Source organism: Dermacentor albipictus, chromosome 2 (genome assembly GCF_038994185.2).
Source record: "Dermacentor albipictus isolate Rhodes 1998 colony chromosome 2, USDA_Dalb.pri_finalv2, whole genome shotgun sequence".
Lineage (NCBI taxonomy): Eukaryota > Metazoa > Arthropoda > Arachnida > Ixodida > Ixodidae > Dermacentor > Dermacentor albipictus.
The window spans coordinates 101,224,779-101,368,957 of NC_091822.1; the positions used below are offsets into that span (position 1 = coordinate 101,224,779).

Here is a 144,179-nt window from a genome sequence, read left to right on the forward strand (position 1 = left end):
GCTGAATATGTGATAAGTTCAGGTTTCTTATGTTTGTGCCATAGGTTTGTCATTATTATTTTATTGTGCAAGACCGTCTCCTGTCCACTGAACTTTTTTTACATTACCTGTATCTTTAAAAATACTGTTCTAAACATGTGCAAACTGTCTAGTCACCATTTGTACTCATTGTTGGAAGGAACTGCAGGACTGCAATATATAAAATGTGATATTTCTAATAAAATATTTTGTGAGTGCTTGCTTTGCATGTAATCTTTCATAGTGCACAAGAGGAACTCCAAGAAGTTTCTACCTTGGCGTCTGAACAGCCCGAAACAAAGCCCTCCAAAGCTTTTAACCACTTCTAAGTGCTCAAAAAGCAGTCTCGTGGGAATGCAAGCCAATGGCTTCCATTTTCGGGACTGCATTTTGAGCTTCCAGCAGTGAGTAAAAGCTTTGGAGGGGTTTATTTCGGATGTAAAAATTACTCCCATTTACTGCCCCAGAAACGGGGGGGGGAGTAGGGGGGAGTAAACTACAATGCCTTTATTTCCACCTATTTACTCTTAAATTAACACAAAAAAACACCTTTATTCCACCGCAAATCCTCCCAAATGGAAATAATAAAACTCCCATTGTACCTCTTCGAATTTCTTCAAGCGGGAGTAAAATGGTACTGCTGATTGCTCCTAATGTACCCTGCAAACACTCTCATCTAAATGGGAGTATTATTGCACTCCCTTCAATGAGAGTAGAAACATGTACAAAAGGGAATGCGCTAGAGGACAAGCCAAAAATGCCCATCTGGGTGTTTTTCTGTTTACAGTGCAATTAATGTAGAGTATGCTTTTGTGAAGGCAACTCCTAACCAAAGGCGACAGAGAAGCGTAGCTTCACATCGACGAAGCCCGAGTGGTGGTCAGATTTGCAGTGAGGGGTGTAATCGGTGCAGTCGTATAAGTCTTAAGTTTGACGAGTTCCACTCCGTCTGTGAGAGACTGTGTGCGAGGTGTCGAAGCTGCCTTGCGGCGTCTGTCCTCGAAAGCGGAATTGTGACGCTGTGCTGCCAGTTTTCTAGAACTTTCGTAAATCGTTTCAGCTCCAAAATCATAATCATGCGGCATAGGGTCATTAACTATATTTCTGCTCTCGCATTTCCAAAAAGAATATTCAGATTGGTTCAATATAGTTGCCTCATGAAAGCATTTCTTCGTGTTACATTTATTTGAGTTGAGAAACTGGAGTTGGGCCCTAGACAATGCTGAAGCTTCCTTTACAAAAATTATTTTATTATTCTCTGCTATGCACTGAGACCGAAATAATTGGAGTGTGTGGATCTTCCATATATGTTAGTGCATTTGGAGGACTCTTCACGAAATGTTTAAGTCCGCAAAGTGTATTCTTCCGTGTTCGTGTCGCGGTGCGGCCAGGAACTTGATGTTATTTGGTTCATTAGGTGCTCCTTGGCCACAGCCATAACATCATTATTATTTTTACCTTTATTTATTATGAATCAGATATCTTTCTTTTGCTTTGTCGCGTATTTTTCGTGGTTGGCGATGGCTGGTCGTCCGCGCTATTATGTCGGTGGTCAGTGCTTTATCTTCGGCGGTCAGACTTGGGATACAAAAGTGCGCTGAGGGTAAGGGCGCGTGTTCTCGCACAATCACGTTTCGGGGAGGCGAGGACGGGACTACCGCGTGCGAGCTCTCGAGCAACCGCGCTGTGAGCATGGTCTGCTGAAGTGCTGACCTCTGCCCAGTGAGCAGAACACCAGCGCGCTTAGGCTAGCTCACCTTTCAGCGGCTACGAGCCTTGTGACGCTAGTATAGTTATCCCATCTTCGCGGTACTTTTGCTGTCGTCGGCTCGCACGAAGCTGTGACGTTTGCGTGGGTATGCATTATGTACGACGAAAGAAATTAGCAAAAGTCTGTAAAGTTAGCGAAAGATGGCGCACTGCTGCCTCATTTGAGTAAATCAAAACAGGGTAAGAAATCTGGCATGAGCTTCATAGTGAGCGCCCAGCTAACCCACGTGCGTAAAACGTGCATCAAAGAAATTCTCTGAAACTAGAGTCCGCTATAGAGTTATTTGTAAGGCGGAAAATGCAGGTAAACGTATTTTAAGGGTATACGTGCGTGTTTTATCAGCAACGAGCAGGACTTGCCCATTTATTTTCATTCCGTGGCATTTCCTTAATTCGTTTAGAGAGAGTGTAAAATTTTCATTGCAAGTATGTCAGGCAAGGTTTGCGTGAAATATTTTCTACCCTATTTTCTCGGCAGACTGTTTGAGCAGCAGAAAAAAGAAAGCTTTATTACCGTAGATGAATTATCGCACACGATTTTATTTATTTATTTATTCGCTTCTTTCAAAGGTACGACTTCCGGCTATCAAGGTTGGCACTTGCATATTTACAAGTACAGAATGGAAGTATGCAGCTTTTACAGGCGCTTCATATATCTTTAGTGACAAATTTCAAATTAAAGGGTGAATGCGTGATGCATTGCTTTCAATACTTGGATCCATTGCACATTAGGTACAGGTACGGCACCTGCCGCGCCAGAAGCGCGCCGCGCGTAATCAGCGAAAGAAAGTCGAAGGAGGTGCATGTACGTTATGCAGTCGAATTTTTTTGCAGTAAATAAATGGTCCCCGGTGATATACATTAGCCATGTCACAAAGCCTGGCGCTGAGCGTCGGCTAGGCGATCCGTACAAGCAGATCCGCGACTGTGTGCAGCGAGCGTTTGGAAGATTGCGAACTGGATGGTGCCCAGGCTAGGGCACGCTGGGCCTTTGAAGTTTGAAGTTTATTACAGACTTTCTTGAAGAGAGAGAGAAACCTTATAGAAAAAAAAATTTGAGGTCCCGTGGTTGGCGCCCCTAGTCCAGGGCTTCACTGACGTGAGCGGCTCGCTGGGCTTGGTCCAGGAGAACCAGTTGGCTATCCTGATCCTCGTCCGCAAGCCATGCCTCCCACTGCCTGTTAAAATCTTGCGTTTTTAGTACTGTGCAGTTTTTATCTGTCGGTCTGTTTGGGCACATCCACGTGATGTGCGGTAACGTTGGGGTGTGACCGCACCATGGGCATTTGTCATTGTATCGTGTGTGGTGAATACGGCTCAGTGTATGCAGGTTTGTGTACGTGTGCGTTTCAAGTCGGCATCAAGTCTTCGCCTGTTGGCGGTTCACATTTCTTGAAGACTACAATGCACTTTGGGCGATGTCCAGTGCCCGACAGAATCGTTAAATGGTCCTGAGCAATTCTAATAGCATCAAAAAAAAATCGCCGTTGGCTTTCAAGTAAGACCCGGAAAAGAAAGAGGTTACTGGTGCGTGGTAAACTATAGAGTCATAGCTCAACGGGTTTATGGACCAGCGGACCCAGCGGGCGAGTGGAGTCACTTGTGCGCATGTGCGGTATGCGGGAGGGGGGGGGGTGGTCCAGTGTGTTTACGGAGCGGGCCGCTCGCTTGCTGGTAGCCGCTCCCCAGTGGGGCCCGCTCAGCGGACCGGATGATTTCCGAAACAAACATGGCGACCCCGCGCACGAACAGCGACATGTCGTCGGCGTCGTCTTCAAGCGCGGCGCTGGCTCGCCTGCAGGCGATAAAGCCTCGGGAGTGTTTCACCACAGAAGGGGACCTCAACTTGCGAGGTGTTTCAGCTACGAGGTGGTTTGGCGACGATTTCAGGCGGATGACAGCCATCCAGGACCTGAAGCGAGGATACTGATCTTTCCACGGTAATTCCCACCCTGTTCTACAGGTGGCGCACCAAAGCGCTCCGCTCGACCCAGCAAGGATTCGTTGAGGTGAAACTCTTCCTCTCGTGCGGCGCTCTGTTGCCGTCTCCACTCGCCCGATGTGCCCGCTCACCCGTAAACCCGCACAGCTATAACCCCTCTTATAGAGATCCCACACTCAATTCTTATCCGGCGACTGCGGTGACCCTTAACATTGAAAGGTGGGCTGTGGTGGTAGAGAAAATAATTCTCTTTATATGGGACTGAAATGGATGCTGAAGCCTTTGCGCTATTGCCAATCGAGAAAAAAAATTCTAAAGCTAGAAAAAAAGAAACATTCAGCTTATCTCAAGCAACCACTCAAAATAGAGTGCTTACAACCGATGGATAGACGGAAGAGCACATAAAAAAAGCCCTCAATGCTCGCGCTCAACACAGCGGGCGATTTATCACTTCCATGGCCAACAAAACAAAAAAGTAACCCTGAGCAAGAATAATTAATTGCCCGGCAACCCCACAGGCACATGTTCTAGAGCAATTTTTTTTTATTATTTCAATAAACACTTTCATGCGTTGGCTGAAATGCAGCTAAACATTCTCATCATCACGAACATTACAATATATAAAAGTACGCCTAACTTTAGGTAAGATACGCTATCGAGGCACTCGTACAGCAGTTGCAGCTGTGCTTCAGCCATTAATCCGTCGACGCTCGGGAGGGGTGGCTCGAGCAGCCTCCCTTTAAAGCGAGGTGTGCAACGAGAACCAACGCAGGCAGCTCCGTATAGGTACGGCCAATTGGACAGATCAGCATATAACACCAAGTCTTAGGTGTGCACGGGAAGGGGCGGAAAGCAACGGGAGGAGCAGGACTGCCGCGCGCGAGCTTTGTGGAGCGCTGGACAAGGAAAACGCTCGTTCGTTCGCTTGTGTTCATTTTCCTTCACAACCATCGCCGATGGTTTCTGCAGAATATTTTTTTGCTAGCAAACTTTCTATCTCAATTTACCCCATAGCCACGCATCACTGACAGAACAAGGTGATCAAATCTTAACAAGCTTTATTTACATAATGACAAAGGAGAAGACGTCGAACAAAGAATTCGAACATTTCATGCATGATTCTTCCTTGGGGACAAAAGGTAGTGGCTATAATGCATTGGAGGTAGCGCTCAAATTTATTCTCTCGCACGTCTCTCTCTCCCCTGCCAGATATAAGTGTCTCTGGTCATTTCACAGTACCCGTCAGTTCACGGGTAGCACATTTACCCTTCCTGACCGACAGGAGGTGCTTGCAGACATACACGCCGAGTCTACACGACGAAGAGCTGTCGGTGTGCCCCAGCCACCGGGGCACACTTTAATTCATCCACTTTTTCGACATTGGTAACTGAGGCCGGCACATTAGAGGTCAGGCAGATGAGCGGCTGTCATCAGCTTTTTCACCTAGGTCACCAGCGCTAAGTTAGCCACATTGACAGCTTGTGGGCAACGGAAAGGAGTAATCAAGACGACATAATCAGAAAACAAATAACCACTGATAACCCAAAGGTACCATTGCAATGAATCACTGATTTCCGACTAGTACGCAGGCTTTGACCAGTCTCGGGTTGTAATTTGTAATGGCAAGGTTGCAATATCTGGAATATGTTAACTTCAAGTAATGCGAAGGAGCAGGTAAGCACCGGCTTCAAGAGGGGTGTCGCGCGGCAGTTGTATGAGAAAGGCAGGGTCGGTATAGAGTGGGATGGGTGTGACGCCAATTATTTCCGAGTAGCCGAGCGTTTGTAGAAGCCCTCAAAACCGGTCCTGTCGATCTCGTCGAAGTTGCGCTTGTAGAAGCCTCCAAAGTCGCTCCTGTCGATCTCGTCGAAGTTGCGCTTGTAGAAGCCCGGCCATCCCGCGTTGTCAATCTCGTCGAACTCGCCGTGACCGTAACCGCGCTTGTGCACACCAGCCTGGTCACCGCCGAACGTCAGACCACTTAGCGAGTCGAACCTGCGAAAGATCAGTTCATCGAGACAATGGGCGTTGTGCATCAATCGGCATACAATCGCCCACGACATAGAGAGTTCTCGTTCAGCGTTTACGGTCCGCTTCGCTCAGACCAGCATAGGCTAGGAATTTGCACACAACCGCTTAGCCGGAACAATGGTGCGCTTGTGCACAGCGCTCATACCGGGGGTGGAACGAAGATTAGAGAGTGATTGCAAAGCGGGTTCATGGGCCAGCGGGCGAGCGGAGATGCCACTGCGCATGTGCGGTAAGCTGGGGCAAACAGCGTGTTTACGCAGCGGGCCGCTTGCTCGCTGGTATCCTTTCCCCAGTGGAGCGCGCGCAGCGGAGCAGCGGTTTTGCTGCGAAACAAACACGGCGACCATGTGCACGAACAGCGCCACGTCGTCGTCGTCGTCTTCAAACGCGGCGCTGGCTCTCCTGCATGCGAAAAAGCGTCGAAAGAGTTTCACCACTGCATAGGGCCTCTGTATACTGTGAAAGGTTTCTGCAACGTGACCGTTAGGCGACTATTTGAAGAGGATTACTGCGATCGAGAAGCTGATGCGAGCGCGCTGATATTTTCATTATAACTCCAACCTTGTTCGACATGTGATGAAGCAAAGCCGCTCGACCGAGCGACGGATGGCTGAGCTAAAGCTCTTCCTTTCGTGCGGCGCGCCGCTGACGTCTCCGCTCCCCCTCGGGGCCCGCTGGCCCGTAAACCCGCACAGCTAAAGCTCTCTAATCCGCGCGGGCACAGTGGCGCCTGCAGGGTGGCTTTGTGTATGAGTACGCCGAATGTTTGACCGCTCCAATGGAAACGTTTATTGGAGTTGATGACGCAATGTACTCGGCTTTTGGTCGTTAAACCACAGCCCTTTAACATGCGGTAGACATACTCAAGGTCGTCTTCCCACGACGGTGACATGATACTGAAAGAATTCGCTTCACGGCAGAAAGGCTTGTCGGGCTAAAGTAGCTGATGACACGAAGCCACGCGTTTAGGCGGCATTGCACATGAGCAGATTTGCTTCGATGTGCAGCCGTGGCCGCTGCACAATGTGGTAATGGCGATAAACAGCCGACTACACAAACGTACGAAAAAATTTACCTGGAATTGCCCATAGACATAGCAACCATGCACAATCTTAGTGGCAATGCTCTTGGCAAGTTTTACTTCGGAGGAATGAGAGCAATTATAGCCGCGATTATTTGTGCTTCGTCGCAAATGACGCATAAGCGCGTAAGTGTTGCGACGCTACATCAGTGCGCAATACATCAAATAAAATTTGATCACTGTGAAGAGTTGCACTGCTTTGACATTATTGCACTTTGTGACAAAGGTAGGGGGCCGATTCTATTGACGATTCGAATAAGGTCAGTGTACTTTTGGCACTTTGGTTTAGGTGGAAAACAACTTTGGACAATAATAAAGTGTATACGTGCTAAGTTCTTCGCCTGTGAATATGGCTTCAAGCAAGAGACAGGGGTTATCATAGCAACTTGCACGGTGACATCAATTCCATGTCAGTCGTGCACCCTTCATTTTGTGAACACCTTAGAACGAGCTTCGAAATAAATTGCAATCTATTCGCCCTACAAAAAGTATGCTTTATCAATACAGAAATTAAATTGACACACTCAATAACCGCATGGTTTCACAACCTGGGAAATGTAGGGAATCTTGTATCTGAGTTATAGAGAAGCTGGATTCGGAGGTTGAAAGCACTGGAGTGGGAAATCCTGGAAATATTATGGACCACGAATGATAGAAGCGAGCGCCTATTGACACTCAACGTTGGGAGGTACATGCGGCGATGTGTTCAGAAAGGAACCACCTAATTATATCGTTTAGTCACTGACAAAGCTTCACACAAAAACTTCAGATAGTTGCAGTCATAGCTTTTCGAGAAAATGTGCTTATCTCAAAAATCACATACATAAGATTTGACCTTATTCGCCCAACTTCTGGTACCTAAAAGAGCCTTCGGACGCTGACCCCTCGTGATGGAGATATACGCAGACAATCACTGCAGAGATACGCAACCACTTGCGACATTTAATTAAGAAACATTTCGTTAATGCTAGCCCTGATGCCAAACGTATGAATAAAAATATGCATATAAGCATTTCAGATAGCAGAACTAAAATAAACAATTCCTTTTATTTTGGCGAAAATAACTAACAGACAAGCCAACAGAAGAAGATGCGATCATTGCACAAACAATATGTGCGCTTTTTGCATACTCGTTTTGAAATAGGTGAAGTCATCACATTGGAGGTTTCACTTATTGCAGTTGGGTGGGAATGTCACCCACAAACACTGGTGTAGTTAGATCTAAATGCAGGCTTGGGAAACATTTAGCTTTATAAAATCTAAAGAAGCCATGGACAAAAAGAAATTTCTTTCCATCCCCGAGGTGTTCTTTGACAAAGGAAATTCAGGGGCCAGATTCACAAATGTTCAGGTCTTGAGTGTTGCTACAAACTATTCTAAATAAAAGCTTTCCTGTGAATAGAGGCCCACGTTCTTAGCCTCTTCGCTCAGAAGGGCTGGTCACCTCAACGTGCCGGAATTTTCCTTTATTCAATAGAATTTGTAATTGTAAACACAGTGTTCCACTGCAAGAATGAAAGGACTAGGTTTTTGCGGCAGCCAATTGCAACAGCCAGTTGAAATGTTATCATGGTGGTGAGGGTGCTAGTTTCTCTCTTTTCACCAAAGGCTCTGTAGCGTTCATTTCCATCCTTTTTGCCATGTCGGAACCGAGCACACACGCGACAATTGCGTCATGACTCCACCTTTCATTTGGTTACATTCCAACGGCGCGGCGACAATCAGAGGCCTTCCGCGAGGCGTTCGCGCGGCTGCTGACTGCTCGTGGGGTGCGGACGCAATCGGTACGACGTGGAAGCTCGACGCGTGTGACGCGTGTGATGGGAGCAGTCACATTCCTCGGACGCTAACGCGCGTGCGAACCCTTATGTGGCGCATTCAATCTATCTCCAAACATGTCGTCACGACAGCCAACAGAAGCGGAAGTAAATAACATCACAGCGCGCTGTGCGCTTCTCGTCAGACTCGAACTGTCTGCATTTCGTAAAAGTGTGCCAAGGAAGTCCACAAATAGCAAAGTGGAGTCAATAGAGCAGCGTATACGCACGGTGCTTGCCTTTTGGCCGGCCAGGAGCCGGGCAGAAAAGCCCCCGCCGTGCGGATGTGCTCGTCGCTGCCAGCCTTGTCCATGCTTCGACGGGACACATAGTCGGGGGACGAGGAGGAGAGTCCGCGCAGAACGTACGGTAGCACCAGCGATCGCAGCAGTTCCCCTCCGCTAAGCCTGTCCACGTGACGGTGGCCGCCCGGACCACGCGGGTACTCGACCCCGCTCATCTTGTCCAGTCTGCCGGTGCCCTTCGAAGCCACAGAAGGGGAAAGGCCACCGCCGGATTCGTCGCCCCGCGCCTCCTGCAATAAAGAAAAAGCAGAAACCGAGTAGGCAAAAGCACAATGTGAGGGCCCATATTGATTAAAAAAAGTTCTTATGCTAAATTGGCTTGTGAGAGCTGATACAACCCAGTTGTAATGTTGTACATAGCAATAGTTAAAATCTACCAGCCAATGCAACGTGCACTTACGAATGAATATCTGCGCTAAATCGGTGCCAGAGTATTTGGTCAGTGATGTCACGACGAAACGTTCACGGAACAGGGCACGTGATCGCGGAATAATTTTTCTGCTAGAACTGTTCGTTAGAGAAGATGTCAGCCAATAGTGAAACAGGGCCTATTATTACCGAAGGTGGCCAGCCAATGGCAAACGGCCCTTAAGAGCGAGAAATTTGCAGATCGAACACATATTTTGGAAGTTGTGTGAAGCGAAACTTCAGCCAAAGCTGACTGAATTAAGCGTTTTGCAAGTAACAGTGATGCGGACCATTTTATTCACTTTAAATGTATGCAATCAGTAACCTCATGAAACGATTTTTTTTGTTCACCTGTCACAAGGTAAGAACTCTCCTCATGCAATTTTTATGTCTAGCACTGCATCGCTCACAAGCTATGCCGAAATAAACAATTTCAACTGAGAAGAATGCAGAGTATGATACTATTCCGCAGCTATGGCGCCAGGGCGAGACCGATGTATGACGCTTGTTCAAGCAAGAATCTTGATGACCGAGGTACGCACAGAAACAAAAAAGCAGACACGGCAAAAAAAAACTACATTTACCGACTCTGTAGATGTTGTTACAGCGAGTCATATCAATCCGGACAAGTGGCCAAGAACAGACCCACCCTCAACGGCTCATGCCAAGTCTCTGAATCAAAGAAACTCACAATCCTTGAAACATACTTCACCATATAATAATATATCGGCGTGCCTCAGAGATGCCTCTGAGCCGACATTAGAGCAGGACGTTGTACACCTTTGCTATATATATATATATATATATATATATATATATATATATATATATATATATATATATATATATATATATATATATATATATATATATATATATATATATATATATATCGAGGTAGACTCACGCATCGCAAGAAAGTATGCGCATAACGCTTCGTTTCAAAATACCCTAAGATCCGTCTGAGTTCGCCGAGTTGCTGCAGATCTGTTAAGTCAAACAGCGAGAAGAGGAGGGGTAAGAGAAAAGTGCAACAGTTTCTTCTCGCGTTCCAGTGATATGCGGATAGCGAGTACATTTTATAGCTGCATGTCATCACTGTTTCATCCAGTAGCTAGGTGCTGCGACTTCCGCCTAGTCTGCCTTAGAATGGTGCGCAAACACTACAGCGGGTTCTGCAAGCAGCTCTGGAGAGAGCACGGAAAACTGCCGGCATGTTTCAGGTATTGCTCCAGCTCTTAACAGATTTACTAGGAAAGCAGCAGGCTCTCACTGCGGTCACCACCATCTTCTTAAAGACGGAAAAGTACCAAAGTTGGAGCGTACAAAACTTTGTAAACGCGGTAAACGTTGCGAATAAGTTTTCGGGCTGCTAGTTCTTGTTTACTTTTGCAAAACACCTTTGATCTCACATTGGAGCTCCGACACGAATGGCGGAGAAGCAAGAAAGTGCGCTAGCCGGCGCTTGCAACACATCGTCTGCTTTCTTTCAGTGCCTGCGTTGTTCCCAACGACAGGCGCACAAGGCTGGCGACTTTCCCACGGGCAGAAGACACTTTGATGGTCGTCCTCGCCAGTGATGTGCGCCTATGCTCAGCGGTGACCCGGAAAAGGAACCAATCCATGTTCGCGGGAGACCAGACGTGTGATAATAACAACAACAGAAGCAGCAAGAACACATGCTGATACGCCGACACAACCTAGTATGTAACCGCCACTGCGAAGCTTCCGGCCTCTGAAACAACGGCTTCATGATGACACAGGCGCAGGCGTGACGTCCAAACTCCCACGTTCAGGAGATGGCGCATCACTCGAGTGTTTTTCTTTTTTTACTGACAACGTTAGTTATAGTTAGGGTATCGGAAGGCGTGACTCAGACAGGAATACACCAGCGGTTCTCCACAGCGTCAATTTACTGCTTTTCTTCTGCTCGTAACGCTCCCTTAGTGTCTGAGCATCAGTGTGTTTCTTCACACGAACATGTGTGCGTGTCATAGAGTGTATGTATTAACGTGTGGCTAGTTTTACGATGAAAAGAAGAACGTATACTTTTCTTGCCACTCAAACCTGCCTTCGGAATTGTTGTTCTAACAAAGGCCTTGTTTGAGTAGCGCATTATGAAAAACAAATAACTTTGAGCCTTCTATCCGCTAATTCTTTGTTGTGATGGGGACACTTAACCAAGGACGACGCGAGCAATCTGTCAGCAGCACGAAAGAGCAGAGCAGCACTTATTTGTGTGGTTTCGATTGATTGCTTTCACGTTCTGGGCAGAATGAAACTAGGAGGCTGGTAATCATTGATGTGGACAGAGTTCCAGAGCGACTACTATATATTTCGAGAACCTGAGCCTACTTAAGTTACTTTGTTTGCGCCCAGATATTCATAGAGTATGAAAATTGATAAAGATGTGCGTGTATCACTGTTATAGAATTGAAGCATTCGTGTGAATCACAATTATGTTTTAGAGTCATACTTTACTCGAAGTGGTGTACGTCGCCATTCATTTTTTCCAACCGTCATTAAACTGTGGAAAGCGTTGCCAAGCTTTGTTGTTGATTCAAGCGATATTTGACTGTTTGGGCAATCCTTAGATATGTGTTCCAAGGATTGCACTATCTATTGATGTACTTGGTTAGTTGGTATACGTGTGTGTGTATTGTTTTTTTTTATTTCTGCCCTCCCTCTTGGAGCCCTCAACGTAGGGTTGACAATATAAATAAATTAATAAAAATCGGCTGAGGTTTCACTCTTGTAAACCTAGTTATCATGAGCGAAAGGTCTGTTTGACATGGTTGTGCGAAGACTATGCACACAGTGTTTCAATAAAGGTAGGTCACAGTCCTTGACACCCTTTACACATGCTGCCGAACGGCTTGTCCGTGAAGTCGCAATGAAACCTGGCCGTCGCAGTCGAGCTTGCTGCCAGCCGAAGGGTGTAGTTCGTCAGACGTACTACAATGTGGGTGCCACTGCTTGTATCCATGGCTTCGTCGCCTTCTCTTTGTTGTTCTTTGTGTTGCTGAACGGCGGCGGCAGTTGCAGTAGCTTCTATCTTGGCCCGCTTCCGCGCTTGGTAAGCTTCTCTACAACTAGCTAATCTGGCCTCCCTTTGCACCGGTGTTTCAGCAGGCAACTCTGTCTTTGCTTGTGATGTCGTTTATAGCCCGAACTTATCGGCGCGGGGGCGAGCGTCGACCGACGCCAGACGCGTCGGAGCGCGTTCACCGCATCCGGTTGCGTTGGCTGCGCAGTGCGTCGAACCATCGGTCGAACTGCAGAAGCTATTGGTCTCGCCGACGTGGCGTAACCTGTGCACGCGTTCACGCTACGTCTGACTAGATTTAGCCCTTAACGCTCACCTAGTCACGCGGTATCGCAGCGGCGAGGAACTGTAGCTGCGACACGTCTCCGCAGCGGATCATGGGATATAACGTCTCACCTGCCACACTTCCGCGCCGGCGGCTCAAGGTCATTGCGACGCGATAGATGACCTTGAGAGACATGGCGCAGTAGAGCTTTCCCTCTAAAAATCGCCGAGTATCTTGTTTCGTGGTCTTCTGGGCTCCTCAGAACTACTGTCACTATGAATGCTTGATTACAGGGACAGCAAATGTTTGATCGGGGATCCGGAGCTGGAAGTATGTGTTTACTCACTCACACGTAAGAAGGCTTCGCCACCTTCCCTTCAGTAGATGAAGAACGAAGCTCTGTGTGTGTGCGTGAATGTGTCCACGAAAAAAAATGTGTGTGTGGCCAAGAAAAATATCTGCTGTGATCCTTGTGTAGAACACTACGGAACAGATACGGCTGGCTTGTTCTACTGCCCCGACATATCCGTTGCGCAACAAATTTGTTAACAGATGCACTATGCCTGCGCTTCGTTTGAATGGTCACAAAAAGAGTGAAAGGGAACGCCAAACACCACGCTTTCTGCGCACTTCGCGAGCGAGCATTCTGCACATCAAGGAATATATTATATGGTGCGTGTTCTTTGTCATTGCGTACTATGAGATGGAGCAGCTGGGGCAACCCAGAGAAGACAACATATTGTGGCAATGTCTAAAATGAACTAAGTTCATCTCATAGTCAAGAGTTCGACGAAAGTTCGTCTGGTCAGGTAACATGATGATGAAGAAATTACGGCCACTGACCAAGTCAAGGTGAAAAAACACACAGACTTGGTCAGTGGCCGTAATTTCTTCATCATAAGTTCATATCAGCTACCTTCTTTAGTCTAATGACAACCTCACTTCCTGTTACTGAAGTTACGCGTAGGAGAATACTACTTCGCTCATTTAGATCTTCATGTTGACAGTGGCTTGCTTATTACGTCGCCGAGTCGTTTTATTCATTTTCGATTATATTTATAAAAGATCTCGGTGCTATTCACACAACAAAATCTAAGAGGCTTCGCCAGCTCAAATAACTGCCGCGAAAGAATGAACCAATGTAACGCCTTTATTTGTAATGCGCTCCATTAATGGAGATATGTAGCAGGACATTTACGCCATACTGTCACAGTTTCACCGACGCTTGCTACGTGCGCTGTGGTGCTCATATAATCGTATAGTGCGTCCACTAACGCGACGCATTGCGTATCACGTAATGACCGCTACCGAGCCTGCAAGCTTTCGTCGCTGACACGATGCTTAACTGACGCACGCGGACTCACTAATCCACTCACATCTTCCTGAAGACAGTCCTCCGTATACCACTTTAGGCTTGCCCGGATGCGGAGAAACTAAGTGCGCTCTCACGTGCACTCATAGAAAACACATCTGACTCCACCTCATTCGACATCGTGGGGCTTACCTTGTTCTCGAAAGTTGTACTCTCCCTTGCAAATATGATGGCACAAACAACGCCTCATATCTACCAAGTCCGTCTTCACCAAGTACCGATCACCAGGCCCCTGAATACGTTTCTGGTGCGTGCTTATGGTTCGCGTATGGCCACCCGTGCATTTGAAGTCGGCACGCGTGTGTCTACACGAACGCTATTACAGTGAAACATATTTTATGTATGGAACGAGCTGACCACGTAAACGTAAGCCTCAAGGGAGCGTGTGCCTTCCTTCACGTATACTGCTTTATAGCTGAAAACAAACTAGCATGACAGCTCCTGAGAACACGTGGGGATAACATGCACTGGTTCCCTCGAGCTAACTCCCTCTATATGAGCTTGTTTACTGCCTCAGCAGTGGGCTACGAAAGCTGTAAATGTTCCGGCGAGATGATCTGAGGAAGGGAGAGCGTTGACATGTACGTCACTAAAAATACCAACGGAGTCTTGTACAAGAGCACGGTAGCGAAGTAAGACAAGGAAACCTATTTTTCATCTATAAGGCCAATATCAATCGCCGAGGCTCTTCCGGGAAGGTGGATCCACCGTCGGTGCTACACACTCTGAGAGGATGAAACACGTTCAGCACTTCGCCTACTTAATCGAACCAGGCTCATCGATCAGCGAGTTTTTTTTCTGTTGTTGTTTTCAACTGTGCACCAGAGAGCATGTGGGTGCCTTAAACACTGAAGCACTGTAGTGCGGAACAGCGTCAAGTAAACTGCGACCATATCGAGCACCGGAAGAAGGTAAAACAAGCGAGGTGTAGTTATGCGTATAGGAGATTTGTGTAGCTATGTATAGTTTCGTGTGTCCAGCCTTCAGCAAACTTATGCCCGCCAAGATGCTCTCTCGTGGTGCTATCATTACTTTTCCAGTGCTTGTTTGAGGAACAGTCCACATCTGTGTAATCTCTCGTAGTCTCTTTTCTTCCCTCCTTCTACGGCATTGAAAATTGTCGTGCGTATTTGTGCTCTTAGGATATTTTTAGTGTTTCTGGGTGCTTTCCTCCGCTCTTTCATTTCTTTAGGGAGGGGGGGGGGGGGTGGCGGTGCTTGTTTACTTCGTGCTGACACATATGCCGACACATGAAGCTTCAACCTCTTCAACCTCTTCAACCGCCCTTGTAAATTGTTCAGAATGATACTTCTAGGTGACTTCGCTTAGAGCTTGGCCAGTTTTGACAAGTATTCAAAACTGAGCTGTTTATAATGGAAATCAAAAAATATTTATTTCAACCTCAAAGCAGAGCTGGCTGATAAACCAAACTTTCCATTAAACTTCGTGGCCAGAAAACTGACGCTCCGAAGTATAAATAGGTGGGCGTTCGCGTGACCAAAGACAGTATACGAGAACTTCCAAGATAAATTACAATGAGGCGAAACTGTTTCATTCGCACGGATGCACATCTTCATGAATACGCACACCGCACATACAAACATACCTAAAACATTGGCGCATAATTGCGATGCGCATATTATAACTTGTCTATATGTCGGCAAACCAAAAGGCAAGTGAAATTGTATCCATTAACAGTTACAAAAGGCGGTGAACTGCTTCATGCAATAGTTTTTTTGACATAGTAAGATTGAGAGAGAGTGACGTCATGTACGGTGGCTCGCCATAATGTATAGAATGAGCACACATTAGATGCGCTTTTCAACTAAGATAAGAACAGCGACATTTGCGCAAATAATGACAAGAGTCGCACGGGCTTAGGTGTTTTCTTTTATTTCTTAGGCGTCATGTTAAACTTACTATAACATGAAACCAGGCACCGCAGTTACCATTGGTCCCTGTAAGTTTCATTGCTTCGCGCCTGACATCAGCATACGGCTAATATTTTTTTTTAGATACGGTTGTAATTGGAAAATGTTCACTTTTATAGCAGTAACCGTTCCTACGGGAAAAAACAAAAAGAAAAATAGTTTTCTCCAGTAAATTACCATTATTTATTACCAATGAAAGCCACTCTGTCCGAAAAGAAGGGTGGCGACGCCGCTTTTAAAATTTGGCACCGGCTTACTGTGATGTCATGGATGTTGCCGGCATCTGCTCCGGCCTAATTAAACATTCAAGGCTACAGTTGGACGACATTGCATGCTAAACTTACTGAATTTAAACAGACTGAACTTACGAAGTGTCAACGACGTTTACAGAACCCACAGCGTCTCCAATGTAAAAGAAGTTCTTTCGAATCCAAGGCGTCCCACCAAACTGCCGACTCTAGGAATTAGGCGCAAAATTTTTAAAACTCAAACTTTGATCTCTTTTTTTTTGATAATCAACCTATTGAGACCAAATTACCGAGCATAGGAATCTGAAAACAGTTACTTTAGTGGCCTAAAGTGATTTACTGCTTCACTTTATTGCCCCCTTTAAGTGCACGTGTTGCCACAACCGTGTTTGAGGCGCTACCCTACGAGTCTCGAGCTACCTAATGCGGTAACCGGTTATTGGGAATGCACTCGAATACAATGACATTCGGCAAAGGAAATCATGGAAACATGGAAAACGGTGCACACTGATTTATCCCGAAGCTCACAGTATCTATAACGCCTGCAGTTTACAGCGTAAGCTCCCATGGGCGCATTCCAATGGCCTTTTTAGTTTTTTGACGGCATCCGCCACGGCCACCTCCACAGCCGGTGTCTGTAGCAGCTATCGCCAGGAAAGAGAAAGAAGAAAGCTCACTTCCCACCGGGACCGAACCCCGGCCCACTGCGTGGGAGCCGGTTACTCTACCACTGAGCCACGCCAGCACTTTATTGACTTTCATGGTATTTATTGCGAATATAATACGTACTTGCGTAAGGTATTTACATAGCTGCCCAAACAGTCATAGCCGTGTCTACAGGCACAATCCTAGCTCAGATGGTGCTAGGAGGCATCTCACGTAAGCAATAACGCTATCCTAGCCACGCTAACGCTGGGCTAAGATGGCACCTACGCCATGACCGCTAGCGTCTGTGCGTAATTCTGCAGGTGCCTCAGGATCGAAGTGGGTGAAAATGGGTGGTTAGGTGAGAAAACTGATGAGACGAGAGAAGGCGGCGGCTTCTGAAGTGCCCCACGAGAATTGCACGCCTTTCTTCAAGAGCTTAGTGAGTGGTCTAGCAACTGCCGCAAAATACTCACCAAAACGACGAAAGTAAGAGCATAGCCCTACAAAACTTCGAACGTCTGCGGCTGTCTTGGGAACCGGGAAGTCTCGGACAGCGCGAGTTTTGTCGGGATCAGCGTGTACTCCAGAAGCGTCAACGAGGTGGCCCAGAACAGTAATTTGGCGGCGGCCCAAAGAACATTTTGACGAGTTAAGTTGCAGCATCGCTTTTCGAAATACTTCAAGCATAGTTGTTAGACGCTCAAGGTGAGTGTTGAACGTTGGCGAGAAGACGATGACGTCGTCGAGGTAGCAGAGTCATGTCGAATATTTGAAACCTGGGAGCAAGGAGTCCATCATACGCTCAAAGGTGGCAGGGGCGTTGTATAATCCAAATGGCATTACTTTAAATTCGTAGAGACCATCAGGTGTGATGAACGTGGTTTTTTCTCTGTACATATCGTCAACAGCAATCTGCCAGTATCCAGAACGAAGATCATTAGAAGAGAAATACCTGGAACCGTACAGGCAGTCAAGGGCGTCGTCTATACGTGGGAGGGGGTAGACGTCCTTTTTAGTAATGTTGTTCAGATGACGGTAGTCTACACAGAAGCGCCACATTGCATCCTTACTCTTAGTCAACACCACAGGTGATGCCCATGCACTCGAAGAAGGCTCAATGATGTTTTTATCTAGCATTTTTTTCACTTCACTTTGTATTACTCGGCGTTCCGACACAGAAACACGATACGGTCGTCGGTGAATAGGCGTAGTATCGCCAGTAAGAATCCGATGCTTGACCGCGAGCGTCTGGGCTAAAGGGCGATCGTCGAAGTTGAAAATATCTCGGTACGTCGATAATACTTGGCAGAGGTCTTCAGCCTGCGCAGATGACAGGTCTGTCGCAACCATTTTCTTTGTTCGGATCGGCGGCCGAGACTGGCGCGAGGGGCCTGCTAAGTTTGAACCATCCGTTGATAAAGCTGCCACGTGATGGTCGCCGAGACAATGAACGTTGGCAGGACAAATACCTTGCGGTAGAATTCAAGTTAAAGGTAGGTAATGTTAAAGATAGGCATGCGAATGTTGTTCGCAGTAATAGTAAGTTTAATGTGAGGCACAGTAACGTCATGCTGTAGTGCAATGTCGGGCAGAGGAGTGACGAGGTACTCACCATCAGGAAGTGGTTCGGAAGACAACAGTTAAATATTATAGGCTATTGACTTTAGCGGCAGGCAAAGAAAGCCGGTGGGGCATAAGCGGCACTGGGGTGCGTGAGAAGCTTCTGCGAGGATCGCAACTCAAGGCGAAAGGTACTGACAGAGCAGTCAATAAGAGCGGAATGCGCGGAGAGAAAATTGAGGCCGAGAATTAGGTCGTTTGGGCAATGAGCAATCACGGTGAAGAGGACAGGGGTGTGCCAGCCGGCGATGCTGACACGTGCGGTACACATGCCGATGATAGGCAGAGTAGCGCCATCCGCAACAAGGACGACGCGCTCCGACGCTGGTGTGAGGAGCTTGTTCAGTCGTCGTGGGAAGGCAGCACTCAAAATAGAAAGATGTGCTCCTCTATCGATGAGTGCCATGACAGGATAGCCGTAAACGTCAACATCAAGAAGGTTTTGGTTCGTAGGTAACGTGAGCAGAGGATTTGAGGGCTGGGTCGACAATGAAGCTTCAACTCCATCCGCTGCAATGCCTAGTTTTCCGTCTAGACCCGGGAGACGATAGGTGGCGAAGAGAAGCGCCGGGTTTGGGGCGAACGAGACTGACTGCGTCGAGGTGAGGGCGAGTGGCTGTAGCGAAGGTTCGGAGCAGGAACATCAGCGGCAGTGGCTTCATGGCAGGTAGTATAGGGAACAGAAGGTCCAAAGGTGCGAGAATAAGCGGCGGCGTATGTCTGAGAAGGTCGTGACCATCGGTTGCGGCATTGACGAGCGACGTGGCCGATGCGACAGCAGTGGGAAGCAGATCGGCCTGTCATCAGGGGTACGCCATTCGGACGGGTTGCAGCGAGATGTGGCAGGAAAGGACTGCCGGGTACGAGGAGTGCCGCTAGAGAACTAGGGAACACTGGGCTGAGGCGTTGAACACACGGAGTCCAGGCCCATGTTCACAAATTCCTGTCTGATGACGGCCTGAATAATCGGAATCGTGGTTACTGGCGGATCGAGAGGCTTCGCGGAGAGAGCTGGTGAACAAGTGACCTCGAGCTCGTGGCGAACAATACGGGTTACGTAGTCACAGGTGGTGGTCTGACACGATCGACGCTCACATGTCGAAGTAGTAGCAGTGTTGGGTAGCCGCGTGATGGGGTGTGCGATACGACGGCTCTTCGCTTGTTCAAGGCGACGGCATTCTTTTATGATGGCGTCGATAGTCGAGACATTGCCGAAAACAAGCAAATTGAAAGGATCGGTGGCGATTCCTTTCAGCACATGTGCCACTTTATCTGCTTCAGACATAGTATCACCAGCTTCAAGGCATAGAGCCAAGACGTCGATGATGTATGAAACGTACGGCTCTGTAGATGTCTGAACACGAGACACAAGAGCCTTTCTCGCGGCAACCTTGCAGCCAATGGGGTCGCCGAACAGTTCCCGTTGCTTTTCTTTGAAACTGTCCGAACTGGTTGTCTCGTCGTCATGCGCTTGGTGCCACACGCATGGGCTACCGCCGAGATAAAAGATGACATTGGCGAGCATAATCGTTGGGTTGCACCTGTTATTAGCACTGGCGTGTTCATAGAGCTTGATCCATTCGTCAACGTCCTGTGCCTCCAGGCCGGAGAACACACCAGGGTCGCGATGTTGGGCAACCATGACGATTGTTGCAGTCGCACAAGCCGAAGCCGTTGCAGAGGCGGTCTCGTCACTGGGAGGAATGGTGACAAGCGCGATGTACCGACCACTTCGGAGCTCTATGGCGAGGACGGGGATCGTTAACCTCTACCAGAATGTTGCGTGTGGAACGACATAGACGAAAGAGGCTATTTACAGGCTATTTACACTGAAGCTAGACAGCCAGGCCGACCCTCGCTCGCGCTAAGGGCACAGACCCACATCATCGTCGTTGTCACGGCAGCTCGTCTCTTGAGCATCTCTCGATGATATTGTAATAATATTACCCTCGATCAGAAATCATGTGGTGCTGTATTCGACTCGGGCTCTCAATTTCTCGATTTTCTACTCGATGCACGCGGCTGCAACTGCCATCTGTCACACTTTCGTATATCGTCGAAAAGCTTCGTAGTTATGACATCCCAATCACTCACTCCAAACTGGGGTATACGTTCGAGAACTCTTCCTCCGTTAGCATCTCGGCGCTCTTGTCGTCGCCTTTCGGTTTCTACATGCGTGTGGTACTTGCGCTAATTGTACCAAGCGCAATGACGTAAAGAAGATTCAACATCGAAATTTCCTGTTGAGGGCACCATTAGTCTACGCACACTTGTCGTACTGGTCATTGTATGCAAGAACGCATATTCTTCAAGTAATATATAAAAACAAAACAAAATATACTGTGAGTAGATTACATCAGAGGCAATAGAAAGAAGTGGCAGGTCACAGGCAAAAACGCGCACTCATCAGAAGTTTCTGATTATATTTTTAAACACCTTTCGCTGAATGCCATCGTCGCCGATAGGAGAATCAAAGGAAAATAGAGTTTCGTTCTCGAGTGGGCCTAAATTTGAAGAGCTTTGAGTAGGGTCTTTCGAAATATGGGGCACAAAAGAAAACGCAACGATTTGGTTGCGTAATATCAACACGTAGTTCTTTTTTTCACACGTGAACAAATATTTAGTATGCAAATTGTACTGTTCTCGCGATCTAATTTCGCAAGATTGGAATGCAAAAAAAATGTGCATGCGTTCACACGTGTTAAGTTAATTTAGCCTGGATTCACTTGATTGCTTTCGTTGCACTAGAGACAGCTTGAAAAACGAGTTGGACGCAAGATTGCCGATGTTTGATTTACACTTAGCCCTTCATCTGCATTTGTGTTGCCAATGTCGAATTGCCAAACTTAATTTAACAGTGGAAGCGAAGTTGTTCGACAATTTATAGCAAAACGCAGAGTCAGCTTGAATGGACTGCGCTGTTTGGACGCTCATATACTTGTAGCTGAATTCATCAAAATCAAAGAATGGTCCCCTAGAAATTTGACAAGCCGGAGCTCGTTTCACCCCCACACCCACCCGCTTTGTTTAAGTGTGGCACAAACTTAAAAAAAAATCTACAGGACGTTTCATATATAGGTCATCGAAATATCTTTTATTAGTTCTGTTCAGCATTTGAACCCTTATATATACTTATACGAACACAAGCAAACACGTGCCATAGAAACTTTTCGACGTGCTTTTTAAAGGGCAGCTGCAGCGTTTATTTTTTAACCATGTTAGGATACCGTCATTTTCTAATGGCACTGACAACCTTGTCACCGATATAGGGTGGTTCAGTTCGCTTAGAAACTCATCAATAATTTTAAATAACCAATAAACGAGGTACCAAAATGGGTACCTGCTTCCAGTGACGTCACGTTGAGTCGATGACGTCAGGTCCTACACTGCCGTGATGCCAACCCGCAGAAAGCGGGCTGAACAGCCGTACATGCGGCGCTAACGCCAAAAAAAAAAGCGAAGCTGACGATGTCTTCTGACGAAACGGGTTGCTTGCACAGCTCGCTCGAACGAGACAGCGGTGACCTCAGCGACAGTATGGGCGGTGAAGGGTCGCCGTTTGCTTTTGACCCGCCGGTGCCGCGCGAGGCAACTGACGCGCCCAAGCACAACTCATTGCGCTGCGGAAAGAGGAAGAGATACACCGGTTATCGCATCTGTCTAAACGATGATTTCCGGCCGTTGTCTAGCGGAACAAGCAGCCAGCTTCGTCGTTTCTGGGCGAAGTGGCGATGTAGTCTCTGGCGTCACAAGCACACGGGGCACGAGTAAAATGTCACATTCATGGGGATGAGTCGAAAACACGCAACGAATGTTTAAAATTGACGTTCATGACAAGTAAATTGTTTGCAGTCATATCGTGTGGCGCAGATAATCAGCTTACAAAAGAGAAAATATACTCAAAATTTTATCGGGGTACGCATACAACGAAAAATCGTCGGCGTTGCCCTTTAAGCTCATGTAAAGCGACAAAGTTATGTATTTTTCATTTATTTCAGGGGACGCTTCTGAAAAAATGGTGCAAGCGTATAAGCTTTATTTGGTGCTAAAATAAACGTGTAAATTCCTAATATGAGCTATCGTGCGAGACTGCATCTGGCCGTCGTAATAGGTTGAGCGTCGCAGGTAAAATTAGTGGCAATGTTTGGAGGAAGGAGATGATAAAATACAAGCATAAAATATGGTTATACCGGTGTAACTTGGTCTAAAACCGTCTTCACAAGCTTGAAGTTTCTCTCATAACTCTGAGACCGGCTAAATAGAAGCGCGACAAAACCCAAGCATACTGGACAATGCAAGCGGTGTTCCATGAGGCTGTTACGCATGGCGACCTCTGACCTGCCAACTTGGGAGCTATAACACAGCCTCCCGTTATACTCGTTCAAAAGTGAGTTCAACGGCTATTTGTTTACTTGTAAAAACATTGTAGTTTCATCTTAACGAACTATGCAACATCCCGCAACAAACAGTTACGCAAGAAATTTTTAGTCGAGTTAAATGCCAATGGCAGTTTACACTCTAAGATGTGCACCTGAAGAAGACGCCACAGCAGTGAACTTCGGGTCGTCAATTTCGGTGGAATAAAACCATTTATAATCATGACCACGGGCGAGTCAAATATACATCCATGCAAACACTGCATTGAAGCTGACGCTTAGATCGTATGTATAGATGCAGAAACATCTTTAACCACGCATTTATTATGGCGAAAGGAGGCTTCCAAAGGAAATACAAGTAAAACCTTATCTATAGGTTTATTCTCCTCTGTTGGCATGCCAACGTCGATAGAAGAAGGCCGCGTCTATTCGCGCGACGCCCCTCAGGCAGGATAAATAACAATACACTGCAAAAGTAACGCGAGTTCCCCTCGATATCACTTTATGCATCGCTCCTTATTTGTTTACTTGTTTTCGAAAGCTCTTTCTAAACGACGCGCAGCAAGCACGTCCCTTGTTGTTCTATCCTATATAGTGAACGCTCGGCCCCGAACGTGCAATAGACAAGGAGGTTGAGGTCCGCAAGTATCTGCCGTCGCGCCACGGTGCCGGCGATCTAAGCAGCATCGGCCACGATTCTCGCACATCCCCAGCCACCAATTTCTTCAGTCGCGAACAACGCACCACTAACGTTCCCTCGATAAAGCAGCCACTTTGCGGTTCGCACCTCACTGATAAGGCTATTCTCGCTCTCGCTATAGTTGCTTGGGTCTCTTCAGGCAACAAGGTGTGGTTTTGCTCCTCGCAGGCTGCACCACCTCGCACAGGTGCCGTTATCCTGGAAGACGGGCGGCTGGTGAGACGACCCTTGTGGTTCGCGCTTGATCATAAATCTGGAGTGGTGCTATTTTTGCCTCACACAAGGCCCTGCCTTCAGGTGCTCACCTCCCTCGTCTCTGCTGAGGAATTCGCCAGTGCTGAACTTTCGTCTCAGCATCGCCTTGCGCGCCAGCGCGTGTGTTCGACCACTATACCCGCGATTCCAACGATGATGCTCGCGTGTTTATAAGTGGAAGGGTTTTGTCGCTACCAGAACGACCTGACTTCTTTATCTTTCACCCACCAAGCTTGAAGCGTCTTTGCGGAGATCCCAAGGCCGATTCAAATAGGTCACGAAGCTTCGGGTGCAAAGCGCTTCGAAACAAATCGCCACGGACCAAATGCGGACCAGAAATTGTCCCAACAACAGTGATGCACCGTCGCTGAGCCTGCCTCTCGTCCTGCCACGAATCCGTCTTCAACACAGACACCACGGCCATTTTTCACGAGAACTCAATTGCAGCACAGTAGTTCGGATAGACATTGAGCGATGGCATTTTCCGTTCTACAATAACTTTGACAGTGTTTGCATTTGCATTTTGCCCCCACCGCCACTCGAAGTGCCAGAAGATGCCACTCTCTTGTGTGGGTTTCTTAAACCAATGAAAGCAGCAAGCGAAAGCGTCGGAAACAACGGAGTAGCAATGACAAAGGCACAACTCAGTCAGCGAGCATCACGAGAACTCTCTGAGCTGGTGTTGGCGTTTTCGATATTCTCGGTAAGAGTAACGTAGTCTGTCTTCTTGCGCACTGCTGTTCTCAACTCTAGCGTTTGTTGGCTCCGCACCCGCAGGCTCGACAGAGTCCTTTTGCTGTAACTGAATTCACTTTTTTATGGCCTTACGATTCGCCAAGAGGCGCAACATGCAATTCCGCTCAGGAAACAAAAAAAACGCAACACGTCACCAACAAAACTCGTTTGATAGGTACCTAAAAACACGTTTACGTTCAAACGACGACCGAATCCACGCATTGCAGACGTGTGTGCAGCATCCCACCCAAATAAATCAACTAAGCGTTGAAACGCGCACGTTCGCAAGGAGGCGCCAATGAGCGTTAGTACAAAATCAATAAGCCAAAAGCCATATTTTGGGCCAATTGATTTCGTTTTCCATACCTGATTAATCGCTCATCGCAGCAGCGGCCGATGCTCGCAATAACAGCAAGGCAGCGGGGTCCAAGCCAATCAAGAAAGGGTACGAGAAATACATCTTTGCAATAGACGAGTTCTAAAAAATAACAATAGAAAAGTAATCTGGGATCGTGTATTTCAGGTATAATTTTCTCCGTATTCTGTTTTTTTTTTATCTTACCACCCACTGATCATAAACGGCCAATACGGCTGGTGGCGTTAGCAGAGCGCTGCTCCCGAATCAATGACGAAACTCGAAAAAAAAAAAAGGAATTGGAACGCAATCATTATCTTATCCCGTCGTGGCTTATCGGCTGCGTTCAGACCTAGCAAAACACGTGTGTCGCTTTATTTTTTATTTCTTAATTTATTTGCATACTCTATCTGATTGCTCTCTACATATAATTTTTTTTCCTTGCTAAGTGAGCTTAAGTGAGGCGTTGCATTTTCTTTTTCACCTGCGCCGGCACCTACACCGGAGCCAGCAGAGCTCCCGTCCAAGCTGCTGTTAAGTCCCAGCGTTCACAGGTAAGCGAAAGAGCGCCGACGTGTGCAAGATGGCTGTCCATCACCCTTCTGAACAACGCGTGAATCCGCATGGCCCATGCTAGGTGCTGTAAGAACAGAAACGTTTTTTTGCGAGTTAGCACACGAGTGCCTCGAGCGGCCATTCGCGCGGCAATCTTTTGTGCGTTCGCGGGCTTCTTTCACGCTCGCGAAAACAAAAGCACGTATTGAACAACGGAAAGCTGTATCGGGAGTTTTTCATGTTGCTCTGCAAGTTCCTCATCGACTCATTTCGTCCTAATAAATTTTTTATAAGTTGATAAATAATTAAGATTAATTATGTAATTAGATGGAACGCATCTCCATCTCCAAGAGGTAGTAAACAACATTTCCTTGGTTCTCACCAGCAACGTTTCATTTGCATATTTGTAACGTTTGGCTAAATTTACTTGGGACAGCCTGAATAATTAGCCTGGCAGGTCTCTACTGGTTTTCCTGTGTACTCCAGCAAAGGCGGGAGATGCTGTGAGGTTTCGTTAAAGGTACCATATGCCCAACTATGGAGTGTATTCAGCAGGTCACTACTGCAGAGCTCGTTATGTCTAGAAGCTTAGCATTCATAATTTCAATACATTTGCAGAAAGTTTTCTCGCATTGAAAAGCGGCAACACATTGCCACTAGTCATTTGTTTTATTTAAGGTGAAATATGTAATATACATGCATGAATGAGAAATAAAGCCTCCATTTTTTTTCTTTTTCAGGCCGACCGCAAGTGTCCTTTCAGAGTCTTTTCTAGCCTGTCCTTTCTAGCCATATATCTGTATATTTAAAGCTAATTTAAACTAGTTCTACATAAACAATGCACCAGAGCACTATGATGACCTCAGTAGATAACAGCAGGTACAGACGAATAAATTTGAGAGTGAGAGTGTACAAAAGTTCCGGTTAGCCTCCCGAAAACAGCGGGGAATTTTCCGTTTTGCCAAACGCTTAGACTACTCTTAAAAGGGGGCCAAACATTGCAAATTGCAAAAAAATGTGTGCTCATATCACAGCACACGGGCTCTGTACATTGCATTTACCTTATACGGAATTATTGTGCGGTTACTCGGCCGCTTTCAATCCTGACAGAGGGGATTGGCGCAGGACTGTACAAGTTGCAGACCATATTGACGACGCATATGGCTAGACTCATGCAACAGCGAGCGGGCGAGGAAGAAGAACATCAGTCGGGAGCCAGCGTTTCAATAAGGAGACTAGTCCTAAGGAAAGTAACTTCAGTGATATAATATCTATGGCCCTATCATGTAGGAATTATTTTCCATCGGTTTTATTCTTATCACTAAATGCAAGGAGTGGTCGATACCAGCACTAACGTAGGCGTGGCGTCCAAAGTGATATAGTTACCTTTTCGTGTCCTGTCAGCGAATGACGAAGGTCAGAAAAAAATGAAATATGCCAGAAACAGCTGCATAAAGACGGTGCTCGCTCAGAATATCAAGAGCAACAGTTGAGTGCTAATATTGAAGTGCCTTAAATGGGAAATATCAACAAAAATTTTAACGCACACTTAATAACAGTTCAGGGGTGTTATTACAAATTATAGCACCATACTCTTACATTCGCCTGCGAATTACTCAATGCTTCTTTAGCCTGCCCATATATTTTTTTCTTGGCTCTCGAATTTGAGACAACAAATCAGAAATAAACTGCAGCAAACATGCATTCCACATAAAATCATAGTTCCTGCTGCCCTATTACTAATTCATTTTTGCTTCACTAAAGGCGTTTGCCACATTTCCACAACCAAACCTAAATTGGCAGCGAATGAAGCGTAAGACGGGCACATGCCGTCAGCCTATGCGACATGTGACCTGGAAACGTAACAGCGCCATAACTAGAAGCAGAAGAGTGGGTTCGCATTCACTGGGTTTGCTTTGTTCCAAGCGACCTGGCTTTCTTTTCTTTCCGGTCTTCCGTTTCCGCCTCCGTGGTCGCGCATAACAGCTTCCCGCAAATAGGGCAACGACAACGCACAAAAGCAATGGGCAGGGAAAAAAAAGATTATACGGCTTCTCCAACGGCCTAGTTCGGCGTGGCTGTATCACACCGCGCTGTCACAAGTGCTCTGCCGCCAGCCCCTGCATTGCCTGGCGAACCGAAGGGAGCGGCGAGACCTGTGCGCGAGGACCGGCGCCTTACGACGACAGCTCCTATTACTCCCGGCTCGCCACGGCACGGTGCGCATATCCGTAGCGACTCCCTTTCGTGACACATACCGGCTCCACGTGCTCCTATGCTAACTTGTACACGACTTAGTCTTTTATCCTCAGGTTATGGCAGCAGCGCTAGAGTGACGGTGTAAGGCTTACTTGATTCGTTACGGCCGTGGCTCTTCGTACAGATGAATTTATGTCTGTTAACAAAAAGTCATCGGCGATTTTGGCGCTGCGAATACGAGATATAGAATATAGATATATATATAGATATAGATATAGTATACATACGTATATATATATTTATCTATATATGCGTGTGTGTGCGTGTGCGCGCGCGCGCGCGTGTGTGTGTGTGTGTGTGTTTGTGTGTGTGTGTTTACCTCTACCACTCGACCGGTTTTCCGCACTTCGCATAATCCTTGTTCCACTTTGACACTCCTAATGCTCTCACGCATTCAAAACGATGAAGAATCAACCATGCTTTCGATGCAAGAATACGCTTGGCATGCTTTCAGACGTGCATGGTTATTTGTGGCAATATCTTATGGGTGGCGCTCCTACTACGACCTTGGCTTACCCCTATACGCGGGAGCCAACCGACACTTCCAGTCGCTTCCTCAAGGAACCCTCGCAGCGTCTGCTACCAGCTGTTCAAGCTGTTCATGCTGTTCACAGACGCTAAGCGTCTCATACGGCAGCGTTTGCATTTTCGACCACGGGCGGAATGTGTCAACGACCACATCTAACAACTCTAGCTGCATCCAGCCTCTTTGGTTGCAATGAACGCAGAATGCGAGAGCACTCCCTCTACCACAGACATCACTGGTACCCTGGCCTACAGCCGCGCTCAAATGCCTGCAACATGCAGCATACAGCTTTCCGACTCCGCTGGTTGCTCTCTTTCACCCCATCCGGCGCGGAATGTTGAATGACGTGTTGCACAGCGTTCGATAAGAGGCTGAGCGAGCACATGACTCAAATGCCAAAAGAGAGGTGGCGGCGACCGCAGATGAGGCATACGGGCCTACACGTGAGCTTGCGCACAACCATGCCGTCTTCGTTATTTCCTTGTCTTCATTCTATCACCACCATTCCTTCATTGCCCTGCCGTCTCCCTACTTCCACCGTCTTCTCTCTTTCTAGGCCAATGCGCTGTCACGTCGTGTTCGCATGCCCTTGCGAACATTCCGTCGTCATTCAGTAGCCATCAGTCTGTCGTCCTCACGCCATCATAATCACGCACTCGTCATTATATTGCACGGTAATATTACCGTCTTCATTATACCGTCATCACGCCGTGGTAATGCTATCGTCATCATGTCATTGTCGTCAATACGTGTCCGCCATGCCATAGTGGTCATGCAGTCATCGTCAAGCATTCGCGGTAGTCGTACAGCCGTTATGTTTATGACATCGTACTTAGTCCTGTTTCGTCAAGCCATTGCCGTCGCACCATCGTCGTTGTTCCGTCACCTTCGCATCGCTGTCGCAGGGGAATCATCCAATGTAATCTTGCCCTCGTCGTCCCAGCGTCATCACACCCCATTCTCCCGCTGATGTTTTAGAGGAGCGGCTCTTCCACAAGGACGTTTACGGAGGTTTCGGTTCTTCGGAACCATGAGCGTCGGATATATCCTACCCAGACTGTGCGAACACAGCGGGAATAGGTCACCTCTTCTGCTTAAAATTCTTCTCGTAGTCTTCATCCTGAAAGTGGCGGCGGCAAGAAGACTAAACCGAAGAAAGCTAAGCGCTTCAAAACGAAATGATGAAATCACAAATACGCCGTAGAATGCAACAGTGCAGCAGCACGACTTGCTCTTGGATTGAAGCAAGTTAAAAAAATCCACAATGATTTAGGAAAGCTTTGTCAAAACACTAGAATAATCCGGCCATGTTGCGCAATTAACGCTCGTTCACAGTACAAAGGCGTGAACACTCACACAGCCTACTAGGAGATGCTTAGCTTATAGGCCACCCTACGTAGAGCTCTTCAGAACGCTAGCTACTGCGTATAACCTACATAGTTGCCTCATACACCTTCGTACAAATTCCCTATATGTTCCTTTACAAATAAAAGAGTTCTCGCAGCGTGGATAATTTAGGCAGATGCACGTTTTATTTAATCATTTTAATCATGTTGTTTAAACAATAATTGCCGTAACCGAAATGTTAGCCGATGTATGAAAGAAGATCATCCACGTAGAACGTTGAGCAATGTTTTGCTATCAGCGCACAGCCTCACAGCTGTGGACGCCTGCGTACTTATCGATGACCGCGCTTTTTTTTTTTGCATACGATGCAGTACAATGCTACATTACGTCAGGCGATGCCGCAATCATTTCTTGTGATGCCGTAATATTCGCGAAAATTATGCGCTATAATGTCTGCCTGGGCACCGAATTAATATGTTATGACGTAATGCGAGGAAATATTCTAGGTTTTTATTATGTTCGATGTTAAGAAAAGGAACACACAAACAATATCAAAAGGAGCATATTTATCTTACGAATAATAAAGGAGGTCTAGTGGAATCCTATAGGGAGTATTCTTGAACATACTGTTATGAGGTAATTCCTTCTACGTCACTATTTCCTTCCAGACTGTGCGTATTGTGGTGTTTACTACATCAGAAATTTCGCTCTCCAGCCCTTGAGACACTGTACTTTAGAAACGCAGAGATTCTCTTATGAGAGGATCGCATAAATACTCACAACAGCGCCAAACCTCTCTCCCCCTCCACCCTCCCAGTTTCCCTTCCTATTTTAAGGAATATAAAGTTTTCTTCAAATTAAAGTAAGGTGAAACCTCTTCAACAGCGGCTGGCCTTATTTGAAGTTTTTTTTTTCATTTCCGTCACCAAAGAGCCTTAATTTAGCGGATATTAAAAACGAGCTGCTATGAGATCAGATAAATAATTCAAATAATTTCTAAAGCAAAAATTACCTGTCCACTTACCCTTGTAAAATCGAGCACCCACGCCATCAAAAGATGTATGCTTATTTCGAGGGAAATTCGCGATTTCTTTTCTTTCTTTCTTCTTTTTTTTGCCTATACGCGTACCTACGCGCGCTCACATTCATTTGTAGAGACATCGGTAGGTCCGTCCACGCGTATGTATCCAAACAATGCTGCGAAACAAACAAAAACAATCAATTTTCCTCTGGTCTAAACATGGTGGCTAATCTATTTAGCATAGGTCGCATAAGCTTGGCTTACGTTACATTGTTGAAATTAAATGGCGGGAAACGAACGATGGGTTAGGGACTCCGGCAACACAGATTGGGACTCGATTTAAACATTGTTAGCCCCCTGAGGCATTTACCCTCGCATTAAAAAAAAAGAACATTGTTGACCCAATCGCTTGCCGTTTCACTTGCGTAAATACAGCTTCAAGCCGCCGTGAAATGAAGTTAAAGAGAGCGGACGGACAATAACTGCTCTTTTCGATGTTTATGAAGAAATACTAAGGAATGGGGAAACTAGGTAAACTAAAACTCAACTTCCCACTGGTATGGGAGCCCAACAGATGCCTGGCACTTTGCGCGTCTGTTGCACCGTCATCGAGCCCATCAGCCCCAGGTTGCCGTTCTTGCTGATGAACTTACCTAGGAACGTCTCTTAATTACTTAGTGTAAGGAGAAACATCATCCATGCTAGTGAATCTGGTTGATGACGAGGCAGTCGCTTTGTCAATTGACAATCACGGACTCCACTTACCAAAGAGAGAAACACTCATGCGCGCGATTTTAACACGACAGCGTTAAGGAACCCGTGTGGCTGAAAAGCCGGTGTCCGGCGTCGGACATCGCCACGGCGAAAGGAAATTCGAACCAAATTCTAAACCACGCATACCCAAGCATTTCTCTATCACCAAAGTTGCTCATACTTTGTCTTTCATTCTTTACATAGTTATTCCTAGAAATATTGAGAACGGCAGCTCATAAAAAAATGTTGTGGAAGAAAAAACACCGACAGCGCATGTCCTTTATGTTAGCTCTTCTCAGAGACAGACAGAAAGACAAAGAAGTTTAATTACAAGGTCCTGAGAAGCTTTGCCCTAGGGCAGAGCTGCGGGCCGCTCCCACATGGGCACGGGTAGGCTCTTCTCAGAGGGAAATATTAAAATTGTGAAACTATAACAGGAGATCGACCCACGCAAGAGGCCGCGTTTCTACCAGAAAGTTCGCCTTCGTGCATGGCGGTCGCAGCCAGCGTTTCCTGGTAAATGTTACGGTTACATGCGCTGCAGTTGCCTGGAAGCATGAAAATCAAGTCATTAAACGCTATCGCGTTACGCTCTTAAGGGCGAAGCTTAGGCGTCCTTCAAATTTTTTCTAAATGATAGTGATGTCGGTAGGCCCTGGCTACAGTACGAGCGGGGGCACCTCTTTTTCAACGCAACGGGAGATTGGAAGAGGACGCGCTGCAGTATTGTACAGTTTCTGGTACCGAATAAAGTATACGAGTGAATTAAAATTAAAATTAATTTTGGATCCACAGTTTCAGGTGCCAGAACGACAACAAAAGGAAGCATAAGCTTGCAAGCCAGTCTATAGCCCACACCCTTACAACCTATGGATGGGAGGGCCTGAGTTACAGACAAATTTACACTCTTGCGCCCTGTTTAAACTGTAACTTAGTTTACAGTGTAACAAGCACACAAGAGCCTTTCTATTTGTCCCTCATTCGATATGAGAACGGCGCGGCCACAATCCAAGCCCTGCCTTCGGGATCGGCTACGCAACTGGACCAACACGTTTTGAAATCGACGCGACTGTTTTGACAGTTTCGTGTTCCTATGCCCACACTTTCGTAGAACCACACATTCGCGATGACCTCAGAATAGGTCCAAGTGCAATTTTTGCTCAGAAGTGCACTCTCCTGGAGATATTTAGCAAAAACGAATACTTCTTTTTTACACTCAAAAGTAAAATGGTTGGACAGACGCAATAGCAGTAGTAACAGATTATCTGGCGAGCGCTTATCGCGGTTGAAATAATTGAGATTACCATTTTCAAATAACTTTCCCTTTCCTACTTTTCTTGCTCCTCGTCTCTCTTTTGCATGCGGATGGTTTATATGAACAAGCTGCATTTTTGCTTAATGTGCCAGTTAGTGTTAAACTGTAAAGGGAAAAATTCAATATAGCCCATTATCACTGTATTGCTTCGACGTGTATAACGAATGTATAACGAACCGTGACGAAAAAAAAATGTCTTCTCAGTTTCAGTCGAACGGTGAAGGTCTGGAAAAAAGTCAAATCGGCTTAAGAAGGGGCCCAACCCTGTTGAAAAGACCACGGCAATTACTTTGGGACAGCAGCAGCAACTCACGAGCTGTAGCATGCTTTGGGATTGTCCGGCGCTTATATTGATGATATTCTGTCCTTTTTAAATAGTTTAGTAGCTTAACACCCAAATGAATTAAAATTCCTTGTTCCACGTGACACCATCCACATATTGTCAAAGGATTTTATTTGAACTTGCGTGGTCTTTGAATTACTCAAAGAGCGGACGCTTGCGCAATACGGCAACATCCGAGTGCGAGAATTCCTAGCTTTATGCGTTCAATATAAAAATAAGCAGTGTCAGCCAGTGTCTGCTTTTAGCTTACCGCTCTCTTATATATGGTCATTATGTATGTGCAAGCGAATAGATAGAGAACATGTTCAATCAAACAAAAAGTGAGGAGTGCGACAATTTTCTAGGGATTATAACTTAAATCTTCTTATGAAATTTCGCGCCGTGTCTCATCTTCTGCAGCAGGGGGGATAACTGGCATTCAGAAACGCCCAAAGCTACCACGAGCATATTGAATACAAAGCCGCTCACCTCGCGCCAACTTCAAAAGCTTCAACTGACTCGCAGCTTTGAAATCCTAGTTACGAAACGGCCACGAAAAGAAATGTTTGAAGAAAAAAAAGAAACATCGGTAACCCAGGCTACGTAGTACAATATGAAGCAGGTAAAAGCGCACATGGTTTTGGGCTAAAAAAGCGCTTTCCATCGCCACCGTAGCAATGCGGCTAGACTGATAGAGCGATGAGTTAAAATATTGTGGCATATAGTTAACGCGAGCTTTGTTTCGTGATTAAGCTGCTTTACAATGACGTCAATATAAATGTTCCCCTCCCAGTGCCTCAGCCTGAAGCGGCAATAGTGGTACGCACTGAAGCGAAGGCGCCATCCCTGAAGCCCCCTCCACTAGATCTCAACCAATACAACTGCGCGGACATGTGTTGTCGCATGCACAGAACTGTGACGCCTTTAACGCAGAGTTATTCTATTCTGACTTCAGTTCATCGTCATGACTTCAAATTTAGGTAACCTCTGAAGAAAGCACGGTCTTTTCATGTCACTAGCATTCTTTACAATTATTTTTGGTATTATTTTCATCGAAATTATCGTGCCTCTTGTTTCTCCAGATACAATCTCTCAACATCCGTGTCACTCATCTTCCTTTCTGTAAGTTGTTTCACAAAAATGTTTACCTTGGTGGAGTTCAATTTATTCAAATGTCACTTATCCCATGGCACTTCTTGGGTGACGTGCACTTTTGCTATTACATTGAAGTGCTGGCATTTGCCTTTCGCTCCTTTGCTCGAGTAACCCACGCATGTGTTGCAGCTGCGAAGGTGACTGTAACGCACTTGTTGAAAACTCTTGAGAATTGCGGCAGGACCTCCTACTTCTTTTGGAGCTACAATAAAACGCTTCTTTTTTGCACTTAGCGCAAGGACAAGATTCATCCACGAGAGACCATCTCCTGCGGTTCTTCTCTTGCAAGTGAGAATAGCAATTCTTGTTTTAGGTGATTTTTTCGTTGTCTACCATTTCACATCGTAATAGTTTCGGCCAGAGGACATCGCCATTTAGAATGTTGGCCTCTGAATGCGGACATTCTTTCGTTGATGAGCTCATTATCGCCAAAACATACTCGTTTACTGCCGAACGCACTCAGAACGCGCAAATTTTTGTCTCTCGGTCGTCGTGTTCACGCCAACTTCGCATCAACTGGCACTAACATTGAACTTCAATGTGTCTTCCCCGATACGATGCATCAGGGTCTCAACACATGTGTGGGTTATCTATAAAGACTCGAACTGCGGACAGAGGGAAGTCTATAAACGGTAGCTGCAAATCTTCTCCTACTAAACATAGGAGAGAGGACGTTCTTGTGCCCGCGGCTATCTACACGAAGTACATAGCCACGTGCTCTATTCAAAGATGCTCGTAGTACTTTGTTCCGGCTGATGACCCACTCATAAGGGCCTCATCCATAACTGCACCAAGAGTTTTCTACATCGGACATGCCTCACACTTTGACCGCAAACACAAGCGCTCGCGAACCCTGAAGAGCACTTGACATTTACAATGGAATTATATATGCATAATAAATGATTTCATATAGCCGCAAGAGTAAATGCGGGGCATGGTTGTCGCGTGGGCGCACAGAAATAACAACGCGCCTCGTCGGCGCGAAAAATAAGCAAATCACCAAAATGAAGGAAGCGCGGGTAGTGAAAACACTGTTACGATATTCATCCTCGCCGCTGTTGCTGTTTTCTCCCCGGTTAGCGGCGTTCCTTGGGTGTAGGAGAGCATGCAGGCGGCGGGGTGCGGTATTGAGCAACGGTCTGCTTCTAGAAAGCGATCGAGGTGCGGCCACGTCTGGCGGCTGCGGCGCTGCACGGTTTGTTGACTCGGGATCCGGGGCAGAATCGTGACCGCAATGTCAATCTCGCTTTAGCGTCGTGTCACCCGTGGTCGTGTCGCGCAACCTGCTCGACTTGGCCAGGACCTGCAGCGTGCGGTGGACATTTCTCGAGCCTATCGCTAAACCAGAGAGGACGTGCATTGAGAATTTGACGACATGGGCGAACCGTCTCGTGAATTGTGATGTAATTAGAAAGAGACAACGAGGGGAACGAGAAACACAAATCCTGGGCCTATATTTACAGAACGCCAGAACGCTATTACGCAAAACGCTGTTACATACGCTGTTACGATGTAGTTCGCTAGATCGCATGCCCGGCAATCCTGATGTTGGACGCATTATTAGCGAAGGCGAACGGAAAACAGCGCCTACTAATGAAATGATTTGCGAAGTTTGTCCCCCCCTTTCCAAACAAGAATCTCTACTAGAAATCATTTAAAAGCAAATTGCATTCTATGGTACTTACAAGAATAGGAAGAAAGCAAGGAAAGACAAAAGCAGAAGGCTGGGAGATTAACCAGAATAAGGTCCGGTTGGCTACTCTATCCCGGGGGAATGGGAAAGGGGAAAACAAAGATGACAGGGAGAGAGAGGAGGGAAGGAAAGAAAGAAATTAGCGGTGAGTTAGCTGACGTGTGTGGTCTAATAGTAATTGCCCTAATAGTCACCGACGTTCACACAAGCCCGTCATCCTCAAGAAGCACAAAAGTGCCTTCAGTGCTTTGTGGGCCGACCAGCGATGGGGGTGGTGTTCCAGTAGCTGCATGGAAAGTGGCCGATTGTCCAGTTTTTGGAGAGCGTTAGCAAGTTCTCGTCTTTCTGTGGCATATCGTGGACAGTGACACAGCAGGTGGTTTATATTAGTTAAATATCAATCTGGACAAATTACTATAACTATATTGAAAATAAAGATAATGGCATGACATGCATTTCAAATCTAATGGCTTCAATTGAAAGCAATACATGTGACAGTGTTTACAAAGGGGGAAAAAAAGCTTTGAAAGTACAACTCTTCGTAAGAGCAGACCACAGGAAATCGTGTTAAAAATTCCCCTTATTGGTGTAAGTGGCTGGCGAGTGACAGACAGTTTTTACGAAATTTAACCTTTCTAAATGTGGCCCTCATACGCCTGTCTAGTCAGGACACTTTCACCACGCGCAAGTTTTAACATGCGACTAAGTTTGGTTTTATTTTCCCACGGTCAATCTATATGTGACTGGATAAAATTTACATGCACGAAAACTATGGTCCGTCAGAAGCTATGGGCCGTTCGTGGTCACGTGGCAGGGTTCAAGTGCACGAATTTAACAGCTAATGGCGCGATACTAACTCTGCGAAAGCTCTTTCAGGTGAGAAATGTGTGTCGGTGCATGCGCGTTCTGTGTGTACACGTGTATGTGTGTGCGTGCGTATGTGTATTCATCAGTGATTACAGAAGTGTGACAAGAGGTAATACAAATCTATAGCAGTAATCTAGGGAAGCAATACAGGCAAGCATGCACGGACATGAAGATTAATAAAGAAAAAAATTATTCGTCAAAGCGGCATGTCCAGTAGTTTCTCCTATTGTACACAGTTTTCTGAAAATACCACTGAATAAAGCTAGATAACTCCACGAAAGTAATGAAACAAAAAAAAAGAAAGCAACTGCCAATTCAAGTAAAGCTATTGCTTTCCTCAACTTCTTCTGTTGAGCAGAAGGCGCCAATAGTAAACAATGGCACCAGAAAAAGTTGAGCCGCACGCAAAATCAAACATATGTCTTCTGGACAATAACTCCAACGCACAGCATTCAAGCCACAAAAGAAAGGAACGAACAACAAATGTCAATACATTGACACAAATATAACTTGCAATCGAAGCGGAACAAAATGGCTTTGCAAAGTTCCTAGCGCCGACTCTTTTTTTTTTTTTTTGCTGGAGTGTCAATGACTGATTTGTCTGGCGAACACGAAGACAAGAAAAGAAATACAATGGAAGACGTTCACGAACTGGCAATGTTAATTTCATTGAGCACGAAGAATAAGTGCCTAACACTAATACGTGACCATGCACTCAAACTCAAAGCATTTGTAAGCAGACCAAGCTAGTTCATAAAATTTAAAGATACTAAAATACAGAAAAACTCGAGTGCTGCGTCGAGTCGAATGCAGCGCTTTTTTTTATTATTCCGCTTGAAAGTTCTGACGGCGAGAATATTAGCCCTCTCTCCTAAATTGGTATTTCCTCTTTTAGTCTCAACAATCATTCGCAAGAGTATTCTCCAGGACGTGCTCCTGCACATCGGCTCATTTTGTTTTTGCCTAGCTGACGTTCTTGTATCGCAGAAGACAGGAGAGCGTGGCGCAACCAGGAACTCCCGCTGGAACTGCGTTGGCGTACTCTCTGGAGAGCAGATCTTCCTGGTATTACATGGTTTCGTGTCATACATTTTTGCCCCTTCGCAAGGTTTAATGTCGAACACCAACACTTAATCCAATGTTCCCTGACATAGGTATCATTATCGGAAAAGAAAAACTTGATAACCCTAGTACGGACTCTCAATGCGGACTCTGATTTCAAGAGAGTTGTAACTCGTATAGTTAATGCAATCTTACGGTAGAACCGCAATGCCGAAACTGGTGGCAGGAGTCGGTCACATAGTAACTAAGCGCTCCCGCCTAATGAACATTAAACGCTGTAATTTTCTATTTGCCTAGGTCGTTTTGAGTGATAGTGCGAAATGCGTTGCGTCGCTCTAATACAAAAGTTACCGAAAGCCTCTAAATAAGCCATGACTTGTGCAAATAAGCAATCCGGGATATGGGGCAGAGAATTGAGCATGACAGTAGATCAGGGGAAAAAATTACTTGGATAGGACATTTTACATTCAGTAACTTTTAGTAATTGCTGGGCGTGTTGTTTGAAGCGTATAGCTTAGGCAATACCCAGCTTGCTGCGTTAATGCTTAAATTCTGAGCGGATCCGCGCCAGAAATCTAGAGAGCCTAACTATGGAAGCCGAGATAGCAGTAGGATTATGTGCTGGTTGCCTGCCCTATGAAATGTTCATTTAAAGAACCTTTTTTTCGTAAACTGCGGCTCAGCGGTGCAGCCTGAGTACAGGGTGCCGGTAGCGAGCACATTGACGTTTAGCGCGTCCGGTATTCGGGAAAGCACGGGCGGTTTTCCGGTTTAGCGGGGGCGCCAACCTGAGCGGCCAGATAGGTGGCGCCAGCTGGTGGCGCAAAGCTTAACCACACAAGCACAGAGCTAATTACTATATTCTGCTTAGCTGCTGGCGTAAATTTTCGATAGTGGCGTAATCGTGTTCACAATTACGCCACTGCCAAAAATTGCACGGGTGGCGAAGCAGGATATGGTTAGTTACTGCAGTTTTAGCTCTGCGTTTGTCTGGTTGAGCTCTACAACACCAGGCGGCTTCACCGCTCACGTTTACGCCCCGACCATCCGGTAATCCGCCCAAACCGCTCCCGTTTACCGGAATAGCGTACAAGCTAAACGTCTCTATTTAACCTCACGTTACGGTAACTACGTAAATTAGTTCTTGCTTTCGTAAGCCGAACATGGCGCAATGCATTGATAAAGCATTTCTAACCTAGCTTGGCAATTTAAAATAATTCCGCTTTGGGTTAACATTATACACGTATTGATTGCGTGGAAATTAGAATAAATTGAAAGCCACGTTTAGTGACAAATTATTTGCTTAGTTTCGAAGAAACATTTGGCAGCTGTTGCAGTTGCCCCACTTCACTTTCGGAACTAATACCCGGCCTGTGTCAGGAAGTACAAGCTGTTGATCGTGCGCTAATTACTGCGCCTTGGTGCACGCCATTCTCGCATCGAGTTCCTTCGGCGACGGTAGGCACGAAACAGGAGATAGGCTGTTTCGATTGCGACGGCTTACTCATTTGGGAACACTGGCGCGCATACATAGCGATTTGCTCCCACTTCTTAATCCTATTATAAAAGTCTTCAGTAACTAAGTTCTGCCACCGCGCAAGGCAGGCTCCTGTCCGGGTAGGCAAGGAACTTTGGTAGCCGAGACCTACTACCCGAAAAAGTCAACTTTCGCAAAGACAACATGCCATGTGAATTCGAGAATTCGGCTAGCAATAATTTTTACACGTACACTTTGATCGTTTTTACGAATTCATAAGAAAAGTTTGCAAAACGCAAACGCCCGAGTCGTTGGAAAACTTCCCTTTACCGGATACGCAAAGTTTTTCGTACTTAAGTGCTCTTCGCGATTGACCGATTGCCTTCGCTACTGTGTCCGGCATCGGGAAGGGCTGCAATTTGCACTCGGGAAAAATTAAAGCGTAAGAACGTTTTCTTAATGAATACGGGCCCTGCTTCTTGCATAAGCAACCTGACGCAAGTATAGTTTGAGCTACTACTAATACAGTTAATAATAATAATAATAATAATAATAATAATACAGTTAATAGAGATAACACTTTTATTCAAGCTCATATTGTAAGCACAGTTACGCCTCCATCTCATGTAAGCGGCGCAGAGCTGTGACAGTTGCAGCGCAATCATAAATACTTGACAAATATCCTGAACCAGTGGAGGGAAACGGCTAGTGTTCGTTTTTGCAAGGTCTTGGACTGCGCAGTGGGCGCCAATGTAAATCGCACAGCATAGGGAACCAACAAATTATTTCGAATTCCGTCATCCCTCAGCGCTCGTGAGACATCGGCGAGGAGTTCCTTCGCCATGCAACCTGGAGAGTACTTGAACGTTCTCCGTTTATACGGAATTACAGGGGTGAAGAGAATTCCCGGGCAAGGCGGTCTCTGGTCGAAACGTTTTAATTAGCGATGTCCCTGGTGGCGTTCATTAGTCCCATTCCCGGAACTCCCTTTAGTTAAAGTGCTCTGAGCGAAAGCGTCACGTGCATAGGCCAGTTCTGCGCTTCCGTGATTTGATCAAGATCTCCGGCTCTTCTGACAAAATGTTGTATTTAGTTAAGAATACACTAATTTAGGAAATTACTTTGTACACCAAGTCTGATCGTAGGGCAATTCGTAAAGTTTTGCGAGCTCATCTGTGTCATCGCTCTTGCTCTAGGAATTCATAAAGAATTACTGAGCAGGCTTAATCTGTAAAGGTACTATAATAAAGAAGTACACATTTTATTATAAGGCAACTGTAGGTATAACAATCGTTCACAGTATTTAGTAGATAAAATGCTGTTAGAGCAAAAGTTTCGGTTAAAATTCTCACTTCAATGTCACTTCGCCGGAACTGTAGCGTAAAAAACTGCATAAAACAGCGATACGGCGCGCATTACGTGACTATCAAAACAATGGAAACCAAAAAAGGCACATAGCTCTCCAGGTGTACATGTGTCAACACAGCACACGTAAAAAAATCCACGTCTTTTCTTCAGCAGAGTTATTAAAGAATACGACAGTAACTGGTAAATTAAGTTTATTTGCCCAGTGTAGACTGCCATGCGACCTTGACTATGCATCAAATCATGTTTTGCCCTTCCCTTATTTTCAGAGTGTGGAACTAATAATGGTGGTCGCTAAAGCCCTCCCTGGATACAATTCATTCGAATACTATATAGAATTATTGATTAGATTTCTTTAACTAATAGGGACTGCTGGAATTGCGAATCTCAGTCATTGCTGTGCTGGTCATGTCGACTCGAGGGATAGTACAATAAAATAAGAAGACATGAAGCTACTTAGAGCCAAATACCTGTGCTCATAACGTCAAGTTACGATAACTATATGAAAAGGACTATGCCTTTAAACCAACTCATTGTGCTGTAATCACCCGCCATGTTCCAAATGCCATGAACTATTTTTGCGGCCGCAGTTCAACCTCGGACAAAGTTGAAGAGCTTCTCTGTCAAGCTTCCATTCCTCCTAGAGAGAAACAAGCCTGAGTGGACGATCTATTTGGGACAATTCGGTGGCGTATCGACTTGGTCTAAGTTATAGCAGTTATTTCGCTGCTTAATTCCTGGCGCATGAAAGCTTTGTCAATTTCATCGCAAATTTTATACCGGACCTCTTGACAGAAGTTCGTGCTGCAGCCATGGCAAATGAGAATTGACTCACTCCGTAACTGCCGTAACTGTGATGTTCCTTAAGAGCAACTTCGCCCTACTCGTTTTTTTTAAAATAATTGTAGTCTCACCCAGTACCAAGGCTCCTTACTTACCAAGAGTGACTGCTGTTACTGCCATGACCTTTCGCGGACTATTACGAAGGCAGTATTTCTCATTCTTGTGCAGCTTTAAATTCACGCAGAAAGCTGTGTCACGTGTAGTAGCGAATTGCTTGTTTGCTGCAAGCATTCATTAAACCTAATGCCTTCCTTTCATTCAATGAAAAATCTTGCGTTGTGTAGAGCTCGGAGACGCATTTTCGCCGACGTTTCCGACATTCAAGTAAAGAAAGACCACAAACGAAAAACAACATCGTGCACTTCTTAAAGGCGGCCAACTATAACAAAACTCAATTCTCACTAACAATGTTATAAATGAGCAGCAAATAGCCCTGAAGCAATTTTGGTAAAACCGCAAGGTTGGTAATTGTATAGCTTTCATGTCATCAGTATTCAAAGGGCAGCTCGGCTGACCACGTGTGCACCTCGTTGTTGTCCCTATAAGTCCCGCCAAGGCTTCTCAGAGATTTTTCAGCGAGCCGCGGGCAGCCGGGCACCACCTTCTGGATCATACGTGACGCCCGGGGAGCAGTAATGACGGCGTTCACTTATTTATTTATTTATTTATTTATTTATTTATTTATTTATTTTGCACTGGCGGTATCGAAAATTGTTAGTTTTGCGAGCTTTTCGTATCGCTACAGTTCGTATTTCGAAAGCCAAATTTCGAATAGAGATTCATTTACATCTAAATTATCTTAAATCAAGGATCTTACATAGCCCAAATTTTGTTGCAGTTGGTCTTTGTAGTGGATCCAGCGCACAAATTATAAACATTGTGAGGCATAGTGTTAGTAGTAATTAAAGACAATAAACTACATACGGTGTGTCCAATTGTGTTTATTCTTAATGGCCCGCTACGGTAGCTTCGTGGCCAAAAATGTCGTTGCGCTGCTACCTTGAGGTGGTCGGTTTATTATTCGGCCACGGCGGCCGAATTTCGATCAGGGTGAAATGTGTACTAGCACTCGGTGCCAGTTTAAGAAGTTCTCGCGATGAAAATCAATCCCTAGTTCACCACTACGGTGTGCCTTGTAAGCAGATCGTGGTTATCGCGCGTCACATCCTAAGATTTCTTCTTTTTATTGTATGTAATGTATAATATCACGTTGTGTTCAGGGTTATGCGCTGCAACGTTGACGGAATATTCCGAACCAAATCCCACGAAATCTGGCAAATGCACAGACTGACACGAAAGAGCGACCCAACGAGGACGAAGTTGGTTCCTTGTGCCTGTGATAGGAAGAAAGGTGATGGCAGGTACTTACACAGAGAATCACGAGACATATATAAAAAAAATTCCGACGATCACGATACTTCCTAATGCGAAATTTGAGCGCAGCTGTAAACGTGTTTTCCTTTCGCGATATATTGAGGCAAAGAATTAGAGCCCGAAGCCACAGCACCGACTGGGAGTGGACCAGTGCCGTCAGCACCTTGGCAGATTGAGGGGCAGTGTGGGAACGCTGGCATCATGAGTGAAAATTAGAGCCAGCTGTGGAAAAATACGACGACGAAGGCGCGAGCAGTGGCACGAGCGCGTTCGCACGGTTACGCCGAGGGACGCCGACGCTCAACCCAAGAACGGGCGCCGGAGAGTGGCGCTCTAACGCAGTTAAAGAGATCTGTGCGACTTGCGTCACCATGACACATTCCCATAATGAAGAAATGGCCAATAATGGGGGCATACCCCCTCGATCTGTCTTCTTTAGACGCACCTGTGAACCGACATTATATGTACAAGTTTTATCTTGATATGAATTATTTTATTACGCAAGAAAAAATTACTCTCTTCGTTGTCGCTTCTGAAGCATGGCTGGCGGGCCTATGATGCGAGAAAGTGGCAATCCATCATCATCATCATCATCATCATAATCATCATCATTATCAGCCTGGTTACGCCCACTGCAGGGCAAAGGCCTGTCCCATACTTCTCCAACAACCCCGGTCATGTACTATTTGTCGCCATGTCGTCCCTGCAAACTTCTTAATCTCATCCGCCCACCTAACTTTCTGCCGCCCCCTGCTACGCTTCCCTTCCATTGGAATCCAGTTCGTAACCCTTAATGACCATCGGTTACCTTCCCTCCTCATTACATGTCCGAATAGATGCTAAAGCCCGCTGAAATAGGCAAAAAACTATTGGCTCTATTTTTGTGTTACAATAAAGAATGCTCTTATTTCATTTTATTTGTAGTATTTTGGTGCTCTTACGGAGGCATTCGCAAAAGAACATGCAGTGCAGATGCATACAGCAGCCGCTATGGTACACATCCTCGCTCATATCTAATAAAAAGAAGCAAATACAGAAATCGAAGAGAGAAAGAGAGAGAGAGAGAGCAGTGGTTACCAGTTATACGTAATTGCGCGGACTAAGTTATCCATAATTACGAACTTTCGTTTGTTCTTGTTTTTGTTTTTCGAAAATACAAGCACGGAGCACAACTCGGTTATGCTAACTCCGTTTGTGGCTGCTGCGGCGTCCTCACCTCCGGCCTAATTTGGCTTCCTTCTTCCCAAATCCCGCCGGAACGCCGTGCGAGCATGAGCTCCGTTCTCGTATAGTTAATCTACTATCCACGTGCTTTAGCCTTCGGAAACCGGGAGAAAGTGCTCGAGAGACTTTTTACGAAGTTAGGCCCGGATTAACGAGGCTCACGCCGGCAGGTGCCTGCCTTTACGATAGTTCGCAAGCGCCCCGTCGCCCTTCCTGTCTTTCGTTTTGCTCCTCTACTCGTCGCTGTGCGCTGCGAAGAACGCTGCTCGAGCCACTTTATACGTCCCGCTGATGGCACAATTAGCATATGGAAAACAAAAGCAAAAAGTTGTGATTGCATACATATGTGCAGGGAGAACGAGTCAGTATGGCGCCTACTTGGGCACCGCTCTCTTTTCGTGACTGCTCTTCCAATAAAAAATAAATAAATGTGTAGAGGGCGAAATTTCTTTGAAACGGGAAGCGCAACCTTTTCCCAAGGACGCGAAGTTCATCGGAAACGAGAACACATGCGTAGAAGTTCCCACGGCCCATAAACGACCGCGAGACGAGGAGGTACTCACGCCACGATGGCATCGATTTAGATCCTGCTGTGGAATGGAATCTGAGGTTCCGGTAGAGCCACGGGTTAACTAGGGCTTCAAATCCAACGAAGGTGTTGGAAAACAGCATCTCGTACGTCACCGGCATGTTAACCTTATAGAGTGGGACAACAAGCCCTCAATTTGATTTCTTCCCAATGCAAGGATTAGTGTGTAGTGCAAAGGAAACGGCAGATCGCGGTCAAATTTATTCGGCCATTGCATAGAGAACGTGAATATTGTTTTTCTCAAACTATGGTTGTTTGCTATCAAACAGCGTATACTAACCTTCTGCAGAAACTCGATCGCATTTCTTAAGGTAGTGAGACTTTCAAAGGCGGTATGGAAGAATGCAATCAGATGAGTGGTTGAATTGAATTCTGGAGTGTTACGTACGAAAATGACGATTTCGTTGTGAGGCACGCCGTAATGGGAAATTGGTGATTAATTTTGACCATCAGCAGATCCTCTACGTGCCTTCAATGCACGTGACACAGGCGATTTTGCTTTTCGCCCCTATTTCGCCCCGGCCGAGATTTGATCGCGTGACCTCGTGCTAAGGAGCGCAACACCATAGACGCCAAGCAAGCCCGGAGGATGAAGGAGTGATGAACTCGATTGTGCTTTTTTAATTTATTCTTATGGCATCATGATCATATAGTGCCAATAAAGAATGAAGCCAAGGAAAAAATAGTGGAAGTTAGCCGCTGAAATTGAAATGTATAAAGTAATGAAGGAAGGGGAAATGAAAGTGGGACGTTAACTTGCCGCCGGTGGGAGCCTAACGCAGAAACTCCGCGTTAGCTTGTGTTGTACTACCAAATTATTCTTCGGTTAAGGCTATCAATCTTGGCACTATTTTGGGTATTTATGTTTGCTAGATCTAACTCTGGAATGTGTTAACTAGTGCTAATCAGGGCAATGACGGCCGGATGGTTAACCTCTTTTCTTTTTTTGAAGGAGCAGGGGAAGGTTGCAGAAAATAACATTCCAAATCCAATGATAAATTTGCTAGCTCAGGGAAAAATTCTATTGGGAGCTGAATGTGCTGGTTCAACCTTTTTGCAAGCAGGTGTAAGGAATTAGATTATTCTTGCAAAATGTGCTGCCCCTGTCAGCTAGGCACATCAAGCATTTTGCATGATTATGCTTTAGTACAGATTACGACCCAGAACGCGGCGCGGCTTTACGCATGACCTCCGAAAGAAAGTTGTGCCCAGCTGCACGTGGCCGCAGAAGTTACCTCTGTGATGCGACTTATTTGCGCATGACCTGCGCTGTGAAAAACTTGGGCCAACGAACAACTGGCATCGGGCTAAGTACTCGACATTGTAATTTTCGCTATACGCGGTGGAGATATGGGAAATGGGACAATTTTTGCTCCGTAGCTTTTGTGAGTATCCTGACTTGAAGTTCTGAACTAAACAGTGGGTTCATTCTTCCGAGACACGAAGCACTATACTGTCCGTTACGTTGTGCACATTGTTGAGACAGCTGCGTTTCTATACTGGACCACCCGCCCTCCATGCTGGCTATACAAGTGTGTGCTTTGACAGGCTGAACACACTGCGCATTCAAATTGTTTCGAAGTTGAATAGACCACTTCTTTTTTTTAGGGGGGGGGAGGGGGGTGACCTGACCTCCATTGTGCTATTCTGAAAATCACCGGCTGATCACTTTACCATTGAATATTATTGTGGGAGGGGATCCCCACGTCCGCTTTGCAGGTACACTGTTGTGCTGAGGCAAACGTGTCGACATTTTTCTGATTGGTCATTGCCAACTTTGCTGCTGCGGCACTGTACGATGACGGTTCACTTAGGAACTAGGAAAATGAGAACTCAGTAGAACGCTAAATTAGATTCATGTGCACTTCACAGGCCCTCGAATGAGAACGACAGCAGCTCAGCAATTCGAAGTAAACGTTCAGTACCACTTCACTGTGCCAGCGCTAAGCAATACACAACAAGAAAAAGAAAACCTGAGAATTGTCTACTAAAGTGTAAACATTGGCTCGGCTGTGGCATTGTTTTTCCTTACTGTTGCTTACTTCCTTTTCCTAGCTTATGTACGTGTACCCATGGACTTTCTGATGGCAAAGAATGCTCAAGCTTTAGTAGACAAGTGACAGATTTTCTCACCGCAACCAAGCCTTTCAATGCAATTGCACCGATTGAGCCGGAACGCCAGGTACGAGCGCGCCTCCAAGGAGCAGAGCCGTCGAAAGGGAAACACCAGCTGCCGCAGTAGCGCGTAAGGCGTTGCGTGAGGGAAGAGTGCATCGCCGCGAAGCCATGCCACCCTCGCTCTCGCTCTCGCAAGCCTGGGTTACGCGCGCGTTCCTTGCCTACACAAGCTGTCGCCTTCGTTCTGACCGCGCATCGGTAAAGGCCCTACGAAGACCGCGCCAAGCGTCTGAACCCGCTCGCTTCCGCGCGAGGTGTTCATAGCTCCAAGGACGCTCAGCAGCGTTCAACTGAACATTGGGCCACCCGAAAATTTCAAGTAGGGCTACACCCAAATTTCAAGTTGGCCTACCCACAAATTTAAGTTGGCCCATGACAGTGACTTGTTGGGCTAGTTGGTACATGTATATACAAGGAGAATGCCAGCAAAGTTGAAAGCAGAAAAAACCGAGAAGCAGACATAGACAAAGGAACAGGAATGTGGTTACCTTCCTGTCACTTTGTCGATGTCTGCTTCTCGGTTTTTTTCTTTCAAGTTTGCTCGCATTCTCCTATTAAGTTGGCCCACCCGCAACTTTTAGATGGCCCACCCTAGAACTTTAGTTGGCCCACCCCCTAATTTCAACATGGCCCACCCCCAAATATAAGTTGGCCCACCGAAAAATTTAAGTTGGTCCATCCCCACATTTCCAGTTGGCCCAACCCCAAATATAATTAAAATAAAATATAAAGACGCCAAACAAACAGACACACACAAGAGAAGAGAACGGGACAGGGCGCGACACACACAAGAGAAGAGAACGGGACAGGGCGCCCTGTCCCGTTCTCTTTTCTTGTGTGTGTCCTTTTGTTTGGCGTCTTTATATTTTATAATGAAGAGCTACCAACTAGACCAACAAGATGTGCTTTTAAACTCCAAATATAAGTTGGCCCACCTTAAAATTTTCGTGCGACTGCTCGTGCCTTCATCGTCGTCTTCTTCCATAACTTGCTGGCCCTATCTTGAGAGCGATCGTCTTACGCGAAGCAAGAACGGGCGAACAGTTTTATCTTTAGGTAACCATAGAAATGCTTACGCATTTAATTTGTGAGAAAACAATGTAGCATGAATGGAACAAAAGCCGTGGCCTGCTATCGATGCGGAAAAACGGTATGTGTAACTTTAAGCAGTAAAGTTTCACTATCAAGTAGATGATATAAGTATCGAGTTCGGGTACATGATACTCTAGTTGAGCTTATTAAAATTTCATTTTTTCAGCAAGAAAATAAACAATCGTGAACAGCAGATGCGGCCATTGCCACCCACTTAATCGTCAGTTATGTGAGCATTGCACAAAGCTGGCTTTTTTTCTTTCGGTGTTAAAATTGGATAGCGCTTTTAAAGATTGCGATATAACGTTAGATCAAATGGACTTGTAAGACAAAAATACAGAAATTTACATAATATCGAATATGTTTAATAGTTAAAGATAGTAAAGGTACAGAATTTGACGTATATTTGTTAGCGAAATTGACAATTAGAAAGAGGGAGGTGCTAGAGAAAGACAGAGAGAGAGAGAACTTATTTGAAAGAAGTAAGCGCAGTCGGCTTGATTGGATAGCGCTTTTAAAGATTGCGATATAACGTTAGATCAAAAGGACTTGTAAGGTAAAAATACAGAAATTTACATAACATCGAATATGTTCATAGTGAGAGATAGTAAAGGTACTGAATTTGACTTATATTTGCTAGCGAAAGTGAAATTAGAAAGAGGGAGCTGCTGGAAAAAGACAGATAGAGAGAGGGAACTTATTTGATAGAAGGCAGCGCAGTCGGCTTGAGCTATCGCGATCTAAGCCTGCTGTTCTGCACAGGGATAGGGGGAACTAGGACATAAAGGTGCGGTCAGAGATGGTAATGACATAGAAAGAGGGATGAACAACAGTGAAAGCAAGTTCACCATTCTGATGATAAACATTCAGAAATGTCATCGATCAAGCCACTACCGGGTTCCATATCGTGTCTGCAGTCACTAGGGCAAGTGAACCTAGAGATAAAGGCGCTAAGACGAGGCTTGTATGCGGGCCTCCCCTGCGTGTGCAGCACAGGCGTCAAACGAAAGCTTTACGGCATCTCAAGATCTGCGATAAGCGCCTGCAGTATACAGCGTGCACCTGCAGGGCACTTTTAGCGGCCGGATTCTGGACACCACCGAAAATCACGCGCATCGACTCTAGCAGGTGGTTCCGCATTCTCTGAATGCTTTCCTCTTCGTTATGTCCATCTCCTTGCTTGCCCGTAGTGTCCCCCGGCTTCATCGACCCTATCAACCTTGGCTTCATGGCGCAGAGGACCTCTAGGGCCCGCTGTCATGACCATGGGTCTAGAGGGCAGCAAAGGCCATTCTGCGTCTGTATCAGCCGGCGGAGGCGAATATTTGCCACGCGCTGTCACACGCCTTGAATTAGGAGCAGGCCGGGTTGCCATCGTCGATGCGCGCACGGGCAGAGGTGACCGGGGTGCCTGCGCCCCACTTCGCCGTTCTTCTGAAATGGCTTTGTAGCACTTCTTTCGAGAGCGTTAGCCACTTTGGCGTACAGATTTAGCAGTCGCTTTACGTTAAGACTGGTCTCTTGCCATTTTTTGAAGAATACGAGCTTCTTGTTGCATCTTCGAGCATTCCTTCTAAGTCGCATCGTGAGAGCCAGTACAGGTGGGACACTAAAAAATGAAGACGCATCACGATCAGCGGTCGCTATGTCAACAGTAGAAATGGGTTCTGCTACTATAGTTGTGACAAAAACATTGTCATTTCTCATTTAAAATTGAAGGCAGCCCATGCACAGGCAGATTATGACCACTGCAAAAAAATGAACGGGACTTTACACGTAATAGTGGCTATGTTCGGAGTTTAACAATACACGAACGCATTTGGTTTGGAATTATGTGATGACGAAGCACACTCTTCTCGTAAACGGCCAATAGAATTCCAGCCATGAAACGTTTCTCAGAAATGACAGTTTTTCTTTCAGTATTCTAAAGCAAGCAGTGTCATGGCTGCGAAATTAGATGGAGAGTATGCTCTGCAACCGCACATGGCAGCGACAAAAAATGTGCAACGAAGTGCTCGAAGTTCAAGTTGCTCCAGCGAAACGGCAGAACTCAAATATTACAAGTTAGCCAGCCACGATAGTGCAAATGTAAACCACACTCAGAATTGTCTCGAAGTTTAGGTTGTATTCTTTTCCTTTCTATGTCAGTAAAAACTTCTAGGCCTAATGACAGACAACTCACATACCGAATGCAGCCTAACTATCACGATTTTTGAGATTTAGTTGCCGTGTTTGTGCGCCAACAAAATACCGTAACAGCCGCGCTTTCTGCCTTCCTGCCACGTCTGACATTGGGAGCGGAGTCATTTCTCACGAAGAAACGTAAATTTTTTCGTAAAAGCACAACTGCAGCAGGTGAAACATGGTTTTGAAAAGTGTAGGTGCACAGAAAGTAAATCAGGGATGTAAAGTTTGACCGTAAGATAATATATGGTCAGATCCCTTGCTATAAGGCATACCTGACGTCAGTTTTCACAAGATATATCCGTATAGTCATGCTAAAAAATAATCGCCCAAATGCTCTGTACAGATGGTTAACCAGCGAAGCTGGAACGTACGGCCCCGGTATTTATCACTGGTTTAATCCCAACGGTTTATTAAACGATGGCTTGGTAGACTGCCGGATCCTCGGCACGCAGCTGCTGTTTGCGCTCGGCTTCACGAGCCTGTTCTTGGGCCCGGAATGCAGAATCGGCACGGCACAGACGAGCTCGTTCCCGGTTTTGCACGCGGCGTTGCTGATTGAAAGCTGCCTCCTCCTCTGGAGTACGTATGACGCTTGGCCTGCCGATTTTGAAGCCGTAGAAAAACTGCTCCGCGCGCGTTTGGCTGCGACGGAGTGCAACGACGTCACTTCTGTCGCAGCTAATCTAACACCGCCTAGATAGCACAAGGCCTTTTCACTGCGATCCATAACGTCATGTTAACTGGTCCGACTGCCATATACTCTAATACGGATGATCCTGAGTAGGCAATAGTCATTTGCACGTCACCGCTTTCATCACGCCAGCTTTGTCAATGGAAATTTCGGGCCAGGTAGCGTGACGTTATAGTAAACAGCCTTTGTGAAATCTTGGTGGTGTTGGCTAATTACGTCCCTTTTTCTCTTTTTCTTTTTCGCGCATCAGCATGGGGTTGCGCCGGTGGAGTTTTTGGCGTACGGGTGACCGACAGATGGACGGACGGACAAATCGGCTAGCCATATACAGCTCTGCTGTAAAAGGTCTGTAAGCCTTCATATCACACACAGAGAATTACAGCAGCACGTCCGAGCAGCTGTGCTGGGTCATTTCCGCATTTCTAGCTTCAGCTGTAGTTTGTTCTTTGTAAGCTGTCCCGTTGTACAATTTTCACTTATATAGTTTTTTTTTTCCTCCGGGAATTGTAACGCGGGAAAGCCGGCAGCTGTGTTCAAGACAAATAACATCTGTGCGGTTCAATGGAAGATAATTAGGCAGCTCTGATATCTGATCACTCGCGCATAATAAGTGGCACAAGTAATTACAGAGCGAGGCCTGGTGATACACGCGACTAAGGATGGGAAAAGATATTCGTAAGCGAAGCGGCAAACGAATTTCTTTATCGAGGCGCGTTCATGCGGGGGCCGCTCCATTGCCATGGATGGATGGATGCAAAACTTTAATGAAGGTCCTGAGGTACGCGACTCAGCGCGGTGCGGGCCGCTCCCACGTTGGGACAGTCAGGCCATGCCCGACCGCCGCATCGTGGGCCCTCTGGACAGCCCATAGTTGCACCCCGGCATCGGGGCTCTTGATAGCGGAAAGCCACTTGTCCTCATTGATTTGTTCTGTGCCTCGTAACGAGGGGCAACGCCAGAGCATATGGTCTAGGCTAGCGATGTCATTGCATGCAATCTTTCTAATGAATCGCACCTCGCTTCCGTTGAACATAATCCGACTGCTTATGTAAAGTGCCAAAGAAAGTGCCACGTAACGCTTGAGCGACAGCAAATGAAAAATTGGTAACTGTGTTTCGCTTTTCAAAATTTGCTAACACTTCGCTCGCTTCTTGCTTAATGAAATACTTTAGCTTAGCTTTGCCAATATGTAATTGACGGTGTCAGGTTCTGAGGCTGGAAATTCCTATTGCGAAGTTTAACGCGCACATAATTTCCACCTCGCAGCCGTATAAAGGCAATGCTGTTTGAAAAGTTCTCTTAATTTTTAAAGCAGAACAGAAATGATGGTAGCAACCAGCACCTTTTGGTGAGAAGTATCCGCTTGGCATCCTGTGCTAATGGCGAATATGTATTTGACTTTGATGGTTCTAAGTGCATTAAAATTTTCCAACCCCTCATTTTTATTTTATTGATGCTTCTTGAAGTACTTTGACAAACTATAAAAGAAACAACCCCGCCTTAATTACAATTGTGTTACCTAATGCCGTTATGGACACCATATATAGTGCGTCTTATACGCCGTATGTTTTAGGACAAATTCATCACCGCTTTGTTCACTGGCCTTTGCTTCTCCGATATACTCGCAATTCTGTGTGCTTGCAGGCCACCGCTTCGTGCACTGCCCAGAAAGTCGGAATTTTTACTCCACCGACGTCACTGAGCATCTGCTCCACTCCGTAACGCGACTAACTTCGGTCTGTGTTTCGCCATAATCGATATTGGAAAGCAGTCCCTTCCTCCACAAAGTACTGAGAACATCGTAATTTAGAGGCGGCGACATCAGGTTTATCATGGTAGCAAAGTTGAGATTAAAGAGAAACGCCTGAACCTGGCGTATGCAGGATTTGAAGTGAAACATTCTGGATCAATTCTGACCACCTAAGGTAACTTAACGACACAAATTCGTGCCATTTGTTCGTGCCATTTGCCATTTGTTCCGCCATGTGAAATGCGCGCCGCGTGGCGTCGATGAGTACAAATGTTGCATTGCAGTTGCGTTGTATTCCAACAAGTGTCCCGACATGCAGAACTTGCATGTAGCAGTTGCGTGTTTCATCAAGCAGACTAGGGGATTATGTGTCACTGGCCCGTTTTAAAGAGGATGTCAATAAATCATCGTAGCCATCATCAACATCACCCTATCGTACCACGGGTCAAGGGACGTGACACGTGCGCCGCGTAGTCTGGATGCCTCTGTTCACACTCGGTACACGTCATGGCGCCTCCTCGGAACGTACGAAACGCTGCTGAAGAAGCGAATGGTAGAGCTGCACGCGCGGCGGCAACCAGGCAACATGTGGCTGAGCAGACGGCTGTGCAGAGAGCAGAGGTAAAGCCGCAGCTCGCCGTCGATAATGGTCGGACAGTTCAGATCATTCTTATGAAAACGACGCGAAAAGACTTCGCCGCGAAAACCCTCTAGTAGGTGCTGCCGAAAATGGAGCTCCTACGGAGCGACTCCTCTAGCTTACGCTGTTTTTGTGCTGCGTGTGCTGCACAGTCCCGTGCTTTTTTTCACTGTGCCACCATCGAAGTAAGGCTACAGTAGGCTGTGATCGAAGCTGCGACATCGTGCAGCAGAACACTACTGCTGCTGAGTCACCACGGCGCGTAGCTGTTCCTTGCCACGCCGTGAGTACCAGCTATCTTTCGCGAACAGCGAAGGCACGCTTTTTTATTGGACACAACACAGATTTTGGGGTGCAGTAAACTGCTCTTGTCGAGCCTGTCTGCTCACACGTTATGTGCGGCAAGATAACATGCTTTGATGTTTGCTCATTTATCACCCGCGCACCAACATAATAGACACATACCAGCACTAACCTATGAATCTGTCATCAATAGGTGCCTCTCATGCAGCATTCAAAAACAGCGGAGAGCTTGCTGCCTCGTAAACAAGGCATCGCGTGCTACAAAGACGGCGTCGTCCAGCATGTCGATGCACTGTCACCCGCACCATACCTCATTAAGCGAGTGCCAAACAATCTGCACGAAATAATGACTGGTATTTTGCTTTCACCCGTACCACCTATGTCCGTTAGAACCAGCTCGCCTATAGACGATCGGTAGCCTACAGGGGTTTATTCCTTTCAGGCACACTCATTACGGCGACGGCAGCATGTTTCTTGCTGCTTGTGCCCGGACCATACTATTTTAGTTCTCTGTTACGCTAACCACATTTTTTACAGGAAGGTTAACGCAAGCATCACCTTTCCAATGTTTCCTGCGGTTGCAATATATTGAAGAGGAAATATGAAGAATGAAAGACGCCCTGTAAAAATGCAACACAAAAGCAAGCTTTATTGGCACCTTTTGATCGGCTATTTAGGTCACTGCTAAGTACACATTGACAGGTCACAACAACAGCATAGTTGCGATGACTGTAATGAAGGATAACAGCTTCTAACGAAATATTGAAAGCCTCCTATGTATTCACTTGGCAGCCATCATCGCGTGATTGTACGATGGAAAATATCCAAGGACTCGACATGGGTGCACACAATTGCACAGATTGCCTGGTGTAAGATATGGAAGAAAGCGATAAAAGAGGGCAGCTAAATAGGCGTAACACAGACAGTGTCGTGTTACATTGCGCTTTCACTCTGTCTCTGACTAGGTGGCCAATCACACTCGTGAAAAATGATTTTGGGTTTGCTCTCTAATGAATAATAATAATTTCTAGTTTTCTTTTTGTTCAGATTTAATCGCTGCAGAACTCTCTTTTCACGCTCGTTCCATTTTGAAAATTACAGCTTCACAAATTTAATGAATAGGGTACCTCACATGAAACTTAATACGGTTGAATGGGCATTCAGGCCCATTCAACCGTATTAATTATCAGTTTCTTTAAACCATATTATTACTAGTTTCTTTAACGGACCTGTACGGCACATATGTTTAAATGCAATTTCTTGTCCCCAACTATACAAGCTGCCCTGACGCTTCTCCCATCCTTCTTTGCCAGAAAGTTCAATTGTAACAATTTAGGGCGAATTGTTATCACACCTTTTCATCATTGCCCTGAAGAAACATGGAAGTATCTACAAAACCAATGGATCAATTGCGTTTCAATTCAGTGCTTTGTGGATTCAGGTAAAACATTAGATGAGCCGCTCAAGTAACATTTTTCACTTGCATAAGTTGCTCCTGGATCTCATGCTCTGCTTATGATTTAGCCGTGCTCTGGACAGCGACCTAATCACGTTGCAGCTTCTTATAACCAAGCACATGAACGACCAATTTTTACACCTGTTGATCATTTTTACGTTTTACAGAGTTATTAAAATCACCTGTCGCATCTAGCATAATTTCATTTGTTTAGCTGGAGTATTCAAAAAGGAGGAAATTACATGCACGGGAAATCAAAACACATATGCTGCTGATTAAAGGAATCTCACTAATAAGTTCTCTATAAAAAACTGTACGGCAGATATTCAATTTACCAAGGAGGAGGAAAGAGAAAAGAAGGCAGGGAGGTTAACCAGAATAACGTCCGGTTGGCTACCCTACACCGAGGGAATGGGAAAGGAGAAAGCAAAAATCACAGGGAGAGAGAGGAGGGAAGGAAAGAAGGAAATTGCGGCAAGTTCGCTGATGCGTGTGGTTTTACAGAAATTGCCTTAATAGTCACAGGTGGTCCCACAAACCCGTCGTCCTTATGAAACACAAGAGTGCTTTCACCGCTTTATGGGCCTACGGGCGATGGGGGCGGTGTTCCAGCAGCACCTGCACAGAAAGCGGCCGATTGTCCAGTTCTTGGAAAGCTTTGGCAAGCTCTTGTCTCTCTAGGGCATATCTTGGACAGTGGCACAGCAGGTGGTCGATGTTTTCTTCGGTGCCACAGACCTCGCATGCTGCAGTGTCAGTCACTCCAATTAATGTAGAGTATGTCTTTGTGAAGGCCACTTCTAACCAAAGGCGACCGAGAAGCGTAGCTTCACGTCGAGGAAGTCCGGGCGGAGGTCGGAGCTGCAGGGAGGGGTTTAGTCGATGTAGTCGTGTCAGTCGTAAGTTTTGCGAGTTCCACTCGGTCACTGTGAGGCAACGTGCCAGGTGTCGAAGCTGCCTTGCAGCGTCATTCCTCGAAAACGGAATCGGAACGCTGTGCTCTTCTTGATGAGCTGTGCGAGCAGCGTTATCGGCGGAATCATTGCCACTGATTCCACAGTGGCCAGGTACCCACTGAAAAACGACTTCGTGGCCTTTTTGTTGGACATCATGGTGAAGTTTCACGACTTCCTATGTCAATTGGTCATGACATCCGTGTCGGAGAACTGACTGCGTGCACTGTAATGCCGGTTTTGAATCACAGAACACAGCCAATTTTCCGGGTCTTTCCGAATCAATGAATTCCAATGCTCGACGCAGGGCCGTTAGTTCTGCCGCCGTTGAGGTCGTGACATGCGATGTCTTGAACCGCAGTGTCATTCCTCGCGTTGGTATAACCACGGCACCACCAGAACTGCACGACGTAGTCGATCCGTCGGTATAGATGTGGACGTGGTTGCTGTACTTTTCATGCAGAAGAGGTAAGCTCAGCTGTTTTAGAGCAGGGGCCGATAGATCAGACTTCTTCTGTAGTCCTGGAAGCATTATCTCAACTTGTGGACGGCTCAAACACCACGGAGGAAACGCTGGCTTGGCCGCAGGTGCGTACCCTGAGGTTAACGACGCACGATGTACACTGACAATACCGCTAAATGTCGAGCAGGGCCTTGCAGCAGTGAGGCTCGCCAAGTGGTGGGAAGGGGTCCTAGCATAATGCCTGAGATGCATACGCATTGTCTCAACGGCAATGTGCGTCGTGATCGTGTAATCCTGCGCTAGGGCAATGGTTTCAGCCGTTGATCCACTGCGTGGTAAGCCAAGACATATCTTAAGGTCTTGGGCTTGAATACTCTGAATCGTACGCAGGTTAGTCTTGCAGGTGTTGGATATTGCAGGCAGGCTGTATCGCAGGAATCCAACGAGCAACACCATGTACAACTGTAACATAGCGTGTATAGATGCTCCCCAACTTTTTCCTGCAAGGAACCTGAACAGGTGACAGATAGCAGTCAACCGCTTTTTCACGTAATGGACGTGCGGAGTCCAAGACAGGTCTCTGTCAATTACGACTCCCAAGAACCTGTGACTTCTGCTGTATGGTATAAGTTGTCCGTTAATAAATACGCCGTAACCAGACATTGCCTTCCTCGTGAATGCCACCATTGCGCACTTTCCGCATGAAATTTCAAATCCTTGTTGACGAAGGTAGCAAGATGTCTTTGTGGCTGCCTTCTGAAGCCGAGCACGAAGCTGAAGTCGAGTCACACCTGATGCCTAAATGCAGATGTCGTCCGCATAGATGGAAAGTCGTACGGTGCTTGGCAGGTTGTAAACTAATCCAATGAGGGTGAGATTGAAAAGAGTCGGGCTAAGCACTCTTACTTCAGGGACTCCTCGGCTACCGTAATGCTCGGACGTCGGGCCATTTTCTATGTGCATGTAGAATGATCTCTGTAAGTAGTTGCACACCCACATATACATCTTACCACCAAGTCCGACGGCTTCTAACATGCTAAGGATGGCCTCATGGGTGACATTATGATAAGCTCCTTTAACGTCTAGAAACAGAGCAGCAGATAGTCGCTCACAGGCCTTTTGGTGTTGCACAAATGATATCAAGTCAACAACGCTGTCTGTTGACGAACGGCCCCATCTGAATCCGGCCATAGCTTGTGGATAGATTTCATAGTACTCCAAGTACCATTCCAGACGTGTTAAAACCATTCTTTCCATTGTTTTTCCGACACAGCTGGCAAGTGCGATCGGACGGTATGAGGAAATGTCCAAAGGCGACTTGCCAGCTTTGAGAAGTGGAATGAGACGAGTTGACTTCCACTCTTGCGGAACCGTACCCGTCTGCGAGGAGTCGTTCTACAGGAGCAAGAGTGCCTTCCGAGCTTGGTCTCCTAGGTTACACAGGGCACGGTATGTAATGCCGTCAGGTCCTGGCGCTGAAGAACGCCTACACAAAGCCAGCGCAGCTTCTAGTTCTTCCATGGAAAAAGGGCATTTCATGCGGGGATCGCGTGAGAACAGTGGGTGGTCGAGCGTTCCCGTACCCGTTCCATCGGAATTTGCCTCGCCAGCAATCTTTCTGCAGAAAGATTCAGCGACGTCAATATCTCTACATTGTAGATAAAGTGCCAAAGATTTAAATGGGTGGCGCTGACCAGAGGTTGTGCGAAGGCCACGAACAGTCCTCCATATAAGCGACAAAGGTTTTCGCGGATCTAGGGACTCGCAAAAGGATGCGCATTGTCGCGAAGCAAGCTTGTTCATGTGACGCTGCATTTTCTTTTGTGTTCATCTAGCCAATCTCAAATCATGATTTGACTTCGTGCGTCTATATCTTCGCTCCGCATGACGGCGAATGGCTCGAAGTTTTGCTAGTTCAATGTTGAAATCGGTGCGGGAAGAACTCCTCGAAAGCAGATGCGTGGTTGTTTGTATGGCATCCTTTATCGCGCCCTGTAGTTTATAAGAGGTGCCGTCACGACAACAGTCTTCCATTATTATTTTGTATTTAGGCCAATCGGTGCACTGGACGTTTCTGGAAGACTTGGAACTAGTCAAACCTTCGATCTTCAAATAGGTTGGGATGTGGTCGCTACCCCGTGTTTCTAAATCGGAAAACCAGTGCACTCTTCTCGAAAGCGACCGTGACACGAAGGTTAGGTCCAAGCAGCTGCGATACGCTGATCCACGCAGATAAGTAGGGCTACCATCATTTGACAAGCAAAATTCCCTTTCAGAGGCAAAGGACACCAACGTTCTGCCTCTAGAGTTAACTTTGGAGCTTCCCCATAGGTAATGGTGGGCGTTAAAGTCACCAGTGAGCACTCACGGCTCTGGAGTCGATGTCAAAATTCCCCGTAGGCACTCACAATCTAGACGGCTTGCTGGAGATAAATAGGTTCCAAGAATTGTAAACGTGAGCTTTTTCTTCACTGTTAAGCAAACGTATTGATTTACTTCGTCAGGAGGCACTGGGTGATGTACATAAGTCAAGTCATGGCGTATAAACACAACAACCTTGCTGCACTCTCCGTGGGTAGAGGACATAAAGCACTCATACCCGGACAGCCTCATGGGAGCTGACAGGTTGGGCTCGCAAATCACGATAATGGGGAACTGGTGCGTAAAGACAAACTGTCTAAAGTCGGACATGCGTGACTTAAGCCATCTGGCGTTTCACTGCAAGACAGATGCATGCTTGACTTCCTTTTGAAACGACGGCATCTCTCGAGCCATGGTTTTACCCTAGAGCCGCAAGCACCGGACTCAAGGTATCCAGCACCTGCAGTGCGCTCTGTGCCGACGGGGTTTTCATGCTGCTCAGTAGAATGCGCATGGCGTCCATAAGTGACTTCAGCATCACTATGACTTGGCGATCCTCAGTCGTCGTCCCATCCGCGGTTCGTGAGGTCATTGTGGACGGCGCACTTTGGTGTGACTCCGAAGCAGGTTGTGCTCTTGGAAGTGTAGGCCACTCTTCAGGAGATGAGCGTGTTACCGCAGTCTTAGTTTTCGCAGTATCTGTTTTTGTGGAAGTCGGCGTTGATACGGTAGCCGCTTTGCCGGAAGATGGTGTATATCTTTCAGTAGACGTAACTCTTCGTGCTGCTCTTCGGGGCCGATGTCATCGTCACCTGAGAGTAGCGGCAGCCTCTTTGTGTGTTGAATGGTCCCGTACCATACGTTTGTGTACTGCTCGCTCGTTCCTCACCCGCGGGCAAACATTGTATGAGGCCTCATGAGTACCATGGCAGTTAGGGCACTTTAACACAGTTGCGCGGCAGGCATCTGCTGAATGAGATTCGGCGCACCGTGGGCACATGAGGTTATTCCTACAGACACCTTTTACGTGTCCCATCTTGCAGCATTTGTAGCATTTCAGGGGCTTTGGTACGTATGGGCGGACTGGATGGCGGACGTGGCCAACTTTGACATGTGAGGGAAGGCTGTCTCCATCAAACCACACCTTCAGGCAACGGGTGTTGCCAAGTCTTGTGATGTGCGTGATAAGAGTGCCTTCTGTAGTTGGCTTTATTAATATTGGTAAGTCGTCGGTTGGTATAGAAATATCAACATCATAAATGACGCCAATAGTCCCATTGCAGCCAGTAGGTATCATGGATCGCACCTGTACTTTGTCGATCTCCGTTACGTGCAGCAGGCTTTGCAGTGCACTACGGTGTAGAACATCTACTGCAAGGACATTCTTCCGTGCGTTTATTCTAACGTCCTTTATCTCATTTGGCGCGACTCCTTCAAGAAACGCAGAAAGGACTTGCCTGTTTAGGAGTCGCAGATTTGACAGGCATGAAGAGCATAGTGTGCGGCCAGCGCTGTGACGTTGTCTTCACGGTAGAGACACTTGGCGACGATGACCTCCGCAGTAGTCTTCTTTTTGTCGTTCGACTCATGACAAGCGTGAAATTGTCGTCCGACGAGTCGACGCTGTCCGAGTACAACTTGGTTGCCTCGCTGTCCGTGCCACTCGACACATTTCCACGTTTCCTGGACGCGAAAGAATTTGGATGATGGGGCCATCGAGCTCCTCACAAATAATTATAAACGAGGTTTGGGAGACAGGCGAGGTACCACTGGAGTGGCGTAACGCGACCGTAATCCTCATCCCGAAGCCGGGGAAACCCTTAGAGCTTGGCTCGCTCCGGCCGATTTCACTCACTTCCTGTGTGGGAAAGGTCGCCGAGCACGTCATTCTCAATAGGGTCACTAAATTCACAGAGGAAAGGAATCTATTTCCGTTTAATCAAATTGGATTCAGACCATCCATGTCCACACAGGACGTAATGCTGCTTCTAAAACATAAGATTATTGACAAGGCCTCCAGAGACACCAGGGCCGTCCTGGCACTGGACCTAGAAAAGGCCTTCGACAAGGTAAGACACTCTCACATACTCGAATCGATTAAAGAAGCAGGTCTAGGACAAAAATTCTACAAGTACGTCAGCTCCTTCCTAAAGGATAGAAAAGCAACTATTCACCTAGGAGCTCTGGGCTCGAGAACATTCGATCTCGGACCCAGAGGCACCCCTTTTTTATTTAATTTATCCATGAGAGCTCTTTCCTAAAAGCTGGCCGAGATTGAGGGTATCGGTCACGCCTTCTACGCCGACGACATCACAGTCTGGTGCGAGGGAGGTAGCGACGGGTACATCGAAGAGAAATTACAAACAGCGGTCACAGTCGTTCAGGAGTTTCTCGCGAAGGCAGGACTCTGCCTGTCGGCTAAGAAATCGGAACTGCTACTAAACCGACCCACAATCGGTGCAAAGAAAGGGACACGTCCCGATATCTCTATCACCACCGAGACCGGATCCGTCATTCCGGTAGTACACAGAATCAGAATCCTGGGCATGTTCCTGGAGGAGGACGGCAGTAATGACTACACCTTAGAGCGCATCGCAACCAAAGCCGATTCCATGACAAAGTTAATCACGAGGGTGGCCAACAAAAAAGGGGGGCTATCGGAGGATAATCTAAGGCGACTCTTCCACGTCTTCCTAATCAGCCACATTAACTATATAGCGCCGGTCCACAAATGGAGCAGAAGGGACGCGGCTAGAGTAGAAACAATCATTCGCAAGAGCATAAAAAAGGCACTGGGTCTCCCACAGAGCACCAGTACTGAAAGGCTGTTGGAGCTAGGTGTCCACAACACCTTTGAAGAGATAGTCGAGGCGCAGCAGATGTCACAAGTTGCAAGACTGGCTTCCACGGAAGCCGGCAGACAGCTACTAGCGCATATCGGTCAAGGTTCGTGCATCACCAAACAGAGGGAGTGCGCGCTCCCCGTCAAAGTGAGAGAAATGTATTCAGTATCCCAGATACCTAGAAATATGCACCCTCAGCACAATTACGGCAGACGTAAAGCGAGGGCCAGGGCCCTCCTTAGCCTGGCGGCTAAGATTGAGGACAACGTCGCCTTCGTGGACTCTGCGCAATACGCTGCTTCCAATCATTTTGTTTCGGTGGCTACATCGCTGCGGGGGGAGCTGCTGACGTCGCTTACGCATCAAAATGTGAACGCCGACAAAGCCGAACAGGTGGCTGTAGCCATCGCCATGGCCACCACGAACCGTTCCACTATCTTCACAGACTCGCGAGCTGCCGTTAGAGCATTCATGAAAGGCTCGGTATGCAAGGAAGCCGCTCGCGTTCTCTCTGCAGCATCTTGGACAGGCAAAAAGCACTTAATCTGGTTCCCCGGTCACATGGGCAGCGATGCTCATGAAGCCGTCCCCAACGCCAACGAACTTGCTCACTCCCAGGCGCGAGATCTCACCCGTCGCGCCGCAAGTGGGCAATCGGAGGCTGGGGGATGGCAATGGCACAGGGACCCTCTCCTTATTTTTAACGAGGTCTGCAGGCACTATCAACTAGGGCGTCGGAAGTTTCCACTTCCACACCCACACCTCAACAGACCACAGGCAATCACCCTGCGGATGCTGCAGACGGAGACGTATCCGTCTCCATTTATTTGCTCAAAGTTCCTAGGTGGCATCAACCCGGGCTGTCCGCGCTGTGGACATCCCAGATGCACTCTTAAGCACATGCTCTGGCAGTGCCTCGACTTGTGCGGGGGCTCAGGGTCTCCCTCTTCGGAGGAAGACTGGCTCCGGCTCGTCACCAGCTCCTCCAAGGAAGAGCAACTCAGGGCTGTCCAGAGAGCCCGCGATATCGCCGAGAGTCTCAACCTCCCGGCTCCGTCGTGGGTGCGGCCCGCAGACGCTGCCCCCTAACGGGGGCACTCAGCGTCTTCTCAGGACCAAAATAAAAGTTCTTTGTCTGTCTGTCTGTCCTGGACGCGACCGCACGTGATGGCTTGGCTCCAGTAAGGTCTTCGAGGGCTTCTTCGTCCATTGCCACAACACGGGAGCTGCAGCTCCCAGAGTTTGGAAAGAAAAGCGAGACAAAGGTACAAGCGCGAGCTTGCTAGGTGATTTATATACCTGGAATAAATTTTGAGGACGACACCAGTTTCGAGATATTCATTGCTAAAGTGCGCGGCGAAATACATGGGTGTTCCGGTTACTTTTCGTCTTAAATACATTTAAAAATAAGGTAAAAAGTAAGCGAAGTAAATGCATTTCATGGAACATATTGCGAAACCCATGCCATTCTCCAAATTAATTCTTAGTGAATACGAATCGCAACTTAGCTGGCTGCAAATCGTAGGTTGCAATATGTGGAGTAAATTAATTAATTAGGAAATTACTTAGTGAATTTTTGTCCATTAGTTCAATGTGTGTTTCGATTTCTCGCGCATGTAATGTCCGACTCTTTGAAGTATCAGGCTCAACAACGGAATTATGCTATTTGTTATAGGCGTTTTTTAAATACCATGTCAAACTTGAAAATGGTCATCCTGCATATCCGGAAAAGTGCTCACATTCAAAATAGAGTGCTTGCGCAAAAATTTTCCAATTGAAGTCATTCCACATTGTTGTTGCAGTAAGATTCGCTTTGAAAAGCCACGAATTGACGTCTTGTACTGTGAAGATGCCCTGTGAAGATGTACTGTGAAGATGCAAAAGTTTCTTCCAACAATTACTGGAAATACGATCTGCAAACGTTAGCTCAGATAAAGATGCCTTCGTACCAATGCAGAAGCTGTTTCTTTTCCAACAAACAAACAATATACAGCGTGTACTAGCGCAGCCGCCACACCATTATACGTGACTAAATAGCAACACCTACTAGTTGCCCAATAATCAACGCAATCGACTGGCATTAGGATGTCTTACATGAATGCGTAATAACACCAGCAGTGCACCCACGGCGACGTTTTTCTGCCGCATTCCTGTTTCCGCCATCTCCGCTCCCTGAGTCCACCGAGAAACTTCCTCCAGGGATAGTTCGCCGTGCGGCTAATTGCGTGCTCCACGCAGAGATGCCAAGTACAGCTGCACGTAATCACGGTTTCACCGGTAGTGGGTTCGCAATGCACACCGCAAGTTGTTTGAACCCGCCACCTCCGATATCCGAAGGACAAAGCGTGCATCGCATCTTGTCACGATCCACCGAGAAACCATCCCTTAATATCAGCTGCCCTCTTTTAAACAGGAGGTTCTGCTGTAAGTGACAACACTTTTCAGCACATCTCTAGCGCTGCGACGACTTGTGGCTTACTTGGACAAAAAAAAATAAAGTGCGAAATAATGTATTGCGGTGGCTTGTTCGATTTGCGACCCCTTAACGCGGACTCATTAGTCAAGGTGCCCATTTTTAGACGCCTGCGAACGGCATGTGCGTGCGCTTTTTCAGTCGAGATATTTTGCAGCGGAGTGGCCGGCAAGACATTCGTAAAGAATATAAGCGGGGAATGAAAATAAGCGAGGCAGGCAGATAAAACGTACACCCTCGGTTGTTTTCCGCCTAATCAGGTCAGACGAAGGCTCGTTAAGCGGAAATTAGACGCCGGCTACCGACAGCTTTCCGGGATCGACCGCTTGCCCCTTCGCCCACCTCATCTGTCCACGAGAGAACAATTAGCCGTATACGGGAAGGGCCGCCGCCAACGGAGCATTCAGTTCGGCGCGAAACTCGTGGTCTCTCTAAGGCTACTTGTATTCTCTCCATTATTAAGGTACAACCAGTAGTTTAACCCTCCAGCTTTGATAACTTGACGTCGTTATCGAGCAGCCGCAATGTCCATCGACAAGCTGACTTGCCGGCAGGCATCCCCGAAATTTCAACCTAACGGTAGGCTCCATTAGCGAGCCACAAGAAAACCGCCCTTCCTCCCCCCCACTCCCACCGTAAAAAAAGAAATTTGAATATTATGCCGAATGTAAACTCAGGAATATCTTGTGTGGCCATTTTTCCCATTACTCGGTGCAACTATAAATGTTTTGTCTCTGTTCCATTGTGTTTCCTGTGTATAAAAAAAAGTGCCCTTGCTTGTACTATCATCGCGAGAAAGGCATGGACAAGAGATCTGTTTTACCATGCACATAAATCTGATTACAAGCGCATTCTTGCATTTAGCTGCATCACTATGTGGGTTCCACTGCAGGTATCGAACTCATGACCTCTAGCTCAGCAGCCCAACGCCAGAGCCACGAAGTTACTGCGGCTGGTGCCAAGAGAAGGAAAGGGTGATGCCAGCTGCACATATACTGGTTTGATACGTGCCACAGAATATACCACCCGACTTGCGAGAGCAATTTGGTAGCATAACAGGCCTACCCGACCCGGACATAAGTCACGAAAATAATGAAGGAACATTTCACCTGAAAATACGTTTATTGGACGTAGGCCGTGAATCCCGAAAGGTCCGCAGTGAAGAGCACTGGTTCAGGTCGAGCACTATCTCACGCACTGCGTTGGCGATCATGCTTGTGCCTGGGCTGTCCTTTTCTTCATAACAATTATAGTAATGGCTCTCCTCACGGCGGAGGGTCATGTCGAAGGATCAACCGGTTAAGAAGGGTGGAGGCGACGTTCCATTGTCAGTGGTGGGCAGAGTGGCAGTTTGTGCGTACCATGTGAGGTGGTCGACGGCGACGATAACCACCGGTTGCCTGCAGTAATGGATAGCAGGGGTTCATACAGATCAATGCCGACATGGTCAAACGGACAGGCCAGACACGGAAGCGGCTGTCAAGAATCGATCATTGGATTAAGGGTTCTTTTTGGTCAATTAGACTCAGGGCTGGCACGAATAAACTGGCGAATGAAGCTGCCCAACCCAGGCCAGTAATATCGATGATGAAGGCGTTTGAGAGAGAAGGTTGCGATTTTGAGGGCGCAACGTTCGTGGTATGACTAGAAGCCACTTCCGAACCTTTGGTGAATAGTTGTGCCGGTACAGAAGGCCGTCACGAATAACGAAATGCAAAGCTTTATGACGCAACGTCCGAGATATCGGTAGTGTGGGTGCTTCGGAGAGAACGTCACTGAGTAAAGTTAACCATGGGTCGTTGTGCAGTGCAGAGGACACAGTGTTTTATTGTGGAGAGGACAGCGTGTGTTCAAGGTCAAGAGGGACGCAGGCTCAACAGGGAGAGGTGAGCGGTAAAGTGCATCAGCATCCGCATGCTTGCGGTTGGAAGGATATATAACGCGGATATCGTAGTCATGAATACAAAGAGCCCAACCTGCAAGGTGGCCTGATGGGTCCTTTAATGATGACGACTAACAGAGCGCGTGGTGTTCTGTGACAACGTCGAAGGAACTGCCGTATAAATATGGACGAAAAATGCCAAGCGTCCAAACCAATGCCAAGAATTCGTTCTCAGTAGCACTACAGTTTGATATAGCTGCCATGAGCGTTCGACTGGCATGAGCGACGACATATTTGGTGAAGCCAGGTTCTCGTTTTGCAAGAACTGCACCGACACCCACACCCCTTGCGTGAGCGTTCACTTCAGTTGCAGCGATATGGTCGTAATGGTGCAATATGGGGGGAGACGTTAAGAGACGGCCAAATGCGGATAACGCGCGGTCATACTCAGACGAGCACGACGACAAATCACTGGTGGCGCTAAGGAGCAGTGTCAGTGGTAACATGATAGAGCCGAAATCGCGAACAAACCGGCGAAAGTAGGAGCAGATCCCAACGAAGCTCCCTAAATGTTTGGTTGTCGTCGGTTTGGGAAGGTTAGCCACAGCAAGGAGTTTAGCTTAGTTAGGGAGCATAGTGCCCTTGGACACAACGTGGACGAGAATCGACGGCTGCCGCGCAGCGACACTATCCTCCTTGAGATTGAGTTCTAGCGCACGATCCTTTAGGCATATCAGGATGCGCCTGAGGTGCGCAAGGTGTGTTGCGAAATCTGGAGCAAAAACGGCAATGAGCGCATTGTGGACTTGGTCCACAATGCGCTCGAAGCTATCGGGCGCATTGCAAAGGCCAAAAGACGTGTCATTGATTTCACATAACCCGTCAAGTGTGAAGAAAGCAGTCTTGGGGCGATCGACGTCTGCCGCCGGTACCTGCCATTACCCCGAGCGCGGCTATAAAGATGAAATGTACTCGGCAATGAAGGCCGCTGTCTATCTGCGTCAAGGGGTACACGTCTTTTCGAGTGGTCTAAGTTAAGGCGCCGGCAATCCACGTAGAAAGGAACGGAACCACTTTTTTTCTTTACAAGAACCACTGGAGAGGCCCATGGATTATGTGATTCTGGGACGGTGTCAGGTCGTAGCATGTAATCGACCTGATCAGTAATAATGCGGCGTTCTGTGGTGAAAACAAGGTATGGAAGTTGAGGCAGCGGTGAATTAGAGCCATTGTCGATGTGGCGACGAACAGTCAATATCAAATCACCTCGAATCAGCTTCACGCAGAACGAAGGGGACTGGTGATGAAGAGGGTGATGCAGGCGCTCAGTACCTCGAGTGTCGTATAACGTAGAAAGAGCTTTAGTTAGAAAAAGTTTCGACGGCTGAAAAAATACGAGTTCGTCGGAAAGGTCATTGCAAAGTACGCGTAGAACTGACACAGTCGGTGGAATATCCATGTATTCCATGACGTCTAAATCCCTTAAAACTGGTGGGCGTTGTTGATGGACTCGTCGTACGGTGAAAATAGCTCCAGTTCAGCACAGGTGAAGTCGATTGCGACGTTGTTACGCGAAAGAAAGTCCCGGAAAAGTGTGACGTCGTTAAAACATGATACAAGGACGATGATTCCAACAATGTATTGAACGCGCTCAATAGTGACACGGGCAGCACAAGCGGATAAGGTCTATTCTATTTGCTGTGCGCAGGGAAAGTCTACAAAGTGACGCTGTCACTTTCCGGAGCGTATGGCGAAGGGTTGCGTCAATAACGAAAACGACAGTATCAGTGTCTGCAAGAGCATATGCACGGGCACCGTCTACAAAATCTTCGACAACGTTCGACGCAAAAAGGTGAGGACATCGGCGTTTCGACAGCAGCGCAGTTCTTGCCTCCTGTACTGCGGCACACTGTTTCCCTCTTCTCTGCAGGGGCAGGACGAAGACGCGTTTGAGACAGAGAGCGGAGACGTGGCAAAGATGAGCGACGGAGCACAGATGGTGGACGGCCATTTAGAGACATACTGGATTGCAGATTGGAAGAGTTGCAGTGAGAACGGGGCTGGCCAACGTAGTAGGATATATATGACGAGCGTCCCGAAACGTTTGCAAGCGACGACCAAAGTGTCTGGCGATGTGACCGGGGCCGCCATCTGCAAAACAGCTCGGCCGCTTATCGGGAGTACGCCAAGGATTTGCGGCGACGCCACGACAATGCAAAGCAATGCAAATGCGGACAAGAAGCTGTCGTGGCGACGCGATCACGCCAAGCAACGGGAGCACAAGGGACTGTCGTAGGCGTCGTTTGATGAAATGAAAAGTAGGTTTGTTGTTGGTGCCGTTTCGCTGCTTCGGCGTAACTTCGAAGCGCGGCGACAGGCTGCTGCTTGAAGGGCACCGGTAGGGCCTCAGCGATCTGCTCCTGAATCGCGCGACTGAGCATAGCAGCCAAATAAGTAGAAGCAGCACTCATCAACTGTGTCTCGTGATGTCCACCAACACTTAGCATCCAGAACCGCTACAGCAGCAGTAGCTGCTGCTGCTGCTGCTGCTGATGCGATGGGTTAGGATGAAAAGTGATGGTGGACGACAAAAGAGACAGTTGCGACCTCTTCATGCACGAACACTTTGATTTGCTTGGTTTGGGAGGAATGGTCAGACGAAACTTCCACTCCCGCGAGTGGCTCGTCGCGTTGGTAATTGCACGTCGGGTCAAAATTCGTTGCTTCCGCAATTCGTTGTATCTCTACACACCTACTACGGTCACAGTTAGAGCCAACTTCGTTAGAAGCAACTGAAAGACTTCATAGTCGATACCCTTGAATATGTGTTGAATGTTAGCGGCCTCTGTCATCGAAGCTTCGACACGCTTGCACAGGTCGACGACGTCCTCGATATAACTCGTCAATGTCTTACCAGGGTGCACGCAGGGTTAGTGCATAAGCTTGCAAACGTTGTTCAGCGCGCAATTTCTGGACGGCAGGGCGGCGAAAAATGTCCAAGAGCCACACTTCGAAACCCGACCAGGTCTGAAAGTTCGTTTCTTCGTTTCGTGGTTTTTATACCACAGGTTTGCTACATCCGAGAGGTAAAGGATGATGTTATTCTACTTCATGGTATCATCTCATCGATTGTACATGTTCACCCTCTCGCACCATGCCAGCTAGACACCGGCGTCATGGTCGTGACTGTCTTTGCTACTGATCCCAGCAGTATCTCTTTGGCGAAGCCCGCAGGAGCAAAGGACGGCTGGCGCTGGTGACGTCTTGCTGGGGCGCATCGGCTGGCATGGTCGACTTTTGCGTCAGGGAGCGGAGTTCCAGGGTGCAGGTGTTGCGGAGACCCCCGCACTTCCATCACTTCGAAAGATGTTTATTGGACATGGGCTGCGGGTCTAGTAAGGCCCGCAGCGAAGAGCACTCTTTCAGGTCGATCACTGTCTCGCGCACTGCGCTGGCAATCCTGCATGTGCCTGGACGTTCTCCCTCTATTTCATTACAAAAGCTTTTGTTTTTAGTTTAGCTAAAACGGTAATGACTAGGCAGAAACCAGGTCAACGATCTGTCTAAAGAGTCGCTTTACTGGCAATAGCAGAAAAGGGTGACGCATTCAAAATGAATACATTGAATTGCACTCTTCCGCCTGTGCTCTATAGTGAAAGCATTCAAGATATTTAACTCAGTGGACAGCCACCAGAAAGTGGTAGAATCCCTGCTTATCACACCACTCTCCTTCCACAGGTGTCACGCACTGGTCCTTGCTTTGTCATTCAAGTGGCTTATATAATGTGCCCCTCACTGGAACTTAAGTAAACTTCAAAGACACTAAGGCTGTTTTCAATTATTTCTGCGGGAATTTGTTTGCTTTCTGCGCTTAAGTGTAGGATCACTTGCTAAACAACTTTAGTCGCACAAGTATATCTGGCACGGGCTTGGCTTACGTGGCAATAGATTCTCTTGGTGGCATTGTTCTCCTCATTACTGCCCCGAGTGAACTCTTAACACAGTTCCTGAATTCAAACAGACTGACTTGCCATAGGAAGAAACTGATGTGACGGTTTTTCAAGCTTGCCCATTTTTTACAATTTTTAGATCATAAAATGCACCCATCTGTGAGATAATTTGCTTGGAGGCTGTCGTCGCGGTCGTATTATCGTTCGTTTGGGTGGTGTGAATGACGCCGTTGTATATAAAGCCCGTTAACGCCCGCCAAACTTTGAAAAAGCTTTACAAATAATGATACAAACAAATGTTAGCACGAAAGTGTTTTATGCCCGACTCCATGCCTGACTTCCTGTAACGGATGTAACAGATATGACGTCAGCACCAAGGAGTAATATAGCTGGCCGGTTGCAGCACAGTGGAAGCTACACGCAATAGGAAGGCCGAATGCCCTTTAAATGTGCTTATCCGCACCGCGTGGTCTGCTCAGCGTCTGCTTGCCATCCTGTTACATGCTCCATTGTTCGTTGATTGGCGCAAAAAAATCTTTTGACGCCATAAACATAAGATGCGTTCACATGCGTACGACAGCAGAGCTTCACTTTACCTGTGCGGTTTCCCGTCAGTTACCTTGCAGCTTCCTTAGCAAGTAGTACGGGCGAATGCCATTAAAAATGTTCACTTGAGCCCCAGCGTCTGATCGGCGTGTACTTGGCGTTTCCTCGCTTGTCATCACCTACTACGCTAGAGAGTGGTAGTGAATTAATGAATAAGTAAACAATTAGACATTTATAGCGTTCCGCATCGTCAACGCATCATCAATGCTAATTATCTAGCGCCATCGGTTAACTAGAAATCAAACCAGCAACAGTTTTACGATCCAATACCGTGTCTGTAGCCCTAGCAGCGTGAGAACAGACAGCCGATCTCAATAATTACGACAAAACATACCTCCGCTTGAGATGAGACTTAGCCAACATGGATTGTGCCGCTTGTTTCTTGCTAACAGAGCGGAGAGCCAGTAACCAACGTGAATTCAGATCGAAGCGGGTGGTCTAGGCTGAATGGGTGCCACCACGCTGGCTGGGTAAAGCTGGAACCGCATGGCGCGTTTTTCGCGAGCGAAAGACGCGACGGGCGGCACACGCCCGCGTTGCCGCCGAAGCGCGAGTACAGTGTACTAGAATACTTTCCAGTGGCACGACCGCGCCTCTCCGCTGACGCGCGCGGTGGCACCTGCAGCGGCGGCGCTGCAATCGACCGCTCTTGAAAGCTCGTCCTGTTCCCCTCTGAAGCGTACGTGGCACACAAAAATAGAAAGCGTGTTTGGTTATGCACAGCCGCTGTTTTAACGCAATTCAGCTTGGGTTTTCAATTATTTTTTGGGTACTTTATGTGCGTAGAGGTGTTTGAGGTGGCCGTAAGATTTTGGGCGTGTCTTACTGAGCAAAGCCAGTAGCAGACGAAGGACAGTCGATGCGCTGCAATTTCTTTTTTCACGCTTAGTCGTCAACTCGGACTAGATGGCACTACCGGAATAATTTGCGAGTACCAAATTTTGCGAAGCAATTGTCATTTGCGGGACCAAATATTCGCATGATGTTCGCGATCGCAAAAGACACCTTACAGTGTCTGCTAGGGTGCACATGCACAGATATCCGTCAAATTAAGGCTACACGAGAAAGCACTTCATTTTTAAAGTACGTGCTGCACAAGACGAAATCTGACGCGCAGAAAAAAAGGGAGAACGACTTGGAAACTGATTTCTCTGTCCCATACGATTTTATTCCAGGCGCTCTGTAATAGCGCAAGAATCATACCGAGAGCTTTATGTACTTAACAAGCAGCTTAGAAATTGGGCTAAGTCAGTCTGCTTAGCTTCAGGTGCTGTGCTGCCTTTCTTTTTGACAGCATATGTGCTTTATTCAAGCCTTTGATAAAAAAATGGAGCCGTGTGGTGACATAAAAGCTGACTATGCGAGGAGTCAGGCTTTCTGCATGATCTCTGCATCCCACCTTCAAGGGAGCGGCGCAATGAATCATATGCAGGATGTCCATTACGCTTTCCCGATGAACTTTTTGTGCACTAAAGCAATTAGTGAAAATGTCTTCAAGCCTTGTTATAAAGCGGAACAGTTCCACCGAGGGGTAGAGTAAACCTCCTTCATCATTATGGCGCACAAATTCTGCAGCATGCAAGCGGCGCCCTTCTTCTGTTGGAAGTAAGAGGCTGTCATTACACGCACAGCATTTGGTGGGCAGCACACACTTTTTGGCCACGTATCCGGAAATGTAATATATAAGCCTTGAGTCGCTCCTCTGGACATTGTACTCGTGTTCCACTGCTTCACTGCCATGTGAACTTGAAGGTACTGCTTGTTTTTCTGTGCAAAGCTTCATCTGGTCAATCAGCTGTTGCTTTGAAGTTTCTTCCCGGTCCCCAACATCAAGAAGAGAACTGATGACATCTCCCTCTGCATTCCCGCCTGCAACACTGTGCGCCAAGTTATAAAAAGAGAGACAGTTAACAGTTAGCAGAAACTGCTGTGGCGTTGGGTGTGAGTTGCAGCCAGATGAGAGTCTAACGATTCCAAAAAAGTTTTCCACTTTATCCTGGCTCAGCCGGGATGTCAACAAGTAGCTAAAGCCAACTTGGTGATGCAAATAGCGAAGAAGCTCAAGAGTACTTATTAGAGTAACTCTTAAGCCTTCTGCAGTGGACTCGCTCAGAAATTTCTTCTTATCAGCATGGCGCTCCCAGACGTCCAGGAAACATAGCATTTCCTTAATGGTTTCTTCACCTGCAGAATGGAGTCGGAGAGCTTCGGCTGTGTACCTTGCAGTCATCACAGCAATCAGTGACTTCATTCTCATGAAGAACTTCTCTGTCGCTTCAATTTTACCACAGCTCCTTTCCAACTGAGTACGGTAAAGAAAGAATGCCCTCAAAGGACCATGCCCAAACAACTGGAATGCATAACTTGCCCGCATTTTTTCGAAATTGTTGGGGAATACGTGGACGCTGGTTATTCCAGGCATTGCTTTCATAGTGACAGCATTGCTATCCAGTTTGAGAGCTTCTCTTGGAAACTGCATTGAAACTGCACCATCAGGGGTGTCAAAAGTAGTGGTGAGAAGCCTGTTTCGCACGTTTTTTACTAGGTGAGGAAAATCAGAGAGAAAATGTAAGAACCGACTGCTCTCAACAGGATGGGGCTTCTTGCAGACTACTTCCTTCAAAGATGCTCGAATGTTAAAGATGCGCCACATTTTCCTGTTCCAGGCGGCTGCATCGCAAGTTACGAAGTCCACAAACAGGCCAGCCCTTTCTGCTAAAATTGTGGACTCAAGCACAATTTTGGCCAACAGGTCCCCTTTCACATTCTCGTTGCTTCCAAAAACACCAATAACCTGAGTCCAGCTGCCAACCATTGGCACAAACATCACTACGAGGCCATGATTGCATGGCAATGTTTTTTTCTTTTTCGGGTGTGTACGGGCCCAGGTCCACAAAACCTTCAATCTTCGCTCCTGTGGTCACTGACAAATGTTCAGCTAGCTTCATTTCATCCACGACTATTCCACCATGTCGGTAGAACACATCCAGGTGGGCAACCTTCTTTTCCAACACACTCAGCATTTTCTCATTGAACCCGTAGCCGCTTCTGTACTGAGCAGTGTATTTACGCAGGGTTGTTTCACTTGGGAGCACCAAAATGTTCTGCCTCCGCATATATTGATACAGCTTTGGGCTTCTCATTTTGAGCAAGATGCATTCGAGGATCCATTCTTTGTCGTACTTCATGCCCCGCGGACTCTTCCTTCTTGATGCCTCGAAGCACTGCCTGACAGCGAGCTGCTGCTTTGGTGACAAAAAGCTTAACTTTTCAGCAAGTACATCTTCAGCTGTTGCAGCACATTCGCTTTTGATTTTCTTGAGGTCCAAGGCGAGCTTGTCTACCTTCGATAAAAGCCGCTTGTTTTTACGGGTACATGCCTGCAGCTTCTTCAAAACACTGCCGTGCCACCGCGAGCTAGCATTATTGCAACTTTGGTTCTGACCTTGACGCCTTTCGAGGCGCCACTGCCGCCTAACAAGGGCTTTTCTGAGATACTTGCAAACGACGCAAGCTGTTCCTTCTTTTGTTGTCTTGCCTAGGCAGTTAGTACTATAAGCTGCTCTTGCCTCGCACCTAATTTGGCCTTGCAATCTCATTGTTAAGCTGGTAGTTAGGCAGCTTTCATTCCGTGACGCTGCGCCTTTGCAGAGGTGCATATCATGCGCTTCCAGCAGAGTGGTTATAGCATCTTGAATAGTTGCCACTGACGCGCCAGCCACCTGCTTACCCAGCACGAACGTCTTCGAGTTCATAGCACCGGCACTGTTTGCAGTGAAGAACACGGCCTTTTCCACATTCACCTCACCTGAGAGCGAGTCGAGGGAACATGAAGTAAAACATACTCCGTCTGCGTCGTGAAGTTCATGTAGCGTCCAGCGCTTCCCAGGCACTTTTATTTTCGTCACCGCAGCGACAGTCGCGGCCACACAGACTTCGTTGTCAACCGTCGCACCCGTAGGTTCGTCAACCTCTGTCGTCTCTGCAAGCTGCCCTCGTGCCTTTTTTCGTGGTGGGACTTCGTCATCGCCTTTCCTTTTTCTTTCGTTCCTCTTGGGAGTAGGCTGCTTGCTCAGGTAAGCTGGAAGATTTGGCAAAATTGTGGGGACTGCGTCCGGAGTAAGCGTAGGCGTACCGCGTGGGATGCGAACTTCCTCCCCATTTATACGGTGCACATAGTCCCGAACAATGAAGCGCTGCTCAAAATGCAGCTCACATACCGCGCAGTCTGTGGTTAGCGGCTTGTCGGCTCTATGTAGGTTTCTCTCCCACGTGCACCTCCGTTCCGGGTCTGCAGGCGCCTTGAATAACGATAGCTTCTTCGCACTGTTAGTTCCGGCGTATCCTGTGCTACACCCTGGGGCGTAGCAATGGTTGAGACGTTGCTTTGCACTCATTGATGCAAGTGGCCGCATTCACAAGAGAACGCTTGCGACGCACAACCGCACAGAGCAAAAAGCCACCACCAAAACACACCGCTGAAATGCAATGGTATTGCGTGCCCAGACCTGTCGCCTTCAAGAGTGGTCGACGGCAGCGCCACCGCTTCGGGTGCCACCGCGGGTGACACACGCCGCAAGGCGCAGCCCCCTCCGCTCGTTGCACTGAATTGCTTCTAGTTCACTGTAGCGCGAGCACCCGTACGAAAAAAAGGAGCGGCGCTTTCGCGCCGCGTTTTCCGGGTTGCCAGACAACATAACTCTCAACGACATGTATTGTCTCTGTTACCGCAAATATAATATGCCCTTAAACTTACGGAACACTACAATAAAAATAATCTGAGTGTAATTAGACAGCGACATTTCTTTCCGAGGTGTATTTATCAAGCTTAATTTCAAGCGGCAATATTGTGTGCGAAACTGCGACTATGTACCTTCCGCATGCTGAGAAGCCGCTGCTTGTTTACAACTTCACATATAAAAAGGAGGGTCAGCCGCTTACTACCGAGCAGAAGAGGCGACTGCTACTATTAAGGGGGATGCTGATACTGAAGCAAGAAAAAATGCGGGTCAGGAGGTACATGTGAGTGCGGGCTGCCTGGTTGAGAAGAGAGCGAGCACCATACACTGGCATTATTAGCAAATTGTCTTGCCAGTATTAGCGATGAGACGCGACGCTTCTCCAGTTTAGTTATTAGGGCCTCGTTGAAGGTTGCTTTGTTCATTTTAGGTGAACACGATGCGCGAACCAACACGATGCGCGAACGAAATCACGCTAGCACATGTTTTCATTGACGCGCGCGCCAGTTCTGCCGAGAAAAAAAAAAGTTCCGCCAAAGAGGTTCCGTCGAGATGCGCAGAGACCAGGTCCATCTGGTGGCAAAAAAATAACCAAAATGTCATGTGACCAAATGCCACGTGACTTACCTGAACTCTGATTGGTGGACGCGCGCGCGCGACGCGTTTTTTTCTACTCCGAGCAGCAGCACGCGGCGGCGCGATTTCGTGATGGATCCTGCTGGGCACGCGTCAAAATGACGCGCGCGCCCCACCATCCGCGCGTCAATCGCGCCTGAAATCGCGCCATGCGGTTCCGCCTTAATACCGATTAGGGTGGCTCTGATGGTTAACGGCGGTAACTGCCTCATTAATTCTCAGCATACGACGTGCATTCGCACAGCTCACAACATGTCACGTATCGCAGTACCGTACCATGTAGCAGTCGAAAATAAAACTCTCTAGTGTATACCCAATAATCGGCCAGTGACGCCCGGAATTATATACCGCTGCGCAAAGATATTACCTGTGTACGCCTTGTACGTTCCGCAATGATGCAACCAGCTTGTGAAGTGTAGTATCGGATGAATATGGCAGTGGTGAAGCGAAGTACTGCATCGTGACACTAACGAGCACCGACAGGAAGCGCTTCGTAAGTCACAGCGCAGCGAAGCCTTCAACCCGGCATAGCCTGGTGGTTGCACTTGCAGCAGATGGTTTGTGTTCCGCGTTGGATCAGCCTGTGGCGCCTCGTCGCCTACGGAGTCTAGCTTCAACATGCATGTTCTGACATTACACGCCTCCTACTGCTTCGCTTGCGATGGTACTACAAAAAAATTTGGAGGACGCTTAAGCTTCGCCTTTAAGAGTGGAATGCGATAGCATTCCAAAATCCCTGACTGCTTCTCACACTTTCCGGCAACTGAAGCGTCTGTAACCATAATGTCTACCGGGAAACGCTGGCCGCGAACGCTGTGCACGAAGGCGGGCTTTCTGGTAGAAACACGGCCTCTTGCGTGGGCCGCGATGCGCCGGAGGCGAGCGCCAGCTGGAGGTATTGCAAGCTACTGCGCGCCGCTCCGTGGCCCCCGAGACAACCATGCGCCGGTGCGCGGAAATAGCGGACGCCGCGGCTGTTTTGTAAATGCCAGAAACGCTAGAATAGGGGTAGTTTTCGCGTAACATAATTGTTTTCTCTCATAGTCAAATTACAACCCGAGAGCTATCGTCTCTCTAGGTTGTGTGTAAGTCATAGTTAACGATTTTTGCACGTATTTCGGCTTGAAAAATTCAGTTAGTTCAGTAAATTCCTCGCGTCACATGGAAGGCCTAGGTATGGGTGGTTTCAAAATCTTTTCGCCGGAACGCTGTCCGACTCCGATACCCGGATTTTCTGCGACATGGGCACCTTAACACTATTGCGTTAAAACTTGCGTTAAAACTGCTGCGCTAAGCGACGCAGAAAGGGACCGGCAAAAGGCACTCAAGCGCGAAGCAGAACGCCTTTGCACGTTCGCGGCTCCCACTGCCAACTCTGCCACTCACATTTCTGAAGCTGATCGCGTCGCAACTAAACTGGCTGCCCAAGACACCACAGAGTCGGACAAAATGCTCGCACCGTCGCCGAAGCAACGAGGGAGCTGAACACCACTTGCCAACAGGACGCCGCACACCAAGCCAACTTGCAACAGGGTCGCCGAAGCGCAAATCGTGCGCCTTTTGCTGCAGCAGACCATGAGTTCCCGAAGCAAACATTCAACAGCTTCTGTGAAGACACGGTTCTGTTTAGTGTTTCACCAATTCCTATGAAAGAGAGACCAGCCCTAGTTTTTCTTCTTTTTCTCAGTAAACAAGTGTTATCTATATCCACATAACAAAACGTGGAATACGAGGTTCGCTATGCTGTATTTTCTAGAAGAGCAGTTATATTTCATGAGGATACTTAGGCCATGTACGATTTAGAAGCTCAGAACTCAATCGCATAAAAAACTGTAGTGTTACATTTTTTTTTTCTTTTGCGTTGTGTACAAAGTGAAGTTAGCCTTCATTTACTAGTACACTTGTCGCGTGAGCTGTGCTAATATGTAGCTGAGGTTTTAGTGAAACATTGAATCGACGGCGAAGCGTCAATCTGCAGGCAGGTGTTACGGGAGTGATTCCGCTACCTGGTGAGTGCCGGGTGAAGTGGAGATTATCAAATATGAATCTAGATGATCAGTAAGGGGTGTTAAAACAATTCTGAGGTGCTATAAAGTAAAGCTATTCCAATCCTTTCCATTCCAATTCTAGAATCCGCCTTCCGCGATTGGTCAAAAACATTTTTGTGCCAACCTCACTTCCCGTGTCTGTCATACGATGTCACGAAAACCGCGAAAGCTACCAATCAGTTATGACGCGTACACACTGATTAGGCATGATTCGAACGAACAAAAGAGAAATATATATTTCTGATTCGACGCCTTTTCGCCATTAACCGTCTGCTATTGGTCAGAATGTTTCAGGCTGCACCCACTTCACCTGTCTGTCACTCGACGTCACAAAAGCGCGAAAACTCATTGCGTCGAAGTGACGTGTACGCGTTAGAGACGCATTAATATACCGAACAAAAATCTATGTTTTTTTTCTGAATAGCCGGAGACTGCCCCGTTCCGAAAGGCATAAAAGATGGCTGCCACCGGTTGCTCAGGTCCTGGCTACTCGCACCTGGCGGAGAGCATTGGTTTATTTGTGTCAGCAAAACTTCTTCCCTGTTCCGTATAACGTTATCGAGAGCTTTCGGCACGCATACGACACCCTTCTGTCGAATCTTCTTTGCTGAGGATCTCATTTGGCAGCATTTTTAACTGTCCGCCGCACGCTGGTATGAATTTAGACCACCACCGCAAGCTAAGTAAGGGAAAGCGGATCAATCGCAGACGCTGGCATCACCCTGTTAATCCGGTTATCTATTCTAAGTGCGCTGCCTCGGGCCCATCAAAGTCCTATCCATTCGAGCGTGCTCCTCGCCTCTTGTCAGTCAATTAGATACGAAAAACGATTCAATGTAGACAATTTTATTCATTTTACAAGCCAAGTGACCGCCAATAATCGAGAAGAGCGTTTGATTGGGCTGTTCAGGCAACGCTGCGGGTCACCTCCCGATGCTTGCGCTGGTGGTTACGTAAATTTGACGTCAAGGGAGTGGAATAAAAACATATTGGAATAGATTTACGTTATAAGGCCCGTGGTGTTATATGTGCCAAAAGCACGGTCTGATTATGAGGTATGCCGTAGAGGGGTTCATTTTGACCACCTGGCTTTCTTTATCGTGCACCCAATGCATGGTACGCGGGCGTTCTTACATTATGGGGGCGCTTGATGTTATCTAAAGACACACTAGTAACTGATCGGGAGTGCGGTAAGGTGGAAACCACATCTAGAGTATTTCCGACGAACTGTTGACGTGGCGTCCGCAGTATCCGCGGGTAGACTTCTGGCTCAGCAATTGACAGGTTTTGAATGCACGCCTAATTGTGACCCATACGGTCGCATAAAACGCGGAATGTTCCTTCCGAGAAAACAAATACACTGAGTTCGGAAAGAGACTGACTGCCTGGCTCAATGTGTCGGTTCGACAACCTAACTATGAGGTTTAAAATTGTAATAACCAAGGAAACATTTTCAAAGGAAGCTTGTATTGGCTCACAAGTGCCGTTGTCGTGGTTACGCAAAAAAAAAAGAAACAACTGCTCCCAGAGCAGGGCAGCTGCGGAAAAGGGTGGTTTTATGAGTTCACAGCTGCACCGGCGCCGGAGCCTGAGTCATTAGCAAAGATTCCAGCTGCATAGGTGCGCGCTTACGCCACGCGCGCAAGCGTTCAGTGCCGTTTCGCTTCAGCTGGGGATTGAACGGGCAGGAAATGGTTTGGAACGCGCTGCGCCCCCTGCGCCGGCTTCGTTTCCCTTGAGTTGAGTCTCGTAAAACGGATGGGATGGCTACGCGTTGTGCGTTCCCCCGAGGAACGGGCAGCAATCGACGAGCGACACCGTGAGCTCGGCCGTGAAAGGGCTTGCCATCAGCGGGCCGATCCAGCAGTAAGAGCCGCTGGAGCCCAGGCAGTCCGATAGCAACGAGAAGATCCCGAGCTGAGGTAGCGGTAGGCCAAAGCAATCCGGCACTGTTAACTGCGGGTTGCTTAACCGTGACGAAGGTCAGGTAGACGCAAGAGAAGCTTCGCTTACTTACATTTTTTAGTAGGGGAAGGGTTAATCATCTTTTTCTATTTATTGTTGCGTTTATGAACATCAAAACACTCTTGGTCATATAAAATTGTTGCTTGGTCAGTTATTCTCATCACGCAGGTTTGCTTTCTAGCTAGTGCTCTTGAGATTAACCTTTGAAAATAAGTATATCCTAAAACGACAACATAAAAAAGAAGAAATGTGAGGTAACCTCAGCACATAAGTAGAATATTTAGGGAAAGAGAGATCAAATGCAGCTTCCCGTTGAAGCTTGCTTCCAGCACGATGGGATTTTCCTAACTTGATCCGCTTTGCTCTTCCGTACCGCGCCCGCTTGGGAGCTCTGCTTGCGCCGCATCGGGAACGGTCTCGTCAGCTTGCCTAACTTCACCGGCTTCTTCTCCCTGGGCGGCACATGCTCCCGAGGATGCGAGTGCAGCAAGCGCGCCGCACTCTGTAAGCCAGACCGGGGCACACACGTTCGCCTGCTACGTGTCCTTATTGATGAATTGTGCCACTCCTAACTGTAGCAAGCAATATTGAAAACAAGACCCAGAGCCTATTCTCGAGCTCGTGCAACGCTTTGGTTTAAATTTCGGCAGACTGCTTAGGGCGAATGGTATAAGATATAGAATACACTAAGCTAATTAGGCAGCACACATAGCTGCACAAACTTGCACTGCTTTAATTAACAGTCACTTTATTTTTTTAACTTACACTTTCTATTGAATTCTTTTGCACACGCACTGACTCTCTATTTCTTCTTTATATGGTTCCTTCCGTATCTTCTGAGCAGGGTAGCCGAACGCGCGCTACCTTGGTTTACTTCCCTGGCTCTACTGACCATTTTATAGCGATAGCTTTTCCACTCCAGGCACAAACCCACGAAACGCCTGGTTCTACATATTTGATCCTCCATCTCAGCCATGGTTAAACTATGACTTAGCCTGCTACTACCGGTGGCTGTTGCGTACGTCGCATGGGTGTCCAAATCTTGAACGCGAGTTGCGATGCGCACAAAGTGCGCCGAGTGCTGGTAGCTTCGTGTGCGATGAGCTTTCTGCGCTTAGTTCGCGTTGAAGCGAGACGCAGCATGAAGGTCAATGCGCTAGCTGCGGTAGTCGCTGACGGCGCCGAATAGCGTCTGCGTCCTTTCCCAAAGCAAGTAAAACTATTTCGTTTACCCGCTTTCAAACACGGCAGTTTTAAATGCAAAAGCATTTCTTGCCGAACATTTGCGATTTTGACGGCATCTTTCTATCTTGATGCTGTCATGGTCGTTTCGATAACTTGTTATGTACCAGAGTTGGCATAGTATTACAAGAATGTATGAGAAAAATAAATAATAGGTCATGATACGAGTATCATGGCATGTATGTTATGCAGGTCATGAAACAGCCGCCTACGTCTTGGTGATGTCATGGTTGCTTCGGTAACGTACGATTTACCACAATTGGCATAGAAGGACAAGAGCGCGTGGCAAACATATATGAAAGGTCATGAGATGAATGTTATGACATGCGTGTCATGCAGGTCATGACATGCCACCTACGTCTTGGTCTGTAACAAAACATGCACAGTATGACAAGAGTGTATGACGAACATAAATGATAGCTCATGACATGAATGTCATCACGTGCTTGTCATGTAGGTAAAGAGCCGGCTGCGTCTTGGTGTGTGCCAAAATTGGGAGTATAACGAGTGTATGACGAATATAAATTATACGTCATGACATCAATATCATGCCGTGCGTGTCATGTAGCTCATCAAACAGCCGCCTACGTGTTGGTACCTCATGGTCGTTTCGTTAACTTGGTAGACAACCCTCACACTGCTTCTCATAACATCGATTCCTACAGGGCGTGGGATCTGTTTTATAGCACAGTTAAGACCGGATGCTATGTCTGTTTAACTTTGGCGTAAGCAAGTTTTCTTACACAAACGTTCGCTGTCACTTAATCTGTTCGAAATGTTTTTATGCGAACACAGCTGAAAGTGATTTGACCAAAGTGACCGTGATTTGCATCCGCCGCAATGTTATTTGCTCTGCTTTTCAACAACAGAATGCCATAGTTGAGGCGATTCACCTATGACGCCCGTTCTTTCGATCCCAATACCTAGCAACCGCTTTCAACGAGACCAACGTTCTCTTCAGCCGTGTAACTGCTCAGGTTTCCATCCGTAGAGCGAAATAATTAGTGTGACATCATCGTGCATCACCGCTATCACCTTCGTAATTACTAGTTGTTCGCACACTGTGAAATGACCTACAATGAAGAAACAACGTGAATCACCGCATCGCGGGGTAGGGGACGCTGCGGGCACTGTCTCATCAGGACCCGAAATAAACGGAACCTGTTCAGCGAGAGCTAACAAAGCTGGCGAGATGGCTGGCCAAGTGTACTGTGTCTGACGATCTCCGTAGCGCATGGAATAGCACAGGCAATACGCACAGCACAACACGTGCGCAAATTTGGTCGTTTAATTATACGTACAATGTTGCCTTTCAAGTCGAAAAAGCTTCCCTCTTCTAGCAGAGGTCACTGACACGGTAGAAAGTTCTAAACGCCATAATTGGGCGCACTGGCGATGTTACGGAAGGATATAAGTATACGTCTGATAAATGAAAACTGAAATCATAGCGGTGATGCCATTAAAGCGGCGCTGTGGTATGTAATGGAGATGCTAGAGCACATAAAATTGTATGATCTTTTATCCGCATAGTTCCGAGGAAGATAATTGTCATCTTCACTGCTGATCTTTAAACTATAAGTAGTTTTTACTCGCGACATTCAGGTCGATGCGGTGAGCCCGATGTTAGTACGAAATTGGCACAACCAGAAATGAACTCAAGGGCATTACTTCACAACCGCTGGCTCTTTTGTGTCGTCAAACACGCTGCTTGGACAGAGCGCGGACGATGGGCTAAAGAAGCCACCAAAGTTTGTCCTACGCGTTTCGAAGCAGCTCTCTCGTATACAGTCCGAATCGCGGAGTAGGCGCGCCGCATGGGCTTCGTTGTCTGGCTTCCGACGATTGTTGCGTCCAACCTGTTTCGCCGAGTACAAAGCACTGGTATTGACGTCACAGCTGCGAAAATGTAGCCCGACCGAACGGTGCGGGTTACACTTCAGAGGGAAGAGAATGCACATTGCTCAATGTCTAGAAACGCAACTGATTTCTAGTTGCTATAAGCATAGCAATCTGTATGAAGACGTCCTTCATGCCAAAATTAACCCGTGTCAAACCGGGGTGCCACCTGAAGCAATAAATGCAGTGCGCGATTAAGTTGCATTTGCTTATACTGACAATAATCGCTCGCAATTTCGCTCCCAACTAGCGTGGTGAGCAAAACAGCCTCTTTTACATGTCCCTCGTCAGTCCACCTTAATATCCCAACCTTGCGCCCCGTTTCCCATCTGACTTCTGTGGAGGTCGATTGTCTAGCGTGCAATATTAAAGACGAGAAACATATTCAACAGCTTTTGAAAAATAATAGACAGTGAACTAGGGTGGTTGCTTGGGCTAGTTGGTAATTCATGATCCAAAATAACGTACAGCGCTAAAGACGAGGACAGCGATAGACGACATACACAGCGCTGTGTATGTCGTCTATCGCTGTCCTTGTCCTTCGCGCTGTGCGTTATTTTTGATAATAGACAGAAACGTGTGGACGAGCAACAGTTCCCAAGAGAAAAGAACATCCTGTTTTCTCTTCCTCCCTGTTCTGTCTGCGCCGCGTGGCAGCCGTTTTTACGAAAATAGTATACTCACTTTCTCCTTTCGGTATTACGGCCGAAAGAGTAAAATTGCGAAGGCAACATGCACGCAAACTATACAGCAAAGAGAATGGGAAGCAAAACTGCTCAAATGCTTCCTTGTGGTTTCTTCTATGGCCACAAGTCGGTGGCTTTATGAATACTTGTGCTGCGATTGAAGGCGAAAAAAAAAATAGTGGGTTTTACGTGCAAAGACCACGATCTGATTACGAGGAACGCTATAGTGGGGGACTCTGAAAATTTGAACCTCCTGGGGCTCTTTAACTTGCGCCTAAATCCAAGTACACGGGTGTTTTCGCATATTGCCCCAATGGAAATGCGACCACCGTGGCCGGGATTGAAGGCAGCCCGTTACACCGTTTGCGAAGAAAAGAAGATGTCTTCATAGCAATATTGTTTTGACTCACGGAAACAGCTATATAAACGTCTAGGCTGTTAGTGAACCTAATTAAGTAATCGTACCGTGAAATAACTAGTCGTGCGTAGCACGGGAAGAAACAAAGAACCAATTGAGTGCCTATAACATGGAATATTTGTATTCGCAGCGAATTCATAAGGCTACAGTTCTGCGTGACATCGCATGGGGGCTTGATATACTGAAAAGCGCGTGCTTATATATTTAGTTGCCTATACCTGACGTCTGTCTGGTGACTTTCGAGTTTATTTGCCAGCAGGAAGTTGTAAATCCCTTTCGATTCTGCGTAATAACTTTCGTGCGCTGCGAGATAAGGAATGTGCTGGAACACAATTCTATCCGTGGCTAACTTAAACTACTGAAAAAAGTAACGCATAAATTCATTGTATCTGTTTTCCAGAAAACTTCATAAAAAAGAAAGAAAAGAGATGAAGCGTGCTCACTTTCGTTCTTAGGCTTTATCTAGCCATCAAGGCAAAATGAGCTCAAATCTTAGTCAACGTTTGAAGACGATCCTTGACGTGGTGGACATCAGCCGTAAACATTATTTGAACATTATAAAGGTGCTTCACAAAGACTTACAAAACATTTAAACGCATGCGCACCCATCGGGCTTGAGAAAAAGCCAGTTTTTTATAGACAAATCAGAAAAACGGATGTCTGCCACATGTGCTTCGCTATAGACGACGTGGCGAGTGCACCACGTGCAGTCGATGAACGAGTTCACTTACGTTGAGGGCGGAGCACAAGGAGACGGCGACCAGCAGAAGCCCGGCGAAGAGAGAACTCATGGTGAAATCGGCTGGATCTCCTGCACAGCCTCTCGAGAGCCTGAACAACTACGTCGTATTAAGTGTATCTGGTGAACAAAATGTTTCGCTGCGTCGAAGTCGCGAAACTTGCAAGAACCTTAAATCTACGCGACCTCAGGACGTCCACGTGATGTCTGAGCGGCGAAACTACAGAGGAAAATACGCCTCGTCCCTCTCCAAAAACAAAAAAAAATGATTGTCCTGGAGCAATCGCGCTGTGGCTTCTGGTTTCCGGAAACACCTGAAGGCTTTCACGCTCCACCGAAAGAACGCTTGCACGAGAAGCAAAACGAAGGTGGAACGGGTCGAGGGCCTCGCGAGCGCTCTGAGTTTCGCGCTCACGCGGCGGCGCGCCTTTATGGAGGCGCGCGGTGCGCGTCACGTGACCGGGAGTTGAACGGCCAATCGTTAGGGAGCGAGTGTCGCCGGAAGGTGGGTGGAAGTTGGGGAAGGGCACCGGAGTTTGGGCAAGAGGAAGATTCGAGAAGAAGGCGCTCACCGCACGCCAGGCGAGGGACAGCGGCTTTCGGAAAGGCACCGCGTCTTCCCCTGCACTCCCCAAGAAAACTCTCTTCGAAGCCGACTGCAAAGTAGAGACGCCCTTTCGCCCTCTTGTTCGCGGGCTTTCTCTCGCCCTTCTCTGACTCTCTTTTGTTGTTGTTCTTCTTCTGCTTGTTCTGCTTCTTCATTTTTTGTGCCGCAAAGAATCAGGAAAGGCATGGAAAAGTGTGACGCCCGTATGAGGGTGAAGGTTGGGTGAGCTAATATAAGACAAAGGTGTAGAGCGTATTTACGGGTGTGATAGTGAACTGAACTTGAGAAGGAGCTGTTTGGCATTCGAAAGCAAGTGGGTGGGAAGACTCGACAGAATGAAAATGAGGTTAAACTCGAAAAGCGTAACGGAGCTCTCCGGTGTGCCATGTGTGCGCCGTGCGTTGCGGCTTACATCGGTGACGGAAGGACGGGATGGACAGGGAAGAAAGTGGCCCCGCGAAAGGTGCCACCAGCCGTGGAGGAAGGAAGACGGAAGGCGAGAGCATTATTACGTCACGGCGCCAGCCTTGGCAAGCGAACACTTCTTGAAGTCCTGTTGTGCCATTACGACCAGCCCGGATTCCGGATCTGCTAGATGCAGAATTTATCCTGCAAGCGCCCTAATTCTCCCTTGACAAGTCATGATGCTGAGCCGTCAGGCAGCGGTGTCCTGCGGAGAAGCATCGGCTGGCAACATGTCCGAACGTGCAACCGAGTGCCAGACAGCCCGGCGCCGCACCTTCTTTTGCCTGGAGGTCACTGCGCGCGCGATCTTTGAACCGGGTGGCCAACGCGGTCGCTGGTTGGACCTCTCGGACGACTGTCGAGTGCTGGCTTTGTATTGGGCCGTTTTAGTGACAATGGTTTCTCGGGGATTATAAAGCCGTGAGGCGGCCGCCTGAAAAACCGGATCCGCCGACCCACCGGGAGCAGAGTGCCGCTCTCGAGTGGAGGGAGATGTGTCACGCGTTTTCGCCGGACGTCGCCGTGCGGGAACAGTCGCGTTTGCTGTGAGCTCTTGGCCCCAGTGCCGATCCGATATTGTCCTGTATAATGACCTGTATATAATGTATAAAATGCTTTTCGTCATTCTCACCGACACCTGACTCGGAGTCTTCGTTACCAACGCTCTGTCACGAAACGGGTGAAGAGCGCTACGGGACCACCTCAAAGTCGTCATAGTGGTGCAGCGGTGCAAAGTCGTAACAGTGGTGGCAGCGGTGGGATGTCGTAACAGTCCATACATTTGCTCAGTGACAGCCCAACACGTGATCTAATGAGCCTAGATCACGGAGCAAGAATCGAGATTTCCTTAGAGGTTTGGTTCCCAACAGCTGTGCCAGTAGATTTTATTCGGGACGTGTTTGTTGAGCTGCCTTGCCGTGGCTCTGCTTGCATAGCGGGGACACTGACACCAACCACGCACTTTGGACATGCGATCACGTGTTGAGCGGACAGGGTTGTCTTCAATCACGTTGCGCGATTGTTCCTCCTAATTTTTTTGCCTTCCTCCATGTCGCCTATGGTCACGTGTAAGCACGCCATGAATGCACAGAATATGTGGCAGTAGTTCAGATTGGATAAACAGTAAAAAGAATGGTGATCGTGATGCTATTGCCAGCCCAGAACAACTTGAAGCCGTCATTTTTTATTCGATAGTGTGTCGTTCATCTACACAGAGACGCCGACGAGGAAGACGGGAATCTATACCAGGAACTACTAAGCATAAAAGGCGGATTAAGGAAATGTGCCTGCCCCCACTCTCACAAGAGGCGTAAGTGTCACATCAAAAGACGACCGTCTCCACATTTTTGGTGCTGTCACAACTCCTATCCTTCAGTGCAGCATATTATCATAGTATGTGGCAGACAGCGGGTTTGCCTGCATGGTCATATGAACAACCTTGGCAGACATCCCCTCATAGTGAACAAAGTACTTGAACTGTGTTCATGCCCTTATAAGCAGATAATTGCGTCAGGTACCTTTCGCGATTTTTTTAAAGGAGGCTAATCTTATATTTTGCCTATAATGATTGTTTAGTCTTGTAGATTGTTGTTCCTCTTCAATGATCTGATCTCACGGTGATGTTGGCCATATGACTATATGAAGAGACTTATGTGGATTCCTTCACTCCTGTGTACGACCCCCATATATTTACTGGCCTGTACTCCCGGTGGTGATCTCAGTAGATGACGCAATGTCTGCACGCTGTGTTCACGTCTGTATTGTGCATTTCAATATTTTCTTCGTTTCAAATTTTCAATGAGTAGCGAATTGTGGGTTTTGGTATAGCCGGCTATGGTGTAGCTTACATTGTCGGGTTTCTACCTCTAAAGGAATTCACAAAAATATGCCGAAGAATTTATGTGCGAGTTCAAGTTCCATTTCTGATGTGTCACTAACACCACTCGTGACAAATCAAATTTGGCAGTGAATTTTCGTGCCCTTGGATTATCGCCAGCCTGACAAAAGCCGACGAGCATCACTGTTCGCATTTCAATCGTTGATCGTAGTACGCGCCTTAAGTGCAATTCCGAGGCTGACTACTACTTGAAGGTTTTGAAATCCATTGAACTACTTTGGCATCTGGCGTCGGTGGCAATACGTACAATGGAAACATTGAACATGTGCGTACAATACGTACAATGGAAACAATTGACATGTTTACTTTTCCCCTGGTATCCCTGTATGAAGTGTCTGAAGAATGCCAGCAGAGTCCGCTTCATAAGCTGCGACATGAGCCTACCTCGCTACCGAGGCGGTCGTTACCGCATCCAGGTCCATCTTTTGCTATGAGGGAAATTTTAATCAACGTTACAGAGCTTTGTCCCAGCTACCGCAGCATACTGGTTCATCTAAGCTACTACCTGGTTTAATCTAAACTGCAGTGAGAGAGCGCAGACGTCTTAACCAGGCAGTGAATGAAGGGTGGTGATGACGTGGCGCAGGGATAAATGGCGGTCCACGCAGAACAGCCCGATGTCATGCAAGTTGTTTAAAGCGTTTCGTGTACTGTGACACGGTTGCATATGCTGAATCAAAGGTAACTTCAGGAGATGTAATCGAATGCGCAAGCGCTTTGGAAACGAATGCCTGACCTTCTCTTGTTTGCGCAGCTTGGACAGGCACTAAAATCTCACATGCGCAAACCAGAGAACGAGTACAATGGGCGACACAACGCAAAAGCTTGTGTTCGCGTTGCCTCGTCTTTTTGTGCACATTCTTGTTTGCGATGTAAACATGTAGCTTGACCAGACTAACCCGTACAAATATATTTCATCTTCGTAGCCTGCGAATCAGGAGCTGCGAGGAACAGCTGCAGTATGACAAGCACTTTTGCTGCTATTTTAATGGCTGGCGCCTGGGCGTTGTAGAGAATCGCGTGCACCGAGTGGGGCAGTTTATCCACCACGGTCCGAATTTCGTCACCTTCCATATTTCATGCCCCTTGATGCCTGAATGATCCATAATGCATCTGACACTCAATCACCCGAGTGACCACCAAATGCGAAGTATAGGGCGCATATGTGTGCGGCCTGCACTGCTTAAGCTGTATTCTAACAGCAGGAAATACGCCTGTTTTTAGTGCGCCAATGACCGTGACGTCGGCCACCTGCGCAGAATTGCCCCGCAAGCAGCTGTAGTCTGCGCAGCTGTGTTGCTCAGTGTGATTCACTGTCACTGAGACCCGTCACGTCCTTTAGCAAGCACAATCAGCAATTCAGTCTGTCGCGTTGATACCAGTAACGCCGATCACCATTGTTTACCACAACTGACTTAGTTGACTTGCACTGGAATGTTAACCAATCCTGAAGGAAAAGCATTTGTAACCCCTTCAGCTCACATTAAAACTTTCGCGGTGTTTTCTTGGAGCCATTTCTAAGGCCTCCACGGATTTCAACCTCGCGTCAACGCGCTTTGTACTTCGAGTTAAGTACGTGTGTAGCTTTTAAATCTATACGGGTTTTAGTTTCTTTCTTATTTCTTGTTCGCTATCTTTCTATGCCACTAAAAACGTGCGCGCTGTTTCCTGCTCGGGGGTACACCTTGAGTAGGGGGTTTTGTTGTTGTTAAGTATTTTTTTCTTTTTACGTTAAATCTGAAATTTATTAATCATTTTCATGTATGGCACTCAGTTAGACTTGAAGCTCCCACTGGTTGCACTGCAGTGAGCGTTGTGAGTCCCTCCTATTTGATACTTTTTCGTCGGCGCGGACTACATCTGAGGAAGCGCTTGCTCCTCCTCCGAGTATGCTAAGGTTGATGATGTCAGTCTTCGAGGCTTCACCACGCGCATAACTCACATTGCGCCGCCACTGTGAAGCGCGCACTTGGCGCTCTTTGGCCATGTTTGGCCCTTGCGCCAGAAAACACCTCATTCATCACCAGCTTGTATCGTATATACGTGGCATGTTTCCCCTGCAAGAGTAACAGCTGTCGCAAACTTACGTACATCCGTTAAATGAATGCGTTTGCCCGACTGTGTATTAAATACATGAATGAAATAAACCAAATAACTGAAACAAGTAGATGTACGACGCGCTCTTCGCTCGCATCGTCCTTCCAATGCGAATAGAATTAGGTGTCTACCTCAGCCATTTTAAGTCTATCTATCTATCTATCTATCTATCTATCTATCTATCTATCTATCTATCTATCTATCTATCTATCTATCTATCTATCTATCTATCTATCTATCTATCTATCTATCTATCTATCTATCTATCTATCTATCTATCTATCTATCTATCTATCTATCTATCTATCTATCTATCTATCTATCTATCTATCTATCTATCTATCTATCTATCTATCTATCTATTTATCTGGCTAGCCGGCTGGCTAGCCGGCTGGCTGGCCGGCCGGCCTAGCGGCTTAAGTTGTCTCGGAGGAGGGAAATCAAGAGGCGAAAGACAAGGAGGATGACCAGATTAACCCCCGTATTCAGCAATGCATCTTAACTTGTAGCCCACGCTTGGCTTGATTTAAATGACGCTTGTCGTCTGCGTGCCAAAGAAAACGCAATGAGCGTCTTGGGCGCGTTCACACCAGGCATAATTTATATCGTCCAACATGAGCTTCAAATTAAGATGCATTTCTAAATACGGCGGTAAGTGTCCGGTTGACTACTCTGTACAGGGGGATTGTGTAATGGTGAAAAAGATGACAAAAGAAGAGAAGATTTGAAAAGGAACGCATAAGTTCGCACACTATAGTTTTTCAATCAGCCCCGTTTCTTTTATTATGCACACTGTTTTAATACCCACGGGCCGACGTTGGCTGGGACTAGGGTGCGAGAATTGTAGCTTCCGTAAGGGGAAAGTTGTCATTCCTGGCGAGCGTGGTGCTGAGGACTTTCCTTTCTGCATAGAAACGATGAAAAACACACACAAAGGGCTCTATCGTCTCTTTGCACCCACCTGCTTCACATTACGGGCTTGTGGCTATTGCGATGAGATTGGAGGACGCATTAGTAAAAACTACTCCAAGCCATAGACGACAAATGAGAGTTAGCTACATTAGTGGTAGACCATGGACAAGGCGGAATTTCGGATGGGGATCCAGGGAACAAAAGCGCTGGTATTTGAAAGTCTGCCGAATCCCATTGAGCCAACGTAAGCTTGCGAGCAAGCGCATGGGGCTTTCCGTCTGAGTGTGTTCTTGACATGGGGATAGCGACGCAATCGACACTGTCGTGTGAAGATCGAGTGGCTGCGTCTGATCGCTCATTTCCAAGGATACCACAATGACTTGGTAACCATTAATACACCATGTCATGTCTTTTATAAAATCCCCGAGAGTAATTTTCTCGTGTATACGCGACAAGTCCTTCGGGAGCTCCACGGTGTAATGCAGAATGCAAACTATGGAAGAAGACCTCGGCATTGCTTAAGATGGACCATTTCTAGGGGTGTTTCTTGATGGGTAAGGTACGCTCCAGCTTTTTTCTTGCTGTTTAAAAGGCCAGTTCGAAAAATACAAAAATTCATGTTACCCCTCACAGGTAATCCTATCGGTATGCAATAACTTAGCCATGGAATTAAAGCACAAAAAAAGCAACCATGAAACCAGAGGGAGGGGAAATTGTTTTTATCGCTTATGTTCAGATGTTGCCACATAATTTGAAAAATATTGGAAGTAAATACAACGTTGACGTGATACTCACAGCCAGAACAAAGCTGGCGCCTATCTGCCCGTGCTTTAACGAGGCACTGTTCTGTTAATCACCAAAACAAGTTTGATAAATGAAGAAAGGGTTGGTCTACGTGATCCTCTTCTCTTGCGGTAAAGCATGTGTGGAGCAATTCGGCACATGCGTAAACGATTGACTTAGGGAACTCAACGCACCGTTAAAATCCGCGAGCTATACTCATTAGTCATGCACTGCAGAAACTACAGTAACGGCGCGTGTAAAGCCACAGTTTAGTGACAGAGATTTCTGGACGCAAACATTTAGTAACGTGGGATATGGTTGAGGCATGTCATATTAGAAGAAGAGGAAGTGCTTACATCAGTCAGACAACCATTACGCTGCCCGATAGAGAGTGTGGATATAAAGCCAGAAAATGATTCCGATAGAATTTTGAGGAGTCTTGGCACCGGTCTCGTGAGTGTCTTATCTTGAGACTTGAGAATCAAGCGCCATCCTGTCTACTTCATTTCTGTGTCCACGAATTGTGTGCGCTTCAATCTAATTTCAAATATCGGGCCACTAGATATGGGCTCATGGTCGTGATGCCTGCATGGCAGTTGCATCGCCGTCATTCCAGCTTTGTCCTTCGACAATCGGCCTGTTGTTGTCTTCAGGCCTTCGTCTTCATAGAGTCGTCATCAATTCGTTGTTGCAATCTCACACTGAAGCCGTCGTGGTCGCTCAATCATCGTCATTGCAACTTCCTTACCTGACTCTCGTCATGTGTGTCAGTCTTTTCGTGAGCACCATTAAGCACCTTTGTTGCGTTGTAGGCTGCAAACGTAGCGACTGGCAAGATGTCAAGCTGCGACATCGTGCCCCTCTGTAAGACCGCAAATTAGCGGAGTGGCTAGTGCGCATCGAACTATCAGTACCCGATCGGTGCCAGGATTTGCACGTTTGCGGCCGCCACTTAACACCGGAGGATTACTACCACAATAGCGTTTCGCGAGTCCGCTATTCGTGTAAACGCAAGCGAGGGAACAGGGCCTGGGCGCTTGACCATGCCGTTTCACGGAATGAGCTGAAGCGCAAACGTGAATGATCTGCACGGTGCAGCCACCTGGTGGCACAGACCTCAACCAAACAAAGTAGCAGTAACAAAGTGTATTCTTCTTTGCAACTGGTGTATATTTTTCGCAGGAGTGTAAACGTTCGCATGCTGTTTTTGTAGATGTTTAAAACGTTTTACACTTGGTTATAGAAATATTCGCACTTTGTTTGCTGGTTAAGCTCTGCGCCAACAGGTGGCTGGGCCATGCAGACCGATCTGACCGCTCACGTACGTGTATGCTAATGTTGCTTCATTAATTTGAGTTTATGTCCCCACCCATCAATCGAATCGCCCAGCTCGCCTGTGGTTACCGGAATACGAGACATGCGCTGCGACAGAATGCTCGCAACGCACGCTGTCGATAGCTCTCGCACGGGGACTCCCTGAAAAGGGATGTACCCTAACGCTGTTCCTCAGGACCATTAGTAAAGTTCTTTGTCTGTCTATCTGTCTCGCTTGGGGTCGATTGCCAAGCAGCTGCCGCACAGGTCGGGGAGGCTTCGCGCACTCGCTCTTAGAGGAGTGGAAGTAGAGGACATGACGTGCCACCATGACGCAGAGCCAAGGAAGGCTGAGCTTAGCCCCGTTCACTCGGCGAACGAATTGAGGAGAAAATGCATGGCTATGGAGGAAGGTAACTTGTAATCGGCCGTAGCTGTCTTAATATAAGACGCTTCACACAGATTGTGGTGCGAATTATTAACTTTAGCTGTACCCTATGCGCCTACAAAATTTGTCCGAACCGTTTCAGGGGCACTTTATTGTGTGAATTTCTTTTCAGCTCTTTTCTTTATTGCATATTTGGTACTACCACTTCTTATTACATTTACGTCCTTCCCAAGGACGGATAAGCCAGCCGGAAGTTGCAATATATAATATACTTGTCTTTCGATAGCTTTTTTCTCTCTCTACTGGATGTAGTAACGTTGCATTTATACTACGTCACACCTGTGAGGCAAGCGGAATCGCCTATCGACTTGCATTTGATGGGTGCCTTGTGCGAAATTTCTTTGGCTCTTTAAAGCTGATTGGGCATTCCACCAGTTCTTGAATGATTTTGCTGTCTCGCATTTCCTGTCTGAAACCAAGCTCGAGGTGACAAAAACAAACAGGGAAAACATCAAATTCCTCAGGCGCTGCACTGTCCAAGTTCCCCAGGCAGATTAATAAAGCTTATATGGAGGTGCACTCTACGCGTTGAAGATTTTATATGCTATAGAGATGATAAGGGGTGAAAGACGGTAAAACTTTACTCACTGCTATAAAGCAATGCGTGTTTATTGCATCTCAAACGGCAGCCACACTCGTAGCGTCCCTACGCCAAATTGCCTGCCACTGAGGCTTCGAGGCGCTGTGCTAGCAAATGCCTAAAAAAGTCCGAGTGTTATAGGGGTATATTCACTTCGGGCGCAACGCACAAAAAAACAACGTCCGAAAAGGAAATTATCCCGCTTGATCGTATTATACGGTTTCGGTCACGAACCACTTGAATAGTGTGCCCAGGCGTCAGAACGTATTCAGATATGTGGAGCATTGAGTGAGGTATACCTGTTCCACCAGCATGTGTCACTCGAATATTTTATTGAGACAGCAATTATACGGATGCCACGAGCGCATTAGCGTGGCTGCCCTGCTGTCTCACAATTGACGGCTCATGTGCCACTCGTGCTCGTAGAATTAGTGTCTTCAAGGCGCAGAGGGTCTTTGGCTACAGAAAGAAGTGAAGTAGACTCACCGTCAACACTGCCCTCAATCACCTTGGTAGCGGAGCTATGGCAGCATTCTGCCTTCAGGGAAGCGTAGTCTGCGCACACACTATACTCACGGACAACTTTCTGTGGCTATGAAGGGAAAACTACGGAGGCAAAGCGCGCCCAAGTGGCGGCGCTTCTGAGAGGACTCCCTCGTTTTCATCCACGTTTGTTTAGGTGGGGTAAGAGACAAAATAATCACCCTATTAGCTACCGTTAAATAAGACGGATCACACTACTGAGTGCAAAGATTTGCTTACTTTGCGGCTTTTTCCCTCCCGTGACTAACGATACGCGAAATCGTCGCACGTGGAATCTGCGCCGATTCAGCGTCTGTTCCGAGCAACAAAAAGCACTGTCAAACGCTGCCGGACTACTTGGCGCAGTAACACATGTGCAACAGCCACATCCTTGTAGCTTTACCTTCATAGCCAGAGAAAGTTGTCCTGGAGTATATAATCACACTAGCGTTCGTGCTGAAATTTACTGTATATATGCTTACGTTTCAGCTGGAAACAGTCAGCTAACGTTATGTAATATTTCACCACGCGCTGACTAACGTCGGCGGTTTCCGGTCCGTCTTATCTCGTGCACATAAAGGTGCGATGCCTGCAACGGCACTGGTGGCCCTGATCACGCCAGTGTTGTGAGACGCCTTGTAGCTGCCAGGGTGATGTTTCTTCTTCCCAGCAGCAGTAGCCTTAGGTGCTGCGTCCGGCGCACGTGGCGCAGCCGTGTAGAGTTAGACCAACTCCCAAGGAGTTCAAGCATAACGCTAAGACTGGATATCGCTGCGAATTCATCGGCATTCGGGAGACAGTGGTCATATTTCGATGCGATTGGCATTCCTTGCGAGCTGCACCGGCTTTGCGGTCTGTCTGCGTGCCGCAGCCTAACCTATTCTCTGCCAACCTGGATTAATGGGTATAGTCTACGGTGTAATGGCTAGAGCGTTTGGCTGTCTTGCTGAGAGAACCGGGTTCGAAACCAAATGTCGAAACAACTTGAGTCACTGGATACGTGATACTCGACATGTGGCGTTCTTCGATATATCCATTTTACGTCAAATTGGTTAACTTGGTATGTCTGAATATATCGGGTGTCGCCTTGCACGAATATTTTAGTGGTGCCGCTAGGTGGCATGGCGTGTCGAGAGGAGCGAGTCAAGAAGAAAACGAAGAGACGGGCCTCGTTCATTGACTCTGATTGGGTGTGTGTTGTTCTTCAATGAACGCTTTGACACCAACTTGGGCTCTGTGTATGTGCCAATTGGTATGTGGCGCTATTTATTGAACCTTTTCAACGCCATCTTGCCACCCGGTGACCGGATGCATCCGCAAGCAGCAGTGGCAGCACGAAGACAATAGAGACGACTGTTGCCGTTAATGCGATCAATATTACACATCATCACATTTATGTGCTATGTACGAGAAATAACCTACGAGATTGTGATCGGCTTACAAAGCCTACATTACTGCCACTGCATCAGTAGTGCTCGAAAAGCAGGAAGACTACGTCCTGCTGCATAAACGCCAAATACATGGCGCGTTTCGGCCGTGGCAATAGGTGTGTTGCTACATTGCTTCAAGGCTAATCGCAATAACGTCGACATTTATCGTGAGATGAGTTCGGCCGGAATTTCCTTTTAACTTCAATATAATTACAAGACATACCATTATATGGCCGACATGGTCTAATCTACATGGCACTGATGCGGCCAATTTGCATGCGGCATAAAAAATTATGGCGTTTTACGTTCCAAATCCACGATCTGATTATGAGGCATACGGTAGGGAGCAGCAACAATGGAAATTTGGACCACCTGGGGTTCTTTAACGTGCACCTAAATCTAGGTACGCGGGTGTTTTTCGCATTTCACCCCCATGGAAATGTGGCCGCTGTAGGCTGGATTCGATCCCGCGGATTCGTGCTTCGCAGCCCAACACTATATCCTCGCATAATGCATAGACATGGGGCGCTATAACGTAAAACTATTCCAAACTTTTCTATTCCAATTCTGCTATCAGCCCTCCACGATTGGTCCAAAACGTTTTTCGACCACCCCCACTTCACCTGTCTGTCACGCGACGTCACGAAAACCACGATACCTCCCCATCTGATATGATGTTTACACACTGATTATGAATGGTTTGACAGAAAGAAGAAAAGCAGTTATTTCTGATTCGACCCCTTTTCGCCATTAGCCCTCGGCTATTGGTAAAACGTTTTCGGGCTGCACCCACTTCACCTGCCTGTCACGCGACGTCACAAAACCGCAAGGACTCACCGCGTGAAAGTGACGTGTACGCGATAAAGATACATTAATATGCCGAAAAAAACTGAATTTTCTTCGGAATAGCCGCAGGCTGCCCCGTTCCAAAAGGAATAGAAGATGGCTGCCGCCGATCGCTCAGACGCTGGCTACTAGCACCTGCCGGAGAGCATATGTATATTTGCGTATAATAAAACTTCTTGCGTGGCCGTGTAACGTTTTCGAGCACTTTCGGCACGTTTACGCCCTCATTCTGCCAACTCTTCTTTGCTGTGGGTCCGTTTTAGCGTCATTCTTGAGCTTCCGTTGCATGCCGCCGCGATTTTCGACCAGCCACCGCAAGCTAAGTAAGGGAAAGCCGACCAATCCTAGACGCCGGCACCACCCTCTTCATCCGGTTATCGACTTTCAGGGCAGCGGCTCGGCCCCATCGAATCCCTCTCCACTTGAGCGTTCTCCTCGCCTCTTCTCAGCCAATTAGATACGACAAGCCGATCAGTGTAGGCAATGTTATTCGTTTTAAAAGCAAACAAAAGTGACTTCCTCTGAACGAGGAGGGCGTTTGATTGGTCTGTTCAGACTACCCTGTGGGTGACCGCCCGGTGCTTGCGTTGGTGGTTACGCAAATTTGACGTCAGGAAATTGGAATAGAAACACATTGGAATAGTTTTACGTTATAGGGCCCATGTGTTATATCATACATTTGCTATGTTCATTAAAGGCGTTAGCTGCAGTCACATACAGATGCATATGCTCTACTGAGCGCCCTTTGGCAAAACATATCTCCCACTTTCATTTATATGCGCCCCCAACATAGGGTAAACTTAAACCCACATATGGCAATATAATGTCTAGTTTGGATTCTTAAATGGCGGTAAATGGCCTTATCTCGGTCTTTTATGGCGTCATAGGCCCTGTATACAGTCACACATGGCAATATATGGCCGTATTTGTAGGCCTATACGACCATTTATGCCCATATATAAAATATACTGTTACGGCACGACCAAGAGTGGCGCCAGTTAGAAGAAGACGATTGGCGTGTACAGGTGGAATCGCTCTCGACAGCCATCTTGTTTATGTATCGCTGCGTCTCTAGTAAATATTGTAAATAGACGTTTATATGTCATTTCCCCAACGCAACGAGTTCGTGGAGGTGCAAGGTAACCACGAGAGACAACAACGCAGCTCCTCAGTCGATTTTCGTGACTAAAGGGGCGCTTTCTTTTCTGCCGAAGCTTGTATTGATTAGCTCGTGTCGGCGTCGGAGTTGCCGTAAGACCCTATACGCGCGAAAATAAAAACTGCTGTCGGGCTGCGGATTTGAAGCAGCGAACTCCGGGCTCCTAGACCACCACGCTAGTCAATTCAGCCACAGTAGGTTCAGCATACGCAGCCTTTAAACCGGGGTTTTATGTACAGTAAGAAGTAGATGCAGCACAAGGGGCCAGCCAATCACAGGTGTCTCCTCCCTCCGGAGGAGAGAAAGGGTGTTGATGAACACGTTGATGAAAAAACTCTGATGAATGCCACCGGGAACGCGCTCGAGAAAGGGCTCGTCGTTGACGTGCCGACCTCGAGGCTACATGAAAGTGTTTCTGCCATAAAGAGCAAATAACCCATTACTCGACCATACCTGTGTCGCGTGCTCCGACGGCGCTGTTGTCGCCCCACGCGTCACGCAATCGGAGCCAGATTTAGCGCCGAGGGCGGCGTTCAGAGATGCATAGCTCGGCAGTACGTTTGTCGGTCCGAGAGGGAGCGCTCGCGTGTGAGAGAGCTCATATAGCCTTAGTAGGTAATAATTTAACCTAAATGGATGCTCATCGAGAGTGATGGCGCTTACAAATGCATAGTTTGTTGTAGACGTTTCGTGATTGCTCGGCTATGAAACCCCTGTGTTGGACAGGTATTGTCCTTAAATTATGTGAATAGACTCGGGCAACAAGACAGAGTAGTCTTTCACTCCACTGCCCCCCTTCATGCACTACAGTGGGCGTGTCCGCATCCGTAGAGAGCGCAATGACAGGAGATGGAGCCAAGTGCAGAAGCCCCCAACTACGAGTGCGGTAGGCTCGCGTGGCGCAGGGTAGCAGTCTCTGCAGAAATGACCAGCAGGGGCGTAGCCAGGAGGGGGGGGGGGGGGGGGGGGCTTATGGGGCTCCAGCCCCCCCCGAAATTTTTTTGTGCTGTCCATGCACCGCCGACCAAAGCGACCCCCGGCGCCGGAAATCACTCTGGATTTTGTCTAGAATGTCTTTTTGACGCTCGAAAAGACATTTAACCGCGAAGATTGCGAACTCGGGCTGGATTTCGTGGCAACGCCCGTACACCGGCAGTCACATAACGCCAAGCAGTCCCATCCGAGCACAAAGTTTCAAGGGCGCTTTGATGGTGAGCAGACTCGCCGCGGCATCTCACTGAGGCCACGGAATCTATGGAGCGCATGAATATCAATTGCGAAACTTTATGGGTATAAATCTCATAAGCTCTTGATGTGAAACGTGCATTGACATTTCCAAAGTGGTGCTTTAAATTTTGAATTGGGGAACTTTGTGGGTTCAATGTTGCTATAAACATTTCACGCTAAAGGTCCATTGACTTTTCTAAAGTCTTACATCGGAACATACAACGAGACAAGCCAAATCAACACACTAGCAGACGAGTTGACAAAGCACGCAGCGAGGTCCAATGAGACGATGTGTTGGGGTGGTTCATTTGTGGCATCATGTCACATAAAAAAATATCAACATTGTTTTTAACCTACGCCAGAACATCCATGTCAAGACACTAAAGCCAGCCAAAGTAACTACGTTCTTATTTATTTTTTCTACTTTGACTTTTATTCGCCGAGGACACATTAAACCTCTTCAATTTTTTGTTGTTCTCGCTCCCCTACCCGCGGGCTGCCATAGCGAGCCAGAGCGCATATGTTTTTCTCGTATGTCCCCGACCACCGCGCGGTGCACTTCGGTGGGCGTTCGGTTTGCTCTGGCCGAGTGGATTTTCACCTGACAGAGTTCTGGAAGCTTTCTGGCTAGCAGACGAGAAAAAAAAAAGAATGGTCGCTCGCCGCTACCACTGTGGGGACTCGAAGGATTGCACCGCGTTCCTTGAGCAGAACCTCTCCGGAAAGTCTTGTTTCGCCGGTGTAGGATACTGAGCAGTATGCGTATGGTTCTCAGTGGGCCAAGCGTCTCATGTTTTCTTCGGTATTAATTCCGTAGCCCCATTAGGTGCCCGATGTAGGCATTCGATTCTGGCCAACATACTTTCCTATGCGTTTTTTTTTTTCATTTCGGTGCCTCCGCTCCACAGAAAAAAAATACATTGTTGCGGCGCAGCGAATTGTCGCATGGTGAAAGTTCGATTTTTATACTTCTTTTGCGGAAAGTAATGGGTGACGGGACGCTTCAGTTGCCGGATACGTTTATTATATTATTGCGAAATCAATTATATGGACACTCCAGGCGCATTCCTGCCGTCGCCGTCGCCCTCATGTTTCGTAAAAGTCCAAGGGTGATAAAATCGTGACCACGCGCTGCATGCTGTATGTGCGAGTGAAAGCGTAGGAGGGGAGGTGGAATGGGTGAGCCTACGATGGTGGCTCAGTCTTGTGTGCGCAAAGGAGAAAAGCGGGGAGCAAGCGCGCCGCCTTCCGTCGCGCGCAATACATCGGGGGGAGTGGATGGAATGGGGGCGGAATCTAGGATTCTGTGAATGTATGATTGTGCAACATGTTTATTTGCCTTGTTTGACGCATTATATACAGTTACTTTTTCTTACATACATAGACTCATTGGAGACTTATACGTATACTTAAATATCTTGTTGCGAGGTTTTGTGTATACATGCAGTGAACTTTGTTTCCAGTGACACTTTTTTGTTCTTTATCAAGCCGTATTTTCGCATTTGTGTATCCCATTGTGTCTTTGCATTTCTAATGCACGAGGGCAAGTCAAATGAAAGTGAGCCTACCCTAACCGCGCAATAATGGTTCGGTTCATTATCTGCGAGGCATGCGCGTAGGAGAACGGCATGTCTCATTTACAAAAGTGACACGCAGGTGTGAAGATAAATGTTCTTTAATGCTCTTATACACTGGGTTGAATATGGTTGCGTCACATAATGGACACTTCAAAAGTTGAACAGCTCGGTGTCGCGGAGTTTTTGACAGCTAAAGGTGTTTCCAAAACAGACATTAATCGCCGTATGGCTGCCGTTTACTTTGAACACGGCATTTCATTGACCACTGTGAAGCGTTGGAGCAAACGGTTTAAATGACGTCGTAAAGACATTCCAAGACCGGGCCAAAACCATCGTGCAATCACCCCCCACAGAATTTCAAAGGTTCATGAGCTGATGAAACAAGAACGGAGGATAAGCATCGATGAACTGGCAGATGGTCTGAACATCAGTCACGGTTCGGTTCACGCCATAATTCATGAGCTTCTCGGTTATCGGCTCTTTGGTGCGCAATGGATCCCCAAGATTTTGATCCATCGCGAGAAGACGGAGAAGTTTCGCGCTGCCTTGACTCATCTGATCGGGTATCACAATGAGGATGACGACTTCTTGTTTGCAATTGTGATCGGGGACGAACCTTGGTGCCACTACTACGAGCCTGAAACACGACGGCAAAGCTTACAGTGGAAACATTCGAATTTACCACGCCCAAAGAACGCAAAGGCCATCATTTCCACTGGAAAGGTGTTGTTGACTTTTTTTCGGTCGTCAGGGTCCATTACTGATAGAATTTGCTAAATCTTGAGATGCTATCAATTGTTTCCGATATTGTGAAACGCCAGAAAGGGGGCGTGTCGCGATCAAGAACGAACAACGTGGAAAATTGACGAATGGGGTCATCTTGTTCCACGACAATGCCTGTCCCCACGTCGCTTATGTGGTTAATACAAAACTGGCAAAGTTCAAGTGGGAAACGCTGCAGCATCCGCCATACAGCTCAGACGTCTACATTTTGGGGCAACCGAAAAAACAGCTCAAGGGAACCAGATACAGACTTTTTGAAGCAGCAAACCAAGGAGTTTTATAAGACGGAAATCACGCGACTCGTTAGTCAATGGGACAAAAGTCTAAATTCTCATGAAGACTACTTTTAAAAAACGTACCCCGTTGTTGGCTCACATTCATTTGACTTGCCCTCGTATATCTTGCAGAATTCCTGCTTTTTATACGTGCCCTCTGTTGCGACTATAATTTCTGTGCAATTACTCACGATACACGACCGGTGACAGCTGCTCCTGCGTAATACATTGAAACAAATTACAGCGTCATTGAGATTTTTCACTGGCCATTGCATATATACAAGAATGTAAGCACGGTTCTTGATTGACAAAGTTTCATTAACATATTTGTCCTCAACTTGTTCAGTTCATTGCCTTTTAATTTTTCATATCAGCGGCATGCACTACTTTCCTGGTTTCGAACTGATATAGTTCTAAAGTTCGTGTGATATTTTCTTTACTTAATAAATACACAAAAATATGGAAGCATTGATATCAGTTATCTTGGGCAAAATTTTTGGCACATACGAGTATATTCTTTTATGAAAAAATACATATTTTATTGTTTTGACTGTGCGTAGGGTTCAAGAATTCGTTTGCAGCATCTTTGGCAATGACAATGCAGTTATTATTCATGGATTTTATCCCTTGACAAATTATCTCGGGCCCAATCCGATGCGGCCTATTCAAATACTTGTAAAACGCAGAAACGCTTTTCTTAGATAATCCTGCTAATCGCTTTTATTGAAATTGGTTGCATTCAAGAGAGAAAGTTAAATCCTAGTTCTGTTGGAAACACAAGTTCGATTTAGGGCCTGAATTTTGTTTAAAATATTTTGAAAATTTCGAAAGTTTGAAAAAATAGAAGCACGACGTTTACAAACTCATAGCTATGCATGAAGAACAGACATTGTGGTTCTGTAAACGGCACCTATTATAACAGTCAAAGCGGACAAGTTTGCTATGTAAATTTGTATCTTACGTGAATTGGTTACGTTGTGTACAAGGGTTCTGCACAAGCCGTATTTCTACAATACCAAATTTTTTTTGAGATTGACGTGTAACATATCTATTTTGTCCGCTGTAGATGTACTATTAGGTGCAATTCACAGAATTGTGATATCATTTTTCATTGTTGAGTCACGGAGTATATATTTATATTTCGTTTATATTTAGTTTCGTATTCTGAAAAGTTTTGATTTGGCCAATTTTTAATAAATAATTGACCACCTAAATGAAAAAATCGAAACCAGTAGTCACTAGAATTAAACTTTTTTTTTTAAATGCAACAAACCTCCTCAAATTTGGTGAAGTGGTTGCAGGGAAAAACGAATTCCTCTCCTACATGTATTTAAATAGGAGCACCCGAGCTAAAGCTTCCTCGAACAAAAGTTCTGGCTACGCCACTGGCCCCGTATATATATATATATATATATATATATATAAATATATATATATATATATATATATATATATATATATATATATATATATATGTATATATATGTATATATATATATATATATATATATATATATATATATATATATATATATATATATATATATATATATATATATATATATATGTATACATGGGGCCAGTGGCGTAGCCCCCCCCCCGAACAAAATTTCTGGCTACGCCACTGATGACCAGTAGGGGGTCATTTCCCTACACAAGTGCCCAAACACCCTCTGCAAAGGAAACGGACCCACTACGAATAGGAAATGAACCCAAATGCAAAACTGGAATGTGGGACCTCCCCACTAGCCGTAACATAAGTGTGTGTGCTTTCTAATAGGTGAATAAATGTAACTCACCCACTTGTTTATGTCAGTTCTGTACCCTACTGCCCATACAACCTCTGCAGCATGCACAAGACATTTCGCGGGTGCACCCCACTGCGGCTGCGTCCTTGATAGACTACCCTTTTTTTTTCGCTTTTTTTAGGAAGGGCTTGGATGGTGTGTGTGTGTGGGGGGGGGGGGGGGGGGAGCTTAGCTCTTTTAATTGACACGAGTGGCAGCGGCGGTAGGGACAAGACGTCCATCTTATCTACTGTTTTTCGTCTTTTCAGGTTGGTCGTCGTTTCGTTTTCGGAGTTATCTGGGTGTACCAAGAAGCCTACTGCCAGCGCTTTTCTGGTTACCTGTTGTTGCTACCTGCAACTGCGTATATCTTTGAGGGTTTAGAAATGGCTATTTGAAATCGTCTGTCATATTTTGGTGACCGCCACAATGTCTTGAACCGCAATATGGTTCTTGCAAAAAAAAAAATCGATCGATTGAGTTGGTTTTTGTAGAACAAAAGGGGTATGTATTAGAAAATTTTGAATCCCAGAACATGATACTTGTACAGTTTTTGGACTCAGCGAGGGCATTTGACCTGATTATACATGGCGTTTTATTGAATGATAATCATATATTATGTTATTAGGGGAGTCGCAAATTCTTTAATTTATGGTTGTTTGCGATATAGGTCCCAATTTTTAAACATTGCAGATGTATGCTCCGAGAAAAAGCCAGTAATCTCGGTTGTTCCTCAGGATAGCATCTTGGAGACCCTATCGTTCTACACTTTGCACAAAAGCAATAACTAATGTATATACGGCTGGTAAATGCACAATATACGTGGATGAGACGAGTTTGTTTATTGTCAGCAAACCATGTGCTGACTTATTATTATACGAGCTAATGATGCACTAACTACAATAAATGCCTGGGCAACTCATAATTACCTAAAATTAAGCTTACATGTTAAGCTTACATAACGTTAATAAAGTGAAGCAATCTTGCTCCGTCCACGCAAAAAATCTGTTAAGCTTCCTCCTATTAGGCTAATGACAGTGATATAGATGCAATGGCATCTGCGAACACGCTGGGAGTTTTCTGTAGCGAACACATGACTTGGGATGAACGTGTTAAGTATATTGTCAATAAATTGTCTAGAATCTTAGACATACTGGGTAACCACTCGTTTCATTTTACCAAGTCAGCCCATCTAATGCTATGCAATGCCTTCTTCCTACCCCAAATTAGCTATGGACTTCTCGTCTGGGTAATTACAAGCGAAAACCTGGATAGAATCTCATGTTTACAAACACGAATTATTCACCTAATATCTAAAGCTTCTTTCCTTACGCACGCAGCGGGCCGTCTTCAGAAGCATAATCTTATTCCAGTTCATTCAATGCACATTTATAAACTGCATTTACTGTACAAACTCGCAATAGCGAATCATGATGACGTAATAATTAAGCTAGCCAAACTAGTAGAAATGTAACTACGTATAGTACACGGAAACGCGAACAGAGAAACGTTTTAGTTTGCCGCACAAATTACGGCAAACAAAGGCTGCATTTCTATTTGCCTAGACTGCTGAACGTCATGTACAATAAGAAAAACATTAACTTGATTATTGTTTCATTGGGCGAACTAAGAAGCATACTTACAAATAGTAGCACGCTGGCGATGAACTCTCGCTAACCTGTGGTAGATTTCTGTTCTGTGTGCATTGAACTCTTTTAAGTTTTCCATGATATTTTACTGCTTTATGGCTCTGTTACGACCTCATGCGTGATTTCAAGTTGTTTTCCATTTGTTTTCCTTCTGTTTATCTCTCTTTTAAGCATATTGCTAATTTCTAGAGCCTGCGCTATGAAAGGTTGTTGCTGAATTAGATTGTGTGTTGTCACTTTGTATTGCGCTCTTGACCAAACCTCCTTGTGCTGCAGAGTGTTGTGGTGGCCAGGTCACCTCAAGCTCTCCTAAAAAGCTTTTCTTTCTGGTCAAACGAGGCAATGTCGTTGTTGGTGTTTGCTGCAAATTAATTCAAATTAAATCTACGTCATCGTCGACATGGCTTGCGTGAGCCAATGCTACCTTCGATGTCTTCGGTGCTCGTGGCTAAACAAGAATGATTCGTATAGAGAAATTGTTGAATGCACAGAATATGATGAGGTAAGTAGGCAGAGTTAAACGTCTAACAGAAAAAGATGGAAGCAGCAGCCTCTGGCTACATTATTTCAAGAACTTACAAAAAAAGCCTAATTCGTCTTTTAAATCTATAAAATAGGGAAAAAATATTCATGATACAATGGAAGTTATCGCTTGCGTGCACACAACATACAAGAAAGCACAAAAAATGAAACATCAGCAACGTAAGCCAGTCACTGCACGAAATAGTCCCTAGTATTTTGATCACATGTCCGAACCTATGAAAAGGACTTCGACTGCACTGAAATATGTCTTCAAGGCTACTGACTGGCAGTGATCCAAGCATCACCCTAAGTGACAATGAATGACTGCACAAAGCCCTAAGTTATTAGCCTAGCTCTGGATTGTGCTGGGTATATAAGGAGCACTCCAGCAACACGCGATCTGTCCTCGTACACCATTCTGCATGCGGACAACGAGGGGCTTGCACGATGAATTATAAAAAGAATGTGTTGCGTGCCGGACACAACAAACGGAAACAGGTGAAACAATGCTTCCCCATTTCGCGGTATCTTCACACACCGAGTTCATTGGCCTAGGACAAAAAAATAACGTTTGCCTTCTCCATTGTACCATTCCGCAGAAAATGTTCTCACGGACAGTCCTGCTACTATGGTGTTTATCTAGTTGCGACACCGCTCAACAACAGAACGATCTATTCTCAGTGTTCACGCGTACGTTTCCCCTAATTGGCCCATTCGATCATATCTAATGGCACCAGCGTGACTGGCAATTAAATGGAATGCCATTTCATTACCGCGGGTTTAGTCAACGCGTGTCAACTCCGCAATTTTCCCGATTATTTTACTGGGTGCCCTTATTTACTAGGACGTTGCACAGCTCCTGAAGTGTAGACAGCGGATCTGCGCAAACAATCAATCCATGTGGAGGCTTACACGCCACAATGAGGTTGGTCGCTTATAAAATTGCCCGCAGTTCTGTTGTCGTTTGTGTGGTAACACGGAAACCTAAAACATGCGCTGCTCTCTTAATGTTGGTATGGCGACGGGACGCGCTGAACTGTATTCGGCGCATGATCCGTCAGTGTATACTCGTTTCGCGAGGACACATCCGTTGTAGGTTTGTGTGCTAGGCAAAAACAGCGCCAAAGAAGAGCGCACGATCAAGAAAACAACGAAACGGTTATCTTGTGGCAAAGCATACCTCGGTCCCAGCGGCATATGCGTTAATGTGAGATTAAAAGAAATGTAAGTGTGTCCTGAACAACTCACCTTGCTCTCACTTTGTCGACCGTTGCATAAACTGCAGATGTGTGCCTATTTTGAATAACACCAACATTCTCGCCCACAGTCATGTTGGACTTAACCGTGAGATTATTGAAGTAATAAGCATTTGTCAACTTCAAGGAGACTGTAAGCCAACCGTCGATAGCACTAACACGGGAAGAAATAGACTATATCATTCCGACGGATCCGGATATTGATTAGTATGTTACTGTGCGACTACTTCCATTTATTCTTTAATTCTGCTTTTCCGGTTGATCATCATTTTGCTTTGCCAAATATATGTTTCGTCCGCCACTTGAGGGATATGAAACGTTTATATTGTGCTTTTTTTTCAATAAAATTCGGTTGAGCGTCAGCGCGCCATCTTGTTGCACTCCTTTCTTGTGCACGTACTTGTTTCAGTTTTTTATTATGTTGCCACACAAACTGGCACAGGTGTTTCTTATTTTGTACATTTGAAACAATGTATGTTGTGTCGCAACAATTGATAAAATTGACAGTTTTTTATTATTATCTTGCTGTCTGCAGAACCTCGCAGCTGCGAATGTATTTATAACCGCAGAGGTTCATCCCTGTGTTGAAAAACAGGAATCATTGTTCATCGCTCAGTGGCGACACCTCGAGAGCTTTGGCGGCTTAAGCTTAGTTCATGTTAAAGAAGGCCTTATGTCTCCCTACAGTGACTGGATACTCACCCCGTGCTTGATGTCACATTCGAAACTCCAGAACAAACTCGAAGACTCTTCGTCATCAAAAGGTACAACTTGTCTCGGAAGTGTGATAGGCCATGGAGTACTGGGAATGATTATCTTAGAAATGACCGTACTAAGGGGTTCTTGGAGCTTGAAAAGGTTATTGTTTATTGCGGTTTATTCGGTTAGCGCACTCCTGCCTGATCTCTCATGAATTGGCTAAGGTGGTCCACTTCCCAGAACTTTCAAGTATTGAGTCCACAGCGTCTACAAGGAATAATCAAGGTGTGCAAATATTCTAACTTTTCAAATAACGAATGCAACATTGTAAATTTATATTCGAACTTGGAATATAATACTGACTTTTTCGTAAATACGAAATTTTTTTATAGTTTCCGACTATTCTGATTCGTGAACTGTGGCTGGTGAAAAGTAATACTCAATAAAAAGTGCGCAAATTTTGTGATGGCAGCTGCAGCAACTGTGCCAACCTTGTTCTTTTAATAAATGACGCTTTCAAATGTGCGATGTAATGACACAAGCTTGCCAACATTTCGATATGCCAGGATGTGATTATCCTTTTATAGTATTTGTGAAAACGGCTGTTGGTCACAAGGAAACCATTCGGTAATTAATTCGATTTCGTTCTCTTCTGGCCTTATTCTATTCGAACTGTATTCGGCCTCGAATATTACTATTCGCGCGCCCATAAAGAATAATACCCCCAAATGTTATGCTAATTCAACGCACGTGTTGGAATCTTTGTGAACCGAAGCTTCATAAAGTGCTTGATAATATGCAATAAATATGCCCGTTTAGTTTCTTCGTCTTTGGCGTAAATTAAGCTGGCGCGCGCGGACGTGCTCTTCTTCATCCGTGCTACGCAAAGTCGGAAACTTTATATTGGCTTGTATTTCTTCACGTCTTCTTATCTACCTTAAATTTACCAGCCGCTTCTAAGCCAATCGCCCGTTGTGGGTATTTGTCATTGTACGAAAATTATTGGCATCATTATCAACACGCAGATGCACTTAGTGCCAGATCCCTCGTTGTGGGTACGTGCATGGAAATCATAATCGACAAGCTGCGATCGTTTCGAAGATATAGCTGGTGGCACGATATGTAGCGCCCACTTCTATGCCGATTCCTCGTTGTGGGTATGTCGCTTAGTATTTAAATAAACATCATAATCGGCATGCGGTCACGATTTTTGGCCGATTCATCATTTTGGATATCTGTAATAGTGTGGAAATCGCAATCATGAACGCGGGCTGATCGTTCCAGAGGGATACTTTGCCTAGTCAGAATATGTGCCGTTCGCATGTTGGCCAATCTCCCATGGTGGGCATGTTCCATTGTGTACATACCCACAACAGGAAACTTGAGTTGGTGCCTTTGTATCAAAATCATCATCATAATCAACCCGTGGGCACAATGATTGGCCGACACCCCTTTGTGTGTATGTACCATAGTTTGGCAAATGTTAACGTCACCAACACGGGGTGATCATCTGAAATAATCCTGACCCATTCCACTTTGTGAATGTGGATGACCAGTGAAGCTGTTTAGCGCACGACACAGAGGTGACGCAGAATTTTGAACAAAGGTACGAACACATCTATTGTACCGATTGGTGGTCATCGTCACGATAGGTGCGCACACACATTCTGGTATCACTTACGTTATTCAATGCTTTAGCACTTGTATGCGTACCCAAGAAGAAATTGCTCCATCGCGTAAAACATTGAATGGCTCATACTGCTTTACGCAATGGCCCATACCCCCACAATCAAGCAATATATATATATATATATATATATATATATATATATATATATATATATATATATATATATATATATATATATATATATATATATATATATATACATATATGTATATATATTATCTACCTGATAGTCTACTGATCTTGAGAACGGTGCCTATTGATACCTTTTTACTGAAAATGTATACTCGAGTGATGAGATGTACAATCGTTTGCATAAAATGAAGCGGTTTTCCATCAAATTCGCGAGCTTAGTTTTTGCACAGGCGGATTTGTTGACCGAAACGAAAAAATCCATGGAACCCTAGCCATAAACAGCTTCGCTGTAAACGCTTGTTGGCAACGGGATATAGACAGCCCGCTTTTTCGTCAGTCCCCTGTTGTGGGTATTTAAACATAGTATGAGAATAATCATCGCGGCGACCATGCGATACAACTAGTTGGTGTTGGCACGAAACAGGTATACCTATTTCTATGGCGTAAAAATGGGCTCAGTGTTTGTTAAGTTGTTTCGTCGAAATTTAGGTATCCTAAAAGAAATGGTCATTCGAAGAGTAAGTATGACCTAACAGAGTTTCAGAGACTATTAATACTTCATGATAAGTTCCCTGTCGTTGCCACTCATATATGGGCAAAACTTATTGTAGTTTTTCTGTGGTACATCAAACTTGGGCTGTCCAGAGAGCCCACGATGCGGCGGTTAGGCTCGGCCTACCAGTCCCCACGTGGGAGCGGCCCGCAGCTCTGCCCTAGGGCAAAGCGTCTCAGGACCTTGCTATTAAAGTTCTTTGTCTGTCTGTCTGTCTGTGGTACATGGTTTCCCCATCATGATTCATAAGTTCGTCACTCCGCGATTGTTTCAGCAGGACCTTTCTAGGCCTTGAACATGTTATGTTGGCTAGTGTTTGCACGGATCTCGCATTAGTATGACACATGAGGCAATATATACGAAGTAACAAAAAATGGCTGTGGCTTAGGTAAGGTTAAGCCCAGGATGCGAAGCATACTAGCCTTTAATTTAGTTGTTGAACCACTGTTTAGCCTGGTGAACTGCTGTTGCTTGGCTATATTTGGTTCGGCTAGACGAAGAAACAACTCATGCATTACTGCTTCGCCTTCAAGAGTGGAACGCGACAGCGTTCCCGTCGACCCGCCAAGGGGTGTAAGACAATGGGCTACAGGGCAGCGACTACGCGCCCCGCATTGGACGCGGTGAGCGTCGAGCAAAGCAGCGTTCGGCGCGGCAACGAAATGTGCGCCTGAGCACGAGACGCACGCCTTAGAAACAGCTCGTTTCTAAGGCAACACCGCATTCACTAGAGGCGCTTTTGTACCGCTTTGAAGCATCGTACTCGTGGCTCAGCGAAATAAAGAAAAAAAAAAAGGACTCGTGGCTCAGTGGTAGCGTCTCCGTCCCACACTCCGGAGACCCTGGTTCGATTCCCACCCAGCCCGTCTTTCAAGAGTTGAGCCAAAGCCACTTCTCCTCTGTCGTGACGTCACGGTGTCACGTGGTTTCATGGCGACACCGCCGCGCCTGAGGAGCTGGGTTGAGCTCTCGTAATATGCTTCGCATAAGAAAATTCATCAGCCCTTGCACTCTGTCAAGAAGGAGGAGCAGCGCAGCTAGGGTGTGTTACCTCAAATGACGCATTTACGCATATTTAGGTATTATTATTATTATTATTATATAACGGCTCTTCTACTTTTTGTTGTTGTTATAAGGTCGCCTAGACAACTATGATGTAACCACAACATACTATGCCCTCTGCTGGTATAACAGTCTGCACGGGCACCGGAAGCGGGACGAGTTTGTACCGGTGGCGCCTTCGTGGGGCAGTGCCACGAATCTCATGGCATGTGACGGCAGGACTCAGTAGGTTCTGTGGCCTGCTACGTTGATTTAGTATGTTCCGTCGTTGTTCCTTTTTCTGTTTTGCGTTGCCCAAGTACAACGTGAAACCAAATCTCACCAAAAATGTGTTTTGGGGTCGCGAACAGTTATTTAAACATGACTGAAGCTGGTTAGGTTATTCAGTTCAATCGTTTTTCATCACCGCCTCAGCAGATGGAACGGCGCAAAGAATGGATACGCGCGGTCTGTAGGCAACGGTACGCACAGTGCTCAGGAATTGAGACGCGACACTTAAAGCGCGTGGTCGCCGGTGATTTTTGCACTGACTGTGTGCGCTGGGGATACCTAGCTCATAGATCGTGGGGCAAAATAAGAGCGAGCACCTTTTGTGACACGTTGTGACTGCATTTGGCCCCACAGATATCACCTACATCTCACCTGTGGGGCGGAAAACAGAAGACGGTGGCAGCTGCGCGCTCCGAACATTGCGTTCCATTCGGTGAACACTGTGCGTTTCCAACTCTGCTTTGCTATGACCTAGTAGTTCTAGCATTAATAAACGCGCCGTTCATATGCAAGAGCTTCATGTCCTAAGGAGATTGCCTGTCTTCGCCTCCGCAGCTGTAATGGCTCCGGATCTTGGGCTACAATGGCCAACCTTGAGATTTGTAGTCGCCATTTTGCCGTATCATTGGTGCATCAATCTTCGTTTTAGGGTATATTTCCCTTCCTCGCACTTCCCAAGTCTACTTGCATCCGATACATGATTGTTTCCATGTGTATCGACGGTGAACGCAAATGCACAAGCGTGTTCAAACTTTCTGCCACCGGCGGTTCTGGTCGCGCAAACTGTGTGAAATAGAACATGACTGAAGATTGGGCTAGTTTATAAGACATTGCGAATGACGAAGCATTGCAAAGATAAATATAATTGCAACGGACAGAGAACGGGAACTTACCGACACACGTGCGATCGCAAAAAGCAGCTCAAGAAGCAAAAAAATTGAAGTTTCTTAAGATCTCTCTTAAGAGGTGAACGGCCAAAGCCTACTATTCCTCCTCTTATCATTCGCCTCTTTCTTTCTGCCTCTTTGTCTTCTTTCTTTTAGTCATTACTGCTCACTACTAAGCATTGTTACTCATTTGTAATCATTTGTGGGGATTACAAGCGGCCGTTAGACGTGTTGGTCATATCCTAGTTATCAGTAGTTATTACAAGTCATTTCATTTTCATTTACTGGTCATCAATAAGCATTTTCAGTATTTCTAATCGATTTTAGTCGTTACAAGTTGTCTTTAGACATAGTGGTAATTTTATAGCCATTACTATTCATTACAAATCATTTCGGTCATTATTAGTCATTGCTGCTCACTAGTAGGCATTTTAGTCATTTGTAATCAATTGTGGCCGTAACAAGCCGTTGTTAGACATTTGCTCATATTGTAGTCAGTAGTCATTACAAGTAATTAGTAGTCATTTTAGTCACTACTCTCTTTACTAGACATTTCTAGTCATTTCTAATCAATTGTGGTCATCACAAGAGGTCGTTAGACATATTGGTCATTTAGGAGTCATTAGTATTCATTACAAGTCATTAGTAGTCATTATTATAATTACTAGTCCTTATTAACCTCTACCAATCTCTATTACAACGTTATCATTCAGTAACAGTAACTATGAATCATTTTTCATTCTTTCATCTGCCTTCAATCTGTGTTCACATGGCGTGATGACGCTTCGACGGACACTCCGGCGGTCACGTCTGCTGACACGTACTTCACCATGAGCCTAGAAAGGCTTTCGCCTTAAAAAAGGCAGACACGCGTCTCCTTTTTTGTATATAATTTTAGAGCTCTGCTCTTAGGCTCCTGTTCCTGCGCTGACTGTCGGCGTAGGCGTAACCGTGCGAACGAGCACCGAGAAGGATGAAAGAGTGAACGCGGATCGCAGCAGGGCATGGTAGACGGTGACCACGAAGAAAGCGCGAGGAGGAAAGTGGAGGAGGAGGGTGGAGTGTAAGCGTGAGAAGAAAAGCGTAGTGCCACGCAAGACGGGCTTTGCGGTGACGAACGCTGGGAGATCGCGCCATAGTAGTGGGCCATCGGCTGTTCACCGATGGCATGAGGTGAGTGCGTCGACCGATGCCATACATTTTATTTATCTATTTCAACATACTGTAGGTCTAATGACCCAAGCAGGTGGGACACACAACATAACAATAACAATAAAAGAAAGAAAAATAAAACACACAGCATAAATCAATGAGAAGAAGCGAACAAAAGTAGTTGTACTAATGGTACGACATCAGACAACATAGTCAAGCCAATGACCTTCCATTGAGTTGTCGAAATTATCAGCTTGAAAAAGTGATTCAGCAAGCAAATTCCAATCTGAATTAGTTTGGGAGAAAAAACTGTGCTTGAACAATTTATTGGGGCAAACATTGGCTGTAACTTTTCCTTCTTAGAGTGTCGCGTTCATCTGGAAGCATATGGAAGCAAAGCGCCTCTCGATCATGATCTCTCGATTAGCCAGGCAGTCGCGTCACACTTCGCTCCGTTTGCAATTGGCCGCATGAGACGTTGTCCATGCCAGCCAATATATCGCGAAATAAAAACCCGTACAGACTTGGTATTACGAAGTATTGTACTTGCCGGCGAATTTTTCAGAACTTGCGCCGAATTCGAATGCGGTACAATGTCGCGCTGCATCCTGTTAGCGTTAAGCAACAGGGAGAGGACTAGGGAATGAGAGCTGACCCCGAAGGTGTGTGTGGAGTTGAACACGGCGTTCTACATCGTTAGCTGCCACGAGGCGAGAATGGGGCAAGCTGACACGGTCCCTATCGTAATGCAAGGGAGAAAGTCATTAATTATAGTGGCCGAATGGAAGTTAGAGCACACACAAGTGCTCTAGCTCGTGCTATGTGGGATGCCGACACCGAAGGCGGTTGTGCAGTTTAACACAGTGTCCCGTAGCGTTAGCTGCCACGAGGCGAGAAAGGGACCGTTCCTGGTCGTAATACAAGGGCGAAAGCCATTAATTCGAGTGGCCGGATAGAAGCTAGAGCGCACACAAGTGTTGTAGCTCGTACTATGTGGGACGCGACGTATACGTGCCGGTCGCGTCAAAGAAGTGTAATACAGTGTCCCATAGCATTAGCTGCCACGAGATGACAATGGAACAACCTGATACGCTCCCGCACGTGACGTAATAAACAAAGTCACGCATTTTAGTGGCCGACTAGAAGCTAGAGCGCCCACAAGTGCTCCAGCTCGTGCTATGTGGGACGCGACGTATACGTGCCGGTCGCGTCAAAGAAGTGTAATACAGTGTCCCATAGCGTTAGCTGCCACGAGATGACAATGGAACAACCTGATACGCTCCCGCACGTGACGTAAGAAACAAAGTCACGCATTCTAGTGGCCGACTAGAAGCTAGAGCGCCCACAAGTGCTCCAGCTCGTGCTATGTGGGACGCGACGTATACGTGCCAGTCGTGTCAAAAGTGCAATACAGTCGAGCACCTTTATGACGAAGTGCTTGAGGCGTCTGATTTATTTCTTTATACAGGTTACTCCATTGTAAACGTTGCGTAGGGTACAGCTCACACAAGAACAGGGACAGAGCTATTCCTTCGTTGTACAGGTGATTCGGTTCTATGAAACTGCTCGACTGTAGCGTGCGTGCGATTTGAACATCGTGCCTCTAACTGTGTTGCGCCACGGGTTCCATCCGACGGTCTTTGCGCAAACTCGCAGATCAACCATGCACTGTGGTTGGAGCCGATGACTCATGCGCAAGCCTAAGTGTTATCGCTCATAAACACCGAAGACACTCTGGCCATCTTTGCAGTCTTGTCCCAAATGCCTTGTCGTTGTATGATTAACGAGAAAACTAGAGCAGCCCTTGCGCACTGCTTCAGTAGCAGCGAAAGCCTTTTAGCTCAATATCACACATGCGAAGCCTTTAAAGAGCACAAATGCGATGTGGAAGGTCATATATTGCAAGAACGCGTCTTTTGAGAGTCGACCAAATCCGCAACGTTGACGGCGACCCTCATTTTCAAGAAAAATCGCATTACGTGGAAGCCACCCTGCAGATGTGCTGTTACTGTGATACTTGCAGTAACCCAAGTTGACGTCAAAAAAGGTTCATTGGTGAGGGGTAGGTGCCCGTTGCCTCCTGGGGCACATGTGTACCCAGTGACACACACCCAGCGGCCCCATGATACATACCCAATGGTATGTATTTTACGCATTTTTCGTACATCGTCGGTGAATCCTTTTGTGCTCTTCCCATATATTTTCATGATTAAGTACGCGACAATGGTAACGTGCGCGGCAAATAATATCGGGATTATAGATGCTGGAGCACCACGTTTTAGCTTAGCGCGGTAAGCTCTGTTGGCGCGGTGCATTTGCATCGCAATTTGCTCTAGCTATCTACTTTATACAGTACCTGTTGCCACGAATGTGGCCTGCCTCCTACATGTGGCGACCTTTCTCGAAAGCAGACGCGCGAAAATCGGCTTTCCCATAAGTCAGGCGCTAAAACCCACTGAGCGCAATCCCTGGCCACACACACACACAAGACCACACACGACCGCGAACTCGCCGCAATTTCCTTCTTCTTTTCCCTCCCCTCTCTCTCCCTGTTATCTTTGTTTCCCCCTTCCCCGTTCCCCCGGTGTAGGGTAGCCAACCGGACGTTATTCTGGTTAACCTCCCTGCCTTGTACTTATCTCTTTCCCTCCTCCTTCCCTCCGTCCCGTCGTCGATGCTTCACACGCCAGTGCTCCGCCTTCTGCCGTTCGCGGCGCTGTTCATCAGCACGTCGCTGGTGGCTTACGACGGCCGCCCGATGTTCAAGGACGCAGGTGGCCGTTAAACCGAGCCTCATCGCGAGTGACTATATGCGTTGACCGGGTGGCAGTCAAGTGAGTGTACGAAAGACACAACGTTTGTATGTAAATTGCGATTGAGAATACTTCCTAGTTAATTAGCTGAATGAAACAGGGAATGGCTATAGTTTTATTCTGGCGGACAAACACGAGGGTGTCCGCTTCCCTTGCGTAGAAGCCGCTTGTATTGACAGGAATTCCACAATATCTTCTAGATATTGTGGAATTCCTGTCTGTTTCAGTGTGCTTCACTGTGAGCTACGTAGTCAGGAAAAGCAGATGAAACTCGGTGTAATGTAAAAGTAACCTTTGAGGCTAACTTTCATATAATTCGTTGCTGTATTGTTTAGATAAACAAGTGTTACAGCCATTTTCTGTAACCATATTATCTCAGTGGGCCGCCATGTATTGACAGCATACGTGAATTCTGTAACATTTACAACTTCACTTCAAGCTAACTAATTATGACAAGTGAATGAAACTCGCCTTAATGGTAGAATCGCCTTAGCGGCCAATTTCAGTTTATTTTTTCCAAGATACCTACATTAGATTGAGAGCTACAGAGCATTCGCGACAAACGGAAAATATTTTTTCGCGTGGACGCGTCGCGTAGACGGACGGACATCAACCACCGCCGGAGGGTAGATACATCCATGCAGCTTCGCTGTAAAAAGTTTCGTGTACTCGGGACAGCTTCATAGCAGGTATACGCTACTATAAGGAATTTTGTTCGTACGGTGAACCGCGATAGACGGGACAAAGTGAGGTGAGACAGACGGAACGAGCGCTGCCGACAACTGGGAACGTTTATTCGGAAAAGTTTCGCTGCAGCAGGACAATGCGCGCCCGTGCCCAAGACACCCCGAAACCAGTAACAAAAAGAGCAGACGCTGTCCACTGCGCACATAATTAGCACAAGTCATTAAAAAAAAAAGCAGAAGTGAATGTAACAGCCTAGCTGCGGCTGCCCAGAATCGCGCTTCTTTGTTAAAAGTGCCACGGAAGCCACACTAACGCTACCGCCATATCTATAGGCTTTTGCGTAGCTCCTGTCCTCGGTGAAGATTTTCTCGCAAGCTTTGAACGCCAACTGAAACGTCAGCTCGATGGAGCCGAACTAGATGTAGCAAAGATATCTAGATACGTAGAAGATTTTCTGACATCTTAAATTTAGGCAAACCGACACCCTTAACACTGGTGGCTATGTCGATCGAAGAAGTTTTTAGCAAGTATTTCCTCTCGCTGAAGTTCGCGTTCGAGCTCCAGCAGGCCCATTCCATTCAGGTTTTTTAGACTTTCGCGCACTGTTTTAATGAAAGTGACCACTTCTGCTGGGCTTACGTGTCAAGATCCAAGAAAGTAATTCTACTCTTCAATTCTTCACATTCGAAACAGATTAAAAGGAGCAACGCTAAATCTAGTTCCTGGTCGGCCATTAGTCCTGCGGGCACAGGATAACAGAAGGGCTTAGGTCGCCAAGCAGCAAAGTTGCCTCAGGCGGGTCTCCCGCGTCCGCTCCTTCAAGCTGTCGCAGAAACGCTGCCTAAACAGCTGCGTAAAGAGCCTGATCTAGACGCGGTAGGCAACCCGCAGAAAATGCGTTTGTTCCAGGTTGTGCTATATGTGCAGAAGGTATTCGCACAGATTAAAGAGCCCCTCACCAGGTCTGACCATTTGAAGCTGACAAGCGCAGTGCATGCACTGCGCGCTAACGTTCTTGTCTGGTAAGCATTACATCCCTGCGCGCACCGGAAACAGCTTAAATTTCAAACAAAACGCCGTTTCTCCTTGTCCTCGGGGTCGCAGGGCTCACCGCGGAAGAGACGACGTACATTGCGTCATTACGTGCTCTACGTGCGTGGCAGTTATGGGACGTCTCTCATAGTGGCACCTGACTTCGAGAAATATTCGACGCAACAACGGTTATTTGTATCGTCTGTTGCATCAATAGACGAAATAAAGTTAAGAGAAATAATAAAACCTACATATCGAATGTCTGCGTTTGTTTGTGTTACTCCGTGTCGTAGCAAGAGAGTTGTGCTTCCGTTTCGTCTGCACGCCCGCGCAAAGATCCCAACTATGTCATTTTCCACCGTGTTGTTGTTGCTGTTAAAAACTTTATTCAAACAAAGGTGTTCGGGGCACGCAGGCCCCTGGGCCACCGCGCGACCGCACTCCACTCAAGTGTTTATGTTCCGTAGGTCCATAACACTGGCAGCTGGTCGCGATGGTCTGCGTTGCCGGGTCCTTGGAGAAGAGCATGGTCTCCCAGTCCTCCCACGATGTCAGATGCTCCAGGCCCCGCGGGGGAGGGTCCGCCGGGCAAAGCGAGAGGATGTGGATGGCGGATGCAAACGGTTCGGGACAGAGGGCGCAGGCGGGGGTGGGGAAAGAGGGATGGTAATGGGATAGGGTTACAGGGGAGGGGAGTGTGTGGGTCTGGAGTGGCCTCCAAAGTGTCGCATGTCTGTTGTCTAGGGATGGGTGAGGGGGGTAGATCTGACGTGCTGCGCTATAATCCTGCGTCAGATCGCTGAAAGAGTGCATGCGCTCCTTCGTGAATCCAGGATCGGAGGCCACCTGAGCCCGGTTAATAGAACCTCGGGCTAAATGGTCGGCAGCCTCGTTTCCGGGATTCCCGGAGTGCGCAGGCACCCATACCAGCTCCACATAGCGGGGTCGAGGTGCAACGGGCGAGTCCAGTATGCAAAAAGCAGGTACATGGACTCGGCCTCGTGCAAATTTAGTATAGCTGTTTTTGAATCTGTTATTATGTACCGGGCTTCCGTATGGGTGATGGCAATGGCAATCGCAGCTTCCTCTGCAGCTTGTGGGGAAGTGTGTGGGAGGAGGGGTAGTGTGATGAGTGGGGAGAGTGAGGTGTCCACCACGGCGGCAACCGCTTGCTCTCCCATGCATGCGGCGTCCACCCATACGGCGTCCGGTTCGGGGCCGTAATAGCGATGGAGCGCGTTAGCTCGGACTCGTCGGCACTCCTCGTGGTGTTGTGGGTGCATTTTTCTCGGGAGCGGCTTAATAAGCAGCTCCCGGTGGATGTGGCATGGGGTGGCGAGTAGTGTAGGGTCGTTGGCCGGTATCCGGATCCCGAGGGAGTCCAGGATGTGCCGCCCAGTGGATGTCTGTGTCAGGCGAATGTATTGCGCTTGTCGGTGGGCTTCTGCAAGTTCCCCGATAGTGTTGTGGAGGCCCAGGCCGAGTAGTCGGTCTGTGGGTGTGTTAATGGGTAGTTTTAGTGATACTTTGTACGCCTTGCGTGTTAAGGCATCTAGAGCATTAGTATCGTGTCGGGATAAGTGTAAATATGGGGTTGTGTAGAGCACACGGCTGAGGACGAAGGCATGGATGAGGCGACATAGGTCGCGCTCCTTCATGCCTCTGTGGTGGGCTGAAACCCCGCAAATGAGGTGTGAAATCGCACCTGCTATCTGCTTGAGTTTCTTCAGGGTGGTGGTGTTTTTATCATCATTCTGGATATGGAGTCCCAGTATGCGGAGGGTTTCAACCTCCGGCTTTGGGCGTCCTTCCAGCTCGATCGTGATGGGGGAGCATGGGGAGCAGCGATTACGAGGTCTGATGAGTAGTAGTTCGGATTTTTCTGGGGAGCAAGAAAGACCGACACTGGCAGGATAATTTTGGATCAGGGTAGCTGCACACTGGAGAGTGTCCTCTATGCCACCGTTACCGCTGTGGGTAGTCCACAGCGTGATGTCGTCGGCATAGAGGGTGTGTTTGAGATAAGTATGATTCCCACTTGTCGGGCCAGGGAAATTAGGGTGATATTAAATAGAAAGGGGGACAGAACGGACCCTTGTGGGGTGCCAACACTCCATAAAGTGAAAGAGAGGGAGGTGAGTGGGCCAAAGTGTATCTCAACCGTGTTCCAGCGCACAATCATGCTTTGTGATCCACTTGCGTCTGTCTCAGTGTTTGTGTAGCACTGACTTATACCGCTAGTCAAGTGTTCTCGTGCACACCACGCAAAATCGTGCGCTGCGCGAAACGACACAAATGGAACAGCTCGTACAAGATACCGTCAGCAGAAGTGCGCCGCGCGCAGCAAAAAAAAAATAGAGAGAAAAAAAGAACGCGGCGCCGCTGACTTATGCGTTACGCATTCCTCCATCTGCAGCATGGGAAAATGCTGGGAAGGAATTTTGCTTGCGGAGGTTACACTGGGGCAAGTGGAGAGTGTGTCATGTTGGAGGTGACGCTCCCCTTCTAATACCAAGGGTCCGCGTCACAGAAATATTTCTATCTCGGCTAATAATGAGCCAATTTGAAAAATTCTTGTGGTAGAACGCTCGTTAGAGGGCGCATGTTAACTTCGACTGTATAACCGATATCTGATATGTGGCCTGGTGAGGGGCCCTTAAGGAAAGTCACAAAATATCATGGGCTGGATCGTGTTTTTCCTGTGTCATGCAAGTGGGCACAACTGGGCAAACGTGTCACTGGAAGTCAGGTAAGGGAATACTGCACGACGAAACAGGAGTATCGGTATGTCCCACGCGCGACTTTTGTCGTGTACTGAATTCCTTTATGTTACGCTCGTGTTTACGTGGAACAGACTAGCCAGTTGCTGTACGGCAGACTGCAGCAGCACTTTAGGTGTTCGAAATCAGGGGAAGGGTCGAATCTCGTTTACACTCCAAAGTTGAGGTTTATATCCGCGGTTAAAGAATTCGGAGGTTGTAGGCCGTGGAAACACGAAATTACAACGCGAGATTTTGGAAACGGTGTTAATAGAAAATTCAGTACCTGATATGTGCGTCAGCATGCCTTCGCTGGTACATTTAAACCAACAAGTGGGATTCATGGGTAGCCACAACTAAGGTGGTTCATTCACTTCTGCCTTCTTTCTTGTGTCTTTTTGTACGCTTACATGTGCTTGCCTGACTTTTGAATGCGTTTTCAGCTACCATAAAGTTCTCTAGTACTTTTTTTTATGGGACCAGCGCCAGCGTTACGATCAGGCGAAATTCCGTTGTGTGGCTGTCCTGCGCTATGCCACGACGGAGAGCCAAAAGCAGTACCGCGCGGAGGAGAGGAGGTAAGGAGTAGGTACGTAACCCGCTTGAAGAGAGTAACCACTTGCAACCAACGACACGCTCTCGCCTCGCCCGGCGTAGCCACTCAGAGCGCGCGCGTCACGATAGCTGCAGCCAATAGAAAACCGCGCTCGGCCGCAGTTGCGGCCTGCGGGGGCAAGCTCCGCGCGCGGTTCTCCTCATCGCATAGATAGGTTAGGAGCGCGTCAAGATAAGTTGTGTGGTAGTTCTTCGGAAGTGGGCCATGGATGAGGTGGCGGTTCGGTATGGCTCTGTAGACGCGGTGCGCCACGCTCGACGGAACGCACGCTTGCAGCTGAAACGACAATGCGAGCATGCGTCGGCTAACCCTGGCATTGTAGCTGAGCGAGAAAAGTTGGAAACAAACAGGCTTAGGAATTCTCGTGCATGTGCAAATGAAACTTTTGCACAGAGGGAACACCGTCTCGACGCCACAAGAAACGCGCGGGCTTACCAAATTCCAGAACAGACAACGCCGCGTGGACTTCAACTTTCAAGCCATGAAGTTAAGGCTCGACGGGCGAAGGAGAGTGCCGCGGGGAGTACGCCGCGTGCTTGGCCGAACACGATCATTTAAGAGCAGCCCACAGCTACTGGAGCACACCCCATGCCCCAAGTTGGCATCGAAGAGGTTCGTTTGAGACTAACAGAGACAGAGTACCACATACGCAGGATAGGCAAAGACAAACTATGCAAAACTGGGGTAAACGGTTCTAGCGCACAATACTTCGTCCTTAGCCAAATCCATTCCCTCTCCGTCGCTGGAGCTAAGCCGTCAGTTCGTCTTTTCCTGAATGTTCCTCTTTCATGTAATGAAGAAAGAAAAAAAATTACGGCCTAAAGACTCAGGGGACCAACTGCAATGCATGCTCACTGACCTCGAGAGGCAAAGCAGAAGAGTGGGTCTAAAAATTAATCTGCAGAAAACTAAAGTAATGTTTAACAGTCTCGGAAGAGAACAGGAATTTACAATAGGCAGCGAGGCACTGGAAGTCGTAAGGGAATACATCTACTTAGGGCAGGTAGTGACTGCGGATCCGGATCATGAGACGGAAATAATCAGAAGAATAAGAATGGGCTGGGGTGCGTTTGGCAGGCATTCTCAAATTATGAACAGCCGGTTGCCATTATCGCTCAAGTGAAAGTGTATAATAGCTGTGTCCTACCAGTACTCACCTACGGGGCAGAAACCTGGAGGCTTACGAAAAGGGTTCTACTAAAATTGAGGACGACGCAACGAGCTATGGAAAGAAGAATGATAGGTGTAACGTTAAGGGATAAGAAAAGAGCAGATTGGGTGAGGGAACAAATGCGAGTTAATGACATCTTAGTTGAAATCAAGAAAAAGAAATGGGCATGGGCAGGACATATAATGAGGAGGGAAGATAACCGATGGTCATTAAGGGTTACGGACTGGATTCCAAGGGAAGGGAAGCGTAGCAGGGGGCGGCAGAAAGTTAGGTGGGCGGATGAGATTAAGAAGTTTGCAGGGATGGCATGGCCACAATTAGTACATGACCGGGGTTGTTGGAGAAATATGGGAGAGGCCTTTGCCCTGCAGTGCGCGTAACCAGGCTGATGATGATGATGATGATGATGATGAAAGGCTATGTAGGCCAAGTAACGTGGACATATAATATGGTGGGTCACAGGGTCACAGTAGAATGTGCGACAGGCACGCTGAACCAGCGCGAAGCACTCGATCGCGTTTTTGTTTTGGGGGGGGGGGGGTGAGGGGGGAGTGATCTGCTCCATACGTTAGTAGCGTGCACGTTGCACAAGAAACACCGCCAGACTCGATGATTTTATTGAACCCTTACACGTGCTTGCCTGATTTTTTAAATGTGCTCCTTAATGACGGTACGTAGCGCGCGAATGTAGGAAAAATTAGAGAAATGTGAAAAGCGCTACGTGTTTTCAGTTACCTTATATTTCTGTAGCGCTCTGTCTTTCTTAATGTTTTCCTTCATTTCAATAAACAAAAAAACAAGAACTTGTGGCCTAATGGTTTGAGCATCAGACCGCTGCACCGGTGGGCCAAGGTCTGAAGCACAGTTCAGACGCTTTCTTTGTTCTTTCTTTTTTTTTTATGAGTAGTTACATTGAATCTACTCGGCGAGAGCCCGACCAGCCACCGACAGACTAAGAGACTGCCGATAGACCATCCTAGACAAAAGCATGGGTTATCAAGTAAAGAAATATTTGTATTAAAAGCGATAGACCATTTTCTAAATACAGCATATGATTATAAAGAGATATGTTCAAATTCTGAAGACCTTGTGGCAACCGTAGGACAGCCGACTTTTCAGTCGGGAAGCTCACGTCCCCGTTCTTCTATAGCGTATTATGGAGGCGTCTTTCAATATTTCTTCTATAAGGTGAACTGAATGCCATGCAAACCGGATATAAATGTCACCTGCAATCATTCAGCAACAGATATTCGGTTGAAGAAGACGAGGTAGCTGCTGAAAATATGTCCCAATGCCCAACCGTAACACATCCATTAAATAAAAACTGGTGGGTCATTATGCAGAAAGAGAACATTATAAAGTCCATTGACTACTACTCTGTGACTAGATAATCACAAGGTAGGCTGTCTACAAGAAAAGCAGGCGAAATCAAAATCATGCACACATGTCGCTATGGTGACTTGTGTTTTTCACAATGTCACGATCAGGGGCCCTATAACGTAAAACTATTCCAATATATTTCTATTCCAATTTCCTGACGTCAAATTTGCGTAACCACCGACGCAAGCACCGGGCGGTCACCCGCAGGGTTGTCTGAACAGACCAATCAAACGCCCTCCTCGTTCATAGGAGGTCACTTTTGTTTGCTTGAAAAACGAATAACATTGCCTACACTGAGTGGCTTGTCGTATCTAATTGGCTGACAAGAGGCGAGGAGAACGCTCAAGTGGAGAGGGATTCACTGGGGCAGAGCCAGTACACTGAAAATCGATAACAGGATGGAGAGGGTGGTGCCGGCGTCTGCGAGTGGTCGGCTTTCCCTTACTTAGCTTGTGGTGGCTGGTCGAAAATCACGGCGGCATGCAACGGAAGCTTAAGAATCACGCTAAAACTGACCCTCAGCAAAGAATAGTTGGCAGAATGAGATGGTAAACGTGCCTAAAGGGCTCGAAAACGTCACACGGCCACGCAAGAAGCTTTATTATACGCAATTACACCCATGCTCTCCGGCAGGTGCGAGTAGCCAGCGTCTCAGCGATCGGCGACAGCTATCTTTTATTCCTTTCAGAACGGGGCAGCCTGCGGCTATTCCGAAGAAAATTCAGTTTTGTTCGGCATATTAATGCATCTTTATCGCGTACACGTCACTTTGACGCGGTGATTTTGTGCGGTTTTGTGACGTCGCTTGACAGGCAGGTGAAGTGGGTGTAGTCCGAAAACTTTTTACCAATAGCCGAGGGCTAATGGCGAAAAGAGGTCGAATCAGAAATAACTGTTTTTCTTTTTTCTGTCAAATCATACATAATCAGTGTGTACACATCATATCAGATGGGGAGGTATCGCGGTATTCGTGACGTCGCGTGACAGACAGGCGAAGTTGGCGTGGTCGAAAAAAAGTTTTAGACCAATCGTGGAGGGCTGATAGCAGAATTGGAATAGAAAAGTTTGGAATAGTTTTACGTTATAGCGCCCCAGGTCGACAACAAACTGGTAAGCCTCGTGAAAGAGACCAGGAGCGGTATAACCTGAAGCTATTCCAAGCTTTTCTATCCCAATTCTGCAATCAGCCTTCCGCGATTGGTCAAAAACTTTTGGGACCAATGCCACTTCCCCTGTCTGTCATGCGACGTCACAAAAACCGCGATAGCTCCCAATCTTTCATGGCGCGTACACAGTGATTATACATGATTCGACCGAAGAAAAGAGAAATAATTTCTGATTCGACGCCTTTTCGCCGTTAACACTCTGGTATTGGTCAAAAGGGTGCAGGTTGCACCCACTTCACCTGTCTTTCACTCGATGTCACCAAACCGCGAAAACTCATTGCGTCATAGTAATGTGTACGCGTTAAATATGTGTTAATATTGTTACGTGTAGCTGAAGCCCAATGCTATATACACTCTATTTACAGAGACGCTAACGGAAGACCAAAATGGCGACGCTATATCAAGCGGGCCCACGTCGTCGTCTTGCTCCTCAGTGCACTGTGGCGGCTGTTCCGTAGCATCATGCTGAACAAAAGGGAATTTTTTCCTGAATAGCCGGAGACTGCCCCGTTCCGCAAGAATAGAAGATGGCTGCCACCGATCGCTCAGACACTGGTTACTCACACCATACGGCGAGCATGCGTTTATTCGGGAACGTTCGGGGAACGCACCCATGAAGTAAACGTTTACGTGGCAGTCGCCGAGGACACCCAACGAGGGGTAATCGACGGCGTAGACCCCGGAACATCGCCGGAGAAACTCAAGGCCAACCTACGGGTGCGGACTCAAGGAGTCACGATCCACAGCGCCCGCATGCTGGGAAAATCAAAATCCGCCATCATCACCTTCGAGGACACCATAACCCCAAGGCAAGTCCTATACTACGGAGCAGAGATGTGGTGCTACCCGTACCGTCCGACGCGGCAGATTTGCTACATTTGCTGCCAGCAAGGACATCGATCGGACGTTTGTCCGCACCCGGAGACCAAGGCCTGCAAACTATGCGGGACGCAGAATCCGGCAGAAGGACACCAATGCACACTCAGGTGCCTGGTCTGCAACGGCGATCACGCAACCGGCACGTAAGGTTGCAAGCTGCGACTCAAGACGGCCGGAGAGCTGTGAGGGCGAGCCCCTCAGAAAGGCCAGCGGCAGAGCCGGAGCCGGAGCCGGTGGCGACGCCCGAGATGGTTCAGCTCGGAGGGCGACAGGGGCCGATTCCAGAGCCACAAAGGGGCTGGGTACGAGGACCAGTCGCGGATCCGAAGCAGGGGCCGGAGCCGAGTATGGTGTCAAAGCCGTGGCGGACCCAGGAACGAGTGCTTCCCACCCCTGGGGAAGCAGAACGGCAGCCCGGGGCAGCAGAAGCAACAACAACAGAAGAAAGGCGGAGTCCAGGTGAGCTAGGGAGCAGGCCCTCCCAAATCATTGTTACCACACTCTGGTCAAAACAACCAAACAAACAACGAAAAGAAACTAGCTGAGGAAAATAGAGCACTCAAAAAACAACTTGAGCTCTGCCGAGAAGAAACGCGGCAGCTAAAAAAGAGAATAGACGACCTAATAAGGGAAATGCAGTTGCAGAGGTAAGGCGGGAACTCACCGGGGCGAACGCCGAGCCCACCAGTAGAGCACACCACACAACAATCAGAAGAACAGAGTCTTAGAAACGAACTAAAAAGCTCCATGCATACAATGCAAGATCAAATGTTACAAATGCAACAGAAAATAGCCTTGCAAGACCAAAACTTCCGCAGTTACGTAAAAAAAAAACACAGAGAACCACTAATGACGCCAGAGACAGGCTCTTTAATGAGAGAGGATTCGGACCAGAAAGCCAAAGTAACAACAACAACAATACATCATGGCAGGACAAAAGAAACTAGAAATATGGCAATGGAACTGTAGAGGATACCGGCGAATGAAGGGACTCCTACAGCAGTACATAAGCACTAGAGACAAACCACCAGACATTATTATGTTACAAGAAACTAATACAACACCCACCCTAAAAGGATACACGTGCCAGGAGAGCGGACGCACTGCAACCCTCATTAGCAACAAGATAGTTACCATAGCACACAAAGGAATTGAGAACACGAAAATCGAACACATAATAACCGAGATAATACCAAAAAAGAAGCAGAAACCTAAAAGCACATTTATAGTCAATCTATACAGTCCCCACAGGCAGAAAGACGGTGACTTCGGCAAACTCTTTGCAGAAGCAAATATGCTAGCCAAGTCAAACACCCTAATAATTGCGGGGGATTTCAATGCTAAAAGAATGAGCTGGGGATGCCAGAAAATCGAAAGGAAGGGGCGGCAAATATGCATTGCGGCAGAAAACAGAGGCTGTGACCTCTTAACGGACGAAAATCTGCCAACGCGCCAGGGTAATAGCGTTAGCCCAGACACCTGCCCAGATCTAACATTTGTTAAAAGAGCAAAGCAGGCCGAGTGGGAGAACCTGCTAGAGAACCTAGGCAGCGATCATTATGTACTGAAAACCACAATCGAAGCGGAGAACGTAAAAAGAAAAATCGGCACAGCCCATATCACAGATTGGGACGCCTTCCGTAAGCACAGTGAACAACTAAAAAGGGAAATCACCTCCATAGAGGAATGGAGCCAACAACTAAAACAGATACAAGAACTCTACGCACAGGAAATAGATAGAACAGAACAAACACCGGAGGTGGACCGGCGGCTACTCGGGCTATGGGAGGCAAGACGTGGGCTCACAAAACGCTGGAAGAGACGAAAGCTAAACAGGAACTCAAGAAAAAGATAGCAGAGATCACAAAGAAGGCAGAAGAGTACGCAACACCGCTGGCTAGGCAAGGGTGGCAGCAGTTCTGCAGCTCACTGAACGGCACGCTCAGCACTGCCAAGACGTGGCGCATACTAAAAGCCCTCATGAACCCAACCAAAACGAAAACAGAAAGCGGCAAAGCAATCCAGAAACTGGTCCACCAGCACGAAGGCTCCGACAAGGAACTACTGGAGGCGGTGCGTGTAAAATGTTACGGCGCAGACAATCCCAAGGGCTACGACGGGGAGTATCTGGGGACAAAGAACCCCCTCATGGACAGACCGATTACAAGAGAGGAAGTTTACGCAGCAATTAGAGCGACAACCAAAAACACAGCCGCGGGCGCCGACAAGATCAGAAACTCCCTAATACGCAACCTCAGCGACGAGGCGATAGATCAGCGCACAACATACTTCAACACACTGTGGGCAGAGGGCATGATACCGAAGGAATGGAAGCACGCTGTCGTGGTGATGATACCTAAATCCGGCAAAAAGCTTCAGATTGAAAACCTGAGGCCCATCTTCCTCACCTCGTGCCTCGGTAAACTCTACGAAAGGATAGTCACCAGAGGAATCCAACACCACATGAAGGACATGGACCTATACCCGCACAGCATGTTTGGCTTCCGGGCGAGCCTGTCGACTCAGGGCGTCCTGCTACAGATAAAAGAAGAAATCATAAACACGTCAGCCAGAGCAGGCGAAAATGTTATCATGGCCCTAGATATCAAAGGGGCCTTCGACAACATTAGCCACGAAGCCATCATGGAAGGACCGAACAATTAACGCCAACTGCGGCAAGAGAATCCATGACTACGTGAGGGCTTTTCTGACCAAACGCACGGCAACGGTGGGATTGGAGGATCTGCGAAGTGACGTGTTTACCACCCCACGCAAAGGCACGCCGCAGGGCTCCATGATCTCACCAATACTCTTCAACATCGCAATGATCGGACTGGCTCGAAGACTCAGCAAGATTGATGGCATCCAGCATGCAATATATGTTGACGACATCACGGTATGGGTCAATCGAGGCTCCCTGGGACAGAAGCAAGAAAAATCGCAGGAAGCGGCCGAGTGCGTGGAAGAATACGTCAGAGAAAGGGGCCTGGCATGCTCCACCGAAAAATCAGAAATCCTGAGAGTGGGAAGAAACCCCACCAAGGAAGAACTAATAGAAAAACTAGAGGGACAAAACATACCTGAAAAGAGCATGATACGCATTCTAGGCATGTAGATTCAAGAAAGCAAGAAATGCAGCCACACAATCAGCTTACTAAAAAAATCGACAGAACAAGTAAGCCGAATGATAACGAGGGTATCTCAAAGAAGAAGCGGAATGAGAGAAGAAGACAAAATCAAGCTGGTCAGAAGTCTAGTGGTCAGCAGAGTCACGTACTCGCTCCCGTACCACAACATGACCAAGCACGAAAAAGAACAGGCGGAAACGCTACTAAGGAAAGCGTATGAGACGGCGCTACATCTGCCTAGAAACACGCCCAAAGATAAACTGTTACAGATGGGCCAAAGCAACACCTTCGAAGAACTCGCGGAAGCGCAGCTCATTGCACAGCTCGCCAGGCTCCAACACATTGCCGCCGGCCGCAGGCTCCTAAAAAGAATAGGGCATAACACAGACGCAATAGAGGATCGGGCTGCTAGCATCCCAGACAGCATTCGTCAGACACTGGAGGTTAGCCCCCTACTGAGAGACATGGACCCGAATCTCCACGCCGCCAGAAGGCAGGCGCGAGCAGATTTCGTGGAACGATACCTAGCCACGCTAGAAAACACAGTATACACAGACGCGGCCGTATACCCATGGCACCACAACACTAGAATTTTTAGAATCGCGGCAGCAGCGGTAAACCACACGGGAGAACCAATTAGCTGCGCGACCCTGAGAAAGTGAACGGTAACGGAGGGGGAGGAAGTCGCCTTAGCTCTAGCAGCGGCTGAAGGTTACTGCAGGAACAAATCTCTGATAATTCTAACGGACTCCAAAGCAACATGCAGGAACTATATACAAGGCAGAGTTAGTAAGGAGGCACTGAGAATCCTTCTCAAAACAGAGCCTCCTAACAAAAAGATAACACATAGGGTCTTCTGGATACCGGCACACACCGGGATAGAGGGCAACTCAAGGGTGGACCGCCTAGTTCGCGAACTCACGCACCGAGCAGGGCAGTCAGAAACCGTAGAGGCCCCCTTAACGGTGGAGCCGACGTATGCAGAAATGCTTAACCACTACAGAGGAAGGAGACTTAAATACCCCCCACCCCACACATGGCTCACACAACATGAGGCAGTAAGCTGGCGAAGACTGCAAGCAGGTACATTCTTCAACCTGCACACATTACACGAAATGTTCCCTACCCAGTACAGGGATACATGTCCGTGGTGCGGAACAACCCCCACGTTATACCACATCACGTGGGAATGCAAGCGTAATTTCGCATTCCATAAAGTAAATAACCCAAGTGCGGAACAATGGAAGGGTCTGCTCACCAGCAGCGAGCTCGCAGCCCAACGGGCAATTGTGCAGCACGCCTGCGAGGCAGCAAGACTCATCGGTGCCCTGGAATAAGGGTGCCGACCTTGTGAAGCGGCCAGGACTCAAAACATGAAGACACCGGCCCACCGCCGATCTCTCTGAGATATAGAGAAACAAAGTTTTTCATTCCATTCCGTAGCATCATGCTGAACAAAACGGAATTTTTTTCTGAAAGCCGGAGACTGCCCCGTTCCACAAGAATAGAAGATGGCTGCCACCGATCGCTCAGGCACTGGTTACTCACACCATACGGCGAGCATGCGTTTATTTGCGTATAACACATCTCTTTTTTTTTGCGTGGCCGTACAACGTTATCGAGCCGCTTCGGTACGTATATGCGACGTCGCTCGGCCAAGTCTCCTTCGTTGAGGATTCGTTTTAGGGGTATTTTTAACAGTCTGTTGCATGCCGCCACGATTTTAGACAAGCCACTGCAAGCTAAGTAAGGAAAAGCGGACCTATCGCAAACGCTGGCACCTCCCTGCTCATCCAGTTATCTATTTTCAGTGCACTGGCTGGGCCGCACCAAAACCCTCTCCACTTGAGCATGCTCCTCAGTTCTTGTCAGCCAATTAGATCAGAAGAACCGCTCAATGTAGAAAACATCGTTCGTTTTGAAAGCAAACAAAAGCGACCTCCCATAAACGAGGAGAGCGTTCGATTGGTCTGTTCAGGCGACAATGCGGGTGACCTCCCGATGCTAACGTCGGCGATTACCTAAATTTGACCTCAGGACATTGGAATAAAAACATATTGGAATAGTTTTAAGTTATAAGCCTCTAATAACAAAAATAAGTAATTTCTCCACAAAAAAAATCGAAGTGAGAATTAAATGAGGCAGTGTACCCTTTGTACCCCAATTGGTAGTTACGATTGAAATGAACACCATTACACGTTCTAAGTTCAATAATATACGGCAGCACGGCCATTCCTGGGCCCGCAGGATACGTTAGGCGAAGAGAGAGAGAGAGAGAGCAAATTATAAATGAAAGGTATGGAGGTTAACCAGCACTGAGCCCGGTTGGCTACCCTACACTGGGGAAAGGGGAAAGGGGACGGGAAGATTAAAAGAAGAGAACGTCCACTGGGGATATTATTCGGTCACTCAGTGCGGATCACAGATGATGACTCAATCCAGTAGCTTTCAAGTATCGCATCAGCGTTTTGTGGCTTTTTGTACCTGTGGTATGCGAGGCCATGCGACGTAAACTACTTGCAGAGCTGTAGGATCTTCAAACACGTGACATCCAACATGTAAGACCAAAAAAAAAATTCAGCCTGGAGTTAATTTGTTTTGATAAAACTACGAAATAGGTAAGTAAATGAAGATACGCCATAGCTGAGGCGTTGGCATCCGAAGAAGTGAAGTACAAATGAGAGAGAACACCGGGTTTATCTCGCTCGTAAGCCATAAAACTCAGTGCAGTGCCCCAGGAATTTTTAAAAAATGTGGTGTTTTACGGGCCAAAACCACCATATGAGGCACGTCATCGTGGGATACTCCAGGATAGTTTCGACCACCTGGGGTTCTTCAACGTGCCTCCATTGCTCGGAACACGGGCGCTTTTGCATTTCGTCCCCCCTCGAATTGCTGCCGCCGCGGTCGGGATTCGATCCCGCGACCTTGTGCTTAGCAGCGCAACACCGTAGCCTCTAAGCCACCGCGGCGTGTAGTACTGCGGACGTGAGACCAACAGGACGCGAAGGATTAACTACGCTCCTACAGTGTTATGGGAGCCACGGTTCGTGCCCGGCTCTCCATATCGGGTCGAAGAACACATTTATGTTAACCTTTCTAACCAACAGGTCCACTACAGCCACTTTGTTAAAACCATCAAATTCTAAAGCCAAGAGGGCACGTAAAAAACACAGCCTTTCTTCTCCCGTAAGTTCTTCCTTAAGCTTCGCCTAATCCCTTACGCAATTCCTGACGCGTATAGCAGTTCAGTTGCTGATAATTTGTTCATTACACCAAGGCCTTACTGAACTGCCGCTGTGAGAACTGTCCGGCAAATTTCAAGAAAGGTACAATTAAACCGCGCGGAGTGTGGGACACAGGTGTACCTTTTATTGAAAATTTTCTATGGTTTCCGTTAGAAAGATGTGCTTCGTAACTCCCACAGACTTAGTTTGATATTGAGACGGAGCAGCAGAAATATTTATATGTAGCGCAGCTGACACGGTATAAAAGTGTGTTGTCCTTTTTTTTTTATGCACACGGTGGTTAGAAAACGCCCCGAAAGGAATTTGAATGTTTTGCTTGCGGCTGGAAGAGCAGCAGAAGCATTTCCAGTGAGATGCAGGGAGATTAAAAGCTGTTGCAGAAGTGTTCGTCCTTTATCACCGTGTTTTCTCAAAGCTCTCAGGCGATGACGCTCGGCTGTGTGTTACCTTGCCAAAATTTTCGCTGCAGCCCTGTCATATTTGCATAACCCATATGTCTCATTTTATGTTACAACGCCTTGATGCTATGCTCATGTGATCCTTGTTGACAAAGTTCTCATGTTCGCAACGCCTGCGAAAGGGAACACATGTTCTTTTCTTTTTTTTTGAGCTCCTCCAAGATGCTACAAGCTTGATTTTGTTTTCCAAAATGAAGCAAATAAGTGCAAAGCGGTGCTCCAGGGCTTACAGAGCAAAACTTTCTTTGGAGACTCAAAGTAAACTTCGAAAGTAGCTCACTCGTGCTTATTCGACCAGTTCACCTGCAGTTCTTTTATTTGGCGTGTCGATATTTATTCAGCAGATTCAACGTGCTTTTCGTTTCTGTAACGCGCTTGTAAAAGCCTTCATCCTGGAACCCGCGCAGCTGTCCTTGTTTGCCTTTCTCTTCTTACGGAAGTCCTCAAGAAACACCACATATAAAAGCATCGCGGAGTGCATGGCCGCCGAGACCATTCTGTGGCATCAGCCCTTAAGCGTTAAGCCTTTTTGCTAGCTTTAGCGAAGGGAACGTTGTTACTACTTTTGAATAGACCTTGAAAAACTTCTTCGAGCAGGAAGTTTGCCAATATCATGATGCTACACATGTGTCTTTTACTGCTTTTATCTTATAGACAGTACCATACAGTTCAACTAAATAGTCATGATGGGCCTCAACAAGGCGCCTTTTGCGAGTTACACCAAAAGAGAATTGCAGCAGCCAAGTTGGAAAGATGTAAGCTGTGTGTTGCGGCTAAGTTGTCTGGCACGAGTATGGCAATCTATACATCGGTTCGTGGCTAATACAGGAGATAAAGAATCTTGAAGGTAGGCAAAAAAGGTGCGCAAGGAGGAGAATGAAAATTCAATGTCATTCGGCCCTGCAAAGGTGGATGACCAGCGGAGCTGTAAACACGTGGTAAGAAAACTTGTGGTAAAGACTTTATTGCGTCACTCATTGTCCCCTGGTAACGACGATCGCAATGGCTTTGTTGTCGCTATGATATACACTGATCGGCATGCTCTCAACTCCAGGCGGATTCTTTGAGAATGTCGAATCGATGCACGTACGCTGCTAGGTGCTGAACACATCCCCGTTGAAAGCACCGACAGCGACCACAGGGTAGTGTCATTGCAACTTATCCAGGCAAAGGGAGCAACCATGGACTTTACGGAGCTAAGAGTCACCGAATGTTTCGCTTCTTCACGGGAGTATGAGCCATTGATGACGCAAATTTTCGACATGGTGTTCTGTATGTTGCATATGCCTAATTCTAAAGAATCTAAACATCATTCGCTGCACTTTGTTGTGCGCGTGTAGCCTCAGCTGCACGTGGCTATGAGCCTTTGTATTTTTTGCTTGCTTACGGGGGTATGAGTGCTTACGGAGCTTTGAGCCATTGATTAGAATATTTTTTGGGCGTGGACACGAAAATTGTATGGTACCCTAGCCATATGCAGGTCTGCTTTAAAAATATCATGTACACATCAGGATCGAGCGCATCAAGCTGTACAAATTCTGATGTAAGACCGACGGCAGTGTTGGCGCCTCATGGATGGTTTCCTTTCTTATTTTTTTTCTTCTGCACAAACATACCCACATACATACATACATACATACATACATACATACATACATACATACATACATACATACATACATACATACATACATACATACATACATACATACATACATACATACATACATACATACATACATACATACATACCAGTGGCGTAGCCAGAAATTTTGTTCGGGGGGGCTACGCCACTGGCCCAATATATATATATATATATATATATATATATATATATATATATATATATATATATATATATAGTCATATAATGAGAAGCCAACAAACACTGACACCAAGTACAACATCGGGGAAATTGCATGTGCTTAATAATTGAAATAAAGTAAGGATAAATTAATGGAAATTAAAGTGGATGAAAAAACAACTTGCCGCAGGTGGGAGCAGGTGGGAACTGGTTGCGCACACAAGACTGAGCCACCATCGTCGGCTCACCCATTCCACCTCCCCTCCTACGCTTTCACTCGCACATACAGCATGCAGCGCGTGGTCACGATGTTATCACCCTTGGACTTTATACGAAACATGAGGGCGATGGCAGGAATGCGCCTGGAGTGTCCATATAATTGCTTTCGCAATAATATAATAAACGTATCCGGCAACTGAAGCGTCCCGTCGCCCATTACTTTCCGCAAAAGAAGTATCAAAATCGAACTTTCATCATGCGACAATTCGCTGCGCCGCAACAATGTATTTTTTTTCTGTGAGGAGGAGGCACCAAAATGAAAAAAAAAACGCATAGGAAAGTATGTTGGCCAGAATCTAATGCCTACTTCGGGCACCTAATGGGGCTACGGAAGGAATACCGAAGAAAACATGAGACGCTTGGTCCACTGAGAACCATACGCATACTGCTCAGTATCCTACAGCGGCGAAAGAAGACTTTCCGGAAAGGTTCCGCTCAAGGAATGCGGTGCAATCCTTCGAGTCCCCACAGTGATGGCGGCGAGCGACCATTGTTTTTTTCTTCTCGTCTGCTAGCCAGAAAGCGTCCAAAACCCTGTCCGGTGAAAATCCACTCGGCCAGAGCAAACCGAACGCGCACCGAAGTGCACCGCACGGTGGACGGGGCCATACGAGAAAAACGTATGCGCTCTGGCTGGCTCTGGCAGCCCGCGGGTAGGGTAGCGAGAACAAAAAAAAAATTGAAGAGGCTCAATGTGTCCTCGCGAATAAAAGTCCAAGTAGAAAAAATAAATAAGAACGTAGTTACTTTGGCTGGCTTTAGTGTCTTGACATGGATGTTCTGGCCCAGGTTAAAAAAAAATGTTGATATTTTTTATGTGACATGACGGCACAAATGAACCACCCCAACGCTTCGTCTCATTGGACCTCGCTGCCTGCTTTGTCAACTCGTCTGCTAGTTTGTTGATTTGGCTTGTCTCGTTGTATGTTCCGATGTAAGACTTTAGAAGAGTCAATAGACCTTTGGCGTCAAATGTTTATAACAACATTAAACCCACAAAGTTCCGCAATTGAAAATCTAAAACACAACTTTGGAAATGTCAATGCACCTTTCACATCAAGAGCTTATGAGATTTATACCCATAAAGTTTCGCAATTGATATCCATGCGCTCCATAGATTCCGTGGCCTCAGTGAGATGCCGCGGCGAACCCGCTCACCATTAAAGCGCCCTTGAAAGTTTGTGCTCGGATGGGACTGCTTGGCGTTATGTGACTCCCGGTGTATGGGCGTTGCCACGAAATCCAGCCCGAGTTTGCAATCTTCGCGGTTAAATGTCTTTTCGAGCGTCAAAAAGACATTCTAGACAAAATCCAGAGTGATTTCCGTCGCCGGGAGTCGCTTTGGTCGGCGGTGCATGGACAGCACGAAAAATTTCGGGGGGGGCTGAAGCCCCATAAGCCCCCCCCCTGGCTACGCCCCTGATACATACATACATACATACATACATTCGCTTTCTTTCACAATTTCTTTCTGATCTGGTAAGGCACATCTATTTGTGACCTAATTTCTGCAACGCCTTGGAAAAATGGTTATATCCCGTTTTATCAAATTCGTAATCTAACATGTTTTTGTCAAATGAGTAAATCAAACACACATACATGATGAGATGATCTTCCTGTAAATACCATGCAATTATTATTAAGAATAATAAAACAGTAATGGAAGCAAGATGAATAGACAAATTTTAAGTGTTTTTCCAAGCGTGAAAGAAGCCCGCGATTGCACGCAAAGTGCCTCGGGTGGCCAGTCGCCCGGCAATTTTGCGTGAATTCGCGGGCTTCTTTCATGGTCAGAAAAACACGTAGCACGTACTGAGCAACGGATGCTGTAAAGGGAGTTTTTCTTGCCACTCTACAATTTTCTCATTGACACTTGTCATGTAGTATTATAATTTCAGAGGGTAATTAATTAAGATGGAATATGCAGTTATGCGTAATGAAATAAATATTCGGAGCATCTCCAGGCGGCAGCAAAAAACATTACCTTGGTTTTTCCCAGCTACCTGGCATTCGCATGTGTTTCACTGTTGGTGCATTATACTTAGGACAGCCTGTATAGACCATGCATATCTGTCAACTGTGCCACAGAGAGACACATAACTCGCTATTTCCTAGAGCAGCAATTACTAGAGGATCAGCTGCTGCAGTTCGCGCCACAATGCAAGTACTAGGTCACTGATAAAAACTTGGTATTACCATCAATTAGGAAAATATATGTGCGTACGCCCCACAGTGAAGGTAATTCATTTGGCAACTAACTCAGTCCGTAAAAAAATAAATTTATTTTGTGCAGTTTTATAAATGTTTATCGAATACGCCGTCACCTCGTATGCATAAATGCATTGCAGCATACATGCACAGATCTCCACGGGTTTGTCGCCCCTCCAGCCGCTGGCATTGCAGCTATTCTCTAAGTAAAATGTGTGCGTTTATCACCTATTGCTTTATTGTCCTGCAAACAAATAATGACGGAAAAACAGGGAAGTGCCCCTGCACTTATGGTTCACACAGGTGTGGAGGGTAATAACAAGAAAGGAAGAAAAAGTCGATATGCGTGAAAGGCATGCGTTGAGCGCTACAGTGAGTTCATCTGGAAAATTGGGGTGCGGAGTTTTGACAGCCACCTCACCAACACAAAAGGCACTCACATCAAGGCGCTGCTTAGGAAAATAATTGGCAACGTGAAGTGCAATGTAAAATAACCCCCAGTGCCAAAATAGTCAGCTCGATTCTAACGAATGGCTCGATTCGAGCCATTCTAACTTCGTAGGTTTGCAGTCCTTTGTTGGGCTGCTAAGCACGAGGTCGCGGCATCGAATCCCGGTCATGGCCACCGCATTACGGTGGGGGCGAAAACACCCGTATGCTTATATTTAGGCGCACTTTAAAGAACCCCAAGTTATCCAAATCATTCCGGAGTCCCCCACTACGGTGTGCCTCGTAATCCGATCAAGGTGTTGGCACGTAAAACCTCGTAATTTGGATTCGCAGTGAAATAAACATTAGCGTAATATATGCATAGCCATGCCACTGAATGCGCATATGTGCGCAAGAAATCCAACGCTTTCATTGGAGCGCATTAACTTTCAATTTATATATGCAAAGACGGTTTCATGGAACGCATTAAATTTGAATTTGTATATTGTCTAGTTTTCACTGATCTTGTTTCTTTTAAACCGGTGCTTTATCGTCGCTTGAATAAAGACGGATGCTCCGTCTTTACGCATAATAATATTGTATAATGGTAGAGCCAGAAAAACAAAATATTTTCTGCAAGAGTACAGATCTCTTTTTTTCTAACGTAGACCAAATAGGACCCATTGCCTGTTCATATTTATAAGCTACTTAGGTTGTTTTGCTCCGCACCTGCCTATATAATCAGCAAATATCAAAGAACTTGCTCAATTGCATCGCTCATTGCTCGTTCCGAGTGAAAAATTTCAGGTCTTCCAAATGCGGCGTCACCCCTTTCGCAGCCTTTCACTTGCCTGCTATAGGAATGAAGCATAAATACGATGCATCACAGCACGTATTTTTACTTTTTATACCGAAGTGGGGGGGACGTATTTTATGTAAAGGGGAGAGCTCCATGCACATGGTCATGAATTGTCGGCTTGGTAATTGTGTACTTTAAAGAGCAGCCAGGTTCAGTCAGCCGTGAAGGTCAGTTCACACTGTCATAGTCATCACAGTGTCAGCGAAGTTCAGTGAGCCAAGTTAACGAACGCTTGCATTTTTTTCGCCGTTTGGGAGCCAGCGAAAATTCAAGAAAGACAAAGATGTCGTCATGAACTAGCGGGTCTGATGGTGCACGCTAAGAGAAGGGAAAGGAAGACGTAAATGCGTGATGAGCGATGATGGTTCAATACGAGCCTGATGGAGACGCGCACTAGTGATACACGCCGAATCACTGTAATGCGTATCGTTAAAAAGGTCATCCCAAGAAACTAAATGGCTCCATACCTTCAATGAGGGCACTCACTGGAACAAAGCTCCAGGAAACACACGAAAAAGGCGCTGCTTTCTGACCTTGTCATGCTTTAGAAGCACGGACGCCTAGTAAGAGCTCGATATTATAATAAGCACTGCGATATCCGTTTACAACACAGCCAGCAGCTGCGCCATGCTTTTAGCAGTCAGTGTTGAAGCCGCACACAGACAGGTGCATTGATTCAGCAAATGTTTCGGCCTGTTCTTCGTACCTTGTCGTTGTCGGTACTCCCATCCAGTTGCTTGGCTTACCGCCACTGTGGCGTCGTGGCTATGGCGTTGCCCTGCTGGGCCCAAGGGCGCAGCAATCACAATGCCGTCCGCGGCGGCCGCATTTCGAGAGCGCAAAATGAAAAAATGCCGTCTACCGTACGTTCAGTGCACGATGAAGAATCCAAGCTAATCAAAATTAATTCGGGACACCGCACTATGGCATGCCTCATAATCTGATCATTGTTTTGGCACGTAAGAGTCCCAAACCTAGTTGAATTCCCTGCCATTATCTCGCTTTACCGTGTCGCATGCGGTGTTTATTAGAAGCCTGAACCAACCCACCGACATTTCCCCCCTACCTCCGTTTTTGCCAAGTCGGTGACGATGAGCACGAATGACGAGCACCCATGCGCTGTCTCATTAGGAAACCATATTACGTAACGGAAATTCCGTGAGTTCAAGGAACAAATGCATATGTTTCCCAAAAGGACACCTAATCGTGTGCACTGAAAGAGAGAGAGATGAACTTTATCTTACAAATATCCAGTGATATTTGATATGAGTGAAAATTATCCAGTAATATGAGCTTGAAAAATTTCTATTTGAAATTTTTATATTGAAAACTATATTTTGGTATGGGGGTCATCCCGCATTTAAACTGCCCGGGGCTCCCTTTTCGGATCATCATATCCGCGAAGTTGGTTGAGAGAATTGTATCAAGTGAGCACCAGCTACAGTGAATTTATCTTCATGGCTCCGGGCACGACCTTCATTAATTTACCGATCTTTCTAATCTCGCACTCTTTCTAGACAAAGAAAGAGGGATAGCTCACTCTCGTGCTCCCATGTAACATTGAGCATCTTTGCTCTTGACATAAATAAACACATAAAACATGAAGGTCTCAGTCTTACTTAAAGGCATCACAGATGCAATGCAGTGTTTCCATTTTATAGTAAACTATATGCCGTATCTCTTTTTCTAGAAGGCGATCATCCTTCCACAAGTAGCTTTCCTTTTTCTAATATATGCGTTTCCATGAAAGCATGGTTATGCTAGGAGAATGCCAGCAAACTTTAGAGTAGGAAAAAATCGAGAGGCAGACATAGACAAAGAGACAGGAAGGTGGCTGGACTAACAACTGAACTTTATTCATGAAAACAACGTCCCCCAAGTCCGTACTGAACATGCGCAGGCACAACAAAACAAAAAACACGGTCAACACCTTATATATACACGTCTACAGTTATCAAGAAATAAAAGCTCTTTCTTGGTTAGGAACACAGATGGGGCGCTTACACACTTCTCAGGGCCAAGTTTATAGATGCGATAGGCTTCAATCAGTTCTCTTTCTTGCTGAGTCTTCGCCTTCGCCAAGATTGAAACGTCATTGAAGATAGGATCACAACCGCACTCCTTACAATGCAGCGGAAGATTACCTCCTGTGCCTGTGGGTATTAGATTTGCATGCTCACGCATGCGATCATTGACACAGCGACCGGTTTATCCTATATAATCTCTACCACATGTCAAAGGGATACTGTACACTACACAAGTGTCGCACGTGCGGTGCTTCACAACATGCTTGGTATTGCACGTACTCTTTCGTGAACTGTGCTGTGAGACCCTACTGCAGAGTTTTGCAAGCTTACAAGGCGCAGAACAAACCAAACTGACGTCGTTTCTTGCCGCAATCTTTTTCAATCGATGAGAAATGCCATGTACATACGGCATGACCACCAAGTTCTTCTTTATTTTGTCTCGCACTTCGCGATCCTCCCTGTTTTTCTTTTTCAAACGCTTGTACACAGATTCAGCCACTGCAGTGATCAAAGTCCTTGGGTAGCCTGCCGCTCACAGTCTCCTTTCTTGCTGGGCGGCACTGTCTTGCATTAGATGCGTACAACTCTTTTCCACCGCATTCGACAAGCACAAAGAGGCTATGCCACGCTTGACCAGTTTCGAGTGAGCGGATTGGTACGGTAGCAACGTCTTTTTAGTTCTTGGACTATAAGCCCATCAAATGTGACCTTGAGGGTGAAAGGTTAGAGTCAAATCTAAAAACTTGATGGAATTTTCTTGTGGTGCCTCGTGTGTGAAACTAAGATGCCGAGAGCAATGCTGAAAAACTGATAAAATACTGCAAATGATATCAGGGAGACAATCACTTCGTCTGATATTTAAGAGAACCACGAAATCGTCGACATACCTGAACACCCGGGCAACACGGTAATCGGTAATGGCGTCTGACAAAGACCTGTCGATTACCGATTACCGTGTTGCCCGGGTGTTCAGGTATGTCGACGATTTCCTGGTTCTCTTAAATATCAGACGAAGTGATTGTCTCCCTGATATCATTTGCAGTATTTTATCAGTTTTTCAGCATTGCTCTCGGCATCTTAGTTTCACACACGAGGCACCACAAGAAAATTCCATCAAGTTTTTAGATTTGACTCTAACCTTTCACCCTCAAGGTCACATTTGCTGGGCTTATAGTCCAAGAACTAAAAAGACGTTGCTACCGTACCAATCCGCTCACTCGAAACTGGTCAAACGTGGCATAGCCTCTTTTTGCTTGTCGAATGCGGTGGAAAAGAGTTGTACGCATCTAATGCAAGGCAGTGCCGCCCAGCAAGAAAGGAGACTGTTAGCGGCAGGCTACCCAAAGACTTTGATCACTGCAGTGGCTGAATCTGTGTACAAGCGTTTGAAAAAGAAAAACAGGGAGGATCGCGAAGTGCGAGACAAAATAAAGAAGAACTTGGTGGTCATGCCGTATGTACATGGCATTTCTCATCGATTGAAAAAGATTGCGGCAAGAAACGACGTCAGTTTGGTTTGTTCTGCGCCTTGTAAGCTTGCAAAACTTTGCAGTAGGGTCTCACAGCACAGTTCACGAAAGAGTACGTGCAATACCAAGCATGCTGTGAAGCACCGCACGTGCGACACTTGTGTAGTGTACAGTATCCCTTTGACATGTGGTAGAGATTATATAGGACAAACCGGTCGCTGTGTCAATGATCGCATGCGTGAGCATGCAAATCTAATACCCACAGGCACAGGAGGTAATCTTCCGCTGCATTGTAAGGAGTGCGGTTGTGATCCTATCTTCAATGACGTTTCAATCTTGGCGAAGGCGAAGACTCAGCAAGAAAGAGAACTGATTGAAGCCTATCGCATCTATAAACTTGGCCCTGAGAAGTGTGTAAGCGCCCCATCTGTGTTCCTAACCAAGAAAGAGCTTTTATTTCTTGATAACTGTAGACATGTATAGATAAGGTGTTGACCGTGTTTTTTGTTTTGTTGTGCCTGCGCATGTTCAGTACGGACTTGGGGGACGTTCTTTTCATGAATAAAGTTCAGTTGTTAGTCCAGCCACCTTCCTGTCTCTTTGTCTTTGTCTGCCTCTCGATTTTTTCCTACTCTAAAGTTTGCTGGCATTCTCCTAGCATAACCATGTACCAACTAGCCCAACAAGCCACTCTCATGAAAGCATGTTTTACAAGCAACGGGGAGTAAAGGAGGGGGAGCACGAGCAAACGTAGGAAAGTGCCTGTCGCAGGATTTAAACTTTGTGGCTTGCGGCTTTGTTGCGTGCATTCGAGCGTATTCCTTGCATCTCATATTTCTTTAGGGATACATTATCGCCAAGGACGCGTAATCTATCACTTTGCCAAGCACTTCCGGGTATACAATGAATCTATGAGCAACTTGCAAAAAGGTATCTGCAATAATTAGTGACGACCAAAAGAACGCGTTTCATCTTGCCCTCCTGAAGACAATTGATTGCCTCACACTTTGCATAGAGCGCAACACACGGCTGAAAAGCTAAATACAAAAACAAAGAAACAAAACAATGTCCGTCCAACTACACGTTGTTATTCGAACTAAACGAGATTAGGAAAGCAATTTATATTCCTTTATGTGAAAACCATGTCAGTGGAAACTTACATCTAAGAGACGCAGATTCACAGGAGCACTTTCGTTCTGGCATATACACGGTGTCTCAGCTAATTTTAGCCAGAGCTTAAAAATATGCCAATGCCATCTTGCTGGGCACAACCAAGGTGAAGTGGTGTGGCGTCACTTGGAGATACCCAAACTATTTTTTTTCATACCGCCTGATTGGATAAGTAGATCTAATAATTATTCAACTTGTCAAATATTATAATTAGATTAAAAGTGTCAATGAGAAACTTGGAGAGCGACATGATAAACTCCCGATAAGGCATTCTCTTGCTCAATGCATGCAACATAAATGTGTTCTTCCGAGCGTGAAAAAAGCCCGCAAATAGCCGCGAAGTGCCTGGAGTGGCCAGTCACGCGGCAATTTTGCGTGTGCATTTGTGGGTTTCTTTCACGCTCGGAAAAACACTTTTATGTAGCACGCATTGATGGTCCAAAGTTCGCCGAAAACTCGTCAAGTGAGGTTTTTACATTGTCAAATAAACTGGCACTCGCCTAAGGCTCAAGAGGAAATAAACCATATAGTGACGTTTCGAGACCGCAGCGGGTCCCTTGTTCACAATTAAGAACAAGGGAATTGTGAACAAGGGACCCATAGCGCTCTCGAAACGTCATTATATAGTTTATTTTCTCTTCAACCTTAGGGGAGCGCCAGTTTATTATTTTTTTTTTGAATAACATGTACTGAGCAACAGAAAGTGGTATGGGGAATTTTTTATGTCGATCTAGAATTTTCTCATTGATACTTTCCATCTAGTTATGATATTTGAGAAGTTTATTAATTAATTAAGACTAATTCTCTAGTTTGGCTGAATGAAAAAATTAATTTGAGTATCTGCAAGCGACGGCAAACAACATTACATTTCCTCTGTCCAGCTACCTGGCATTCGCATATTTTTAAACTCTGGCTAAAGTTAACTAGGACACCCTGTATATCTGCATGAGTGGTACGCTGAAACGGGCGAACGTTGAACCAGGAGACGTTCGATATTTTATTGAAATCGTGGTTTGCATTTCATATTATCGGTCATTCGCCGCGATAGTAATAATGACCCTGTGCACTGTAATTAAGGTAACAATAACCATGAAATGCTCGGTATTTTCTTTGTATCCGCAGTGTTTTTATCAATATTTACCAGATACT

The 144,179-nt window shown here is 46.7% G+C and overlaps 1 protein-coding gene across 2 annotated transcripts; it reads right to left on the reverse strand.

Annotated features, from left to right (window-relative positions):
- Positions 1-4,771: 4,771 nt before the first annotated feature.
- Positions 4,772-85,251, reverse strand: LOC135911661 (uncharacterized). 2 transcript variants are annotated; one of them, XM_065443995.1, is made up of 3 exons: positions 84,860-85,251; positions 8,899-9,194; positions 4,772-5,725 (listed from the first exon to the last, which is right to left on the reverse strand). In XM_065443995.1, the coding sequence occupies exons 1-3, from the start codon at positions 84,917-84,919 to the stop codon at positions 5,491-5,493; spliced, it is 591 nt and encodes a 196-aa protein (XP_065300067.1). In that variant the 5' UTR covers positions 84,920-85,251; the 3' UTR covers positions 4,772-5,490. The 2 variants fall into 2 exon arrangements, with proteins under 2 accessions (XP_065300067.1, XP_065300066.1); XM_065443994.1 differs by having other exon boundaries at positions 8,890-9,194.
- Between the last annotated feature and the right edge of the window lie 58,928 nt (positions 85,252-144,179).

Coding starts and splice junctions, on each gene's coding strand:
- LOC135911661 (XM_065443994.1), bottom strand. CDS start 84,919: ATGAGTTCTCTCTTCGCCGGGCTTCTGCTGGTCGCCGTCTCCTTGTGC. Junction 9,195..84,859: donor CCTTGTGCTCCGCCCTCAAC/GTAAGTGAACTC, acceptor TCTTTATTGCAG/GAGGCGCGGGGCGACGAATC. Junction 5,726..8,889: donor CCGGCCAAAAGGCAAGCACC/GTGCGTATACGC, acceptor GATCTTTCGCAG/GTTCGACTCGCTAAGTGGTC.